Source organism: Mesoplodon mirus (assembly GCF_964341445.2).
Source record: "Mesoplodon mirus genome assembly, chromosome: 18".
Classification (NCBI taxonomy): domain Eukaryota; kingdom Metazoa; phylum Chordata; class Mammalia; order Artiodactyla; family Ziphiidae; genus Mesoplodon; species Mesoplodon mirus.
In genome coordinates this window covers 4,440,270-4,569,096 of record NC_138994.1, presented here as the reverse complement: position 1 = coordinate 4,569,096, position 128,827 = coordinate 4,440,270, and the positions used below count along the sequence as shown (strand labels likewise).

Below are 128,827 nucleotides of genomic sequence, written 5' to 3'. Positions count from 1 at the left end.
GTCAATCAATTAACAAGTGTTTACAGAGTACTTCCTATGCTAGGCTCTGGGTGGGATCCAGAGCAATTCCAGGGATTCTCCCAGGTCTCAAGGAGCTCACCATCTGGGGGAGGGGGGGTATGACAAGCGAAAGAGACGGAAAATATTATCGTGAATGCATGCATTACACCATTATGGGAGCAGGGGTTTTGTGGTCTACAGAACCCCAGAGAGCCACAGTAAGAGTCCAGGAAAATACTTGTTGCTAAGTTGTATCCGTGTGTTGATGTGTAACTGCATTTGCGTTTGACTGAGTGACAGCGACTGTTACGGCAAGGAGATGATGCCTGTGTGACTGGGCTCATGCGAGCACGTGTGTGCCTGTGAGTGACAGGGTCTTTTGTAATGTGCGGCTGTGTGCAATTGCTCCGTGTTCATGCAGGCGTGCGATAGTGACTTTTTCTGTGTGGGTGACAGCATGTCCGTGTGACCCTGTGCATGGGTATGTGCATGAGTTGGTCTCCCTGCTCTTGGTCTCCCGTGGGTGTGTCTCACCCCTCTGAGCTCCCCTGTGCAGCGGCAGCCAGCCTCTTCCCTTGTCCCCATGTGGGTGTGTCCAGCAGCTCCTGTCCTTGAATCCGCCTGGGTGTCCCTGGGTGTGCATGTGGCTGTCTCTGTGGGCATATCTGTGTGTCTGCATGTCACGTTTGCTTCCCCCCTCATCTTGGACAACAGCCCCCTTCATCCCTTCCCCCTCCTGGGGCCAGAGCCAGCACTGAGAGGTGGGCTCCCATCTCACTGACTTTCCTTCTGCGACCTCCACCCCTGGAAACGCGTGGCTCTCTCCATTGCCCCTATCATCCCCCACCCCGCAGGCTTTTCCTTCACACTGGACTAGGGAAGGCCCCAGGCAGAGAAGGGGCACCAGAGACACGTTGCAAGGGGAGGGAAGCGGGTGGCACACACAACACGGGTCCATTCCTCCCTCTCTTCCCTAACCGCCCTAGCCTGCAACTCCCCTAATCATCTAGGAACCCTCAGATACACCCCCCGCCCCGCACACCCCCCACCAACCAGTCGCGTTTTTGCAATTAGGAGTGTTGCAACCAGAGAGCCATGTTCAATTGGGGAGGCGGGTGAAGGCGGGGGGGACTTCCTCCTCCCGGGGCCAGTGCAAGCCCACCCCCCACCCCACTCCTACCGCCCTCCGCAGCTGGAGGCAGCTTTGCAAAGGCCACTCGGCCTCGGCCTGGGAGGCTAGGGGTGGGAGCTGGGGGGGCAGGCCTCCGGCGCACCGTAAACAAACCGCGGCGCGGCGGGCGGGGGAGCTCCGGCGGCCGGCAGCGGGGCCGGGCCCGGGAATGCGCAGCGGACGGGCCGGACAGAGGCCGGGCGGGCCCTCGAGGGGGAGGCCCGGACGCCATCTCCGCCGGCGAACCCCGGGGCCCACCGACCTCCCAGCAACGCCTCTCTTCCCCAGGGCGTAAGTTGCAAGCTCCCGGCCAGTGACAGGGTCACCGGGGCGTCCGGGAAAGCTGAGGCTGGCAGCGGGTACCCCTCAGGCGCCCCCAGCCCGCCTGGGAGCTGGCCAGAGAGCCCCGCGGCTTTGCATAATCAATCGCGATGCATTTGCATATTAATGCCCCCTCGCTCCCTCCCCCTTACCTCGGCGTGGCGCGCTGGACCGGGCTGGGCAGCGACGCGGGGGTCTCAGCGCCCCGTGCCGGGGGCGTCCATGGGGGGCCGGTGGGGCCCGGGCCGCCCGCCTCCTGCGCCCGGGTGTGAGTGCGAGTGAGCGCGGGGGGGCGGGGGGCGAGTGTGGCGGCCCCGCGGCTCCTCCGGCAGAGGCGGCGGCCGCTCTTGGCTCCTCCCTCCCCCGCCCCGCTCTGGCTGGGGCTCGGGCTCTGCGCGCCCGGCCGGCTCTCGGCTGCTCCCTGCAGGCCGCCTAGCCGCCGCCGCCGCCGGCCCCCGCCTCCCGCCCCCCGCCCCCCGCCGCGCCCCGGGACCCCGGCCAGCCGCCCCTCGGCCGCCTCTGCCCCCGCCCCGCCCGCACTTGCCCGCCCCACTCCAGGCGTCTCCGGCGGGAGTGGTACTTGGTGACATATTTTGGAAGAGATGTCATTGAGAAAATAGCCTTCCCTTGCTGGAAGAATTGCAGGGTTGGGGGAGATGCACCACGGGGATGGAGAAGGGCTTATCGGCGAGCCGCCTGCACCTTAGGAGTGGGGGGGGGGTCTAAATACCAAACCCCAGGAGGTTTAGAGTTTGTTTTGAGTTCGGGTCCCTTCTCTGCCAGTAACTCACTGTGTGACCTTGAACAAATCACCACCGCTGTAGGTAGAGCTTCCTCAACCTTAAAATTCGACGATTGTGCACGGTTACCCCTGAGGTCCTTTTAACTTCAATCATCCTGTGTTTTTAATCCTTTTGGAGGTATGCTTCCCCATTACCTCCCTTGCAGGCTCATTTCTAACATCATTACCTGATCCACTGCCTCCTCTTTCAAATGTCACCCTCCTCCAGTATAGGCTTTTTCTATTCACCATCACCAGTCATTTCCTCAACAATCTGGTCCTCTTGCCGAGCTGGGGAGGGGGTAAGGCTTGCCCTACCCCATCAACTCTCAGCTTCACAGAGGTGGTTTTTCCGCCCATGTTTGCCCCCCCCAATCCAAATGTACAGGGCCAGTCTAAGGAGGAGGGTATGCTGTGTAAAGATGGATCCCCTTCCCCAAAGGAGAGGACTCCATCATGCCAGCCCCACCCCTCATGCACACACACACACCTGCATTCATGGACATAAAACCAACCCAGTGACGCCAGATCCTTTCATCTCAGGATCTCCCAGCGCCAGGCAGAGCCCTAATTACCCCAGCACCCCCCGCCCCGACCCGACCCCTCTGGTTCACCTGCTGTCATTAGCTCAGTTTTTACCATAACCTTACCAAGGCCATAGCCTTCCCACGGCTCCCAGGGCGGGGCCCTGTCTCCACAGTCTGCTCTTGGAGAGGTGTGTGTGTGTGTGTGTGTGTGTGTGTGTGTGGATGTGGATGTGTGTGCGTTAAGGGGAGCTGTTCTACCAGTTGCCCAGTTTGTACTGAATCACTTGTCAAAGTCGGGGTTCTGACCACCAGCCTATCTGAATCGGGCTGCCCTTGGTCTTCTTAGTCTCAGCCACCTGCATCCCCAGCTCTGTTGGAGCCACTTCTTTTAGGGGGTATTGGGGTTTGCAATGCATGGGGGAGGGGAGAGTGACTCTCTTGGGACCCCCTGGAATCAAGGGGATGAGAAACGCATGGGATGCAGAGTGGAGTGGTGGTGATGGGGGGTTTGCAGTGGGGGAAGGGAGCCTGCAGTGGGGAATTGGGGCTGCAGCGTGCAGTGTCAGCATGCAGTAAATGAACCTGTGGGTTCAGCCTGGGCTGACGGTGGACATGCAACAGCTGCAATATGGGGCAGGAAGCTGATCACACAGGGTCGGGGCAGCATGCAGGGGGAGGTGCAGTGATGGTGGCTGTCTGCCAATCAATGCCACCTCCTCAGTGATCGGGTTGGGCTGATTGGGCGGGGCGGGGGGGCGGCGCAGGGCAGGGCTGCGGTGTGCAGTGCTTAGGGTGCAGGCTGTACCATGTATGGAGATAGTCCCTTGGGATTGGGCTGCCCAAGGAGTTAGGAGAAAATATCAGTACATAAGATACATTTATGAGATGAGGTACATGTATCCTCTGCATCCATCAGCCAGAAGCGGGAGGCAGTGGAAAAGTCTAGCAGCAATCTGGATTAGGTAGGGCAGGGCGATGGAGTCCAGAGCGAGAAGGTGAAAGTGCTATGGTTTTTGTCTCCCCTCCATTCTGGCTTCCCCACCACATCTTTTTGATGAAAGGCCCTAAAGTTATTGGATGAGGGAGACTTTTTGAAATCCTAGACCCAAAGCCATAGAAAATGAAGTGTCTCCTGATCCATCTTTTTTCCTCAGGGCCAGAGTGAGCACCTTGAACTCAAAGATGAAAGTTCACCATTCTTTTTTTTTTTTTGCGGTACGTGGGCCTCTCACTGCTGCGGCCTCTCCCGTTGCGGAGCACAGACTCCAGACACGCAGGCTCAGCGGCCATGGCTCACGGGCCTATATGCTCGGTGGCACGTGGGATCCTCCCAGACCGGGGCACGAACCCGTGTCCCCTGCATCAGCAGGCGGACTCCCAACCACTGCGCCACCAGGGAAACCCCAAAAGTTCACCATTCTTATCTTCTCCTTACCTCTCTCCCTTTCCTTGGCTCCAGATGTGGGCTGGTAACAGACCTGGGCAAGGACAAAGTGCAGGGCATACTGCCTCCAAAGCAGGCATCTTGCCAGATGCCGGGATCCAGCCCAAGTCTGTGCTTATAGCCCCTGGCCCTGTGTTGCATCACTCCCCTTCCCACCGCACTCACCCTGCCTACCCCTATTTCTTGAAACTTATAGCTCGCCTCATGGTCATTTCATCCCCAACTCATGTTCCCTCCTGGCCATGAAACCTCTACCAGGCTGCTCCTACCATCCCCGCCACCCCTGCTTCAGTGCTGAGTCCAAGGGGAGAACAGAATGGTGGGGCATGAGTGAGGATGGATAGAGAGCCCGCAAGGGGATACATCTGACGGCCCCCTCCCTCTTAGATTTTGGTTGCCAAGGAGGCAGCAAGAACAGCCTGTTCTCTGAGCTCCCATTGGAACAGCTATGCCCAGGCCCCTCCCTCTCTTCCTTCCCTTTCCTTCTCTCCCTCCCAGACTGTTGCTAGGAAGCACCCCAAGATTTCTCAAGGGTCCCACCCCTAGAAACCAGGGGATCCAGACTGCTTTCTGAATAGCTTCCCCAAACGCCTGGAAGCCAAGACCCCACATAGCTTTCTCCACCCCTGCCAAGAAGCCCCAAACAGTTTGGGGGAACAGGGGACAAGCCCTCTGCCAGCCTGTCCTGGAACTAGCTCAGTGGCCTGGGCCTCAGTAATTCCTCTCCCCATCTCATCTTGACCTCCTGGGCTCTGGGTGATGTCAGCAAGTGATGAGGTGTCCAGCAGACACCCCTTATCTCTGCAGACACAGCCGCACTTATTGGGGAGTTCTGCAAAGACTCTGGAAAACAGAGGAAACTGAGGTGTCACCAACTAAGAGAACTTAAAACCCAGGTATTTCTCCCTCTTACCAATTTTTTAATCAAGGAAAGGTGGTGGAAATGGAGGAAAGAAAGGGGGGTCAGTTTATGGGAATTGGGGATCAAGTGGCTGGCAGAGATGAGAGACTGGGAAATTAGCAAACAGTTGTCCTGCTAAGAGTAAAGTGGCCACTTAATGCCCCCCTATCGACCACATTTGTCCCATCACGTGCCCTGGTTATGGGTCACAAAAAAAGAATCAGCAAAGGGACTCGGGCCTGGCTGAGCCTTGCTTTTGGTATCTGAGGATAGAAGTGGAAAAACAAGCTGACACCTTCTCCAGGTTGTCTTTCAGAGTTTCTCCTACTTTTATTCATTCCTTTGACACTTGTTTTTGAACATTTAATACATGCCAGGTATTGGATCCCCTAAACTTGCCCAGCTTCTGGTTTCTCTGCCATGCGAATCCCCTTCGTCCTGCTTTGCCAGGAGGAGAGAGGAGGGGAGGGGTAGGGGGCAGTCTCCTTTACCTACCACACTGCAGCCCTCCCCTTTCAGTTAAAGGAGAGATGGGACAGGTGGATGTGGAGGCCAAGAGTACAGAGTGGCTCTCAGGGCCCGGAGGAAGGAGCAGTCACAGCACTTTTCTTTGCCTCTCACTGTTGTGGCCTCTCCCGTTGTGGAGCACAGGCTCCGGACGCGCAGGCTCAGTGGCCATGGCTCACGGGCCCAGCCGCTCCGCAGCATGTGGGATCTTCCCGGACCGGGGCACGAACCCACGTCCCCTGCATTGGCAGGCAGATTCTTAACCACTGCGCCACCAGGGAAGCCCCCACAGCACTCTTTTCTCCGCGCTGGAGGGTGTGGAGAGAGAAGGCATCCTTCAGGGTGTTAGGGAGGAAACAACTCCAAGGATTGGTTCAAATTCTGCCTTTCACTGTCCTGGCTGGTCTCTTTCTGGACCTTTCCTGGGGGCAGTGGGAAGACAGAGATGGAACTGTGGGCATCCCGGAGCTGTCCCTGGAACCACCTTGTAGCCTTCTCCCCATCTTCCTCTTCCCCAGATAGACAGAGAGCAGGGATTCTGAGGTGGGGACTGGTGGGGGGAGGGAACTGGTTTGGAGCCAGCTGTGTATGAGTGTGTGGGAACAACTCTCTTTCTTTCCCACCCACCTGCTGCCAATTAACTCCCCTTAGTGGGGGGACCCAGGCAAGCATCCAAAGGAAAATGTTCCAGTTAGAGGAGGGAAACGAGTCAGTTACCCTATAGAGAGAAGGGAAGATGAAACCCTTTGTGCGTTGTCTGCTTACCAAGTATTTCAGTGTTTCTGGGTCTAGACTTGCCACTTTTCCTTATACTTCTTTACAGCCTAGGTGAGGAATGTTTCCATGTCCTTGGTTACCAAAACCCCAATTCCTCACAGCCTCTTACCCCACCCCAAGTCCTCACTCTGACCTAGTTCCTTTTCTGCTACTGCTCCAGTGTCGCCATGTCACTCTGCCTGGCTGGCTTCTATCTGCCCCACTTCTCCAGCCAGACCCCTTCCCCAGCCAGACCAGGCAACAAGATGAAGAGCTTGGGGCTCAGGGCTAAGAGAGCAGAAGTGGGAGCCCAGTCTGTATCAGTGCTGAGGGAGAAGGAAAGGATAGCCAAGGAAAGTGGAATAAGTAGGAGGGATGTGTGAGAGGGGCTGTGTGTGGGGCGGGTTTCCTTCTACACACAAAGGGGGTGTTGGCATCTCTTCTCTCACCCACAGGAGGATTATCATGGAGTCCTGTCCTCGTGGAGGGCAAGCCAAGAGCTTATGAGTCCTAGGAAGCTATTCTGGTCTGGAGGGAAGCAGTAGTGTACAGAAAGGCTGTCTCTGAAATTGACAGACTAGAGAGTCAGGACAAAGTAGAGAAATTGGAAAGAGCCCTTGCCCAGAACTAAGGAAGCCCTTTTAGGGAATTCCCTGGTGGTCCAGTGGTTAGGACTCCACGCTTTCACTGCCAAGGGCCCAGGTTCAATCCCTGGTTGGGGAACTAAGATCCCACAAGCCATGCGGCACGGCCCCCCACCCCCAAAACATAATAATAATAAGGGAGTTCTTTTACACCCTTAGGAGTCCAGTCCTTGGGGAAACCCTACCAAGCCAAGAGAAAGGGCTGCTGGTGACAGGTGGGGGATAGGGAAGGCAGACTGTTTCACCACAGAAGCCACCTCCCTGCCACTGTAAAGTGGGGAGGAGGCGCCCCCCTGGAGATCTGCCAGCTTCCGGACAGAAGGGGATGATTTGTGTTCAGACTATCACTATCCTCAGGGCCCAAACATTCTCCACTCCCATGTGGACTGGACCAAATACCTACTAAGTCAGGAGCAGTAACAAAGTTGACAGTTTTTCTCCAAGAGGGCAGTTTGGGCTCTGAGGGATGGGGAAGGAGCTGCAGGATCCAGGAATGGGTCAAGGTGGGGAGCCCTAAGCTGCAGTAACAGCAAAGAGATGAGAGGAGGGAAGCAAGCAAAGGTAGAGTGAGGGGCCTGGGAGAAGAAGGGAAGGAGGGACTGCTGAGAAAAGGGTCTGTGGCTGTCTCCAGTGTGTGTGCGCGCGTGTGTGTGTGTGTGTGTGTGTGTGGCTGGGGGCAGTTTGGAGGTTAAGTGTGAAGAGTCTGGGTTCTCCCTCCTTCCTGCTTTGTAAGCTTTGGCCACACATATTTAGCAGCTGTTTTGTATAAACATTATTCCCCCGTGGTGTCACTTGGGCAGGCACTAAAGGGAGCAGAATGGAAGGGGTTGTGGGTGGGTTATGGGGATGGAGGAAGGCCATAGGCAGTCATGACCTTAGAGGGATGTGATCTGGCTCTCCTCCAGGTGCACTCTCCTCTTCAGAACAGGAGTTCTTGTCTCCCTGTTTAGACTATGCTCCAGATACCCAGGATCCTGTTATTCTCTGCCCTGAGGGTCTCATGTTTGCTTCCAGGGCCTTAGTGGACTGCTCTTCCAGAGTCATCCCTCTGAGAACTGATTTTGCCACTGAAAGGATGACCAAAGAATGGTTATTGGGAAATATGGATGGAGCTTGGACTCATGGATGGGGATATGAGGCTCCTCACAGTATGGGATGGGGGGCTGAAAATAGGGTTAGCAGGACACTGGCTGGAGGCTTCCATGTTGTTCTGGTTGTAAACGTTAGCGACGACCTCTCCACGGGACAGGACAGGGATGAGGGCTGTGTGTAGGGAAGCTCAGATGAGGCCCAGATGTTGGAGTCAGAGGTGGGTAGCATTTGCTTTTGGCTTCTCACTGCGGGGAAGGGAGGAAGAAGGGCTAATACCCCAAACACTGGACATAATTATCTACAATATGGTTCCATAGGATAAAGCGAGACATCATATTGTTTTTAATAAACATTTCTGTGAAGAATAGTTTTAGATTTATAGGAAAAAATTTGAAGATAGTAGAGGGTCCTTATGTACCCCACACCCAACCCCCCGCCTTTAACCTCTTACAGTAGTATGGTACATGTTACAATTAATGAACCAATATTGATACATTTTTATTAACGACAGTCCATGCTTTATTCAGATTGCTTAGTTTTCACCTAATGTTCTTCTGTTTCAGGATCACATCCAGGATACCAAGTTACATTTAGTCATCGTGTCTCCTTAGGCCCTCTTGACTATAACAGTTTCTCAAACTTTCCTTATTTTCTATATCCTAAACCTCAGTTTCCTCCTTACGTCTCTCTGTAGTCAAGCGGTATTCTGGGCCAAGAGATTCTGAGAGGACTTCCAGATTTGGGGGTGAAGTAGTGGGTGAGGTGTGTACAACTGACAGAGACTCAATGTCACTTCTGGAATACAGGTGTGGAAATGAGAAGAACTCAGGTAGATTCAGGGGTTTCGGAGAACAAAAAGAGGCCAGGAAAGAGAAAACCTATTGCTGAACGTATGCCACACCTTTGGTGTGCCTACTAACTACGGGTAATGGAAGGGTGTCGGAAAGCGATTTAAATGCTCGGTCGACAGTGACGTCACTGGACGATGCCTGATAGCGGGAGACCTTTCGAGAGCCTTTCTCCCTAAGCCCCCCGAGTCTTTGCGATGCCTCAGCTCCTAGTAGTCTTTCCCTAAAGCAGAGAAACAATGCGAGCTGACCAGCTTCGTCTCTCGTGTTCCTCGCTTAGCGTCCTCGCTAGCGGAGTCCAAGGAACTACAATTCCCAGAAGACATCGTGGCATGAGCGGTCTCTTGCTGCATACCTACTGGTTCATGTTTGTTACTCCCAGCCAATAGAAAATTAGCTCTTTGATAGGTGCCAAAATGGCGGTACCTAGGATCTAGGACTGGATTATCCGGTAGGCTTAAATTTGGGGAGGTGGTGGATGAAAAGGAAAGGGGGAATTATAGTTTTAGGGTCGGGGAAGGTGGAGGGAATGTGGGGGGGAATCTGGATTTGGGGTGGTAGTGGCTGAGGGACGCAGCCAGAGCTAAGGGCGTATTTAGGCAACCGGAACTGGCTTAACCCCTTGCTACCCATTTATTCTTCGTATTAAGCCCCTTTGACACCCTCTTCTTAGTGCTCCAGTTTAGAGAAAGTTGATTCAGGAGGGAAAAACCTGACAGGATCCCTGCTTTGCCCCTTTCTCCTTTTTCCCATTCTAGTTCTGCCTCCCTTTAATCTTTCTGTATCTTCTCCATTCCATTTAACTCTGTGCTGCACCCCCCCCCCGCCCCCCGTTCTTTTCCTCAGGATCCCCTCGCCCCTTCTCTAGCTCGACTTCACCTCAAGGCTGACCGCCACCGGCCCCGCCTCCTCAGAGTAAAATCATGAAGGTGGTGAACCTGAAGCAAGCCATTTTGCAAGCTTGGAAGGAGCGGTGGAGTGACTACCAGTGGGCGATCAACATGAAGAAATTCTTCCCCAAAGGAGCCACCTGGGACATTCTCAACCTAGCAGGTCTCTAGTGACGTAGGAAGGAAGGGTGGGAGGGCTAAACCCAGAAGTGCTGTAACCACTCAGTCGTCCTTTGTTACCCCCTTGCAGAAGCGCTACTTGAACAGGCCATGATTGGACCTTCCCCCAATCCTCTCATCCTGTCCTACCTGAAGTATGCCATTAGTTCCCAGGTAAACTCTTCCACCTATGCCAGAGAATGAGGGTTTGAAGGTAAAAGACTTGGAATACACTTCTCAGCTCACACTCTCTAGGTCAATTTGTTTGAACACATCACTTCTCCGAGCCCCAGTTTTCTTGTGAAAATAATAATACTTCATTGGTTATGATGAATAGTACAGTAACTAATTCTATCAGTAGATATTCACAGATGCTTGTATGTGCCCGACGGTGCCATAGGCTCTGGGGATTTAGCTGTGAACAAGGTCTAATCCAAGCACTCAAGGAATACAGTGGGTAATACAGGCATGTAAATAAGCAGTCAGTCACAGGATGGGACTATGATATAGCCTCGGAGAGAGTACTATGGGAGTACATAGGAGGGATACCTAATCCAGTCTGAGCAACCGGGTAGGAAGTGATGTTTAAACCAAGACGTGAGTGTTGAGTGGGAGTTAGCCAGGCAGATTGATGAGCGTGTGCAAAGCAGAGAGAAAAGCATATGCAACGGCTGGGAGACAAACATCCCATGATGTTTAGGAACTGAAAATAATGTGGTATGGCTAGAGTAGCAGTTTTGGTCTCAGGACATTTTGTATTCTTAAAAATTGAGTCTCCTACAGAGCTTTTGTTTAGACGTCTTATATCTATTCATATTTACCACTTTAAAAATGAAAGCCGAGAAATGTAAAAACTATGTATTTAAAAATAATAAAAAGTAAACCCATTATATATTAATATAAGTAAGATTTTAATGAAGAATAACCATATTTTACAAAACAAACAACAAAATTAGTGAGGAAAGTGGCATCATTTTACATTTTTGCAAATCTCTTTAATTTGGCTTAATAGAATACAGCTGAATTCTCATAGCTGCTTCTGCATTCAGTTGTTGCAGTAGGCTGTTTCAGCTGAAGTATATGAAGGAAATCTGGCCTCACACATCAGGTATTTAGTTTGAAAAGGGGAGAACATTTTAATAAGCCTTTCAGATAAATGTGGATATTCTTTGACACTTGGCATCAAGTGTCCCCTGCGTTGGCAGGCGGATTCTTAACCACTGTGCCACCAGGGAAGCCCTTCATTCTTTTTTTAAAATTGCTGAGTAGTGACTTCCCTGGTGGTCCAGCAGTAAAGAATCCACCTTACCATGCAGGGGACATGGGTTTGATCCCTGGTCAGGGAACTAAGATCCCACAAGCTGCAGGGCAACTAAGCCCGCATGCCACAACTACTGAGCTCGCACGCCTCAACTAGAGAGCCTGCATGCCGCAAACTACAGAGTCCACGGTCTCTGGAACCCGCATGCCACAACTACAGAGCCCACGCGCCTTGGAGCCTGTGCGCCACAACTAAAGAGAAAACCCACACGCCGCAACTAGAGAGAAGCCCGTGCACCCGCAACAGAAGATCCTGCATGCCTCAATAAGGATCCCGTGTGCCGCAACTAAGACCCGACGCAGCCAAAAATAAATATAAATAAATAAATAATAAATCTTAAAAAAAAAAAAGCTGAGTAGTATTCCTCAGCTGGCTCATGGTTCTTATGCTTCCTTTTTCCTCTTGGCGTCAAGTCTGCTTTCTGTGTTGGCACATATTCATCTACCTTGTTCTTTTTTTAAAATAAATTTATTTGTTATTTATTTATTTATTTTTGGCTGCGTCGGATCTTCATTGCTGTGTGCTGGCTTTCTCTAGTTGTGGCTAGTGGGGGCTACTCTTTGTTGCAGTGCACGGGCTTCTCAACTGTGGTGGCTTCTCGTTGTGGAGCACGGGCTCTAGGTGCACGGGCTTCAGTAGTTGTGGTGCGCGGGCTCTAGAGCACAGGCTCAGTAGTTGTGGCGCATAGGTTTAGTTGCTCTGCGGCATGTGGAATCTTCCTGGACCAGGGCTTGAACCCATGTCCCCTGCATTGGCAGGCGGATTCTTAACCCCTGTGCCACCAGGGAAGTCCCTACCTTTTTCTTTTTAACTGCTGCCTAATGTTCCATATGTAGTGTAATTTAAGTTGTTTTAAATTTTTTTACTGTTATAGTCAGTGTTTCACTGAACATTCTTGTACTTGCCTCTGTATATCTGGGACTGTTTCCCTAGGATAGATACCTAGAAATGGAATTGCTGATTTGAAGAGTGCCCACATATTAAATTACAGTAGATCCTGCAGATTGCCCTCAAAAAAAGGATTGTATCAGTTTACACCTGCCCCATAGCGCTTGATAGTATTTCCCCACACCTTTGCCAAGGTTGAATCTTTCAAGATGATTTTCTAGAGAGGCAAAAAATTACAACATGTTATAAGATGTATTTCCATGATGGTGATATTGAGCATATTTTTTCATATGTTTATTGGCTCTCTGTGTATATTGTGTGAATTACTTATGAATATCATTTGCCCATTTTTCTGTCATTAGTTTTCTTAAATTTTGTAGTAACAGCTTTATTTGAGATATAAATCACATACCATACAGTTTACCCATTTAAGGTGCACAATTCACTGGTTTTTAGTATATTTAGAATTGTGCAAGCATCACCACAGTCAATTTAGAACATTTTCATCACTCCAAGAATTCTTACTGATTTTTAAGTCTTTTAGTGTATTCTATCTTGTAATCATTGTCTGTTTTTTATGTTTTAAATTTTCTATCACTTTTTTACTTTATCATTTTATTTTTTTAGCATGCAGAATCTTATTTATTTATTTATTTATTTATTTTTTATTTTATTTATTTATTTATTTTTTTTGCGTTATGCGGGGCTCTCACTGTTGTGGCCTCTCCCGTTGCGGAGTGCAGGCTCCGGATGCGCAGGCTCAGCAGCCATGGCTCACGGGCCCAGCTGCTCCGCGGCATGTGGGATCTTCCCAGACCGGGGCATGAACCCGTGTCCCCTGCATCGGCAGGCGGACTCTCAACCACTGCGCCACCAGGGAAGCCCCAAGAATCTTATTTATTTATTTTGGCTGCACCGCGTGCCTTGCAGGATCTTAGTTACCCAACCAGGCATTGAACCCAGGCCCTCGGCAGTGAAAGCATGGAGTCCTAACCACTGGACTACCAGGGAATTCCCCAGAATTTTATTTTTTATTTTATTTTATTTTTTTGCGGTATACGGGCCTCTCACTGCTGTGGCCTCTCCCATTGCGGAGCACAGGCTCCGGACGTGCAGGCTCAGCGGCCATGGCTCACAGGCCTAGCCGCTCCGCGGCATGTGGGATCTTCCCGGACCGGGACACGAACCTGTGTCCACTGCATCGGCAGGCGGACTCTCAACCACTGCGCCACCAGGGAAGCCCTATTTTATTATTAATTTTTAAAATATTTATTTATTTGGCTGCATCGGGTCTTAGCTGCGGCACACAGGATCTTCGTTGTGGGCGTGGACTTCTCTCTAGTTCAGGCTCACGGGCTCTAGAGCGCACGGCCTTAGTTGCCCCGTGGTATGTGGGATCTTAGTTCCCTGACCAGGGATCGAACCTGCATCCCCTGCATCGGAAGGCGGATTCTTGACCATTGGACCATCAGGGAGGTCCCTCCCCAGAATTTTAAATATGTATTTGTTGTCAGATTTAACCATTTTTTCCTCTATATGGCTTTTGTCTTGCATAAGGGCTTCCCTGCTCCAAGGATCAAAATATAGTCTTTAATTCCTGCCAACACTTCACTTTGTTTAATCCATTTAAAACTTATTCTGGTGTGAGGAAGAGATCCAAATTTATTTATTTTTCCAAATAGATGGACAATTGGCTCAACTGCCTTTATTGAATAGGCCATTCTTTATCATATCTTAAATTCTCTTACAGACTAGTGTCTATTTCTTGACATTCTAGTATATTTCATTGACATATTTGTCTTTTCTTGTATCAGTACTTTACTGTTTTAATTACTATACCTTTATAGTATGTTTGATATCTTGTTAGGGAAGTGTTCCCTTAGTTGTTTTATTTTTCAAAAATTTCTTGGCTATTTTCAGGCATTTTCTTTTCCAGACAGATTTTAGACTCAACTTAAGTTCCTTAAAAAGGCCTTTTGCATTTTGATTGGGGTTTCCTTGACTTTGTGGATTTGTGGGATTTGTGGATCAATTTTAGAAAGATCACTCTGATTGCAATTTGAAGAATGAGTTGGAGGGAGGTAAGACAGAAAGCAGGGAGACAGTTTTTCTGTAAAGGACCAGATAGTAAAGGCTTTCAGCTTAGCAGGCTGTATGGTCTCTGTTAGCAGGCCTATAATGTGTAGGCGATCTAGAAGTAAGTGGACATGGCTGTGTCCTGATGCAGCTTTATTTACAAAAAAGGTGATGAGCCAGATTTAGCTTGCGAGCTGTTGTTTTCCAGCCCCTGATTTCGGCTGTTGCAGTGATTCAGGTAAGAGATGATACTAACATAAACTTGAGAAGCGGCAGCAGAAAAAAAAGATGAATTCAAGAACAAATTAGGAAGTGGCATTGCGAGGACTTGGTGGTTACCTGGATGAAAGGTGTGAGGGAGAGGGAGAAGTCAAGGCCAGTGTCTAGGTGTCTGGTTTGGACATCTGGATGGCTGATGGGATCGTAAGGAGACGGTGGGAGAAGAGCAGGACTGTTGTTAGCATTGCAGGTGAGGGGTGGAGATGCCTTGTTTGATTCTGGCCTTGTTTCGTGGAAAGCGCCTGTGTGGGCTGTCAAAGAGAAGACACTCAGTAGGCAGTAGAACATCGATGTCTGGGACTCAGGAGGAGAGGTCAGGGCTGGAGCTACGGTTTAGGAGTTGTCAGCCGCAGGTGGTAATTGAAGCTATGGGCACGGATGAGATTTACCCAGAGAGAGCGTGCAGACGGAGCAAAGAAGTGACCCAAGCCATGTTTCTAAGGAACCAGTCACATTTAAGGAACACACATAGGAAAAGAATTCCTCATAGGAGTCTGAAAAGAAGGGGCCAATGAGGAGAGAAGGAAAACAAGGGAGTGTGGTATCAAGAAAAGCCCAGGGGGGACTTCCCTGGCAGTCCAGTGGTTAAGACTCCGTGCTTCCAATGCAGGGGCCGGGGGTTCGATCCCTGGTGGGGGAACTAAGATTCAGCATGCCTCAAGGCGTGGCCCAAAAAAAGAAAAGCCCAGGGAGGAGAGGACCGAAGGATGAGGAGGTGTTTCCTGGTGTGAGATGCTGCTGAGAGGTCAGCGAGATCAGAACTGAGAAGTGTCCATGGGGTTTAACAAGTTTGTTGATGAGCTTAATGAGAGATTTCATGCGGTGGGAAGGACAGAAGTGATTGGAGTGGGTCGCACTGTGAATGGAAGGTGGGGAGGTGGAGTGCAGAGAACTCCTGTGACGGTGAGGAGAGCGTGGTGGTTAATTGGAAGTATAGGGCCTGCGGGAGTTTCTTTTAAGAAGAGAAGCATCTTGAGATGCGTAGACTGGTGGCAAAGGCAGGAGAGAGGAAGAGGCTGAAGTACCAGTGAGTGAGAAATAAATATATTTGCAAGACCTCCCTGACTTGTAACGTGCTGTATGCAAGATTAGTAATGTATTCTTCCCTCCGAGTCAAGACCTCCCTGACTTGTAACGTGCTGTATGCAAGATTAGTAATGTATTCTTCCCTCCGAGTCAAGACCTCCATGACTTGTAACGTGCTGTATGCAAAAGTAGTAATTTATTCTTCCCTCCGAGTCAAGAGGCTCTTTGGTCCAGTGCTGTGCGTGTAGAGGGCACTTAGGAGTAGTTGAAGGCGTCGAATATGAAGAAGAGAAGGGAGATTAGAGAGCAGCTGCAGGGTCTCTCTGGGCTGGCCAGGTGGGCCCTGGGCTGCGTCAGTGGGCTCCAGCCTCGGGGGCTGGTGGTAGTTTAGAGCTTCTACGTTGATCGATACAGTAGGACTGAGATAAGTTATAAGTCCTGCTGTGAAAAAACAGTTCACCATGTGGAAAGTATTTTTGGTCTTTAGAGTAGGGGGCTTTATTGATACTGTTAGCAGAAATTCACTGAACACAATTCTGAATTTGGAGACGATAAATTCATGGTAACTCACAGCATCCCTTAGAACATACAGAATTGGGGCTTCCTCTTGTGGTAGTTTGGGGTCAGTTTCTAGTGGAAACATCCAGCTCCCCCTTCCGGTTGGTATCCAACAAGGTTCAGTTCACTTCCAAGCTCTTGCTATGGGGACATCAGTTATTAATAAACAAACACTCGCCTGGAATGTTATGGTCATCCTGCCAGGCAGGCTCCCAACTTTCTGGTCCCTGTCAGACACCAGCTAGTGCTTCACAGCATGACCCGCTGAGAGTGGCACTAAACGCTAATTGTGTATTTAAGTCCTCTGTGTGTTTTGTTCCTCTTTATCCAAGAATACTGGTTAAAAAATGTCTGAACAGAGAGCAGCCTGTTCATGTGAGGGAGAAATTATACATGGAAGGCATTGCCAAGCATGTAAAATTTGCCATACTGAGTCATTGAGGGTGACTTAGCTTTCTTCTTCTTTTTTTAAAATTTATTTATTGTTTTTGGCTGCGTTGGGTCTTTGTTGCTGTGCGCGGGCTTTCTCTAGTTGCAGTGAGCGGGGGCTACTCTTCCTTGCGGTGCACGGGCTTCTCATTGCAGTGGCTTCTCCTGCTGCGGAGCACGGGCTCTAGGTGCACAGGCTTCAGTAGTTGTGGCTCGCGGGCTTCAGTAGTTGTGGCTCGCGGGCTCTAGAGCATAGGCTCAGTTGTTGTGGTGCACGGGCTTAGTTGCTCCGCGGCATGTGAGATCTTCCTGGATCAGGGCTCGAACCTGTGTCCCCTGCATTGGCAGGTGGATTCTTAACCACTGCGCCACCAGGGAAGCCCTAGGTTTCTTCTTAAATCTTTGGAAATTTCTTTTCCTCTAGTGAAGACAACCTATGAGGCAGGTGATTATCCTGACAGTTTCTGGCATTGTATTCTGCTTTTTATTTTGGTATATTTTGCCACTGATTTTGAGTATAGAGTTGTAACTATTTTCTATAGTATTATTCATGTTTGATCAGCATGCTATAATTATTTTTTTAAAATATGACAACTTAAAAGCTCTCTGTAAGGTTTGATTTCATTCAGGACAGATTATTTCTTTTGAACTACATCTCCAATCTTATAATGGTGATAATAGGTTCTACTAATAGAAATTTGTGTTTAAGGTAAAATTTTTTCAGAATGCTAGTTACTAGAATTCATCAAACCAAAGCAGTCCTACTATGTGGTAGGCCCCAGACTAGGTTCTAGGGAAACATATAAATTTAACACTATTTCTGTCTCAGGGATCTTGCTGTTCAGATGGCATTTTGCAAAATGTGTTTTGCAGATACTAGTTAAGTGAGATTCCTTGGTCAAATAAATTGGAAAAATATTGCTTGCTTCATCTCCAGTGATCTCAGAGAGTCTCATTGTAAACAAGTATATTATTATGGGTAAGAGCAGTCCTATACTAAAGAAATCTCTTTACTAAAAGAACCCTTAAAAAAAGCTCTTTGTACATGTTTATTTCAGGGTTTCTCAAATTCATATCACACAGAAGCTCTGTGTATGTGTGTGCATGTGTAAAAGTTTTTAACATCTTGAGGACCCTTTGGAACAGCATCCCCCAATAGAACTTTCTATAGTGATAAAAATGTTCTATATCTGTGCTGTCCAGTACAGCAGCCACTAGCCCCATGTGGCTGTTGAGCACCTGAAATGTGGTTACTATGACTAAGGAATTGAATTTTTAATGTTATTTAACTTTAGTTTAAACTTAAACAGCCATATGGGGCTAGTGGCTTCCCTGTCGGACAGTGCACCTTTGGAAGCTACTTTGAGAAATATTGATCAAAAGGTGTGTTTTACTGATTCATTCTACAAACATTAACAAGTTGATGGTGGTCACTGAGTAAAAGCACCCTTGTCTTTTTTTTTTTTAACATCTTTATTGGAGTATAATTGCTTTACAACATTGTGTTAGTTTCTGCTGTATAACAAAGTGAATCAGCTATATGTATACATATATCCCCATAACTCCTCCCTCTTGCGTCTCCCTCCCACCTTCCCTAAGCACCCTTGTCTTCAAGGAGCTCCTAGTTTGGTGGGGGCAGCAGGTACCCACTGTGTAATGATGGGTCTAAGAGGATTACTTAGAGCACCGAGAAAGGATTTCAGCTTTGGGTGGTGTCCTGGAGTTGTCTTAGAGAATGAGTGTGTGTATTGAAATTCACTTCCTATTTCAAAGTGGAGTTACCACCTATTCATTGCAGGAACAGGTCGTATGTCTCCAGTTCTTGTCCAGATAAAATCACCCTTGGTAGGAGTTGCAGGAGGAGAGTAACATGACCTCACTCATGTCCATTCTTCTGCCCACCAGCAGTCAAACCTTGTACTATACGGTGGACAGTGTGTGGCCCCTTTGAATACCCCCAAATCATCTTCTTTTTTTTTTTTGGCGGTACGCGGGCCTCTCACCGTTGTGGCCCCTCCCTCTACGGAGCACAGGCTCCGGACCTGCAGGCTCCGCGGCCATGGCTCACGGGCCCAGCCGCTCCGCGGCATGTGGGATCTTCCCAGACCGGGGCACGAACCCACGTCCCCTGCATCGGCAGGCGGACTCTCAACCACTGCGCCACCAGGGAAGCCCCCCAAATCATCTTCTTAGTGGGTTTATGCTGGTGCTGTCAATCATAGTTTGATGGAAGCAGGGATGGACACAGTGCCTGGTGTTACGGCCTCTGGGCTTGTGGAAGGCCTCTTGAAGGGGTTGAGATTTTAGGAGCAACTTTAAGTGTCTGTTTTGTTCCTCTCAGACACCAGTTGTCTGAACTTTATCTTTCTTCCTTCCCTCCAGATGGTGTCCTACTCCTCCGTCCTCACAGCTATCAGTAAGGTATGACCATAGCCACTCACAGGCTAGATGGGGGATGGAGGGACAGAGATACGGTAGTGACAGATGGGGCCCCACCTCCTTGACTGCTCTGATCGAGTGACCTCTGTGGCTGGGCAGGCAGCACAGCATGCCTCTGGCTGGCACGGCTGCCTTCCATTAGAGGGAGGGGGATCCTAGGAAGTGGGCACTGGCCATCAGGAGCGCATTTCCAATGTTGAAAGGCTGCCGAGTCTGAAACCTGGGGTTGGAGGAAAGATGAGCAGGACTCCTGAATGCGCCAGCTGCCTCATGTTTGAGACTGGGGTGTGACTGGGACACCCCGTCGCATCGCCGCTGTTCTCTCCACAGTTTGATGACTTCTCCCGGGACCTGTGTGTCCAGGCTTTGCTGGATATCATGGACATGTTTTGTGACCGACTGAGGTAATGGCGGGGATGAGGAGCTCACCGCCTTCCAGCATTATCTTAGCGTAAAGGAGAAGCTCCCGGCATACAGGCTCAGGCCACCTCTGTCGGTTCCCACACTTCTTCCCACCTGCTTGTCTGCACCCGCCCATCCGCATCCTTTTCTACTTACTCCCTTAGGACTAAAGTGCCTCTTCTCTATTTGGAGTAGCTCATTTGAAATCTTATCCAGTGAAAGCCAGCAGGGCAGTCTTCCCCAGGACTTTGCAAGCTTCCCAACTTTCTTCCCTAGTAAGGGAGCGCCAGGCACTCTGGGGAACATGGGTGTGGGTCGGATTTCAGCCTTTGGATCGAAGACAGAGTTTGCATCCTTTCCCGGTAGCTGTCACGGCAAAGCGGAGGAGTGCATCGGGCTGTGCCGGGCCCTTCTCAGCGCCCTCCACTGGCTGCTGCGCTGCACCGCAGCCTCTGCAGAGCGGCTCCGGGAGGGGCTGGAGGCCGGCACCCCAGCGGCTGGTGAGAAGCAGCTTGCCATGTGCCTGCAGCGCCTGGAGAAGACCCTCAGCAGCACCAAGAACCGGGCCCTGCTCCACATCGCCAAACTAGAGGAGGCCTGTATGTCCCCTGGTTCCCTGAGCCCCACCCGTCACTGCTCCCATAGCCGGTTCTTTAATTGAGAGGGGAGAGGCAGGATGCCATCCCACTTTTTTCCAGGAGGATCTGAAATCATCCCACTTCCTTTTTTTTCTCCCCATAAGCATTGCATACATCCCAGGGACTTGGGCAGGGTGGCACCCGAGCCAATCAACCAACAGGTATTTACTGAGCATTATTGTATGCCCAGCACTGTGCCAGGTGCTGGGGGTGGGGGCGGGGGGCTACCGAACGGGCATGTGGCAGGGTCCCTGCCCTCAACAAGTGTACATGCTAGTGGGGAGCAAGGCTAGTACATAATATACATGGAAAAAACTAGAGGACAAGACAAGCACACCATCCATTCGCTGTGTTTGTCTCCATGTTACTCATCTGAATGCAAATAACTTTTGTGTTTGAGTGCTGCCTAAAACATCCCTTTAAATGCAGTGCCTGCCTGCTGCCAGGCCTGTTGAGCCATACACCTCTCGAATCAAGTGCAGATGTTAAATGTTGGAACCCTCCAGAGCCCGGGATCAGACAGATCACCTGGTGGGAGGGAGACGGGTATTTCTGGACATGGGGCCTGAAGGCCACGGTCTTGCTGATGAGGCTTGGGACTACCTAAGGATCTCTTGTTCTCCTGTAACGAGAATGCTGGAATGGGTGACACCCAGGTCTTTAGGACCTGGTTGAAGACCTTGTTATAGGATTAGTATATTTATTACTTCTCAGAATATGGTTATGGGCTATGAAAAGTCCAGAAAGATGATCACTGTGTAAAAATGGGCTGTGTTGACAGTTTGTCTATTTTGAGCGCTTGACAAATGTTTATTGGCTGAAACATGAATGAATTTTTAACTTAATTTGATTGGATCTCAGGTCTTATCTTTTTGTGTTTTTTTTCCCCTCTGCTACGTGGAGGTTAATGGGCTAGTTGGTGCCCTTATTCATCACTTGACCCTCTGGAAGTGTAACTAGGATAAGTGACTTAGAAGTGCCCAACTCTGTGGTATAGACCATGAGTTCAGGCATTTAGGAGTAAGAGGTCAGTGGGTTGGACCAGTTGGGTAAGTTGTTAAAGGAGCTGGGTCTTGAACATAGACTCGCAGGACAGTGAGAGTGTGAGGGGAGAAGGTGAGTAGGAGGGGCTTTGCAGAGGGGAGGACAGCGAGAGCAAAGGCCCAGACAGGGAGCGGGTGAGCACAGAAGGCTGTTTAGGAATCCAGCTTGGCTGGGGTGGAGAGCGGTGGCCGCTTGCAAGGCTGGCCCACTCTCGAAATGATCTGTGGTCACCACCCTGTTCTGGCCACTGGACTGCAAGCCCCTGGGCCTTTCTCTGTCACTGCCTGTCTTCTGCCGTACCTAGTTTCTGAAGTCAGCTGTGGGCGACCCCTAAGGAATCGGGCTTCATCAGTGGTGCTCACCCCCCTTCTGGAAACAGTGCATGCCGCCCTCAGGCCCCTAGCCTCCAGGCCATCCTCGGGGGAAGCCTCCCTGCGTGGTTTTCGTGGGCCCAGGGGGCGCCAGGTCAAGGCGTTTGGGGCCAGTCTCTCTCTCTCTCTCTGCTCCCCGTGATTCTCTGCGTTTTCTTTTCTCTGCCAGCCTCCTGGACTGCTATCGAGCATTGTCTCTTGAAGCTTGGGGAGATCCTGGCCAACCTCAGCAACCCGCAGCTCCGGAGCCAGGCTGAGCAGTGTGGCGCGCTCATTAGGAGGTACCTGCTCCCAGGGTGATCCGGTGAAGGGAGAGCAGAAAGGCCCGGGTACGGGAGGGAAGACGTGGCCTCGGGCCCTGACCTCTCTACTCTCACCTCCTCTCTGACTCTCCCTCACCCCCCGCACACTTGTCCCCTCTGTGTCCCCTCAGCATCCCCACCATGCTGTCTGTGCACTCTGAGCAGCTGCACAAGACTGGCTTCCCCACAGTCCACGCGGTGGTCCTGCTTGAGGGCACCATGAACCTGACCGGCGAGACACAGCCCCTGGTGGAGCAGCTGATGATGGTGAAACGCATGCAGGTGGGAGGCCAGGGCTGCTTCTCTGTCCCCGGGGCGGCAGGGAGGGTTCTTCTGGTCTTTCAAGGGAGAAATAGGGTTTCTCCTAATTCGTGGTGGAACGTGCATGGTTCTGTCAGGTGGAATGGTTCTGCCGTGTCACCTGCTGTCCCTGGTCCTTGCACAAGAGTCGGGGAGGTGCCTGTGCTGCCGTCCTGTGACCCACTGACCCCCGGGGCTCAGGAGACGGGAGGGGGGTGGGCACCCTCTTATGCTCTCCCTTGGGTCTTCCCACAGCATATCCCCACCCCGCTCTTTGTCCTGGAGATCTGGAAAGCCTGCTTCGTGGGCCTCATCGAGTCTCCTGAGGGCACGGGGGAGCTCAAGTGGACAGCTTTCACTTTCCTCAAGGTACCTGGGACGTGGGAGCCACAGAGAGCCAGTCTCAGAATGGTTCTCAGGAAGAGCGGAGACACCCTGGCCCTTTGCCCCGCATTTCTCCCCACTGACTTCATGCCCAGCTTGCCAGGTCCCCCAGCACAAGTTGCCCTGATTTTCCCTGAAGGTCCCAGGCTGTTCAGCCTGCTTGGCAGGCCTCTGCCATGTCTTGGCCCACAGGTGCTGGGAGCTTGGTCATCAGCCATGTTGGCACGGGGCAGCTCCAGGAGCCCACTTTCACTTAGAGCATTTCCTTGTTGAGCCACGGCAGTGAGGGGTTCCTGGGCCCTGCAGGCTGAGGGCAGCGGGCGCATGGGTAGATGTCAGCTTTCTCATTTGGCTCTTTGAGTGCTTTCACTTCCAGGGCAGGAGTGTTCCTGTCTCAACCCAGAGCAGGGGGACGGAAGGGATGCCTTTCGTTCTGGGTGAAAGAGAGAAGAAATTGAGCTTCCTGTTTTTCCTCCTGCCTCACCCTCTAGATTCCACAGGTTTTGGTGAAGTTGAAGAAATACTCCCATGGGGACAAGGTAAGTTAAAGAAATGAGATGGGGAGTTGGCATGGGAACAGGTGAATCCTTGTTACAGCTCTGGAGAAACAAGGGCAAGGGAAGGGTCACTTGGCCCTCCCTGGGCGGTAGTGCGTTCTTGTGCTGGGGAGGGCTGGAAGCGGGGGTTATCCCCTGAGCATCTGTGGGCATCCACGCACAGAAGGCAGCCAGGCTGCTCCGGAGGCAAGGGTGCCCGAGATGACCAGGGCCGAGATGGCAGGGAGCAGTGATGCCCCATATTGTCCTCGTCCAGTCGCTGGAAGCCAGCAGTGGGCACGGCCGACCTGTAGGCTGTTGTACCCAGCAGGGTGCCTTTGTGAGCCCACATCACGGGCCGTGGGTGAAGCGGAGGACCTGGAAGCCAGGTGGCAGTTTCTGTCTCTTCGCAGGACTTTACCGAGGATGTCAATTCTGCTTTTGAGTTCCTGCTGAAGCTCACACCCTTGCTGGACAAAGCTGACCAGCGCTGCAAGTATGAGGTCCCCGGCTCACCTCGCTGAACTGGAAGGAGTTACGGCTCTTCCCCTGCTCCTTGTGCCAGATCAGCACCAGGGGACCGGCTCCTTGTTCCTCCCCTCGGCAGGGGCAGGAGGCTGCGGCCCCGTGGTTGCCGAGTGCCCAAGCCCCTCTGCCTTCCCTCAGGCACTCAAAATGTCCTTCACCCTAAAGGAGGGGGGATGTTGGGCAGGGCCTCACGGCTCCCCCTCAGTAACCCCTGCAGTATGCCTAGGCCCCCCATCATCTTTTTCCCTCACAGCTGTGACTGTACAAATTTCCTACTCCAAGAATGTAGCAAGCAGGGGCTTCTGTCTGAAGCCAGTACGAACAACCTCATGGCCAAGCGGTAAGGATGAGCTCCCGGGCTGGCCCAAGGGCCCCTTGACCACCCGCCTCACGTCCAGACTGGGCTGCTGGGTGCCTTTTCCCTCCTGTCGAGGGTTTGAGTGTGGGTGACGGGAACCACACCTAGGGTTACCAGGGACAGGAGACACTGATTTCTCCAGACCAGGGTTTTGCATTGTTAGGGCTTTAACTCTCGCCCTCCTTTGTGATCGAAGTAGAAATTGTAAAACTTCCTTCAGTCTTAAATGAACTTTCTAAACAGATGTAATGACTAGAGACGATTTGAAGCAATTGCGATACTGGATGCACTTTCATAAGCATCCCCCGAGCCCCCTGGTGCTTATGTGCTTCGCGCCTTCTCTGTGCCTCTGCTTCTGGGCCTGGACTAAGGAGCGTGTCAGGAATTCATCTCTGTTCCCTTACCTTCTCTTGTGGACACAGCAAAGCAGACCGGGAGCACGCACCCCAGCTGAAATCAGATGAAAATGCCAACATCCAGCCCAACCCCGGGCTGATCCTCCGCGCGGAGCCCACCGTCACCAACATCCTCAAAGTGAGTGTGCTGTTCCCTTGCCACCAGGGGCACACCTTCCCTCTTTCCAGTTTCCCTCTTCTTCCAGATAAGTAAATAGGCCACGGACCTCTCTCTCTTCTGGTTACTTTGGAAATAGAGAAAGGGGGAAGGTGAGGGAAGCGCCCCTGGAAACAAGAGTTTGTTGAGCTTCACTGGTCAGCCAGGCGCTGTGGTGGGTGTGGAAACAGCGCTGAATCGCACAGCAGAGACCTCGCCCATCCTGACTCCAGCACCATCGTCCCAGTTTAGTCGAGAGGAATGGATCGGAGAGCAGAGAATTTAAGGAACGGATTTCCAGATTGGAGTCAGATGTCGATTAAATGGCAGGTCCTGGTATCCCGTTTAATGGAGACATGCAGAGAGAGAAACTGTGGCTAGGCTATATCTGGGGGGGTCTTCAGTGTTCTTCAGGACTTGATTTCCTGTCTTGTCCCCAGACAATGGATGCAGACCACTCCAAGTCCCCGGAGGGGCTGCTAGGAGTCCTGGGCCACATGCTGTCTGGGAAGAGCCTGGACTTGCTGCTGGCTGCTGCTGCGGCCACTGGGAAGCTTAAGTCCTTTGCCCGGAAATTCATCAAGTAAGGAAGCCTGAGCCCCTGACCAGGGTCTGGGAGGCATGTGTGAAGGAGGAGGTGGGGACGTCCCTGGTGGCCCAGTGGCTAAGACTCTGTGCTCCCAATGCAGGGGGCCCAGGTTCGATCCCTTGTCAGGGAACTAGATCCCACATGCTGCAACTAAGAGTTCACATGCCACAAGTAAGAGTTCACATGCCACAACTGAAAGATCCCGCATGCTGCAGTGAAGATCCCGTGTGCCGCGACTAAGACCCGGCACAGCCAAATATAAATAAATAAATATTAAAAAGAAAGAAAGCAAAAAAACAAAGGAAGAGGTGGCAGAATAAGGGTGAGGCACTGGGGTCTGAGTCTCCCCAGAGATGCCAAGGCAGAGCATCCCAGCTGGAGACCTGAGGGAAGGGCCCATTCTCTGGACAGGAAGTGCTGTTTTCAGCTGAGGATGGAGTGGAGGTGTTTGGCAAGGTGACGAGGTGTTGAACAGCAGATGTGAAGGGATTGTGTTCATACCCACTTACTAATAAGGGACTCAAATTCTGCTGACTTTTTGGATTGACCTGGAATTTGATGTATAGAATGTTGTTCCATTCAGCGAGCCATTCTCTAGGCCTTGGAAATCTTTTAAAAATAGAAAGAGTTCTTGTTTCTGTAGCAATGGTGTTCCTTTTAAGTTGAACCCATAATTCAGACGCTAGTGACCGCCTCTCTGAGTGGGCGGAGCCCCTGACCCCAGCCGCTGCCCAGCCCTTGCCCTGGTTGATGCGACCTGTCTCCATTCCTTCTGCAGTTTGAACGAATTCACGACACACCGCAGTGAAGAAAGCAGTAAGTCAGCTCCACACACCCCCAGACCCAGTGGTGCTGAAGGAGGGGTGTGGAGGCAGAGAACAGGGGAGGGAAGGGGACGCTTTTGCTCATCCTGGGGAGGCTGTGTTCTCCCCCAGGGGTGACTGACTGAAGCTTTTGGGGAGCCTTGAAAGAGGGTCATGCTGGAAAAAGCATTCTTCCCAAACCACCCTTTGTCTCTCTCCATCCCCCATTACGATTTGGTCAGGTGTTGGGGGAAAGGAGGGTTCAGGAGTCTGGTTCCAAGGAAGGGATGATGTTCCAACTGAGACTCAAGAAAAGGATTCTGAGCCTCAGAGCTTTGAAGGAGCCCCTCGGTCCCTGACCTTCCTTGAGGCAGATCCTGAGCCCCTCCCGACCCAGACAAGGCCTTTGGGCCCCTGCCCTAGGCTGGGGGTCAGCCTTTTCATCCTTCACAGCCAAGGCGGCCTCAGTTCGAGCCTTGCTCTTTGACATCTCCTTTCTCATGCTGTGCCACGTGGCCCAGACCTATGGCTCAGAGGTGAGTGACGGGGAGCAGTCACGATTGGGGCACCTGGGACAAAGGGGAAGGTAACAACCAATAACTCTCCCTGCCTCACACACCCCCTACCCCACCCCCGTCAATGTCCCAAGCCAGTTAGTTCTCCTGACTGCAGAAATCAGATGCCCCCGCCCCAAGTCAATAGATGCCCCCTTGTCATGTCCTGAATCCTTCAGTTCCACACCCACCACTAGGTGGCAGCATAGCCCCTGTCTTTCTCCCTCAGACCAATTTGTCCCCAGTTCTTCAGGCTGGGAGCGGGGGAGCCACTGGGCAGGAAACGAGGTGCAGTGTGCTGCACCTCCCCACGCCCTCCTTTCTCAGGTGATCCTGTCCGAGTCAAACACGGGAGGAGAGGTGTTCTTCTTTGAGACCTGGATGCAGACCTGCATGCCCGAGGAGGGAAAAATCCTGAACCCTGACCACCCCTGCTTCCGGCCCGACTCCACCAAAGTGGAGTCCCTGGTGGCTCTGCTCAACAACTCCTCGGAGATAAAGCTGGTGTCAGTGGCCTGGGCGCCCACTCCAAGGGTGGTGGTGCGGGTAGGGCCCAGACCCTCTCCCTCAGCCCGTCCCACGCCCCCCAGTGGTGACTTTTCTCCCATTCCCACCCTCTTGTAGGCAGATGAAGTGGCACGAGGCCTGTCTCAACATTTCGGCGGCCATCTTGGAAATCCTCAATGCCTGGGAGAATGGGGTGCTGGCCTTTGAGTCCATCCAGGTAGCCCCACCATTCCAGCAGCCTTCTCTCTTCCCTGAGACACAGAGGCAGTCTTTGGTAGCTTGTTAGATTTCATAAGAACGAAAAGGCCCTTAATCCAGGAGCCTGCGTGTGGCTCTTGATCTTTCTTGTAGTCATAGTCTTAGCTGCTCCCTCCCCCGCAGGGAACTTGGGGAAAATCAGACTTGTGGTGAAAAGAGGCGTGGAACATGGCCCTGGATCCCACTGCCGCGCTGAGCTGCCCACGGAGGCTGGGGCAAGTGGTGGCCAGGGAAGGGGAGAGGGTGACCCCATCACCCTCCCCCCCCCCCAGAAAATCACCGATAACATCAAGGGGAAGGTGTGCAGCCTGGCAGTGTGTGCTGTGGCCTGGCTTGTGGCCCACGTGCGGATGCTGGGGCTGGACGAGCGTGAGAAGTCGCTGCAGATGATCCGCCAGCTGGCAGGGCCGCTGTACAGCGAGAACACCTTGCAGTTCTACAACGAGAGGTCAGCGGCCCATCCCCTCCCTTCTGGAACTCTGCAGGTCTGTCCTGAGAAGCCAGCGCCTCCAGGAACCGCTCTCTTCCTCTTCTCTTACCTTCCCGAACATGCCGCTCACCTGCTCGCTCTCTTCCTCACTCACTCACGCTCTCAATCACGTCTTCACTCACTGACTCAGCAACGCTTAGTGTGTGTCTCTGTGCCGGGAGTGTTATTATCCAGCACCCGCTGTGTGTGCGCCAGAGCTACAGACCCCACGTGGCATTGATTCCTGCCCTCAAGGAGCTCGAGTCCTGGGCAGCTGGCTTGCCAGAACGGAATGGTTATCTTAGCTCTGTCATTCTTAAGGAACCGTGAGCCCATCTGTAGATTTTACAGGCCTTGGGCCTGCCCACCCCCTCCCTACCCTGCCCCTTCAGGCCCAGCTATCTTCTGTGCCATTTTCCTGCCTGGGCTTTTCAGGGACTTGGAGGACCTCCCTAGCGACTTCAGCTGTGTTGAGTTCAGCGGTGTTGGTTCATTTGCCCATCCCATAAGCTTTTTAAAAAAATACGGGGGGCTTCCCTGGTGGCGCAGTGGTTGAGAGTCCTCCTGCCGATGCAGGGGACGCGGGTTCGTGCCCCGGTCCGGGAAGATCCCGCGTGCCGCGGAGCGGCTGGGCCGTGAGCCGTGGCCGCTGAGCCTGCGCGTCCGGAGCCTGTGCTCCGCAACGGGAGAGGCCACAACAGTGAGAGGCCCGCGTACCGTAGGGAAAAGAAAAAGAAAAAAAGAAGTTAAAAATACATAACATAAAGTTTACCACCTTAACCAGTTTTTGTTTTTTTTTTTGCGGTACGTGGGCCTCTCACTGTTGTGGCCTCTCCCGTTGTGGAGCACAGGCTCCAGACGCACAGGCTCAGCGGCCATGGCTCACGGGCCCAGCCGCTCCGCGGCACGTGGGATCTTCCCGGACCGGGGCACGAACCTGTGCCCCCGTATCGGCAGGCGGACTCTCAACCACTGCGCCACCAGGGAAGCCCCACCTTAACCATTTTTAAGGGTACAGTTCAGTAGTGTGTTAAGTATATTCACACTGTTGTGAAACAGATATGCAGAACTTTTTCATCTTGTAAATCTGAACCTGGACCCGTTAAACAGCACCCCTTCCTGTCCTTCCCCCAGCCCCTGGCAACCACCATCCTACTTTCTGTTTCTATGAATTTGACTTCTTTAGGTACCCATGTAAGTGGAGTCATGTAGTGTTTGTCTTTTTGTGGCGGGCATATCTCACTTTGTGTAATGTCCCCAAGGTTCAACCATGTCATTGCATGTGTCAGAATTTCCTTCCTTTTTAAGGCTGGATCGTATGTATATACTACATTTTGCTTATCTTTCCCTTGGTTGATGGACACGTGGGTTTCCTTCACTTCTTGGCTTTTGTGAATAGTGCTGCTATGAACGTGGGCATGCACCAAGCGATGAGTTATGAGTGATGACCCACAAGGTAGCCATCAGGATGTCTTTTAAGAGAAGTGGCAACACTGAGCTGAAATGAGGTTGGGAGCATCGGTAAAATCCCATCTCCTCTATTCCTCCCCTCCCTCATCATCCTCCCGCAAAAGTCATGGACTGTTTTCTGTGACATAATCCATTCTAAGCACCCTGACTCCTATCTGGGAAATCTGTGGCTCCATCAGGCAGGTGGAAATAGTGGCCGTGAAAGTCATAGTGACTTTCCCAGAGCCCCCCAGTGTTCCCCGAACGGTTAGCGCTCAGGCCCAGGCCTGCATTCACTGTCAAAGACTCTTCATGAGAAAATTCCTGGGTGTATACTTATATTTGCCCAGCTACCAACGGCCGGGAAAAGTCTTGTGGGGCAGCCCTTGGGCCCCTGTCCTGGAAGTAACAGTTACTTTGGGAGGAGGCCAAGGCTGGGTGGGGAACCCCTGCAAGCACTCAGCCTAGACGGAAATGATTGTATTTATTTATGCCAGAGGATTGTCAGGGCCCAGGCCTGGGGGATGGAGGAAGTTGGAGAGAGAGTGAGAGAAAGTATGAATGAATATATTGCTAGAATGACCTGGGGGAGGCAAGTGCCCCCGCCCCCCGTAGGCTGGTGCCAGAGCAGGACTCGTGGGGTCAGGTCTCCTAGGGGTTTGCAACTTCCCCTTGTCTCCTCCCTCAGCATAGAATGGGGCTAATTCCGTAACCCGAGTCCTGGGAAGAGTTGGGCCTGCCTGTTCCTGCCCCCACCCCAGCTATTGAACCTGCTGCTGCCTGAACCACAGGCCCTCCCGCTTCCCTCCCCCCATCAGGGTGGTGATCATGAGCTCCATCCTGGAGCATATGTGTGCGGACGTGCTGCAGCAGACGGCCACACAGATCAAGTTCCCATCCACGGGCATGGACACCATGCCCTACTGGAACCTGCTGCCCCCCAAGCGACCCATCAAGGAGGTGTTGACGGACATATTTGCTAAGGTGCTGGAGAAGGGATGGGTGGACAGTCGCTCCATCCACATCTTTGACACCCTGCTGCACATGGGAGGCGTCTACTGGTTCTGCAACAACCTGATTAAGGTACTGGGGTCTGGGGTCGGGGGTGGGTGTGGGCTGGGGGGAACAGGCGTCCTCAGACCACCGGAGACAGCTGAGAAAACGCCTGACAGGACCAAGCGTGGTCTGGTCCTCTGGCTTCCCAACCCCCAGCCCAGTCGGCTGGGCTTCTCTGCGAGGCCCACTGAATGCAGAGAAGACTCCTTGGACTCCAGAGGCCGGTCCTCGCCTCGGGAGCTCCTGGGGTCTGAAGGGAGTTGCAGGACGTCATTGCCCACGTTGAGGGCCCTCAGCTCCTCGGTCCTCCTCTGCCCCGTCCTTCCAGGAGCTGTTGAAGGAGACGCGGAAGGAGCACACGCTGCGGGCGGTGGAGCTGCTGTACTCCATCTTCTGTCTGGACATGCAGCAAGTGACCCTGGTCCTGCTGGGCCACATCCTGCCTGGCCTGCTCACCGACTCCTCCAAGTGGCACAGCCTCATGGACCCCCCTGGCACTGCTCTCGCCAAGTAGGATTTTGTGGAGAGCCTTAAGTCCCCCCAGCCCGGAGTGGGGCACCCTGCCTGGGCCGCCCAGGAAGCTGGGCTGTGGGGAAGCCCTGTCGGGTGGGGCCTGATCAGCATGGGCACAGAAACCGCGTTGGGGCCTCTTTGATTTTACCCCCTTTTCCTGGACCCCTTTGCCAGGCTGGCCGTCTGGTGTGCCCTGAGTTCCTACTCTTCCCACAAGGGGCAGGCGTCCTCCCGCCAAAAGAAGAGACAGCGCGAAGACATCGAGGTAGGATAGGGGCCCCTTCCCCCGTTCATTGCCCTTGTGCTTGTTCAGCAGATGTTCACTGAGCCTCTTCTGGTAAGAGGTGCCTTCCCGGGCACAGGCAGCCAGGCATGGTCCCTGCCTCTGGGCCACTGTGTCAGGGGTGACTGTGTGGGAGGGTCTCTCCCTAGGGTAGTGGGAGGGGCGAGGAGAGGGAAGCTGACCCCCTGGAGATGCTGCCTGCGGCCCATGGGGGCTTGACTCTGAACTGAGCTCCAGGCCTGGAAGATCAGGGGATGCAGCTGTGGGTAACAGTGGCTCTCCTGCCCCCCAGGATTACATCAGCCTCTTCCCCTTGGATGACATGCAGCCCTCGAAGCTGATGCGACTGCTGAGCTCCAACGAGGAAGATGCAAATATCCTTTCGAGTCCCAGTGAGTGTGTGGACAGGGGCCGGGCGGGCTGTCTCCTCTCCCGGGAACTCACTCCTTCTGAGAGCTGCTCTGCATCTCGCTGGCTGGTCAGAGAGGCTGTGGGAGGAGTCTGCCCCAGTCTGTCCCCTGCAGCTGCTCTGTTTCCTATCCTCGAGCGACCAAAGGTTGCTGTGGATCACTCCCTCAGAGCTGAGGCTCTTCTGCCCAGATCCCGTCCCAGCCCGGGGTGCATAGTTGACCCTTCCCCACTCCTCATGGCAGTGAGTTCACTGCCTTGGGCACAGTCTGTGCCACCGACTCACGGCTCTGACCTTCCTTCCCCTAGCGCAGGCCCCGAGACCTGGAGCAGGCCTGGGCTGGTACTTGGGACTGCTCCCCACTCCTCCTGCCTGGAGAGCACCCCAACTCCACCTGCTTCCCTAGATGTCATCGCCTCTCCCTGCTAAGGGCTCTTACGTGGCATTTAATTTTTCCTGTTTCCAGAGATTTCTCCTGAGCCTAGAAGTTTCCCTGAGGTCTTTTAGGGACTAGGGGGCCAATGGTGCACTTGAACAGAGGAAAGATGCTATGACCTTTGGCTAGTTACTTAGCAAATCTTAGTCTCAGCTTCCTGGTCTGTAAAATGGAGGATTAGCGGTTTCAGCCACATGCAGCCCTCAGATTGGCACCTGGCGGTGCTGACCGGATGGTAGTTCTTCTCTCTTACCTGCTTGTGGGGAAGCCTGTATTTGGGACCCGTGTGACTGGACCCAAGCATCTTCCCCGGCCGGGCCCTCCACCCCCGACAGTGAGGGCTCCCGTGGGCGGCACGTCGGAACGCAGGAGGCCGTTTGCTCAGTGCCCCTCGCTTGCCCCACAGCGGACCGGTCCATGAGCAGCAACCTGTCAGCTTCCCAGCTACACACGGTTAACATGAGAGACCCGCTGAACCGAGTCCTGGGTGAGGCCTCCCAGCCCCGCTCCCCACCCTCCTCCCCTCTGCCCTCCGTCCCCCCTGATTGCCAGCTCTCCTGTCTCCCCCAGGCCCCCATCTCGTCCCTCTCTGGCTCGCCCCCAGCTTTCCTTTGTACCTTCTCTTTTTGATGTCCCCATGTGGGGGGACACCCTTAGCACTTCTTTCTTCTCCCAGAACCTGACCTCTTCCCAAACCCTTCTCATGGAGTTCTTCTCCTTCCCCCCGCCACCCTTTCCTCACAGCCAACCTGTTCCTGCTCATTTCCTCCATCCTGGGCTCTCGGACCGCCGGCCCCCACACGCAGTTTGCGCAGTGGTTCATGGAGGGCTGCGTGGACTGCCTGGAACAGGGCGGCCGAGGTAGCATCCTGCAGTTCATGCCCTTTACCACCGTGAGTGCCGCGCCCCGGGCCGCTGGCCCACCCTCCAGCTCAGAGCGGGGCAGCACGTCGCAGGAGAGCTTGGGGTCCGGCGGCCAGGAGGGAGGGCTCCTTCCTCCTGGACGTCACACCCACCATTACCTTGCTGAGCAGCTGTCTGTCTGTCTGACAGGTATCGGAACTGGTGAAGGTGTCAGTCATGTCCAGCCCCAAGGTGGTTCTGGCCATCACGGACCTCAGCCTGCCCCTGGGCCGCCAGGTGGCCGCCAAAGCCATTGCCGCCCTCTGAGGGGCTTGGAGTGACCGCAGGGCCTGGCAGGGAGGGTCCCAGCCCCGGGCGCCTCAGAAAAGGACGTGTGCAAAGATGAGACATCATTGCTCATATCCACATGATGTAACCGCCCTCGGTCGGTTTCCAGATCTTTCCCCTGTTCCTGACTTCTGACCTCTAAGACGGCTCCCAGTTTCTTTCATAATTTCCTTTCCCACTGCCGGCACCTGATGCGTGTGAGCAGCCTGGTTCCTTGACTCCGGGCGGTCTCACTGCAGCCCTCCTGCCCGACCCCTGTGCGTGCCTCCCCAGGAGTGGATTTACCTCCGGGGAACTTTACAGGTGCAGGGTATGTGTGTATATATGTATATTATCTCTTTTTACACGGGTGTGTTCACCTCGGCTGGCTTGTAAATAAAGACCTCATGGATCCCTCGGTGCCTGTGTCCGAGGGGGTGGGGAACGCTGGCTCCGCCTTGGACCCGTGCAGTCCCTGGTGGAGGAAGCAGGAGGGTGCGCAGAGGAGGGCTGGGCTCAGGGTCTCCCACTCGGTAGGGGCGGGGCGGGGCGGTGGGCGCAGCTTCCCTTCCTCATACCCGCCTGCCGCTTCCCCCCACCTCGCAAAGTCAGACTTACTCTGAAAAGGGAGAGGTTTTGGCTAAAGGCCCCGCTGGTGCTGGGGTAGGGTGTCCTGTTCTGATGTTCCCCAGCCCGGCCAAGCCCCACCCAGAGTCTGACTGGCCCGGAGTTGGATCTTTCCTCTCCAGAAGAGGACGACTGGGGGTATCAGGGGCGAGGGGCTGAGGGATGAGGCGGGGACAAAGGCAGGAACTCTGTTTAACCCTTCTTTGCCTGCTTGTCTCCAAGCCCCGTTTCTTCAGGACCCACTGGAGAGGGGGGCCCCTGAGCCGTGCAGCTGGGGGTTCTAGCCCCACTCAGCATGACCCTCCTTCTAAGGAATCAGATGGGGAAGGGAAGTGGGAAGTGACTCAGGAGTTGAGGATGGGAAAGTCTTGGGAGGGGACCTGGGGACTGCTTGGCCGCCTGGATGTCCTTGGTCTGGTGGTGGCAGCCTGGAAGCATATGTGCATCTTCAGCTGAGAGCACAGAGAGGTTTGTCTTGAACCTGTGCTGTGAAGCGGCCCCTCCGGTCTCCCCAGGTGTGAGCTCAGGCCTCTTCAGCCCATGAGGCCCGAGACAGGTAGGAAGGCTGCGGGCTCCCTGCCAGATCAGAGGCAGCGCTTGACGAGGGACAGAAGTGCAGAGCCTGGAATGTGGGGTCCAAGCCAAGCTGTCACCTTGACCTCAGCTTCCTAATCTGTAAAAGGCCCTTCATAATTCTATCCTTGTGGGCAGCTGTGAGCATGGATGGGTGAAGGTTGTGGAAGATGGTGAACTGCAGCCCTCACTTTGGGCCTGTGTCCACCTGTGTCTGGACTGTTGAGCCCCCCAGTCCCCCTCTCCCAACCCTACTCTCTCCTCTCCCGGTACGGGTGACCCATCTACCTTCCGTCCTCCCTGCTAGGCCGTGGCTCCACGAGGGCAGGGACCACGCCTGCCTTGTTCACTGCCATGTCCTAGCACCCGGCCCAGTGTCTGCACCCAGTGGGTGCACCTCCTCTTCCCCTCCTTCGGGCCTCGCCCTCCATTCAACTCCCCGCCCGCGACCCCTGGCCAGGCACCAGCTGGACGCAAGAAGGAGGAAGGACATTTACTGGAGACAAACACTTTATTATCGTGAAGTTTGGCTACAATGAGAAAGTGGGGGCCGAAGGGGAAGGTGAACAGTCGAGCGTCCCTCTCACACCCCGTCACATGAGCCCCCTCATCTTTTCCCTCCCACATTCCCAGTCCCACCCAGCAAGGTAGAGACATGACTGCCCAGCCTGAAAAGGAGTCAGAATCCCGACCCTGACCCCGGCGGGGTGGGGCAGGCGCCACTAGCCTGATGGTGTCTATAGCGCATCCAGAAAAACAAGAGGCGTCGCTGATGGATGCCTGGGCTCCCCACACAAGGAGTCAAAACGTGCCCGAAAAAAATCTTAAAACGATTCCTCAGCAAATTCGTGGGACCCCAGGGTCAAGCGTCCTGGCTCCGGCTGCCTCTGATGGGCTTCGTGCCCGTAGCAAAGGGGACTCAAGGGAAACAGCCAAGTCAGGCCAGAGCCAGGGGTGCAAGGACCCAGTTGGGGAACACTGCTGTTTAAATATTAAACAGGGCTGTCTCATCTCCCACATGGGAGACTTCCCAATGATTCCAAAGGCCCCGAGGTAGGCACCCTCAGGGTAGGGATTCGCTGTGGCTCTCCGCAGAGCCCACCACGGAGCCAGGCAGGGAGCAGTCACAGGAAGTAATACTTGGTATTTACCAACTCCCTCCCAGTCCAGGGAACGGGAAGACGGGAGTTTTTCTCCCTGCTATAGGCGGGAGAATGAAACTTGGAGGCGGAGGGAAGGATCCAGGAGTCTGGGGCTCCTTTCTGTCTTCCCCATCTTTAAATATTAGGTTTAAATAAGCATAAATATTAAATAGAGATAAATACACTGGATGGGGAGGGCTTTGCTCAGGGCTCGGCCAGGTAGCGCAGGACACGGTACGCGAGCTCCAGGAAGCTCTGCAGCTTGGAAGCAACCAGGACCCCTCCTGCCCGGCGCTGGAAGGCCGAGGTGAAGGTCGGCATGGGGCCCTGGGTGGGCTGCACGGCAGGGGCCACCCCCAGGTCTTCCATCTGTGGGGGAAGATGAGGTCAGCAATCAGGCCCTGCTGAGTGTGTAGTCAGCACAGGGAGGAAAGACGAAGGGCTGATGGGCTGTAGACGATCCAGGGTTCATGGTGGGGCCAGGACCGAACCCAGGTCTCTTTACGGTCCAGTGACCCCGCCTCATGCCCTCAACTAGGGGGAATGGGGGAGGGTCCTGGGATGAGGTGGTAGCTTCCTACATCCAGCCCACCGAGAATGTTCCTGCCCCAGCCCTAGAGAACTCCGGGGTCCCCAGGCTGGCAGCACCACCTTTGGGGACCAGCTCGGTCCGGGGCCCTAACGCTTGCTGCTCCCGAAGAGACTCACCTGCAGCCAGATGTTGGTGGCAAAGTCGGTGACGTCCAGCTGCAGTATGTCCAAGGTGGGGGCCAACTCTGGGGAGATCCCCGCCAGGGCCTGCAGGAGGCCCTGGTAGAGGAAGAGGCCACCGTGCAGTTGGTTCAGGCAGCCTGTCTGGGAGGTGGGACAGGAAAGTCAGGGGACGCTGCCTGGGCTGCTCCCCTCAGGGCCCCAGCATGGAGCCTGGAGGACTGGGGAGCCTTCCAGGTCATCCTTTCCTGCCCGTCCCCTCATCTCCCTTCTCCCCTCCGGACACTCACCAGCTGCAGGGCCTGGCTGGAGCAGCTACTCAGAGAAGCCTGGGGGATGCCCAGAGAGTGCCCAAGCAGCACCAGCTCCTCAGGGTGGCACAGCTTGTGGGTGGTGCACTGGGGATGGGAAGGATGCTGAGTGAGGGGGCTGGCAGAGCCGGGCGGCTCCTCCTTCCCCAGTGCCCCCATCTCTCCACATCCACATCTTCCCCTCCCTCCACGTCCCGCCAGGCTCCTCAGCCCCGTTCCTCCGTCCAGGCCCCCAGGCAGCCCCTCCCAGCACTGTCCCCTGGAGGTTCTTCCCCCAGTTGCGCACCAGCCGCCCAGGGCTCAGCCTCTCCTAATCTCCTCCCATGTCCCCTGAGTCTCTCCTCTCCCATCCCACATCCCTTCCCCACGGTTCCCCTTGCTTCCCTCTGCTTCTCTCTCTCCCCTCAGCTCTGCCCCGCGCACCTTCTTTCCTCCCTGCCCGATGCTGCAGTATCTCTGTCCCCTCCCTGTCCCTCCGCAGGCTGCCCTCACTCACCAGCCTCTCCTGCAGCTCAGCGCCATCAGCCTGGATTTTCCTCACTTGCTCTAAGCACTTAAGCAGGAAGCTCTGGGGCAGGGAGCTGGCAGGGCCGAGGGGTGTGGCTTCTTGCACCGTCCAGAGTGCACTGTGCCAGAGCAGCAGCTGCAGGGCTGGGAGCAGACAGGGGCTCAGGAGACGTGCAGACCTCTCTGGGAGCCCAGGGACCCTGCCCTCTGCCACTCCGACCCCGCAGCTCTCCCCTCCTGGGGCCCGGACACTCACCCATCAGCTTCATGGGGCTCTGGGCAGCAGGTTCAGTCAGGGGTCTGGATGGGTCTGTAGGTTCTGGGTTCTGTCAGGGACCAGGTCCAGGGGCCTTTATACACAAGCCCATGGAGGCCTGGGAGGAAATTACCTGGTGCTGCGACTAAGGCTTAGTAATAACTTCCCAAGATTTATGCAAATTTGGTGTCCAGGACAGTGCAGGGGGGTTGGGACAAAGAAAGTGTTTGCGAAAGTTTTGTGAAATTGTGGAATCTCTGATTCTTCTTTGACGTCTTGCCCCCCTCAAACTCCCTTCCTCCCCTCAGCCCCACCCAGGTCTGAATTGCCCCAGAGTGTTTGAACTGAACCGCTGAACAAAAGCTGAGCCAATGATAAAATGATAAAAGCCGGGGAGGCTGGAGTCTGGTTGACCCCAGGGAAGAGGCAAGCCTAGGCCTCGGGGCCCTCCCTCCCGCTCTCTCCTGGCACATCTCCTGGGTCAGCCCCATTTGCCACTCTCCCTTGGGATTCTCAAGCCACCTGGTCCCGAGGCCCCCAATTCTGAGAAGGAAGAAACTAGTTGCCCTATTTCTATCCCCCCCAGTTCCCAGAGGCTGCCTCTCTGAGTGCCCTCTTGAGGGGCCAGAGGCCTGAGATAGGAACATTGGGGTCTTGCCTCCTGTCCCCACCCCACATGTTGAGAGGCATCATCCTGGTTCCTGTCCCGAACTGATTAGCTGGGAACTCCCCAATCCCCTCCATGACTCATTCCTTTAAGCCCCCGGAATCCTGGCAGAGACCAGAGGAAACCGGATGTCTGTGCCGAATGAAGTTAAGACCCACTGAGGCTCTCGGTTCAGGTTCACCTGACCTTGTCCTTCCTCCTCACCCCCGCCCGCACTACCCCTCCCCCCTAGTGTCGCAGCGCTTTGGAGTTGAGGGTCTGGGACAGGTGGCTTCCCTGGCCAGGTTCACGGCCAGCGGGCATGAGTGTGCTGCCCTGAGTGGAGAAGCGCTAGGGTGAGAAAGAAGAAACCACCCGGCTTCAAACCCGAGAACCACGTACTGTTAGCGCTGGAAGGGACTTTGGAGTCTGTTCCAACCCTGTGAACCGGGCCAGTGAGGGAAGAGGCTTGCCCAAGGTCATGGATAGCAGAGTCAGAGTTATAATCCCGACCTCTGCCTTGGGCCTGAGAGTTTTCCACAGGCCATGGGGGCCTGCCTGGGGAAGTCTGACCAACCGCACCCAAGACTGTCATGTTCTGTCCCAACAGAACGTTGTCCTACCCCAGGACGGGCCACAACAGAGTCTCTTCGGATGAGGAGTGGGTATGTCTGACTGGGCCAGGCCATCTCTGGGGCGGGGGTGCCCCCTGGTGGCCACAGATGGCAGGGCCTTCACCTGCTAATCAATTCCCATCCTGCCTCTGGTCCCTGGTCCTGCCGGACAGCCCTGGCCCCCAGCTCCACCTTAGGCCAGGCAACTGGCCACCATGCTCCTATTAAGCCCAGTTCTGCACCCACCTCCATGGGAGGAGAGGGGTGGGTTTAACAGAACTGTGCGGGGATGGCAGAGGTTCTCACAAACATGCCTCCTCTCCTTCCCCCTAAGAACCTCCAGAGGACCCAGCCCGCCCCAGATGTTGTGCAGAGCATGCCCTGTACATTGGCAAATGCACTGCTTTCAATAAGCCTATGAGGAAGGTACCAGAACCATTTCCCCTTTTACAGAAGATGAATCTGAACTTGGAGAGGTTGACTTGCCCAAAACTAGCAGAGCCAAGGTCTGCACTGTGCCAGTCTTAAACTCTTAACCACTGAAACTCTTTCATTCATTCATTCATTCTTTATTTACATAAAATTTATTTATTTATTTGGCTGCGTCGGGTCTTAGTTGTGGCACACGAAATCTTCCTTGTGGCACGCGGGGTATTTTGGTGTGGTGTGCGGGCTCTAGAGGGAGAGGGCTGAGTTGCCCCACAGCATGTAGGATCTTAGTTCCCTGACCAGGGATCAAACCCCCGTCCCCTGCATTGGAAGGCGGATCCTTAACCACTGGACCACCAGGGAAGTGCCCACCATTGAATCTCTTGACCAGTGTTTGGCCTTCCTCAACCATAACCAGGCCAGCTCTAGACCCAAACTTTAATTTTCACTTACAGTTCGAGTGTGTCAGAGGTTTGGCTCAGAAAATGGTACTTCTAACACGGGTGGCCAGAATGGTGAAAGGACTTGCGATTATGATTTGAAGAAAACAGGCCATTTTGTCTGGTCAAGAGGAGAGGTTGTTGTGTGGTCTCAAGGGCTAGAAGTGGCACAGGGAGTGGGAGCCCAGCTAGCCAGCTTTCAGCTCAAGGAGAGAGCTTTCTAACCGCCAGAGGTGCTGGAGGATGGGGTGGGCTACTTCCAGAGGAAGTGAACTGCCTGACCAGGGAGGTGTTCTGGCCTCCATTCCATAGAGAGAAAATCCGAACATTGGCTGGCAGTTACCGGACACCTCTTATATGCCAGGCACTTTCCATTACACTTTTGTCTTTCATCCTATCAACCACGTGTGGATTATTCCCATTATAGACAAGGGACAGCCTCAGAGAACCGAAAGGCCCAAGATCACAGAACGAGTCGGGGGCAGGGCAAGGATTTGTGATCAGCCTTCCCAAGCCCCCGTCCTTCCTATTACACTGTCTCCCTGTTCAGAGAGCTGTATGTACTTCTTGGATGATGGCTCAATCCAGACTTCAGCCCCACCCATGAGAGAATAAAGACCAGGCAGAGAGAAAGCCCGGTTACCAGTCCTGACACATGCAGGCTGAGTCAGACTGAAATGATCTGGCAAAGGTCCTGGCTCCAGAGACCCCCCCCCACCAAGCTGTTATTCATCCTTCCAGCTTCCTAAAGTCTTTCCCAGTTATTTCTCAATGGCCAGAGCGGGTGAGCGGCTTCCACTCCCTGTTTCCATCTGGAACTGGGCTTGGAGTGGCCTTATAAAGGCTCCGGCGTAATGCCTTTGTTGCAGACTTGGCCTGTGGGCCAAGAGTTAAGAATCGGTTTTACATGTTTTAAGTGGCTGGAAAAAAATCAAAAGATTTTTTTTCTTTGGCTGCATTGCGCAGCATGCGAGATCTTAGTTCCCTGACCAGGGACCTCGCCCCCCTGCAGTGGAAGCACCGAGTCTTAACCACTGGACTGCCAGGGAAGCCCCAAAAGAACATTTTATCACAGGTAAAAATCATGAAAAGCCAGTGTTCATAAATAATTTGTTTACATTTTGTTTATGTAAGGCCCCTTTCAAGAAGGGTGGAAGTGAGTAGTTGTGACAGAGCATATGGCTCACAAGCCTAAAAAACGTACCATCCGGCCCTTTAAGAAAAGTTCACAAACTAGTACACAGGACATATGTACAAGGGGACATACAGAGATGTCCTCTGCAGTGTTGTTTATAACAGTAAACCAATGGCCACCAATAAATTAATAAACAAATAAATTGTGGCCCATTCATACCACACGTGCCTCTCCACCCTTCCACAACAGAAAATCCACGAGGAAAGCAGTTTGTTTTATTCAGTTGTATTCTTAGTCCCTAGAACAGTGCTGGGCATGGGTTTAAACATGATTACATCTCAAAACCCATACTGAGTGAAAGGAACTTACTTTCATGTGACACATCATTTACAAAGATTTAAAAACTCAAGACAATACTATATTTTGTAGTAAAAGTATAAAAACATAAACTGGAAGGATACCCACTGAATTCATCAGAGTGGCTGCCTTTAGGGAGGGAGGGAGGAGGCCTGGGGAAGGAAGATGGGCTTTTAACTTATGTGTCATGTTTTATCTTGCATGAAAAAACTTGACACGATAACAAAAGGTTGATATTTATTAAAATTGGGTGGAAAGTACATGGGTGTTTCTTATGTTATTCTTTGTCCTTCTCTGTAGTTTTCTAATTAAAAAACAAACCTGGAAGGTAGAGAACACAGGGAACTCTCCAAGCATAAAGATGACACTGAACTTCTCCAGGAAAAGAAAGCTAAGCCAGTGGCGATGAATTACAAGAAACTTTCAGACCGTGAGCAGACAGAAAAATGGTCTATAGACTCAAGGTGGTTGAGAACCAGGAAATCATGACAAATGACCCCAACTCTGTGTAACAGGATGATAGACTCTCCAATCCATTACCAACCAGGAAAGGGTATGGGGCACTTTGGGCTGGGTGCTGACTTTAAGATGTGTCATTGGGAATAATAATAATTACAACTAATTATCACACACTCAAAAAGAAAGTCATTTTAGAGGTCAGGTAAAGTGGTCATGGGCCAGAAGGACAGCCATGTAGGGACAAAAACCAACCAACCAACCAACAAACCAACCAACCAGATAACAGAGCCACAGACTGAGGCTGGGAGAAGGCTGCACAGCCTACAGAACATGACCTGAACTTGGTATCACGTAGGCCAGTGTTCACGTCCCACCTAAGCCTGTCCTCACACCCCGGAAGGGGCACAGAGGGGTGCTCACCGTTAGTCCCCATCCTTCCTGGAAGGGAATTAAAGATCTCCTATTAGGGGCTTTCCTGGTGGTGCAGTGGTTGAGAATCTGCCTGCCAATGGAGGGGACATGGGTTCGAGTCGTGGTCTGGGAAGATCCCACATACCGTGGAGCAACTAGGCCCGTGCGCCACAACTAGTGAGCCTGCACGTCTGGAGCCTGTGCTCCGCAACAAGAGAGGCCACGATAGTGAGAGGCCCGCGCACCGCGATGAAGAGTGGCCCCCGCTTGCCGCAACTAGAGAAAGCCCTCGCACAGAAACGAAGACCCAACACAGCCAAAAATAAATAAATAAATTAAAAAAAAAGATCTGTTAGATTTTTGAATTGACCTGTAAAATGGGGAAAAGATTGAATCCTTTAAAAAAAAATAATGGAAAGTTTGGATGCTGGAATAATAACATCTTCCACAAAGATCAAAGGGGGAGCTTGGGAAAAAAAGTGCCGTTTCACAAAGCAGACTTTCAAGAGTTTCACTAGGTACTTCCATGGTGGTGCAGTGGTTTAGAATCTGCCTGCTAATGCAGGGGACATGGGTTTGAGCCCTGGTCCGGGAAGGTCCCACATGCCGCGGAGCAACTAAGCCTGTGCGCCACAATGACTGAGCCTGCGCTCTAGAGCCCGTGAGCCACAACTATTGAGCCCATGTGCCACAGCTACTGAAGCTCACGCACCTAGAGCCCGTGCTCCGCAACAAGAGAAGCCACCGCAACAAGAAGCCCGCGCACCACCACGAAGAGTAGCCCCGGCTCGCTGCAACTAGAGAAAGCTCGTGCCACAATGAAGACCCAATGCAGCCAAAAAAAAAAAAAAGTTTCACTACCTGGCAGCAGCTTAAAGGAGGTGGGAAAACCACATCACGTGACCAAGGCTGCGGTGGGATCAGAAACCAAAGCAAGGCCAGTCTAGAACATGCCTTTGCTCAAGTTAGGGCTGTCGGGGTATGAAAATCAGCAGCTGGTGATGCACACATGATGTACCTTTGCTAACAAACAAGACGTTAACCAGCTCGGCGTGCCAGGTACTGGGCAAGGCCCTGGGGGGACAGAAGTGCCTCACGCTCTTTAAGGAGTTATCATCTAGTTGGGAGGATAAGGCTTTCACAGCGACAACCTCCTAAGAGAATCTGATCATCCAGTGAGTGGTTCAGACGCCAGGGAGTTGAATCACTGTGAGGCAGGATGCCTGGAAGATGTGTGGCAATCAGCAGAGCGAGAGCTGGCCAGGAGAGGGAATGCAGCTGAGGAGAGGCAGAGACCCACGAGGCATCGTTCTGATAGCAGAGCTCGCTCGGCAGGAACGAAGGGTGCGTGTACGGCGACGCCCCAGGTGCCAACCAGAAAGCATCAGTGACGCGAAGGACCCACTGTGGGGAGCGCCGCTGGCAGTGGCTGGGAGACTTACAGAGACCCTGGCAGGTGCATTTTCCCACCACGTGCAGCTGGAGGAGGTGGGCTGGGGGTCCACAGGGAGCCCCTCTCGCCTGACTCCTGCTCTGCTCTCAGGAAGGAGCCCAGCCCCCACTCCCTAAGGCCCACTGGGCAGAACCCTGCTCTCCACCTGCTGCAGCCTTGCTGGAGACCCTCCTCTCCCCTGCGAACCTCACCTGAGGGTCAGACTCGCACCTTGTGTTTGATCCATTGGAAGCCTAGATTCCCAGGTTTGGAGCCAGGAGGTCACTGAGTCTAATCATTTATTTGGCAGATATGGGAAAGCAGCCTGAGAAATTTGGAGAGCTGCCAGTTATTCGAGAGCCAGTTAGCTATGAAAGAGTAAACCCAGGCCCTCTGATCCCAGACCAGAGTCTCTCCACCCAGCCCTCGGCCTCCTGTTCATCTACAGCTGCTTCGGGTCCTCGGGTCATGCCTGGGGTTAGCACTCCCAGGCCAGAAAAAGATCTGGGCCTGTTAACAGTTGCACATGTGAGAGTGAGATAAGAGTAATTAACTGATGCACAAAGAGTCCTGGAGAACTTTTTATTGTTTAAAAATCACAACTGAAGCTTCAAAAAACATACAACCTAACACGTCCCAATTGCAGTGCCCTCCTCCCTGGAGGAGAGCACAGGGCTAGTCCCTCCCATCCTGCTGCCCACACTGCTAGCCAGGACCCTGCCCTGGGGAGGCTGCCTGCTCGCCCTCCTGCCCACGTGTGCTACGTCACTGGCTGGGGAGGGGCCCTGGGATGAGGTGGGGGTGACTGGCTCCCTGCACGCCTCACCCCCTGCACATATGCAGTCTGTGTGCAGCGTGTGGGAAAAGAGGCCGGTTCCCTGGGCAGGGGACCCCCAACGGGGAAGGATAAAGAGCCAGTCCCCACTCACCCACCCCTCCCCAGCCCCCCAGCTCAAGGAAAGCTGTCATCATCGTCTTCCGCCATCTCCTTGGCAAACTCCAAATCCTGTTGCTCCCGCTCCCGCCGCTCCTGGGGAAAGAGGGGGCGAGGGCCGGGCTGCTGAGGCCAGGTCGGGCTCTCTCACTCCATCTCCACCCAGGGCCAGAGACTGCCCAAGCTTCGGAGTTGCCCCAGCCCTTCCAGAAACCTCCCCTCTCCCCTTTCTATAGGGAAGTCTGATCTTTCAGTCTTACCCAAAGCACAGGGCAGCTTACCTCCGCAGACTCCAAGTCCTTGTTGTACGATTTGGGAGGAAACCTCATGGCCTGAAGCACAACAGAGAGAGGAACAAGGTGAAGAGGAGGCATCAATGTAACACCCGCTCGTCGTGCTCCCGCGTGCCAGGCGCCAGGGTATGCGCGGGACAGGTGATCACTCCCTAGCTCAGTCCAGTGGGGGAGCCAGGCATGGAGACTAATTCATCACTACAACACCACGGGATAAGTGCTGAAGATGGAGAATTAGAAGAAGCCAGAGGTATAAATGATCAACCCTCTTGATCGGGCCGGGAGAGGGACTGGCAGTGAGAAGGAAGAGGAAGAATGGACGGGCTGTGGGAGTGGAGGAAAGGCGCTGCAGGCAGAGGATCCAGGGTGTGAGCGGGCCCGGCCTGAGTTCAGTGGGGCCAACTGGGGTGGAGGGGAGGGGTCGGCGGAGAGGTCCTGGGGGGGCAGGCCAGGGACGCAGGGGACCAGATCACAAAGGGCCTTTCCTGTCTAGCAGAGCACAGCGTTTGCCTGGTTTTAAGTGAAGCTAGAGCCCTGGTTTCCTGGGGGAAGAGAGCAGGAAAAAAATCGGCAGCCCAACGTACCAGCACTTAACCCAGCTCCTGACACAGGGTAAGAGCTTAAGAGCCTTTTGTGGGAGGAGGTGGCAGCCCTACCTTTTACACAGTTCAGACTTCGCTAGGTGCCCCCAAGACAGTGATTTCATGTAATCCCGTCAACCCTGCGAAGCAGGCAGGGCAGGTAATACCTCATTATCAGCTTCACAGAAGGAGAAACAGGCTCAGAGAAGGTAAATGACTCAAACTTGGAACCAAATCCAGAACACTGCACTCTGAATCCCTGTCTGATCCTCCCTGGCAACCAGACCCCTGAAGAGCAAAGGGAAGGTGTTGTGGTCCCACAAGCAAAGTCCTTTGCCCCTTCTGGACCCCCAGTGATTTTACAGAGATCGTCTGGGAACTGCGCCCCAAACCAAGCCAGTCTTCCCTGAGGAACCCGTGGGTGTGGAGGGAGGCATGTTGCTGCCCAGCATCGCCTCTGCAGCCCAGGGCTCCGCACCTTGACAGACATGTTGTGAATATCCAGGCAGAAGGAGATGCGCTGGTGGAAGGCGAGCTGGGGCTCACGGGTGGAATAGATATCAATCATCTCCTTGGACTGGACGTAGCCCTTCTCGTGGTTAATGCTGGCCTCAATGACGCCATCCCGGATGGCCTGCAGGCCCCAAACGGGAGGAAGAGTCACCAGAAAGTCCATCTTCGAAGTCCTAGAACATCTTGTCCCACCTCTTTGTCCTCCTGATCTCTCACACACTCACTTGCGTACACACACCCTCTCTCTCTCTATGGCAACTTCCTGGCTTCACTGCAAGACGGGCACTCCCTGAAGACTAGGCCACTGCTTTAGCCATTCCCCTCCTTGGTCAACCTCCTCCCATCCCCATCCCTGAAATAAGGCAGGAAGGTGACAACCGCGGTCCCTGAGCCAGGCCCACCTTGGCAACAATGAACTCTGCATCCTCTGGGCTATCCAGCTGCAGCTTCTGGGCGATGTCCGCCAGGGAGATTCGGGAATAGGAGAGGCTGATCATGCGCACACCTGGGAGAGGAAGGTGCGGTGGGGAAGATGGGGTGGGCACAGACCCTTCACCCACCCGGGCGCCCACAGGGTTGTCCCTGCCCCCGGAGAAGCCCAGTCCGGGTCCTGCTCTGCCAGGGGCCCCTCAGACCCTGCTCCACACCTGTCTTGATGACGTTGTGTCGTAGTCGGATGATGAGGGTGTAGGTCCCATCTGCCTGAAACTTCTCCCCAAACTGATCCAGGACCTGGTTGAACTTGGCCAGGTTTCCCGTCCTGACAGCTGCAGTGGGGAGAGGAGTGGATCAGACGCTGCACAGGGTGCACACAAAAAAGGGGCCACAGTGCCAGGGGTCCAGCAAGCTCTGGGAGGGGACCAGCCCTTACCCTGGGTCAGAAGGAAGTAAGGCATGAGTGAGCGCTTGAGGGACGGTTGACGGAACTGCAGCCGGTCCGGGATCTCCCCCAGCAGCAGCTCCACCACGATCAGAAGCTTGTGCACCTGGCAGAGTGTGACACAGGAACACAGTGGGCAGGGAGCCCCGCCGGGTGGGAGAAGAGAACGAAATGGGGCTTCAACTCAGCCAGACACACATGGAAAGAGGGAACGTGGCACTGGGACCAGGCCCACAGGGAGAGGGAAAAAATCCTGAAGCTGTGCTGGGCGTGGAATTGAAGCTCTGCCTTGGGAGACAGGCCTTGTGAGCTTCTGACCCTTTGGCCACACCAGGCCCTCAGCTGCATTTCATCTGGCCAATCGGTGCACAGCGCCCTGAAACGGCAAAGTTCTAAAGGACAGGCAGATGGGTAGGTTCTATGGCTCAGAAATGTTGAGGAAGTGGGGCCGAGAGGCCCAGGCAGTGGAATGTGAGTCACAGCCGAAGATGCTGGTGGGGAGGTGAACTACGTGTAAAATTAGTTATCTGGGTAGAGCCAGAAGCTCAGGGCCTGCAGAACCTCAGCGAGCGAGCCGGCTGGCTGGAAAATGGGGCCCCTCCTCCTCCAAATACCACTGTGGGTACTTCCTCCTGTGGATTCAGCACCGCGCAAGGACGACTACGGTGGAGGGATGATGCCCAGCAGTTACAGAGCCTCCCACCAGGCAGGAGGGACAGGAGCAGACAGCTAAACCACGTGACAGCAAGTGTCACGATGGAGGCAAGGGGTTAAAACAGGTGGTGGCTGATGGTGCCCACCCCTGGGCAAGGACCCTAAGCTCCTCCACACACACCCACGAGGCTGCCCTGTCCCTTGGCTCTCGGCGTACCCCACGAGTGAGGGCAAAGCCATGCCGACGGCAGAAGTTAACACATGCCTTAAAGATTCTGATGAAGCAGAAAAGGAGGGAGGACGTTTCAGCCCAGGGAACAGGTTGGAGAAGAGGCCGGCATCCTGGAGGGGGTGTGTGTGGGGCCACCTGGAGAGATGAGCGGGGGCCCGTCCGGGGACATGCGGTTTTGAATGCCAGGCTGAGTCCTGAGTTTGGAGACAGAACTAGCTAGCCTGTACTTGCCAGCTAGGAAACGCCGAGCAACTGAGTCTTTGGTTTCCACCTCCCTAAAATGGGCATAACAACAACAATACCTGGCTTGCCTACTTCACAAGACTTAGAATACTCTACTGGGCAGGCAATGGGGAGAAATGCGAGCTTCCTGGGCCAGGCAGACGGGCCCGGAGCTCCGCTTAGTTAGGCAGCTGTGCGGAAGCTGGGCTGGTGGAGGGGAGGATGGCGACCAGCAGGGTCAGTGGCTTGAACAAGGGCACTGGTGACATCAGAGAGATCAATACAAAAGCCATGGAGGCAAATCAACAGACGACTCAGCGATGGTGGGGGGGGGGTGCGGGGGGAGGAGTCCAAGATGGCCCGGAGGCTCCTATCTGGATCAGGAGGGCAGGAGCAAGGACTGGGGAGGGGTGCCCAGAAGGGCCTGTCTGGACAAGCTGAGGCTGAGGAGTCAGGCAGTCTCTACACAGAGATGCGTGGTGGGAAGTCGGATTTGCAGGTCTGGCTTCATGAAAGGGGTCAGAACTTGTATTATGGGCTGAACTGTGAACCCTCAAATTCATATGCTGAAGCCCTAACCCCCTAGTACCTCAGAATGTGACTGGATTTGGAGACAGAGCCGTTGAAGAGGTAATTAAGGTAAAATGAGGTCATATGAGTGGGCCCTAATTCAATATGACTGGGGTTCTTATAAGAAGGATTAGGATTCAGACGTGCACAGAGGGGAGACCATTTGAAGACGTCAGAAGATGGCCAACTACAAGCAAAAGAGAAGCCCTCGAGGGCTTCCCTGGTGGTGCAGTGGTTGAGAATCCGCCTGCCGATGCAGGGGACACGGGTTCGTGCCCTGGTCTGGGAAGATCCCACATGCCGCGGAGCGGCTGGGCCTGTGAGCCATGGTCGCTGAGCCTGTGCGTCCGGAGCCTGTGTTACGCAGCGGCACAGGTCACAGCAGTGAGAGGCCCGTGTACCGCAAAAAAAAAAAAAAGAAGCCCTCGAAAGAACCCGGCCATGCTGACATCCTGATCTTGGACTTCTTGCCTCCAAACCTGTGATGAAATAAATTTCTATTGTTTAAGACACCCAGTCTTGTAATAGCAACCCGAGCAGATTAAGACAGTTCATAATGGACTTTGGTGAAGCATCATGGAGGTCACAGCTGAGCCATGAAGGCAAATGAGATCACCCAAGGCGAGAATGTGGATTTTCCACGGATGGATACACTGTCAACATGCTCCGTTTTGGACTCCAAGTTAAATTCGATGTCTCTCTTTACGCTTTCTCACTCTCCCTGTTTCTACTTAACGCTGGCTCCTCCACGTGGGCCCTCGATCCCATTCCTCCCACCTTGTTCAAGGCCTTGGCCCACCGCCCATTTGCTGAAGTCTCTCTGGGTGGCAAGTTCCCCAACTCTGCCCCTTACCCTCTCAGGCAACCCTCCCACCTCCTTCCTGGCCCCCTGGCCAACAGTCTACAGGCCAAAGACCGCACTCCAGCGCCCTCTGATCCTTCTTCCGGCGACCTGGCTCCACCACAGAAAACTGTGAAACCTTATCCATCCATAGCAAAATCTGGTCTGGAAACACTGCTTTACCCCACGAGACCTCTCCCTGGTGCACGACGCAGCCTTTATGTCAATTACCTGTATTTTTAGTGAATTTTCGAAGAAGGCTTAGTGTGTGTCCTACGTTGTAAAAGCAATCTCACATCGTGCAGTGTACCCCATGTGTCGGAAAAGCCATTCCTTTCTATGAAAATTCTACCCATCTTTCAAAACCCAGATCAAATTTAACTATTTAAGATTACTGTTTGACCACAACTGAATCTGCCGTTCTCTGAACTTCTGAACTGAAACAAAAGCAACCTCCCACCACACTGAGCTAGTCACTGCCCGTGCTCACCCTGCTCTCTTTCAAGGGCACTAGGAGGTGGACGTGTTAACATGAGAGCAGAGGTTTGTAGCTGGGAAAGCTGGGTCCTAATCCTGGCTACCAGGCTCTGTGCCTTTGCACAGGCCCTCAGCCTTCTGAGCCAATGCTCCTGCTCTCTCTCCAAGGGCGAGCACCACCTCTTCTTCTACTCTTCTATCCCTCATAGTGCCCAGCGTCAAGGTCAGCACTCCAAAAACTACCTGGTGACTGACGGCTTTGCCACGGCCAAGGTTTACCTCCACCTGAGTCAGCCAGCCTTAGGGAGAGCTCTGGGTTCCCTGGCCACAGACAACACTGCTCCCGAAGGGGCATGTGAGGGACCAGGTAAGAGCCTGGCGTTTATCAACACAATCCAGGCCCTCACCTGGAATGACTATAGGGGGTTCTGGGGAATCAGGAATTTTCTAAACCTACGTACCAGGGAGAATATGGGAACGTAACTGCCAGACGTGCTTGTAGCGTCTGCCTAACGTGCCCTGAACAGTGTCACGTGCAAACGACATGCGATGCCACCTTTAGGGTAAGAAGATTAAGGACCTCCTGGGCCCCTCAGATAGGGAAACGGCACTAACATGGTATCAGACAAGTAAGGGGGTCAACAGGGTGAGAACTGCTGCTCACCGTCTGTTTGAAGCCGACAGCTGTGTGCTGAGGGGCCTTGCGAAGGGCATTGGTCATTGTCCTCCGGGCCTCTGAGTACTCCAGCTGGATGGCTTTGATGCGCCCTGGGTGTGGAGAAGAAGAGAACTGATCAAGAGGATGGTGTGATCCAAACTCCGGCCCCCCGCAAACCAGAGTGCCAAATGGGCACTCTTATGCACCAAGGGCACCACCTTCTTAGCACATTTGCACCGACTGAGCCCGAGACACCTTCCGGCTGGGGGGCGGGCCCTGCTCACCTGTATAGTAGAGGTACCTTGCCCACTCGTTGTTGCTGGCCTGCTCGGGGAACACAGACTTGGACACCAGCTTCTCGGCCTGGTCGTACAAGCTGTAGTGAAGGTAGTTCCGCAGCAGGAGGTTCAGCAGTGTGGCCTGCCCGTCCGCGTCATGCCGCAGGGTGGCGGTCCGGAGCCGAGCGTGCAAGAAGCTTCCAGAAGGAAAGAAACGGGAGGTCAAAGCCTTCACGTGACAACTCTCCAAGCTGCCTCTGACCGCTCCATTCTCTCTCAATTCCTAAAAAAAGTGACTCAAACTGCTTTTCTGGTTATTCACTGAACACTCAACCAATGAAGCACCAGTCCAGGTGCACAAAAGGACAGAACTCTGCTCAGGGGGCAGACAGACAGCCATCACGGTGAGTAAGCGTACCACGCAGCTCAACGGAAGGCGGTGGGGTGACGTCGAAATCAGGGTAAGTGCGACGGGAACCGCAGGAGGAGAGGAGGATGGGGTTGCGCCTTTAAATAGCCCAGTCAGCGTAGGACTCACTGAGAAGGTAACAGCTAAGCAGAGGCTTGAAGGAGGCGGGGAGGAGAGCGTTCTCGGCCGAGGGAAGAGCGCGCTGGCGTGCCCGCGATGGAGCGAGGCGGCCAGCGTCGGGGGAGCAGTGGAAATAAAGTCAAGGAGGCAGGAACGGGGGCCAAACCCCATGGGGCCTTATAAGCTTACATCGTGAGGGCTTTGGCTTTTCCCTGAGGGAAACGGGGAGCCGCTGCAGGTTTCAAGCAGAGGAGTGAAAGGTTTTCCAGCCTGAACCTGCTTGTACCTCTGACCCACTAACGAGTCCTCCCCTGACGTGTGGTGAAGGGAAGAGCCTGGGAGACAGGACTTAACAGGCCACTGGTCGTCTCCGTTTCCTCATCTAGTCTCAGCCTCGCTCTCAAACCCTCGCACAGCTCAGGGCGTGTTAACTATTACCCCCACTTCCTGCTGGGCACGTTACATCTCCCAGCCCACAGCCCCCTGCAAGTCCACAGCTCTGTGGTAGTGCCTGACCATGTCTCTGACCCCACGGGCCACAGGCCAGCCCGCCGGCCACAGTACCTGCGCACCACATCCAGCTTGTCCAGGAACTCATAGACCCGGGCATGGTAATAGTAACACTTTGCGGCCACAAGGTCCAGGGCCCGGCGGTTCTGAGTGCTGATCTTCTGCATTAGGTCATCAGAGATCTTCTGTGCCTGGGGAGGCAGCCAAAAGAGAATCAAGCGTCAGTGTTTCAAAAAGTTAAACACGGAGCCAGCAATTCCCCTCCTAGGCATACGTCCAAGAGAACTGGAAACATACGTTCACATAAAAGCTTGCACATGAACATTCGTATCAGCATTATTCACAATAACCAAAACGTGGAAACAACCCAAGTGCCCATCACCCAATGAATGGATAAACAAAATGTGGTATATCTATATGATGGAATTTTACTCAGCCACAAAAAGAACAGAGTACAGATATATGCCACAACATGGACAAACTTAGAAAACATCATGCTACAGAAAAAAGCCAGACACAAAAGGCACATATTATATAATTCCATTTAGATAAAATGCCCAGAATAGGAAAATCCACGGGACACAAAATATTAATAGATGACTGGGCTGCGGTGAGGGAAGAACAGGGAGTGACTACAGATAGGTACGGCGCGTTTTGGTGGGGGCAGTGATTAAACTGGTCTGGAATTCGATAGTGAGGGCGGTTGCACAACCTTGTGAATATACCAAAAACCACTGAGTTGTACACTTTCAAGGGAGGGAATTATTTCTAAAAACCAACCAAACAAAAGCCAACCAGTGGTAGAGCAAGGAAAAAACAAAACAGAGGACTGAGGAGACCCGTCATTTTTTGGGCGTGCTCTTGGGACAGTAGCTAAGCCTGACAAAGGAGCTGGCCCCGGTTGGAAGGCGTGGTGGAAGAGTGGTATCCAAAACGGAGTCTTCCAGTTTCATAATAATAGCTACCATTTATTAAAATGTTGTGAATGCTTACACGTGCAGATCACTGTGCTAAGTATTTTTAAAAGATATTATTTTATTTAATACAAACAATAATCTTTTAAGGTGGGCAGTGTGTCTCATTTTACACACAGCTAGGAGAAATTAATTTGCCTAAGGTACAAATGGGATTTGAACCCAGGTATTTCTGTCTCCAGGTCTACTCTTCTCAAAAGCATCCACCATACTGGGATCACGCCACAGACGGGTACAGAGTGACCACTGCCAGCCCTTTCCCAGAGCCTGAGCAGGAGCTGAGGGGTCTTCCCCGGATGCGGGGCTGGGTGCATTCCCACACGGGGGAAGAGCCTGGGGGACAGTTAATAACCCAGCGATTGTCTATTTCTTCACTAGAGGCACTCTCCCCCACTAAGCCCACACCCCGCCTGGGGCGCGTCAGTCACTCGCACCGGCCCTGGCTACCTCTTTGTAGCTCTTGCTGTTCATCAGGAAGATGACCACGAGGAGCTGGAGGTAGGCTTCCACTTCAGGCAGGAGGGGAGCCGACGCAGCTTTTCCTGTTCGGGGACGGAACTGCAAATCGGCTTCTGTGTCCATGGGCTGGAGAGGACATGAGTTACCGTGGAAGAGCTCAGTCAGATCAGTCAACCAAGAATTTATTAAGCACTCACTATGTATTTCAACAAATATTTAATAAGTGTCTACTACACGCCAAGATTTTTCTAGGTGCTGGGGATACAGAAATAAAGATGACAGTCTCTTTCTGAAGGCAGTCAAGGAGGCTGGCAATACAATAAATTCAGAAAAGGGTTACAGGAGTGTAACATCCTTACAGAGTATAATGTGGACCGAAAGGATGACGTAAGGACCCCTCAGAGAGCCTACAGTCTAAGTCGAGATTAAACCACCATACTTGGAACCACTGCGAATTCTATCAGGCAGGGTTAATAAAGGGATACAATTCTAGAGATGAGATCAAGAATAATGAGACAGGGTGTTCCCTGGTGGTCTAGTGGTTGGGATTCTGGGCTTTCACTGCCGTGGCCTGGGTTCAGTCCCCGGTTGGGGAACTGAGTCCTGCAAGTCGTGCGGCGTGGCCAAAATTAAAAAAAAAAAAAAAAAAAAGAATAATGAAACAAACAAAAAAAATTTTTTTTTTGGTGGGAACAAAGGAATTTTGGGGGAAACTGACATATACATAGTACTTACCTTCAGATCTAGTCACCAAAACTGGAATAATGTGTAATAGATCAAAAGACGATCATGGTGGGTTACTTTAGAGATGTAAAGGTTAAAAAACATTCCAGGTGGGGTTGGGAGAGGGTGCTTTTCCTTTTTCCCAGACAGTAAAGTCTTCACTGTCCACCTCAAGGATTCTTTGAGTTTTTACATCTATGAAGCAGACTGTAAGCATCCAGGATTTTAGGGAGATAAAGGTGGCTGAAGGGCCAGTGAGGTTGGAGAGGGGGCAGGACCCAAACTGTATCATGGATGATAAGGGGAGTTTTACAGCCAGAAAGGAAAAGGAGACGTTCCTCCTGGCACGGAGACCGCAACCACCAGCAAACTAACTTCATCAACATGCGCTCTGTGCCGCACCCTGTTCTAAGAGCTTTCCCCCTCCTCCTCGCCCCCCCCAAATCTGTTCATCACATTTACCAAGAGAAAAAAATGAGGTCCAAGGAGGTTAGGTCATTTGCCCAAGTCCCACAGATACCAAATGGTAGCGTTTGGATTCAAATTCAACACCCCCTCCAAAATCTGTGCTCTCAACCACTGTTCTTTTGTTCCTTTTTTTCTTGCTTTTTTTTTTTTTTGGCCGGACCACGTGGCACGTGGGAGCTGTGGGATCTTAGTGCCCCAATCAGGGATGGAAGCGAGGAATCTTAACCACTGGACCCGCCAGGGAAGTCCCTTAACCACTGTTCTATACATCCATCATGGTGAAGCTTTGGAGGCAAAAAGGCGGTGGAATAGGCCCCCTGTTGGGGGTGCTGGGAAATGAGTGTGGCTGGAAGGGTCCTGATTCCTGGCTCTTCTTCCTGACTCAGAAGAATGACTCTAGGCTTCCCTGGTGGTGCAGTGGTTGAGAGTCCGCCTGCTGATGCAGGGGACACGGGTTCGTGCCCCGGTCCGGGAAGATCCCACATGCCGCGGAGCGGCTGGGCCCGTGAGCCATGGCCGCTGAGCCTGCGCGTCCGGAGCCTGTGCTCCGCAACGGGAGAGACCACAGCAGTGAGAGGCCCGCGTACCGCAAAAAAAAAAAAAAGAATGACTCTACAGGGCAGAAGGACGGTCGCCTTGTTAGAGGGCAAATGAGTATCAAGAGGGGCTGTCTTGCTTCATGACTCTGCTATGGCAGGTAACAAGACAGGTCTCCAGGATAGGAAACAGTTACACAGGGTGGAATGTGTGTGTCAAGCCAAGCCTGCACCCTTCACGCTGGCCTGACTCACTTACCTCTTCCAGGAAGGGTAGCAAGAAGTCTCGAGTGGCATTGTTGGAGGTGAAAAAGCCATGCACAGCCTTGTACAGAACGTAGTGGTTGAGGCGGCGTGACGTGGAAGGCAGCATCCGCAGGGCCCGCAGCACGAACCGAGGCTCCTTGCCTGAGACTGCCTTCTCCAGCTGTTTCACGTGCTCCTTGATGTCTGTGGAGGACGAGGGGAGAAAAATGTTAATTCCAACTCCTACTCCCCCCCACCCCCCGGCCACTCCAGCCCAGCAGTCCTAGGGAGCCTCTTACAAATGGCAGGATGTGGCCAATCACCGCTTTTGCCCTAAGAGCAATAGTTATGGATGCCATACATTGATTTTAAGACATAACCAAGAGACAAAGAAAAATAAAGCCGGGGTAGGGCAAGGAGTAGAGGGTGACAGAAAAAAGAAAAAAACAATGAAAACCAAAAACACATGGAGATTTAGCATATCTTCAAATAGGAAGAGATGTCTCAAATCCTTCTGAGAACCGTAAACAGAAGAAAAATATCTGCAACACATGTGACCAGAGATTCATATTCCTTTTCTACAAGGAGCTTGTATAAAGGATTAAAATAAATAAAAATGGGCTTCCCTGGTGGCGCGGTGGTTGGGAGACCGCCTGCCGATGCAGGGGACACGGGTTTGTGCCCTGGTCTGGAAAGATCCCACATGCCGCAGAGCGGCTGGGCCCATGAGCCATGGCAACTGAGCCTGCGCGTCCGGAGCCTGTGATCCGCAACAGAAGAGGTCACGGCAGTGAGAGGCCCGCTTACAGCAAAAAAAAATTAAAAAAAATAAAATAAAATAAAATAAAAAATAAATAAAAATGAACATGAATGGACAATACAAAAAGAGGAACGACAAATAACAGACGTGAAAAGTATATTTCACTAGTATTCAAATAACCACAAGGGAAAACATTTTTCAATTACCATTCTAGTGGTATTTAAAAATGATAACATAGAGTACAGGGGTGAGCAAGACACTTCTGCTCGTATAATGTATATCAGTTCAGTTTTTCTGGACAGTATCTACCAAAAACCTTAAAAACAAACGTAAATACCCTTTCAATTCAGGGATATCTAATGAAGAAATAATTATAGAGGTAGATCAAAAACTTGGAAACAGAGATGATGGTTGCAAAGCTATTTGTAACAGAGAAAAATAGAAACAACTTAAATATCCAGAAATAAGGGAATGCAATCAATTGGTAGTTTCTCAGTTACCTTTGTATTTTTAGCATCGGGTGCCAGGGTCACATTAACGATATAATAGTAATAACAGCTAATATTTATGGAGGATTTTACTATGTTTTCATCATGTATTAGGCACAGTTGTAAACATTTTAATCTTCACAACAACCCAATTAAGTAGGTACTATTACTTTCATTTATAGAGATAAGGAAACTAATCCCAGAGCGTACATTCTTAGCCATTATGTCAGTTATTCAATAAATGTTTCTGGAATACATTGAATGCTTTATGGACATGTTACATGAAAACACACAAAATCATCTGTATTTAGTTATGCCTTGTTCCAAACTGTATACATAAACTTGATCTCAATTATGGGAGAGTAGCTCAAAAATTCAGAGGAAATAATGTTAACCACGGTTGTTTTTTTTTTCCCCCTGCTACTTTAGACCTCTCATATTAAAACGTTTATAAGAAACATATGTATATACCCAGTAGGTAATGCTGAATGGCACCTTTGCCACTGGTTGACTATCGTTATTTTATGTAAAAGGATCTTTATTAGATACTGAGCCTGCTATCCAACTTCAGAGTAGAAGCTGAGGCAGTCAACACTATCACATCCTCAAAGCACCACCCAGGAGCCTAACTTTGCTTATTTCAATGTTTCCGAGCTAGTTTCTCGTGCAGTTAAGTAGAGAGAAAACCCGATAAACAGTCCGGTCCTACGTGATCCAGAACCAGAAAAGAGCACCAGGGTCACAGTGGGAAGCTCTCACTCTACCCACTCCAAATGTGGACAGGATGCTCTAAGCAGGAAAAGTGAAATATGAACTTGGAGGAACAAGAGGATGATGGGAAACAGGGAACAGGCACCTAGGAGAAAAGAAATGGGAGTGGTATATAGTTTACGTGGAAGGTGAACATGAGGAACTGAAACAAACATCCGACACCTAAAAAGGTGAAGTGTGTAATGTGTTTAAACTCTTTAGAAACAGAGTAGGAGTAAGGGCTTGCAGGGAAAGAAAAAGAGCAATGGGATCATTTGGGCATCTCAAGTACAGCAACAAGGAAGCAAGATACTAGGGAGAAAGGGCTCTTTGAGGGGAGTTTGCTAAAGGTAGTTAAGACAACAGAAACCATTCTTAAAATGCAGGGGCCAGTATTTGGCGTCATTCTGACCCCTTTCAAACATAAATACAGACACCGGTTTTTAGAGAGATCAATCGTGCACTGGGGTCACTAGAATCAGTCCGGTGGGATGTAAATAGAGTAATAAGGTAAAAGGAGAGAACTCAGAAGAGAAAGTCTATGGGCCCAGTGAGACCTACTTCTAGATGCAATCCCCGGTGCGGGGTGGGGGGTGCGAAGGGAGGAGTCCTGAGCCTAGAGAGAATGTTCAGTTATCCGGGCTGGGGTCGGGAGTGTCAGGGTAGTGGGGGCAGGCATTTGGGGGTGATCCCAAGGAACCCTCAAGTCAAGGTGGTGGAGGCTGCGCTGGGATCCCAAGGAGAGGGTGGATCACCGCGGCGCTGTCACCCGTGATAATGGCACGTCCCCGGCCCGGGCTGTCTTACCCTCCAAGGTGACGGTGTCCAGCTCTCGTTGGGAGTGCTCAGCCGCCGCAGCCGCCGCCTTGCCATCGGTTTCGCCAGTTGATCCGCCACCCGCCGCCGCCTCCTCTTTCATCTCCACATCCTGGGGCGCCGGGGGCGCCGGGGGTTCTTGTTCCCCTCCTCCGGGCGGCGGCTTCGCCTTGTCCGCGCCGCGGCGCCGCGCCGAGCCCTCCTGCTTCATGGCGCCCGGGGTCGCGGCCTAGTCCGGGGACCGAGGCCGGGGCCTCGCGTGAACCCTCGCACCGGAGACCAGGAACCGAGCCGGGCCTGCACACGAGCGCGGACTCGCGTCGGGCCGCACGATGACGGAGCACCTGCAAACCCCTTCCCGGCGCTGGGCCTTCTGGGAAACGCCAGGCCGGGCTGGCCGATGGCCGAGTCATCAAAGGGGGAAAAAAGTCAACCGCCGAGATGCAGGATGGAGGCGGATCTTCGCAGAAAGAGCGGGGAGGAGCCTTTATGAGTTTGCGGGGCTTGCTTTGGAGGGCTCCAGTGTGTTGATTTTTTTTCTTGCGCCTCTCGGGTGCATTTCCGTATATGTCCACAAGAGGTCACCTCAGGCTCCAACTGGGTTACCGCGGGCTCTAAGAGCACCCCACCCCGCGTGGAGTGGGTAGGGCCTATCGGAACGCAGGGCGTGATGACGCCACGAGTTGCTGGGCGGGTTTCGTGCCTAAACTCGCTCAATTTGCGCCCGGCAAGGGGTCACTTTTGATATCCACGAGGCTGGTCCTCAACCGCCGCCCAAAGGGATGTGGAGCTAGGTTGTTGGGCTTAAAATAAAACCAAACTGAAGACAAGGAGGAACCCTATGGGATTCAGACTTCCTTGTCCGAGTTTAGCTCGTGCTGAAAATAAGGCATAAAATCTCTGCAGCCTGGGAGTGCGGATGGGGGCAGAGTGCATTTGTGTGTGATTACTTAAGTTTAATAAAATTTAGGGGTCCACTCTGTGAGGCCCAGGGCTAGCACATTCAGGGGGAGGGGTGGTAAAAAAAAACAGCGCCAGAATGTAGTCTGCTGGAAGCTTTGCTCTGGGCTGCTGTGTATTGTGAGGCCGGAGGAAAGAGAGAGGCTTCAGGGGGTACGTTGAGGCGCCTCTATGCATCCAGACAGACACTGTAGTGAAATGGGGGAACAGAATAATAGTACACCTAAGGAGCACCTAAGAATCCTCCAAGGGAAGGAAATTGGACCTGAAACCCTGTCCACTTATTTTTCATAGGAATCCTCCAGCGATTCTGCAGGAGGAGGATACAGGTTCCAATTTCTTAAGACACAAAACAAAAACTCCCTTCCTATCTTGGAACTTTTATCTCTTCCATAAATGGAAGTTTTAAGTTTTAGACCAGGTCAGACCCTGCAAGATAACCTAGCCCTGTTGTAAGGTCCTAGAGGGCAGAGAATATGTTTCGACTATATTCTCCTTTATATTTATACAGAGAGAGGGTATTCTTTGTATTCCTCCTTTTACACTATTGCAGCGAATAGCTCCTTGCACTAAACAGCCACTTGCTCAATGGAAAAGTGTATGCTCCAGTTTTAGGGAAAAATGCCTGACCAATTCCTCCCTAACTGTCCCCCTGCCCCCTAGGACTGGGAGAAGGATAACAGGACTTTTGAATCATCACTGGAATAAACTCATGAAAATCTCTTCTTTGTAACACCATATCTATAACTGAAGGTGGGCATGAGAATGGTAAAGGAAGAAAACTGACAGGTTTTGTTGTTCATCTTTATGAGGTTACCCTTCTGGATAGTTAGGGTGTTAGCTCACTTCATTGTTAAGTTTACATCACAAGGGAAAAACAATCAAGTCAGCAGATAACTACCCAGTATGTCCTTGAGCAATATAGTGAGGCCTTGGAAGATGCCCCAGAATGGGCGAGGATGGCTTAATGCAAAGCTTTTGTCAATGGGTCATGAATTCTTGGTGAGTGAGGGAAGTAGCCTGGGTAGGGGGTGGCTAAGAAGGGGGAGAGTCTGACTCCTGGGGCCAAAAACCTTGCAGAAATTATTCCACCCATAAAACTATTTTATAAGAGATTGGTGAAAGATGTTAAAACCCAGCTTTAGGCAGAGGAGGCTGGTATGGACCCAGCAGTTTTATGAGACTGAATGTCTGTATTAGCCCTTCCACATGCCAAACCTACCCACATGACAACCATGCTAATTGAGGGCAGAAGAAGGAAAGGTGAAATGAGAAGATAATATCACACTTTCTTTTTTTTTGTTTTTGTTTTTGTTTTTGTTTTTGCTGTATGTGGGCCTCTCACTGTTGTGGCCTCTCCCGTTGTGGAGCACAAGCTCCGGACACACAGGCTCAGCGGCCATGGCTCACGGGCCCAGCCACTCCGCGGCATGTGGGATCTTCCCGGACTGGGGCACGAACCCGTGTCCCCTGCATCGGCAGGCGGACTCTCAACCACTGCACCACCAGGGAAGCCCCACACTTTCTTTTTTAAAGTTTTGCATCAGTCTAATTCTTGGGTACCGTTTATTTATTTATTTTTACTTATCTGCGTTTTTAAAGAAATTTTATTATTATTTTTTTGGCCGCGCCGCACAGCCTGTGGGATCTTAGCTCGAACCCGGGCCCCCTGCACTGGGAGCGTGGAGTCTTACCCACTGGACCACCAGGGAAGTCCCATCTTCTGACTTTAGAATCTAGACTCCATATTCCACACCCTCACAGTTCTTCTCTGAGCACTTGCCAGTTGGTCTGAGGACCACATGACAGTATTCATGTACATATAATCTATACGTAGTATGATAATGTTTATTTTTTTTTTCTGGCACAAATTAAGAATTTCCTTAGGGGGGGCTTCCCTGGTGGCGCAGTGGTTGAGAGTCCGCCTGCCGATGCAGGGGACATAGGTTCGTGCCCCGGTCCGGGAAGATCCCACATGCCGTGGAGCGGCTGGGCCAGTGAGCCATGGCCGCTGAGCCTGCACGTCCAGAGCCTGTGCTCTGCAACGGGAGAGGCCACAACAGTGAGAGGCCCGCGTACAGCAAAAAAAAAAAAAAAAAAAAAAATTTCCTTAGGATAGGTTCTTCAAAGAAAAACACCAAAAGGCATTTCACCCAAGATGAAATAATACTTTTTTCATCAATTCCAGTAAAGCTTGATTTTTGGAATCATAAGCAGTAGGGGTTTTACCCAGATGATGCACTGGAAGATCTACAACTGGATAAACCATTTCCTGAGCTGAGAGAACATTTTCAGTCTTATGATTTGGATCATATGGGGGAAAAACGTCCATAGCCACACTCCATAGATTATAATCATCACTAAATATTTAGCACAGTGGAACAGTGAAACAAATGGATGAACACCTAAAATGTATAAAGAAAAAGAGGTCTTCAGATATTTGATTAGATAGGGGGTTCTAAAGGGGTAGGGGTTGGGCTAGGAAACTATTTAATTTCGGTTTTGCTGAAATGGTTCATAGTTTTAAAAGTTTGAGTGTTTCCACTTTTAGAGGATTTAAGCATCGGCAGATGGGTTGTGGAGCCATGGGGCAGGGGGATATACAGAGTTGGACAAGTGGAAATTGATTATCTTGGGTAATCAGCTAAGGTTTCCATCATCCTCAGCCTGCGGGCTCCGAAATGCCCTTGCATGTTGGGACAGGACACAATAAAGTAGGGAAGGCCTTAGGAAAGCAGGAAGCCAATGGAAAAGGCAAGTTAGGAGGCCTTGGTCAGTAGCTGCAGGAGGGAGAGGCCAGCATAAAGGGCACAGAGGCGGGGAAGGGTGTCTGCGTCCCATGTGTACTGGGGGCCCGATCTCTGCACTTCCAGGCCACTCAGCCCCACTAGAGCTTCTGTGAGGGTCAGTTCCTCTTCCCCAAGAGAGGAAAGCAGCTCAGGTTGCAGGGGGAAAACACCCTCTTTATCCTGGAGGAAATTCTGTTCCATTGTGCTCTCCACCTGGAAGGAACCAAAGTAGTAGGAAAAGAAAGAACTAGAAAGCTCTCTTCCTTTTTCCTAACTCAAAAAAACCATGAAAAGGGCTACCGTTCTTTTACTATAACCCCCTTTGTTACATTACATGACAACTCTGTCTGGGCCTTTTAATAACCCTGCATGATGAGCGGCAATTTGTTTTTAGCCCCTTTTGACAGAGGAGTGAATTGAGGCACACTTAGAGACATTAAGATTTGCTCACATCCCTTGGCTAGGAATAAACCAAGTCAGAGTTTTCTGTCTCTTCTCCTAGGATCAGGTTGAAAAACCCAGATAGTTGCCCCAAAGTGCACTCTTCTCCCTCTAGTTGTGAAATAGCAAACAGGAAGAAACATGGAGAGAAATGAGAAGTGGGCATGAGCTCCTGGGATAAGACAGAGATCCTGGAGGATGGTTCTGTCATTAGGCGAAATTGTATCTTTCCACTGGTTCTAGCTGACTCCCTCGCAAACTCTCCCCGACATCTGCCATTTTTTCTCACCAGCTTTAGCTGCAAAGGTAAGATCTTTTTCTCCATGGATTGTGCCAGCAGCTTCTGTTGGGCTTCACTTAACTCTGGAGAAGAAAAGCAGAGAAAGAGATGTGTGGGTGCAAAGGGGACTACAGGCTCCCAGGGGGTGTATTTCCAGAATGTCGGCATCCATTGATTCATACATTCATCCAAGGTTGAATGCCTGCTCTAGGCCAGGCACCTTTGCTGGATGTGTTAGGTAAAAATCATCCTCTCTTCACTCAAGGAACTTGCAGTCTAGTGGAGAAGACAAAGTAACATGCAATTATAATCAGGCTGTTACAGGAGCCATAGCTGAGGGTCTACTTTGGTCTTGGTGTTTGAGGGCAGGCTTCTTGAAGGAACAAACACCTCAGCTTACACGTGAAGGTCCAGAGAGTTTTTCAAGGTGGGGGAATGTTTCTTGCAGAGGGAAGAAGAGAATTCAGGGGCAAGATCAGAAGATGTTATCCTCAAATTAAAGCTAACAGATAGCGATATAAAAGTGATGAGCTTAGCTATATGTAGAAGTTTTAAATATATGGCTGATAAAACTAGGGTTATTTCCCAACCTCTGTTAGCAAGACTAGGCTATGATGACCAAGTGAATCCTTAGGAATGAAACCAATTTTTTTTTTTTTTGTGGTACGCGGGCCTCTCACTGTTGTGGCCTCTCCCGTTGCGGAGCACAGGCTCCGGACGCACAGGCTCAGCGGCCATGGCTCACGGGCCCAGCTGCTCCGTGGCATGTGGGATCCTCCCGGACCGGGGCATGAACCCGTGTCCCCTGCATCGGCAGGCGGACTCTCAACCACTGCGCCACCAGGGAAGCCTGAAACCAATTTTTGAAAATGTAGATATAAACTACTTAACTGTAGTATAATTTGCTTGACATTTACTTATTTACTCATTCATTCATTCATTCATTTATTCATCTGGAAATTCATTTAGTGGCTCATCCTACCACTGAATAGGTATATAAATGAAGACCTCACTCCCCACTTACCTGTTAGAGCTCCAAGGAAATAGAGGACGGCACCCATAGCCTCCTTTGAGAGTAGGACATCTTTTGGGAGTGCCTCCAGGGTTACTTCATGTCCTTTGTCTAGAGCTCCTTCAAGCTGTGGGGAAAGTTGGGTGGGTGACTATTTAAGATAACACAGTTAAAGGGCATAGTGCCTGGCACATAGCATTCCCTTGAGATGTGTTAACTATCTCCATCTCCTCGTTTCTTTTTCAAGGTATCAAGCCCTGAAAAGTATTGGACTCCTGGGTTCCTTGGTGTCTGAGCCCTGGACTCTGGAAAGGAAAGGTCCAGCCCCCTTCCAACAGAGCGGGGAGCCTACCCTCTGTTCATGAGGAGGGAGCATGTGCTTTGGGGGAATCTGCACTGTTTGCCCTTCTCCAGAGGGACACAGGGAGCAGTGGCAACCCTGGCAGCCTGGGGAACACTTGACCAGCCTTGGGGAAGGCGTCCACTGTCGATTCCTCTAGCCACTGCCCACCTGCTGCCAGACCCATCAGATCGCCACACACACCTCCACCAAAAGCCTTCCTTCTTCTGCATCTCCCATCCTTCCCTTGGGTCCTCACCGTGAGCTCCAGGTCTTCCAGCTCCTTTTTCTTCCCTAAGAGTTTGCTGAGGGAGCTGAGGAGGGAGCTCTTCCCTTCTGGGCTCAGCCTCTCCACTTCCGGGGTCTCCCTTTTTTTTTTTTTTTTTTTTTTTTTGCGTTACGCGGGCCTCTCACTGTTGTGGCCTCTCCCCTTGCGGAGCACAGGCTCCGGACATGCAGGCTCAGCGGCCATGGTTCACGGGCCCAGCCGCTCTGCGGCAGGTGGGATCTTCCCGGACCGGGGCACGAACCCGTGTCCTCTGCATCGGCAGGCGGACTCCCAACCACTGTGCCACCAGGGAAGCCCCCGGGTCTCCTTTTAAACCTCTTCTTTTAGGGTCTTGAAGTCCTCGTGTACCTCCCGTGTGGGGACAGTAGATGTGGTACACTCCCCATCAGGTCAGTCGGTGCTCTCCCTCCAGGCTTCCTTCACTCAGCCCTGCTCAGGCCCCAGGCTCTGATGCCCCCCGGGCTTTGCTCTCCTCTCTTTTTGCTTGACCAAGGAACACAGTTATGAAGTCATCCCCCAGCCTTGACTTGAGGTGTTGGGGGTGGGGTGGCGGGAGGGGGTGGACCAGGACCCACATTATCATCCAAGACAGGTTTTCATTCTCCCTGAGATCCCAGGCCCCATCCTGGATCAGTAGACAGTTGACCTCCCTTTCTCTAAGACCCCAGCTAAGAGTTGATAAGGAAGGTCTATTTTCCCTTCTCAAGAGTTAGCTGACAAAGAAGAATAATTTCGGTGACTGAGTAAAGACCAGGAGGGGACTGACCCAAAGAGCAGTGGGTCTAAATTCGGGGATGTGGGTGGATTAAAGATAGCTTGAACCTTGGCCTGTCCCTCTAGCAGCCTGGCATCCTAGGAATATGTCCAGCCTGCTTTGGAAAGAGTGGCTTCCTGGAAGTGGCTGCAACCCCCAGCAACTGGGACTCAGCACGTGTCTTCCCGTCCCTTCACCCCAAGGTTACTTCCCCTGCCTTCCTGCCAAAGTCTAGGGAGAAACACAAAATTCCTTACCGACATCAGATGCCTGGATAACTGAGGGGAAAAACAAAACAAAACAAAACCATTTAGAATGCAATCCTCCAAACCGGTAGCCGTACCCAGGGGATGAGATCTGAATGAGGAAATATATCCTGTCTCCTGGGACATCCCAGCCACCTTAAGGATGCTCCTGCTCCATTCATGGAAGGTAGGACTGGAGCAGCACAGACGCTAATGCATTGTGAAAAGGGGCAGCTGGATTAAGCTGGCATCACTGTGACTCAGCAGCTCCCACCCCGGGCACTGGGTGGCATAGGACAGGTTATAGTTACTAAGGCCTTGAGGACAGAAGTTGGAGGCATCAGACCACCTGGGCATCTTGTCCAAAGACTTTCCCCTTCCACTGCTTTTCCCTAAGCTGTTGGAATTCCTGCCACATTTCAGAGACGGTAGTTGGCTGAGATCTGCTCTGCCCTGTTCCTTGTCAGTCCCAGAGAGAAGGGAAGACGAAGATGGGAGTTTTAAACTTCTGTCAAGAAAGGTGCAGTGAAATGACAGGAAACAGGTGAGCTTCTCCTCTTCTGGCTCTTCTGAAGACAGAAGCATTGCACATATGTCAACATAAAACCTCTTTGTGCCTTTTTATCTAGAGCAGTTGTCAAGGCAGCTTTATCAGTGATCTTTATAAAAACACAGAGCTCATCCGCCCCCGCAATTTGGGAACACGCACTGTCTCCAGTATTTCTGCTTCTGATGGTGCCTTCCGGTCTCTTTCTGTTTCTCTGTCTCTCTTGGGCAAATTTCTGTGCCTCTATATGCCTTTCCGAAAGTTGAGGATAGATATCTTTCGGGCCTTGGGAAACAAAACCAGGGGTCTCCTTGGGGGATTATGGTATACCCTATTAGAGGGTGCAGGATTTCAGCAGGTAACGTCAGGGGGAGGGAGAAAGATGTGGGGAGCTGGGAAGTAATTTCACTCACCTCCAGGAGGGAAGGTTTGCATGTCATCATTGCAGATGGGTGGAATATCTGTAAGGAACAAGAGAGGGGAGGGCAGTGGGACTCTTAACAGCCGTCCCAAATTTTCTTCTCTGCTCTCAAGCCCATGGGCTCTGCTAAGGGCTAGGACCCTGCCCTCGAATGCCTCACCTAATCCCCTGCTCCGCCTCTATGGCTGGAAGTCATCATTTCTTCCTCTGTAAATCCTTTCCTATGATACCACTCTTTTCTACCTTGCATTCTAGTGCTGGTGTCTGTGTGCCTGTTTCCTCCAGTGGCCCCAGACTTCTTGAGAGCAGAGGCTGTGCTCATTCATCCCTGTACTCCCTTCCCCCATCTACACAGGGCTTCGCACTCAGGAGTTGCTCAGAACCCAGGTGTTCCTCACTCCCTCTCCAGAGCAGCCTCTGCAGTTGTGTCTCTGTCGGTTGGACCACAATACAATACACTCCTTTACTCCTTTCCTGGCGTTGCCACGGGAGGGGACCAGGATGCCTTAGGAGTGGTGCGGGTAATTCTTGTCTTGAGGGGAGAATGTGCTCACCCCACTCATCTTTGCCTTTGACCATCAGCTGTCTCACTCGAAATGCCAGGACGCAGCCCTTGGGGATGGTAACAGCCTCCTTGTGGTTTATGGATCCCTAGAAGTAGACAATGAGGATTTGTGACTCTGCAGAGATCCTAAGTATGAGACATTGGGAGTGAGGGGTGGGGGACCAGTGGAGGGCCAGGCCCGAGAGCCTTTGGGGAGATCAGAAGTTGGGAACCCTTCAGCGGTGTCCCTGATCGCCTTTCCACCTGGTGGGGTGAGCTTCAGAGCTCTTCTGCTCATTTCCGCTGATCAACCCTTTAACGATCTCTTTCTCTCTTCCTGGTTCAGGCACATGAAGGAACTGGGCTCCATCACCTGCCTGTGCATCCCTGTCCCACTTTAGAGCTTCCATCCAGGTCCTGGTTCCTTCTTCCTCTTTGCCATCTGTCCCATGCTCACCTCCTTTGGGAAGCCTTCCATGACTACTCCCTACTCCCGGTTCCCACTCATCCCTTGAATATTTATACAGTGTAGATATAGGTATGTAGATCGCTACTTATTTACATTGAATTTTCTGGCCTTTAACCTCTGTGTCTCCTGCATGAGACGGAGAACTTTCTGACAACAAGGATGCCTTTCCTGTAGATTGGGAGCATCGTGAGGGAAAATCCACAACTAAGAGTGTCCCCTTCCCTGGTAGCTCCCTGTGACATCTGGCACAGGACTCTACCCAGCTGGGCACCATTGACCACGGGGATGATTTGTTTCTGGCCAACTGGGGTCTGGATGTTGAAGAGAATGGGGAGGAAGTGGGTCCTTTTCGGTATCCTGAGGGGGCACTGATCGGGTTAAGTGATGCAGCCTCTGAGGGTAAACTGAATACGTGTGTGTGTGTGTGTGTGTGTGTGTGTGTGTGTGTGTACGTACCTAACCTGTAGCCCCAGCGGGGCGAAGAATGGGAGGGAGGAGGCTTGCCAGCTCTTGCCAGTCACCTCCTGTGCGGTCTGTACCACCTCCACCTCCACGTACAGGTTCTCTCCTCGCCCTCGCATCTCCTCCAGGAATGGGCGCTCTGCTGCCAGCTTCCTGGGGCAGGAGAAACATCAGGGAACCGTCCGGAGCTTTTACTCATCTGGGCCCTCCCCTACTTTTTTTTTTTTTAATTAATTAATTTATTTATTTACTTATATTTTTGGCTGCGTTGGGTCTTCATTGCTGCGTGCATGTTTTCTCTAGTTGCGGCGAGTGGGCTTCTCATTGCAGTGACTTCTCTTGTTGCAGAACGCGGGCTCTAGGCGTGTGGGCTTTAGTAGTTGTGGCGCACAGCTTAGTTGCTCTATGGTATGTGGGATCTTCCCGGACCACGGATCGAACCCGTGTCCCTTGCATTGACAGGCGGATTCTTAACCACTGCGCCACCAGCTAAGTCATTCCTGTAGTTTAAATCTTTAAGTTGCTGACCACCACATACGTATCTTCACCTTGACTCCTCTCCTGAGCTCCAGGTCCTCATTTCCAACTACTTTTAACATTGTTAAAAATTGAGATATAATTGACATATAATATTGTACTACTTTTAGGTATACAGCATAATTATTTTTCTTTCTTTTTTTTTTGGCTGCATATTGAACCTGTGCCCCCTGCATTGGAAGCACAAAGTCTTAACCACTGTACCACCAAAGCTACAATGTAATGATTTGATATATGTATATATGGGAAAATGATTGGGAATTCCCCGGTTGTCCAGTGGTTAGGACTTGGTGCTTTTTTTTTTGCTTTTTTTTTATACAGCAGGTTCTTATTAGTCATCCATTTTATACACATCAGTGTATACATGTCAATCCCAATCGCCCAATTCATCACACCACCAACCCCACCCCCCCGCGGTTTTCCCCCCTTGGTGTCCATACGTTTGTTCTCTACATCTGTGTCTCAACTTCTGCCCTGCAAACCGGTTCATCTGTACCATTTTTCTAGGTTCCACATACATGCGGTAATATACGATATTTGTTTTTCTCTTTCTGACTTACTTCACTCTGTATGACAGTCTCTAGATTCATCCACGTCTCAACAAATGACCCAATTTCGTTCCTTTTTATGGCTGAGTAATATTCCATTGTATATATGTGCCACATCTTCTTTATCCATTCATCTGTCGATGGGCATTTAGGTTGGTTCCATGACCTGGCTATTGTAAATAGTGCTGCAATGAACACTGGGGGCATGTATCTTTTTGAATTATGGTTTTCTCTAGGTATATGCCCAGTAGTGGGATTGCTGGATCATATGGTAGCTCTATTTTTAGTTTTTTAAGGAAACTCCATACTGTTCTCCATAGTGGCTGTATCAATTTACATTCCCACCAACAGTGCAAGAGGGTTCCCTTTTCTCCACACCCTCTCCAGCATTTGTTGTTTGTAGATTTTCTGATGACGCCCATTCTAACTGGTGTGAGGTGATACCTCATTGTAGTTTTTTTTTTTTTTTTTTTTTTTTTGCGGTATGCGGGCCTCTCACTGTTGTGGCCTCCCCCGTTGCGGAGCACAGGCTCCGGATGCGCAGGCCCAGCGGCCATGGCTCACGGGCCCAGCCGCTCCGCGGCATATGGGATCCTCCCAGATCGGGGCACGAACCCGTATCCCCTGCATCGGCAGGCGGACTCTCAACCACTGCGCCACCAGGGAGGCCCTCATTGTAGTTTTGATTTGCATTTCTCTAATAATTAGTGATGTTGAGCAGCTTTTCATGTGCTTCTTGGCCATCTGTATGCCTTCTTTGGAGAAATGTCTATTTAGGTCTTCTGCCCATTTTTGAATTGGGTTGTTTGTTTCTTTAATATTGAGCTGCATGAGCTGCTTATATATTTTGGAGATTAATCCTTTGTCCGTTGATTCGTTTTCAAATATTTTCTCCCATTCTGAGGGTTGTCTTTTTGTCTTGTTTATGGTTTCCTTTGCTGTGCAAAAGCTTTGAAGTTTCATTAGGTCCCATTTGTTTGTTTTTGTTTTTATTTCCATTACTCTAGGAGGTGGATCAAAAAAGATCTTGCTGTGATTTATGCCAAAGAGTGTTCTTCCTATGTTTTCCTCTAAGAGTTTTATAGTGTCCGGTCTTACATTTAGGGTTCTAATCCATTTTGAGTTTATTTTTGTGTATGGTGTTAGGGAGTGTTCTAATTTCATTCTTTTATGTAGCTGTCCAGGTTTCCCAGCACCACTTATTGAAGAGACTGTCTTTTCTCCATTGTATATCCTTGCCTCCTTTGTCATAGATTAGTTGACGATAGGTGTGTGGGATTACCTCTGGGCTTTCTATCTTGTTACATTGATCTATGTTTCTGTTTTTGTTCCAGTACCATATTGTCTTGATTACTGTAGCTTTGTAGTATAATCTGAAGTCAGGGAGTCTGATTCCTCCAGCTCCGTTTTTTTTTCCCTCAGGACTGCTTTGGCTATTCGGGGTCTTTTTTTTTTTTTTTTTTTTTTTTTTTTCTTTTTGCGGTATGCGGGCCTCTCACTGCTGTGGCCTCTCCCGTTGCGGAGCACAGGCTCCGGATGCGCAGGCCCAGCGGCCATGGCTCACGGGCCCAGCTGCTCCGCGGCATATGGGATCCTCCCAGACCGGGGCACGAACCCGTATCCCCTGCATCGGCAGGCGGACTCTCAACCACTGCGCCACCAGGGAGGCCCTATTCGGGGTCTTTTGTGTCTCCATACAAAGTTTAAGATTTTTTGTTCTAGTTCTGTAAAAAATGCAGTTGGTAATTTGATAGGGGTTGCATTGAATCTGTAGATTGCTTTGGGTAGTATAGTCATTTTCACAATATTGATTCTTCCAAGCCAAGAACATGGTATTTCTCTCCATCTGTTGGTATCCTCTTTAATTTCTTTCATCAGTGTCTTATAGTTTTCTGCATACAGGTCTTTTGTCTTCCTAGGTAGGTTTATTCCTAGGTATTTTATTCTTTTTGTTGCAATGGTAAATGGGAGTGTTTTCTTAATTTCTCTTTCAGATATTTCGTCATTAGTGTATAGGAATGCAAGAGATTTCTGTGCATAAATTCTGTATCCTGCTACTTTACCAAATTCATTAACTAGCTCTAGTAGTTTTCTGGTAGCATCTTTAGGATTCTCTATGTATAGTATCATGTCATCTGCAAACAGTCACAGCTTTACTTCTTCTTTTCTGATTTGGATTCATTCTATTTCTTTTTCTTCTCTGATTGCTGTGGCTAAAACTTCCAAAACTACATTGAATAATAGTGGCGAGAGTGGGCAACCTTGTCTTCTTCCTGATCTTATAGGAAATGCTTTCAGTTTTTCACCATTGAGAATGATGTTTGCTGTGGGTTTGTCATATATGGCCTTTATTATGGTGACGTAGTTTCCCTCTATGCCCACTTTCTGGAGAGTTTTTATCATAAATGGGTGTTGAATTTTGTCAAAAGCTTTTTCTGCATCTATTGAGATGATCATATGGTTTTTATTCTTCAATTTGTTAATATGGTGTATCACACTGATTGATTTGTCTATATTGAAGAATCCTTGCATCCCTGGGATAAATCCCACTGATCATGGTTCATGATCCTTTTAATGTGCTGTTGGATTCTGTTTGCTAGTATTTTGTTGAGGATTTTTGCATCTATATTCATCAGTGATATTGGTCCGTAATTTTCTTTTTTTGTAGTATCTTTGGTTTTGGTATCAGGTTGATGGTGGCCTCATAGAATGAGTTTGGGAGTGTTCCTTCCTCTGCAATTTTTTGGAAGAGTTTGAGAAGGATGGGTGTTAGCTCTTCTCTAAATGTTTGATAGAATTCACCTGTAAAGCCATCTCGTCCTGAACTTTTGTTTGTTGGAAGATTTTTAATCACAGTTTCAATTTCATTACTTGTGATTGGTCTGTTCATATTTTCTATTTCTTCCTGGTTCAGTCTTGGAAGGTTATACCTTTCTAAGAATTTGTCCATTTCTTCCAGGTTGCCCATTTTATTGGCATAGAGTTGCTTGTAGTAGTCTCTTAGGATGCTTTGTATTCCTGCAGTGTCTGTTGTAACTTCTCCTTTTTCATTTCTAATTTTATTGATTTGAGTCCTCTCCCTCTTTTTCTTGATGAGTCTGGTTAATGGTTTATCAATTTTGTTTATCTTCTCAAAGAACCAGCTTTTAGTTTTATTGATCTTTGCTATTGTTTTCTTTGTTTCTATTTCATTTTTTCTGCTCTGATATTTATGATTTCTTTCCTTCTGCTAACTTTGGGTTTTGTTTGTTCTTCTTTCTCTAGTTCCTTCAGCAGTAAGGTTAGATTGTTTATTTGAGATATTTCTTGTTTCTTGAGGTAGGCTTGTATAGGTATAAACTTCCCTCTTAAAACTGCTTTTGCTGCATCCCGTAGGTTTTGGATCGTCGTGTTTTCATTGTCATTTGTCTCTAGGTATTTTTCGATTTCCTCTTTGATATCCTCAGTGATCTCTTGGTTATTTAGTAACGTATTGTTTAGCCTCCATGTGTTTGTGTTTTTTACATTTTCCCCCCCTATAATTGATTTCTAATCTCATAGCGTTGTGGTCAGAAAAGTTGCTTGATATGATTTCAATTTTCTTAAATTTACTGAGGCTTGATTTGTGACCCAAGATGTGATCTATCCTGGAGAATGTTCCATGCACACTTGAGAAGAAAGTGTAATCTGCTGTTTTTGGATGGAATGTCCTATAAATATCAACTAAATCTATCTGATCTATTGTGTCATTTAAAGCTTCTCTTTCCTTATTTATTTTCATTTTGGATGATCTGTCCATTGGTGTAAGTGAGGTGTTAAAATCCCCCACTATTATTGTGTTACTGTCGATTTCCTCTTTTATAGCTGTTAGCAGTTGCCTTATGTATTGATGTGCTCCTATGTTGGGTGCATATATATTTATAATTGTTATATCTTCTTCTTGGATTGATCCCTTGATCATTATGTAGTGTCCTTCCTTGTCTCTTGTAACATTCTTTATTTTAAAGTCTATTTTATCTGATATGAGTATTTGCTACTCCAGCTTTCTTTTGATTCCCATTTGCATGGAATATCTTTTTCCATCCCTTCACTTTCAGTCTGTATGTGTCTCTAGGTCTGAAGTGGGTCTCTTGTAGACAGCATATATATGGGTCTTGTTTTTCTATCCATTCAGCAAGCCTGTGTCTTTTGGTTAGAGCATTTAATCCATTCACGTTTAAGGTAATTATTGATATGTACATTCCTATGACCGTTTTCTTAATTGTTTTGGGTTTCTTTCTGTAGGTCTTTTTCTTCTCTTGTGTTTCCCACTTAGAGTTCCTTTAGCATTTGCTGTAGAGCTGGTTTGGTGGTGCTGAATTCTCTTAGCTTTTGCTTGTCTGTAAAGCTTTTGATTTTTCCATCGAATCTGAATGAGATCCTTGCTGGGTAGAGTAATCTTGGTTGTAGGTTCTTCCCTTTCATCACTTTAAGTATATCATGCCACTCCCTTCTGGCTTGTAGAGTTTCTGCTGAGAAATCTGCTGTTAACCTTATGGGAGTTCCCTTGTATGTTATTTGTCGTTTTCCCCTTGTTGCTTTCAATAAGTTTTCTTTGTCTTTAATTTTTGCCAGTTTGATTACTATGTGTCTCGGCATGTTTCCCCTGGGGTTTATCCTGTATGGGACTTGCTGCTCTTCCTGGACTTGGGTGGCTATTTCCTTTCCCATGTTAGGGACGTTTTTTGACTATAATCTCTTCACATATTTTCTCTGGTCCTTTCTCTCTCTCTTCTCCTTCTGGGACCCCTATAATGTGAATGTTGTTGCACTTAATGTGGTCCCAGAGGTCTCTTAGGCTGTCTTCATTTCTTTTCATTCTTTTTTCTTTATTCTGTTCCGCAGCAGTGAATTCCACCATTCTGTCTTCCAGGTCACTTATCCGTTCTCCTGCCTCAGTTATTCTGCTATTGATTCCTTCTAGTGTAGTTTTCATTTCAGTTATTGTATTGTTCATCTCTGTTTGTTTGTTCTTTAATTCTTCTAGGTCTTTGTTAAACATTTCTTGCATCTTCTCGATCTTTGCCTCCATTCTTTTTCTGAGGTCCTGGATCATCTTCACTATCATTATTCTGAATTCTTTTTCTGGAAGGTTGCCTATCTCCATTTCATTTAGTTGTTTTTCTGGGGTTTTATCTTGTTCCTTCATCTGGTACCTAGCTCTCTGCCTTTTCATCTTGTCTACCTTTCTGTGAATGTGGTTTTTGTTCCACAGGCTGCAGGATTGTAGTTCTTCTTGCTTCTGCTGTCTGCCCTCTGGTGGATGTGGCTATCTAAGAGGCTTGTGCAAGTTTCCTGATGGGAGGGACTGGTGATGGGTAGAGCTGGCTTTTGCTCTGGTGGGCAGAGCTCAATAAAACTTTAATCCACTTGACTGTTCATGGGTGGGGCTGGGTTCCCTCCCTGTTGGTTGTTTGGCTCAAGGCAACCCAACACTGGAGCCTACCTGGGCTCTTTGGTGGGTCTAATGGTGGACTCTGGGAGGGCTCACGCCGGAACTTTTGCTGCCAGTGTCCTTGTCCCCATGGTGAGCCACAGCCACCCCCCACCTCTGCAGGACACCCTCCAACACTAGCAGGTAGGTCTGGTTCAGTCTCCCCTGGGGTCACTGCTCCTTCCCCTAGGTCCCAATGTGCACACTACTTTGTATGTGCCCTCCAACAGTGGAGTCTCTGTTTCCCCCAGTCCTGTCAAAGTCCTGCAATCAAATCCCACTAGCCTTCAAAGTCTGACTCTCTAGGAATTCCTCCTCCCGTTGCTGGACCCCCAGGTTGGGAAGCCTGACATGGGGCTCAGAACCTTCACTCCAGTGGGTGGACTTCTGTGGTATAAGTGTTCTCCAGTCTGTGAGTCACCCACCCAGCAGTTATGGGATTTGATTTTACTGTGATTGCGCCCCTCCTACCGTCTCATTGTGGCTTCTCCTTTGTCTTTGGATGTGGGGTATCTTTTTTGGTGAGTTCCAGTGTCCTCCTGTCGATGACTGTCCAGCACCTAGTTCGTATTCTCACAAGAGAGAGTGAGAGCATGTCCTTCTACTCCACCATCTTGGTTCATGGCTCTCTTATTATTATTTTTTTAATTGAAGTATAGTTTTTTAAACATTTTATTGAAGTATAGTTGATTTATTGGGTTGGCCAAAAAGTTCCTTCGTTTTTAAAGTAAAAATAAAAGACACATTTTTCATTTTCACCAAGAACTTTATTGAACAACGTACTCACTGATTTGTTCCACTATCTTCTGCCATTTTTCAGGTAACTTCATAATTCCATCTTCTCAAAACTTTTTATCTTTTTTTTTTTTTTTTTTTTTTTTTGCGGTACGCGGGCCTCTCACTGTTGTGGCCTCTCCCGTTGCAGAGCACAGGCTCCGGACGCACAGGCTCAGCGGCCATGGCTCACGGGCCTAGCCGCTCCGCAGCATGTGGGATCTTCCCAGACCTGGGCACGAACCCGTGTCCCCTGCACAGGCAGGTGGACTCTCAACCACTGCGCCACCAGGGAAGCCCAACTTTTTATCTTTTTGAACAAAGAACTATTCCCAGGTGCCTTTTACAGTCTTCCAGGGAATTGAAATTTTTTCCCTTTAAGAGAATTTTGTAAAGACTGAGAGAAATGGAAATACAAAGATGCAATGTCTGGTGAATACCGTGGATGAATCAGAACTTCCAGGCAAGCTGTAACAGTTTTTGCCTGGTCATCAAAGAAACATGAGGTTTTGCGTTATACTGATGGAAGATTATGCATTTTCTGTTGACTAATTCTGGACACTTTTCGAGTGCTGCTTTCATTTGGTCTAATTGGGAGCAGTACTTGTTGGAATTAATCGTTTGGTTTTCTGGAAGGAGCTCATAATAGAGGACTCCCTTCCAATCCCACTATATATATACCACATTCACCTTCTTTGGATGAAGACCGGTCTTTGGTGTGGTTGGTGGTGGTTCATTTCGCTTGCCCCACAATCTCTTCCATTCCACATTATTGTACAGTATCCACTTTTCATCTCCCGTCACAATTTGTTTTAAAACAGAATGTTTTTGTTACATTTAAGTAGAGAATCACATGAGGAAATAGGGTCATGAAGGTTTTTTTCGCTTAACTTACGTGGAACCCAAACATCAAAGCGATTAACATAACCAAGCTGGTGCAAATGACTTTCAACACTTGATTTGGGTATTTTGAATATGTCAGCCACCTCCCACGTGTTATAACGTTGACTGTTCTCAGTTAATGCTTCGATTTGATTGCTATCAACTTCAACTGGTCTGCCTGACCTTGGAGCATTGTCCAGAAGAAATTTCCAGCACGAAATTTCGCAAACCACTTTTGATACGTTCGATCAGTCACAGCACCTTCTCCATACACTGCACAAATCTTTTTTGCATTTCAGTTGTTTTTACCTTTCTTGAAATAATAAAGCATAATATGCAGAAAATGTTGCTTTTTTCCTTCCATCTTCAGTATTAAAATGGCCACACAAAAATTCACCAATTTTGGACTTCCCTGATGGCACAGTGATTAAGAATCTGCCTGCCAATGCAGGGGACACAGGTTCGAGCCCTGCTGGGAAGATCCCACATGCCGCGGAGCAACTTAGCCCGTGCGCCACGACTACTGAACCTGCGCTCTAGAGCCTGCGAGCCACAACTACTGAGCCTAAGTATCACAACTACTGAAGCCCGGGTGCCTAGAGCCCGTGCTCCACAACAAGAGAAGCCCCCACTCGCCACGACTAGAGAAAGCCCACACACAGCAACGAAGACCCAACGCGCCATAAACAAGTAAATAATTTTAAAAATTCACCAATTTTGATGTTTTTTTTTAAATGCACGCTGATATGACAGCTGTCACAATACATCTAACAAAGTTGTTTTGAATGAAGTTAAAGACAACTAAGCACTACGAGAGCCGTCTTACAGAAAAAACCAAATGATCTTTTTGGCCAACCCAATACAATGTTGTGTTGGTTTCAGGTGTACAGCAAAGTGATTCAGTTATACATATATGTACATATTCTTTTTCATATTCTTTTCCATTATGGTTTATTATAGGATATCGAATATAGTTCCCCGTGCTATACAGTAAGACCTTGTTGTTTATGTATTTTATATATAGTAGTTTGTATCTGCTAATCCCAAACTCCTAATTTATCCCTCCCTACCAAGGTCTTGCTCTTATCTGAAATCCCTGCCTGGATGGAATTTTAAAGGGGACTTTACACACATGGCAGATCTCTAGATGACAAACCAAGACATTTACAAGCAAGGCTCCTGTGGTGTTGGGATATGTGTCTGCACATCTGTATGTATAACCTGAATACCACTGAGCCTTCATACACTCACCTTTAGGGTCTCCTCAGTATCATCCATCACAAATGAAATGTGACCTTGAAGGCTATGAACAGTAAGTTAGGAACTTCTTTTTTTTGGCGGCACCGCGCAGCATGCGGGATCTTAGTTCCCCGACCAGGGATCAAAACCGTGCCCCCCTGCGTTGGAAGCGCGGACTCAACAACTGGACCACCAGGGAAGTCCCAAGGTCTTTACTGGAGATTTTCTTGAGGGGCTGGTGGTGAATGGGGGAGATTAGACCACATAACACTCAGCGAAAGTCCTAAAAACTTGACTGTTCCTCCTCTGTCCCCAAAGTCTCATTCAATATGACAGCTGCTCCCAAATCTCTCTCCCCTGTCTTGAAACAAAACAAGACTTTGCCCCTGCTGGGCCTCTGGTCCCTGCCCCCATCTTTTGGTTCCCTTCCCTTCCCATTCACCCTGGGCTCGTCTTGTGCAGCTACCTAATACCTCCTCCCTCGACAGCTCTAACCATTACCTTAAACAAACATCCCTTCTTAGGCGGTGGGACGGGAGCTTGGGCGTGGGGGAAGGCTGCCATTAGTCATGCGGTTCCTGTCACAATTGCACATCTATGCAGAAATGTGTGTCTGTGTAATCACCTCTCCATCTCTCTTTTCCTGGTTCTTCCTGGATTTCCATCTCTTCCTCTCTGTATCTCTTATTCAGCACATTGATGTGATACGACAGCAATCCAGCATGTGATCCTGGGTTGTGCAGTCTCCCATCCTTTAATCAGCTCCAGAGAAGGCGGCTCCACTTCCCACCCTCTTCCCAGCCCACCATTGCCTCAGCCAGACTTTTGGGAGTTTCTTCCTCGTGTCTATCTTCCTCCCACTGACTGCAAGCCAAGGTTTCCAGTTCAGCTCATCCTCCAAAGACTTGGAGAAGAGTGATTTCAAGAAGTCACACCTGGGACTTACCTGGTGGCCCACTGGTTAAGAATCCGCCTTCCAACACAGGGGATGAGGGCTTCATCCCTGGTCAGGGACATAAGATGCCACATGCCATGGGGCAACGAAGCCTGAGTGCCACAACTACTGAGTTCAGGCGCCTCAACGAGAGAGCCCGAGTGCCGCAACAAAAAGATCCTGTGTTCCGCAACTAAGACCCGACACAGGGGCTTCCCTGATGGTGCAGTGGTTAAGAGTCTGGCCGGACATGGGTTCGAGCCCTGGTCCGGGAAGATCCCACGTGCCGCGGAGCAACTAAGCCCGTACGCCACAACTACTGAGCCTGAGCTCTAGAGCCCGCGTGCCCAGAGCCCGTGCTCCACAACAAGAGAAGCCACCACAGTGAGAAGCCCGCACACTGCAACGAAGAGTAGCTCCTGCTTGCTGAAATTAGAGAAAGCCTGCGTGCAGTAACAAAGACCCAATGCAGCCAAAAAAAAAAAAAAAAAAAAAAAAAGTTTATTTATTTATTTTAAAAAAAGACCCAACACAGCCAAGAATAAATAAATAAATATTAAAAAAAATAAGTCACACCTGTTTCTGCTCTTCCTGAGGACCCAGAAAGTCCATCAAGCCAGCTTTCTCTCCTCTGACCTAGAAATCTTGCCTCTTTATTTCTCTTGCCCTCCTTTATTCCCTCTGAACTCTACCAGGCCTGTCCTTATTCTCCTTGTCCTGCTCCCACCCCACCTTCACCCCATCACACCATTCCCCCAACTGCATGATGGTGTTCCAAGCAGGAGCCTTTGAGGGTTCAAGGTGCAGAGAAGAAATGAGGGCTTGTGAGGTCATCAGGTTGGAAGGTCTTGTGCTTTTGGAATAAAAACATCCATGCCAGGCTTGTCCCAGTGCTGTTCCTCCCACCCAGCATATCCTGTCTTTTTGCCACCCTCTACCCCATTCAGCACCAGCTCCTCAAGAAAACCTCCAGTAAAGTCCTTAGGGATAAGCCACAGAATCACTTTAGGGTCCAGAGACTTCTTTTCCTCAGAGTCCTTGTTTATGTTCAGGGAAATCTGGGACACAATTCAAATTGTGCTGGAGGAAATTTAAGTTGGATTAATGTGTAAGTACTCTTTACGTCAATTAATAGTGATTTATTGAAACAGGAGCCTGGGTAGTGCATGGTGCTGATGCAGGCAACAGGCTTTGCTCTGTATCTCCCTCTGGTGGTCAGTTAAGGGAGGTAATCATCCCCGAGGTTTGCTCCAATCTTGTGATTTGTGTGTGGTTGCTAGGAGATGGGGGTCTGGTAAGGGAATCGACTTAGGGGAGGAAGCCCCAGCCACCTGTTCTCTAAGACCCTGACCCACAGAGTACACTGCAGACTCTGAAGACAGACACAGACATTGGGACGGGGCATTATTTACTTACCCATTTTCTTCTTTATTCTCCTTTTTTTATATATATAGTTTTTTTCTTCTTTTGGGGGGTGGGGTGGGTCTTCCTTTTGTTGTAGATTTTATTTTACTTTATTTTTTGGCCACGCTGCGTGGCATGTGTTGTCCTAGTTCCCCGACCAGGCATCGAACCTGTGCCCCCTGCATGTGAAGTGTGGACTCTTAACCACTGGACCGCCAGGGAAGTCCTTCTTTATTATTCTTAATTTTCTCCTCAGGAAGGGGCCAAAGAGGAAGGAGAGAGGGGTAGGCTACTGAAGTTCAGGAGGGTGGAAGGCACTGATCCTGGCAAGAATGGGAAGAAGCTGACACCCTGGGAGTTATGAGGGCAGGAAGGAGCTTAAGGAACGTGCCTGTAGCAGACAGAGCCAATTTGTAGGGTGTGGGAAGCCTGGAGCACTTGGGGGAAGGGACCCCCTGCACAGACATACTCCCGGACCTTTGTTGAGTAAAAAGAGGTGGACTAGCTAGGGATGAAGTGGAGTGGTGGAGAAGCAGGAAGAATGTGCAGTGAGGGCGTTGCGTTTTATATTTCTCATGGGGGACTTCCCTGGCAGTCCAGTGGTTAAGATTCTGCACTTCCACAGCAGGGGGAGTGGGTTCGATCCCTGGTCGGGGAACTAAGATCCCCCATGTGAGGCCAAAAAAAAAAATTATATCTCTCATGGGAGGTTGGAAGTTTTGGGGTGCAGACTGCCGATTGTGAGCTATACTTCCATAAATAAACTATACTTCTTTTCTGAATGGAGTAAAAATAAGACTCTTTTCTTATCCCCTCAAAAAATGTTCTTCCCAAATTCTCAAATCCGCTTTAGAGCCTAAGACATCTCCAAAATCCTGGCTGGGCAGACACTGGTCAGTGGCTTGTGACACTTACTCAAAGTTGTGCTGAATCACTGAAGAAGTACGTCAAACTCAAGGTCAAACTACAAGGTGCCAGCCCTCGCTGCCCCCAGCCCTCTGCTGCCAGGCACCCTACTCGTAGTCAGGCTGAAGATGCAGCTGTGCCAGGTGCTGGAGCTCCTGCCCACTCACAGCTGATGAAAGAGAAGCTTTCCTCCTCAGCTGTGACTGCCAGGCCCTCGTGATGCGACAAAGGTCCCAGATCCTTGTGGAAGAGACTGGGTCCCAGATGGAGCCTTTGAAGCTCTGCTTCCAGGAGAACTTGGAGTCGAAGCTCCTCTCCATTTCACCAACTCCCCCAGGCCTGCACCAAGCCCCACTCTGTTTTCCCCAGTTCTGGTTGGGGAAAGCCAGGTGTTGTTGGCCACACCTGAAATATGGCGAGGATGGCATGGAGGGCGCAGAATGTTGACAAGGCATTGGGGTCCCGGGTATAATGGTGTCCATCCCCTTGTATGTCAAGGCTGCAGAGTCCGACTAGGGCTGGGTGACCTTCAGCTCCTCACCCTAAAAGCCCCTGAGCAGCTTGAAGTGAAGACAGAAGAGCACTGCATCCCCCTGGAAAAATTTGGTCCAGGATGGTCACCACCTGCACAGTAGAGAATAAACATCACAAGATGCTTTGCATTTGGGGACCTACCAACTTCAGAGGTGGTCTGCAGTAAAATTTTATTTTATTTTAAAATTATTTATTTATTTATTTAGGCCGTGCCAGGTCTTAGTTGCGGCATGTGGGATCTTTTTTTGTTCTTGTTTTTTAAAATATTTATTTATTTATTTATTTATTTATGGCTGTGTTGGGTCTTCGTTTCTGTGCGAGGGCTTTCTCTAGTTACGGCGAGCAGGGGCCACTCTTCATCGCGGTGCGCGGGCCTCTCACTGTCGCAGCCTCTCTTGGTGCGGAGCACAGGCTCCAGACGCACAGGCTCCGTAGTTGTGGCTCATAGACCTAGTTGCTCCGCGGCATGTGGGATCTTCCCAGATCAGGGCTCGAACCCGTGTCCCCTGCATTGGCAGGCAGATTCTCAACCACTGCGCCACCAGGGAAGCCCCCACGTGGGATCTTTGTTGCTGCATGCGGGCTTCTTAGTTGCAGCGTGCATGTGGGATCTAGTTCCCCAACCAGGGATGGAACACAGGTGCCCTGCATTGAGAGCATGGAGTCTTACCCACTGGACCACCAGGGAAGTCCCTGAAGTAAAATTTTAAATTTCAGCCCCTGCCCCCATCCTTGACCCCTTCTGCCCATTAGTGCTAGAGCAGAGGAAAAATAGGCATGGGTTAAGAATTTGGAAACCTGAGTTCTGTAGAGGGCTCTGCCAAGAGCCTGCTGTGTGGCCCTGAAGTACCTTGTGCTCTTTGGTCCAGAGTGCTCATCAGTGAGAGGTGGGGTGGAGCTGGATGCGCTCCCACATCGTTTCTAGTGTTCAATTTTACCCTAGTTGTCAAGCCTGACACCCATCTTGCGACCCTCAGATCCTCATCAGCTCTGTCTGTTGGGGAAGGAACTTTCTCCATGGACATGGCTAGTAGCCGCTGTTGCTCCGTGCTCAGCTCTGCAGAGGGTAAAGGAGTGGAGACCATGTGAGGGACAGGGGCACAGTCTCTCCCTCTGGTGGGCAGTGGATTGTAAGGCAGCTCTGGTAGTTGGTGTGTGTGTGTGTGTGTGTGTGTGTGTGTGTGTGTTGGGGGGCAGCAGATTCAATCCCCTCCAGGAGAGGATAAGAGAAGATTCCTAAGAGGATACATTCCCCTTTCTTTTAGGAAAAATGGGTGGGTGGGTGGGGTAGAAGGGCTTGCACGTCCTGCCTTTTCTTCGGAGGTGACACCTGGGTTTGGACCCTGAGACACTCTGCTTTGTAGCTTGGTACCACAGCTGGCTTGATGGAACCTATGCAGTTGCACTGGGTCCCATGCTTGGTTTAACACTCTGCTGTTGTCATCTTGAATATTTCTTAATAAATTTTTAACAAGGAGCCCTGTATTTTTCATTTTGCGGTGGGACTCGTAAATTATGTTGCAGGTCCTTCTTGGTACCATTGGGCCCAACCCAGTAGGTCCATCAGTCACATCAGAGACTGACCCCATCCCCACTCCCGACCCTCATCACTCAGAACTTCCAGCACGTAGAGGATGTATCCAGCCAGTATGGAACTGAGTTTGCTAGAAGTCTCCTGTAGTCATTCGAGGGCTGAGTAACGGGCCCGCCCCTCGGACTCCCAGAACCTCTGGCTTGTTAAGATCCAGGGCCCCATCCACCTGGCAGAGAGATGGGAAGTGATCAGCTAGATACTCCTGCAGTTAGTGAGACAGAGAGCTCCATGAGGGAGAGGGAGCAGGTCTCCCCACTCAGAGTGAGGATTCCCTCAGGGCAGGAGCCTAGTCTCTCCGTTAGCATAAAGAATCCTCCCTCGATTGGACTTGCTGGCTGAGATCTCCCTGGAGGAGGCCAGTCACGCCCCATCCAACTTGCATCTGGCCCCTGCAACCCGTAGCCCCGCCCCAGGCCGCCCACACCCGCCCCCAGCCATATTAAGCCCCTCCCCTCGCTCCCGTAGTCCCGCCTTCACCATCCGGCCCCGCCCCCGCGGCAGACAGTCTAGCCATCACCAGTTTAGCCCCGCCCCCAGAGTTCCCCACCAGCCGTTTAAGCCCCGCCTCTCGCCCCCTCAGTCCTGCAGTCACCACTCCAGCGTGCTCCGGAACTCCCTCATCACCCCGCCCCCAGCCTCCCGCAATCCCGCCCACTCCGTCCCGGCCCCGCCCCCAGGCGCCCCAGCCCCGCCCCCGCCGCGTCCCACAGCTCCTGCAGCCCAGCAGCGCCAATCCGCCAATCTTTCCCTCAGCCCGGCTGTCTGCTGTTCCGGGTCAGGCCCTTCAGCTCCAGGAGCTCCTCCTCCACCTAAGCCTGTAGCTCCCGAAACCTCGTGGGCTCCCGGGGGACCGGCTCAGGCCCAGACAGAGCTATGAGGACAGTGGTGACTACGACCCTACCTCGCTCCGTCTGCCTTCACATAACTTCACCCAGAGGGTCCCCCCACCCCCAGGCACAGAGGCCCCCTTCTGAGGCTTGGTGTCCTGTGTCTCCCTCAAATACCCCTCCCCAGGGAAAGAGGATCAGGGCAGGGTCTGGTGTGGGGTGACGGGGGAGCTCAGCTCCTTACAGTATTTTCTGATGGACGTTGAGGACCCTGCAGAGGAGAAAGGGACTGTACGGGTGACTGTGACCGAAGAAGGAGGACTGAGAGCCCTAAAGGAAGAGGCGTCCTCCTGACCGCTGGTGCAGCCCTGGGTGGGTTCAGCCTCATCCTGCCTAGAAGAGCCTGGTGGAGCCTGGGGCAGGGGGAGGATGCACTTAAAGGCCCTGGAAACCCGTGGCTGGGATGCCTGTCATCACTGCATCCTGAGAGACCCCTCTGCATCCCACCCACCACCCCCCCAGGGTTTTGAGAAAGGGTTCTGGGCTTGAATTCCTCACTTGATCGGTTTCTTTCCTTTGCTGGAGAAGGGGGACCTTGGTGTCCCTCTCGTCTTCTGAGACTTTGTCCACCCTTCCCCAGCCCCCATCACATTATGGGATGTGGAGGGAAGAAGAGTCCTTCAGCTTCTCTCACCTTCGGAGGGGAACAGCTTCAGGTTCTGGTCCCTGAATGGGAGGATGTGTGTGAGGGCTCAGAAGTGGGGCACTGGCTGTCACTGACTCCCTGCTCCTCCTTGCCTTTCCTGGCCAGCTCGCCTCATCACACATACCCACGTAGTGTGGTCTCCGAGAGGGGAGGAGTGGTGAGAGGTGTATGCTTTAGGGAGCTGCACAGAAAGGGTTGGAAGGGCCTGAGGCAGGGGCTGGGGTCATCAGTTGGTTTGGGGGGCAGAGCCTAAAGAGGAATGGAAGACCCCCACCGCCCAGATTTCAGCCCTGAGACTGGGGGACAAGCCCTGGGCTGTCTGCCTCCCGTCCTCTCCTTCACATTCACCCGGCTTCCACCCAGGGCACCCCCCCTGCTCTACCCAGTGACTACTGCTTGGGGTAGGCTGATGGTGGTGTTGGGACTGAGAGAGCCCTGGGGAAAGACAGGTCGTCAAGGGGCAGGTGGTGGTGGGGGGGATGGAAGAGAAATGAAGAGAGGGGAACTCGGCAGAGGGAGGTGAGAACTCTGGCAGGGGCTGGAGCTGTGAGGGGAAAGCACCGGCTGGAGTCTCAAAGCCCGGGTTTTGCTCACAGATTGCCCACTGAGTAGCTGGTGAGCCAATGGACTTTTCCGAGGTAGTTTCCTAAACATGTGAGATGGGGATTGCAATAGCAAGTAGCCTACCTATCTCATGTGAAATAATAGAGGGAAAAGTCCTTAGGAAAGAGAAGGGCGGTATTATAAAAGATGAAGACGCCATTATTAGGGGAACTGGATGAGAGGCAGATCTGGACGGGAGAGAGGTACATTAGGATGCCCTAATGATGGGCAAGGATGCAGGGGAGATTCAAGGGCTGTGGCAGGGAAGGAGTGGGGACAAGTGTGTGTATGGATGGGGTGGGGCATGGGAAGCATCTTGGAGGTTCCCAACTCTGAATCCAGCAGCAGTGAGGAAGGGGATGGAATGGCCCCTCCAGTCTTGCTCCCCTCCTCCAGGGTGGCTTCCCTCAGCATCTCACAGCATTGGTCGCCATGTACAGACAGGTTTTCCCCATGCTCCTCAAGCTTCTTAGCTTCTTGTGCTGCGGAGGTGGAGCTGGCTCTGAGTGGGTGGGGCTCTCTTCCGATCCATGTCCAGCTCCCTCAGTGGCACCCCTAAGTCTACCCTTCCCTCAGCCCATTCCTTTGGAAGGAAGCGTGTGTGTGTGTGTGTGTGTGTGTGTGTGTGTGTGTGTGTGTGTTTGTATCTCAGAGGGACAGGGGACCTGTGGGTTCTAGTCTTGCTTCTTCCCTGACTCCCTGTGTGATCTTGGACAACCCACCATCCCTCTCTAGGCCTTTTTGTAAAGTAAAGATCCCTGCCAGCTCTGATAGCCTGAACCCCTCTGGGCGGGGGCTTGCCCCTTGTTGCCAGCCCCCTTGGCTGGCCTGGCATCCTCAACCTGCCTCCCCACCTCACTCAGCAGTTCACCCGTTCTTAGGTTTTCCAGATCATTCACAATGCTGAGGTTTTGGATGTCCACGGAATTTTGACATTTGCTGCTGACTGTGACAGAGATATTCACCAGGAGCCCTGCGACTGCGGTCTTGGTGATCTTGGAGTCTTTTCTTTGTTCTCCAGGACAGACACCATGCCATTGTGCTTGTTCCCATACATCCTTTGAGAGAACCTTCCCTGATGGCTTGACTCTGCATGATAAATTGCCCTGACCCCTAAAATGAATGAAAATTGAGTGCTGACTTCAGACATTAGTTTTAGTGTGAGGACTTGAGTTTTTGTTTTTGTTTTGCGGTACGCTGTCCTCTCATTGTTGTGGCCTCTCCCGTTGCGGAGCACAGGCTCCGGACGTACAGGCTCAGCAACCATGGCTCACGGGCCCAGCCGCTCCGCGGCACGTGGGATCCTCCCGGACCGGGGCACGAACCCGCGTCCCCTTCATCGGCAGGCGGACTCTCAACCACTGCGCCACCAGGGAAGCCCTTTTGTTTTTTTTTTAAACATTCTAAAAGAGGAAGAGAGTAATCATCTTAACTGCAGAAATGAGTATTGTGACTGGGAGGAGATAAGCTGGATTTTCCAGGGACCTAGGCAGGTGTGTGGGTGTGGTGGTGATTGTGGGACATTAATCGGGGACAGAGAGACAAGAACAGAGAAGGGCCATGATGTGCTGAATCAGGTGCTGGAGAGCCATCTTCACCCATTCAAAGGGCTGTCGTTTCCAGGAGAGACTGGGCTGCTCTGCACAGCCTCAGGGCAGATCTTGGTCCCGTGGAGGAAGGAACAAGGAGGCAGCCCTGGTAGAACAAGCATTTTTCCAGTAGTCGTTCTGCATTATTTACTTCTGCCCTGATAGGAGGGAAACTTTCTCAAATGCATCACCGGCTCCCTGTCCCTGAAAGTGGACACTCCAAGATTTGACCTTTTTTGCAGGTAACTCAAAGTCAGTGAGATTAATATTATGCATTTTGCCAACATCCATAGGCCCCTTAGAGGCGGGGAGAATAATTTGTCCACACAGGGTCATTTAGAAGACACTACATGTAAATTGGTGCAACCACTATGGAAAACAGTACGGAGTTCCTCAAAAGACTAAAAATAAGAGTTGCCATATGATCCTGCAATCCCACTCCTGGGCATATACCTGAAGAAAACTGTAATTTGAAGAGATACGTGAACCCCTATGTTCATAGCAGCACTATTTACAATAGCCAAGACATGGAAGCAACCTAAATGTCCATCAATAGATGAATGGATAAAGAAGATGTGGTACATATATACAGTGGAATAGTACTCAGCCATAAAAAAGAATGAAATGAAATAATGCCATTTGCAGCAAAATGGATGGACCTAGAGATTATTGTACTAAGTCAGAAAGAGAAAGACAAATATCATATGATATCACTTATATGTGGAATCTAAAATATGACACAAATGAACTTATCTCCAAAACAAAAACAGACTCACAGACATAGAGAACAGACTTGTGGTTGCCAAGGAGGAGGAGGGGTGGGGGAGAGATGCATCAGGAGTTTGGGATTAGCAGATGCAAACTATTATATATAAAATAGATAAACAACTTACTGTATAGCACAGGAAACTATATTCAATATCCTGTAATAAACCATGATGGCAAAGAATATGGAAAACAATGTAGGTACTTCCTTGGTGGTCCAGTGGCTAAGACTCCATGCTCCAAATGCAGGGGGCCTGGCTTTGATCCCTGGTCAGCGAACTAGATCTTACATGCCGCAACTAAGTTTGCATGCCACAACTAAAGATCCTGCATGCTGCAACTAAAAAGATCCCGTGTGCTGCAACTAAGACCCAGCACAGCCAAATAAATAAGTAAATAAATATTTAAAAATGAAAAAGAATGTATATACATGTATAACTGAATCACTTTGCTGTATACCAGAAACTATCAAAACATTGTAAGTCAACTATACTTCAATAAAATAAATTTTAAAAAAGAAGACATTACAAGGCCCTACTGCATTGCTTTTTTTTTTTTTTTTTTTTGTGGTACGCGGGCCTCTCACTGTTGTGGCCTCTCCCGTTACGGAGCACAGGCTCCGGACGCTCAGGCTCAGTGGCCATGGCTCACGGGCCTAGCCGCTCCGCGGCATGTGGGATCTTCCCAGACCGGGGCACGAACCCGTGTCCCCTGCGTCGGCAGGCGGACTCTCAACCACTGCGCCACCAGGGAAGCCCTGCATTGCTTTTTGAGTTCTTAAAAATACTTTTAGTAATGTCTCTCCCTGCTGTCAGGCTGTTGATACACCCTGCTGTTATTCTATCTGTAGTGAACTTTTTTCCTACTTCAAATATACTGCTTCTAACCTGTTGCATCAAGGAAACCATAGTTCCAAAATTATTAGAACTCTATGTAAAATAAGATTTAAAAAAATAGGCAAAATAAATGGGTTCTGAGTGAGTGCTCCTGTGAACAAAGTACCTGAACCTTTGCTTTAGATGCCCCTTCTGGGCTCACATGGCCCCTGCGCACACCTCTGTCGCCCGGGCTGTCATCACTAACTGCCAGGTCTTCCAAGGATGGGCACCACAATTTCCTCATCTTTGAACCTGCAGCTCCTGGTATGTAGTAGTAACTCAATAAATGTTTGTTGAACGAGCCAGTGGACTTGTGGTGGCATCCGCTTTGGCAGCTCAGACGCCTAGCTCTGTCTGCTTGGTTTTCTGCCTTCCTGTTTTGGGAAATCATGCCTTACAGGCAACCGAGGTTGCTGATAACAGGGCCCCAGAGAAACGAGGGGAAACGGTTTCTGGTTGGGACTCCCCATAGTCTAGTGGGGGAGGTACTTGGAAGAAGCTGCCCAGGTTCTCCTGGTTTTGATACTGACACCCCTCTTTCAGGGTTGCACTTGGAATGTCTGCAAAGGAGCCCAGGACAGGAAGGGTGGGGCACTGCTTCTTAACCGCCTCCCTCAGCTCCCTTGTACTCGGTTTTTTCTCTCTCCACTTCCTTTAGTAGATAACTAGGCTTTGTAGGTGCTTCAGTCTCTGTGTCTGGGGCATGTCTTGGTCTCACCAGTAACAGAGTTCCCCAAAGACAAAGGACCCTCTTTCTTCCATTAGTCTGGGGGTTCCCTGAGAGATAGGGTCATAGCTCTCCTCCTCAGACTGGGGCTCCCTGAGGGCAGCATCTGCTTTCTCTGCTGCTCCAGAAGCTGGTGGTGGAAGGGCTGAGTGAGGGACTCTCCTCTCCTCCCACCCCCACCCACAGACCACCGGCTCCAGAGTGCTGCCCATGGATGAGAAGCCGGGATCTGCCTTCCTGGGTTCTTGCATCAGAGCTGGACCAGGCATGTTGCTGGGCTCTCTTGGTAGCTGGCAGCCTTTTTTTTTTTTGGCTGTGTTGGGTCTTCGTTGCTGCGCACGGGCTTTCTCTAGTTACCACGAGCGGGGGCTACGCTTCGTTGCGGTGCGCGGGCTTCTCATTGCAGTGGCTTCTCTCATGGCAGAGCACGGGCTCTAGGCGCATGGGCTTCAGTAGTTGTAGCACGCGGGCTCAGTAGTTGTGGCCCATGGGCTCTAGAGCACAGGCTCAGTAGTTGTGGCTCACAGGCTCTAGAGCACAGGCTCAGTAGTTGTGGCGCACGGGCTTAGCTGCTCCGCGTCATGTGGGATCTTCCCGGACCAGGGCTCGAACCCGTGTCTCCTGCATTGGCAGGCGGATTCCAGCACATCCCGATGGGAGAGGTTGGTCTTGACATAACATGTCCCCCCTTCCTCTGTACCAGGCAGAGGGGCCAGAAGCAGGCAACAAAAACGAGGCCATCCACCTGCCTTGCCAGGGCCCACGTGGCGTCTCGGAACACTGGTCCTCTGATCACTGGTCTCCGGCAGAGATAAGGATGGGGCTGAAACCACTTATGCCACCCCTTCCTGCCTGCCCAGAGAACAAGCACAACCCAGAGGCCAGGGTGCTGATGGTTCAGTAACTGTTGTCCTAGCAGGAGCTTCTCTGAGTCTGTGGTGGCCCCACTTTGCCCAGTCTCCTGTGATGGGCTGAGCCGAAGTTACTGCGTTGGACACCCCCTTCGCACCAAGTTCTGACTCAGAGACCCCAGCTGGCTCGGGTGAAGAGGTCTCTCCCTGGGGAGGAGAGCCAGTGAAGCACCTGTCTGCCACCTCACCACCCTGCCCCCCCCCCATCTTCTGCCCCACGTGTCCTCCCTCTCCTTTCCCTCCTGTCCTAGCTCCAGAGAGGGAAAGAAATTTGAGCCAGAGGAGAGCCATAATGTAACTGGTGGGACATTTATTATCCAGGGCTCCAGGCCCCCTCCTGATCTGGGCTCCAAGCAAAGCTTCCCTCCCTGGATCCTTTCCCATCCTGAACTTACCTCTGAGCATTGGGGTTAGGGGTGACGGTAGGGGAACCCACTCTCTGCAGACCTTAGAGATGCTATCTCCACTGCTCAGGATGACAGGGAGTTGAATGAGCCTCCAGGAATGGGCATCAACGATAGGGACACGGGGCCCCACCCTCCCACCCCGATGGATCTCCACAATCTATTTCCCAGAACCTAGGGAGATGAGTCCCAGCCTGGTTCCAGAAGGGGGTGGGTGAGCTGAGTGGGACAGATTCTGAGAGTGGCAGGGGAGGGAGAGATGGAGGGTCTGATAGGGATGGGGCCAGGATTCTAAGGCCCAGGCCAGGATGTGGCTGGGTGGATGGTCAAAGGTACAGCCTGAAACTTCCCACATCCAAGTTCTTTCCTCCATCCCTGAGCACCTCTGGAAATGAGGGAGGCCCGTGTCTCCTGAGAAGAGAAGATGGGGGGCTGTCCCATGTTCTTCTGAGATGAGTCAAGTTGAGGTTTCCTGGATGAGGTGAGGAAGCTCAGCATTGGAGTGGTGGGAAGAGCCTCAGGGATCGAGAGGGGAGGGGGCAGGGCTGGAAAGGAGGCAGGGAAGTCAGGATGGGTCGGAGGGACGGGGGGGTGGGTGACGGATTCCTCTTTGCCACTCCTTGAGTGGCCTCCTAGTCTGCTCCAGGCTCTGCCATAAGTTGGGTGGAACCCTGGTTCAGTGGTTCTTATCTTCAGTTTCTACTAGGGTTCCCGAGAGCTTTCCCAAAGCTGAAACTAGGCTGTTTCCTGCATGGAAGCCACATGATGAATCACCCTCACAGGGGTAAGGGATAGGGAGTGTTGGCCCCTTTGGGTCCCTTGAAAAGCCTATTTGGTGATAGGGATGTCTCGTATGGCCCCCTCCTTCAGCCAACCTGGTCTCTGCCCAGGAATTCTGTTACTAACTTTGGGCACATCTAGTTTCTCCCTACCCCCTGCTCAGACTCCCGCTGAGAACAGGAACAGACTGCTCAGAGAGTCCCGGCTCCCTCTTCCTGTGCTTCCCGGGCACCCCGAGCAGCCTGGAGGCGGATGCCTGGGCTTTGCCTCCTTCCCTCCTCCCTTGTTGTCTTCCCTCCATGTCCCCTCCCACTCCCCATCCTTCTTCCATTCCATCATCATTAATGCATAGGCCCTGGCATGCCTGGCAGACAGACTCTGGTGTCAGGAGCTGGGAAGTAGCATGGGAGAGAGGAGCTGGCACCCAGCCCAGCGGGAGCACCCGCACCAAAGGGGTGGTGGAGGTAGCGGAGAAGATCTCAACACCCTCCCACGCCTCACTGCGGGGCCACATGTGTTCAATAGACTGAAAGATAAGAAAGAGATCGGGGCATTAATAAAGGGGCTTTATTGAATTGTCCAGTGACGTTCTGGGGATGGGAAACCTCCCCACCTCCCTTCCAGCTCTCTAGTGACTCATCCCCAGCTCAGGCAGAGCAGAAACTTCTTCTCCTCTAAGGGAAAGTGTTCAGGAAGCCCTTCTGGGTAAAAAGGAGAGAGCAGAGAGATAGGGAATCTCTGGAAAAGGAAGCAGGGAACCCTACGCCAGGGGGTCACAATAGAAGGTACAGGGAGAGGAGCCTGGGGCCGTGAGAGAGGCAAGAAGCATGGGGCAGGGGGCGGGGAGGGGGGCTTTTCGGCAGAGGCAGCGGGAGAAGAGAGGAAGAGCCCATGGGGTCCTTTCTGACCTCACTGCCAGCCTGGTCCCACCATCCCCTCGCCCCTCTACGCGCCCTCTTCTCCAGCCCCCAGATATGTCTTGCCGCCGCCCAGACATTCCAAGTTGTTTTACATCTTCTTCGTCTTGGTCCACCAGCTTCCAGCTGGGGGCCTTTCTCTTCTGCCCAAAGCCCCCCTCATTCTTGCAGAGTCAGTTCAAACATCCATACAGCGCAGGCTTTGAGGTCACCTCCGCCACGCTCTCTAGCTGCCTGCTCCTACCTCCAAGTTGGCATACGTGACCGTCTACCTTCATTCTCTGTTCTGGGGTCCCCCCATCACTGTGGACTCAGAAGCTCTGGGTCTCTGAGTCTAGCACAATCCAGACCCAGAGTCGGCATCAAAACTCCCAGGCACCAAAGATGGTGTTGGTGGAGTGAGAGAGATCAGGTGTTTCGGGGAGACAGAGGAGGAAGGAGGTGGAATTGGGGGATGGGCAGGGGCTGCAGAGGAGGCAGAAGGGGTCGGAGGAGAGGAGAGGGCGTAGGAGCAGGGGTGTGGGGTGCAGGGCCGGAGGAGCAGCCCTGGCCATCAGACCGCTGTGCTGAGGGTAGAGGAGTCCTCAGAGTGCACAGGCAGCGCGGGGGCCCGCTTGAGGGGACGTCGGGTCCCATCCCGGTTCTGCCACACGTACTGGGCCAGGTAAGCCACCACCAGCACCAGCCAGCCCCCCATGGTGACCAGCAGGGCCACGTCGGTGCTGTGCCGGGCCCCGCCCCGCCCCGCCCCACACAGCTCTTCCTCCCCGACCAGCGGCAGGAACTCCTGCCCCACGAGGTCTGATCGGGCTCCCGGGCCACAGACGATGCCCGTCCCAGTGCCCGGTGCCAGCCCCACCCGCCGAAGCACCTCCTGGAGGGCACAGTCGCAGCGCCACGGGTTGGCAGACAGGTTCACTTGGATCTGCAGCCCCACAAAGGCCTCCACGGGCACCGAGGCCAGCTGGTTGGCAGAGAGGTCGAGGTGGCGCAGCGTGCCCTCCAGGCCCTGGAAAGCGGCCCCTGAGAGGTGGGCAAGGACATTATGGGATAGATCCAGCTCCTCCAGGACAGACAGGTGCTGGAAGGCCCCAGCCGGTACGGACGCCAGCCGGTTGGCATCCAGGTAGAGCTTGCGGGTGTCGTTAGGGATGCCGGTGGGCACAGCCCTCAGGCCTGCCTGGCTGCAGCGGAATGTCCGCTCCCCAGCTTCTTCTGCCACGTAGCAGCCCTGGGGAGCCAGCCGGGGGCTGGGCACAGTACCCCCTGTGCCTATCACCAGCAGCAGGGACAGGAGGTGACCAGCTGGCGGGAGCATGGCCACAGATTGGCATAGTCCTGGAGTGGAGTAGGATCTGGGGAAGAAAAAACCCCATAAATGAAGAATGGGTCAAGAGAATTCCATTCCCACGGCCAGCATTCTCTTCCTGAAGTCCCCCTGTGGATTCCTTTTGGGCCGGGGCCTCTCCTTTGGGAGCTCTCTCAGGCCTGGGTGGCTTTTTTGCTTCTTTGGGGTCCAAGACTCCTTATTGGGCCCTTTGGGTAGAGGGTCCCCTGGGCCTGAGACTCTTCTAGAGTCTCTTTGATTCTGGAAGGCTAATCTATGAAGTCTCTTGGTCCAGAGCCCTATTGGTCATTCTGGGTCTGGGGGCTTCTCAGTGTCTGCTTCTGCTCATGTATTGATTTCCTTCATTGGTGTACAGGCTTTTCCTGCCAACCTACCTGGATGGCTGCCAGGTGGGCCAGGTAGGCACCAGAGGGCCCGATCAGCAACAGGGCTTTGCAGCATCCAGCTAGGCTAGGTGATTCAGGCCCCAGCTCCTGTACCCGGTCACCCTTTCTCCCGGAACGTCAGCCCCCCGCCCATCCCGGCTTTCTCCTCTCCGTCCCACTCTTCCTCCCTGTCCTCTCCTTCCTCCTCCCAGCCTCTCACCCCTGCTGGTGGGAGAGCCTTCTCCTGTGCTGCCGTCTCCCCGGAAGTAGCCTCCCTGCTGCTCGGCTCTGGAGACCCGCTTCCTCCTCCAGAAGCCTTGCACGCTTGCTTGTAGCTGCTGGAAGTTGGGGGCTGGGGCCCAAGAGTGTTGGGTTTCCTGGCATGTGACTCCAGGCCCCGGGTGTCAGATACCTGAGCCATGGCCTGGCCAGGCAATGCCAAGAGAGGGCAGATCCCGGACCCTGATGAACTCTGCCTTGGGAAGACTGGGCCCCAATTCCATTCCCTGCCTCAGGCTCCCCTTCCAAGGCCTTGACATACTATCCTCCATCCTTCCTCTCCCAGCCGGGGCTGAAACTCGGCCTCTTAGAACCTCTGCCCTGTGCCCAGAGCCTGGCTGAGCAGAAGGATCCCTGCTTGGCAGGCCTGCGGGGCAGAACTGGGGTGGGCCCCCTCTCACATCCACGGTCCCCTGAGCTCATCTCCCTTCAGCTCCATACTCCCCTTCTGCCCTCCTACCGTGCACCTTCTTCCATGGTGAACAAACTTTCCTCAGCCTTTTCCTTGGGAAACTTGTCTCTCTCTCTGCAGAGGACCTCATCTCCTGGCTCCTCGCAGGGTGCCCGATCTCCTTGCCTGGCAGGGGGCACTGCGTTAGTTCTCTGCACTGTTGGTAGACGGCCCCTCAAGGAGTTGGAAGGGGTTCTTCAAGGTTTCTGAAGTCCAATACGGTCATCTACAAGTTTTCACGCTGATTTTCTGTTCTGGATTGGAGCTGACTCAGATTCTCTTACGTTTGCTGGGGCCTTGAGCTCCCGAGTTGGTACTGTTAACTCTCCTTCACGCCCGGGAGCCAAGGAGGGCTTGTACGACTTATTCCCCAGGGCCTTTTGAGCCCTACCATCATTTGCAGCCATGCCACCCCATCACACCACCCTTTCTTTTTTTTTTTTTTTTTGGTACGTGGGCCTCTCACTGTTGTGGCCTCTCCCATTGCGGAGCACAGGCTCCGGACGCGCAGGCCCAGCAGCCATGGCTCACAGGCCCAGCCGCTCCGCGGCATGTGGGATCTTCCCGGACCGGGGCACGAACCTGTGTCCCCTGCATCGGCAGGTGGACTCTCAACCACTGTGCCACCAGGGAAGCCCAACACCACCCTTTCTTAATGTAAAGGAAGGGAACAGAAGACTGGGTGTCACAGAGATTTGCACAAAGGAGACTGAGGTCATACGCTGTGGAGACCTTTCTGAGAAGGAAAACCTTGCTGGATTTTGTAAGAGACTATGGGTGACCAGGATCGGACAAGAAGTGAGGGCCCAGTGCAAAATGAAAATGTGGGGCGCCTTTGTTCAAAACTGTTAAGAATTTCAAGACGGCAACAACAAACAGCACATCGTGAAACCAGGTGCAGGGCCCTTCTGAATGCAGGGTGTGAGGCCCTGTGGGACTGCACAGGTTGCAGGCTGCTGAAGCTGGCCCTGTAGGTGACCTTTGAACGAGCAATTTCAGATGCGAGATGGAAGCCAGAATCAGAGGGTAGGATACTGGATGATGTTATCTCTGGGCATGTATTTACCACTGACTCATTCTGGTGACATCAACAGGGTCATTTCTCAGACTCCCGTTTGTCCAAGGAATCAGATAAGACACATTTTTTACACCTGGGCAGGAGAAGTGAACATTTTGTCTGTGGTTGCTTGTTAGTTAGGCCAGGCACTCTGCCACTGAATACTTGGGAGTCCATTTTGGGATTGGGCCTGAATGCGGAAGAGGAAGCACATGGAAGCCTACCCCTCCCACTGCTCTCCCGTCATACTGGGCAGGGGCTTTAACTAAGGCACAAGAGGTGAGTTATCTCCTTCTCCGACTAGGCCAGCTACCAGGAAAGAGTGGGACTGGGGTGTCCAGCACAGCAGCTGCTGGAGAAGTAGGAAGTCTGCTCACCTAGGAGGGTCCAGCTGGCTCATGAACGTGGTCCACTGAGGGTGGTTAAGTGCAGCACTCAGTAGAGAAGGGAGAACAGAGAGGAGGGAGGAACCACACTCAGGATGGTGCACGGTGCAGACTGGGGGTTGACAGGGTTGGAGCAGAAGTTCTTCCCTGCCATTCATTCACTCATCCGTTCGTTCAGTGAGGGTTTCCCGTGAGCCCCATGTTATAAGTCGTACTGCGCTCGAGATTCAGCCCCTGTTCTGAGGGTCTCAGATGGCTGTGGTTAACCCAGTGGATCACCCAGTTTGCACATTAGAATCACTTGGGGGAGCTTCTAAAATTAGTTATGCTTGGGTTTACCTGGACCAATTTAGTTAAGATCTCTGTGGATGGGGTCTAGGCGCTGGTGTATGTTAAAAAGCCCCCCAGGTATTTCTAATGTGCAGCCTGAGTTAAGAACTGCTGGTCTAGACAAGTACTGGCGGCGGGGATGCTAACAGCATCTGCCTGGCCCCCTCCATCATGTCCAAGGCTGAAGAGGCCAAGAAGCTGGCAGGCCGCGCAGCGGTGGAGAACCACGTGAAGAATAACCAAGTGCTGGAAATTGGGAGTGGTTCTACAGTTGTCCACGCTGTGCAGCAAGGTGAAACAAGAGAATCTGAACCCCGTCTGTATTCCCACTTCCTTCCAGGCCCGTCAGCTCATCCTGCAGTATGGCTGAACTCTCAGTGACCTGGACCGACACCCAGAGACTGACCTCACCATCGATGGTGCTGATGAGGAAGATGTTGATCTCAATCTCATCAAGGGCAGTAGAGGCTGCCTGATTCAGGAGAAAATTGTGGCTAGCAATGCCAGTTGCTTCATCGTGATCACCGATTTCAGGAAAGATTCAAAGAACCTCAGGGAATCAGTGGCACAAGGGGAACGCCCATCAAGGTCATCCCGATGGCCTATGTCCCAGTGAGCCGAGCTGTGACCCAGAAGTTTGGGGGCATGATTGAATTTCGAATGGCCATCAACAAGGCAGATCCCTTGGTGATGGATAACAGTGAATCCCCTACATACGAATGAGTTCCGTTCTGAGTACGCATTCATATGTCCAATTTGTTCATAAGTCCAACAAAGTTAGCCTAGGTACCAATTAACACAATCAGCTATATAGTACTGTATTGTAATAGGTCTATAATCCTTTCATACAAATAATATGTAAAAAACAAACACAAAAATTAAAGAAAACATTTTTAATCTTACAGTACAGTACCTTGAAAAGTACAGTAGTCCAGTACAACAGCTGGCATACAGGGGCTGCATCGAGTGAACAGTCAAGAAGAGTTACTGACTGGAGGAGGGGGAGAGGAGGTGGGAAACGGTAGAGCTGAAGGGTCGTCAGCAGTAGGAGACGGAGGGCAAGCTGCCATTTCTCTCATGTCTGATGTCGATGGCACAGGTTCTGGTTCCTTGCTGGATTCAGTTCTATCTACCCTCTTGAAACAATGATCCAGTGACGTCTGGGTAGTAGCTCTTTTTTTCTCATCATAGACAACACGGTAGCACTGGATTGCATCCCGAACGGCAGCTGCAACCTTCGTGAACCTTTCTACGTTCGCGTCCTGTGCTTCAAAAACTAACAGTGCCTCCTCAAATAGAGAAAATCCCCTTGTCATTTCTTGCATCCTGAATCTCTTCGGTTCTTTAGTTACTTCTTCCTCTTGTCTCTCTTTGTCCTTTCTCTGGGCCTCCAATTCCACCAGGTCTTCACTAGTAAGACCTCCTCATGTTGCATAGCAACAGTACTGTACAGTAAAGTACACAAAAGTACAACAACTTGCTGAGGATGCACACACGTGACAATGTACGCCAGACACATGAACTAACTTGCATGATTGGACATGTGAATGCACGTTCGCATCTTTGAAAGTTTGCAACTTGAAGGTTCGTATGTAGGGGACTTACTGTAATGGGAATTTATCCTGGACTGGAAGTTTGACGGGGTCCACAAATGGAGTGAAGTGAACACGGCTATCAAAATGATCCCAGGTGTGGTGGACACGGGCCTGTTTGTTCATCAGCATGGCGGAGAGGGTCTACTTCGGGATGCAGGATGGCTTGGTGAACATGAGGGAGAAGGCTTTCTAAAGGAGCCCTGCAGGAGCGGAGTGTGTTCCCCTCACGTCCCCAGCCCACTGCCGAGGCGGACATGCCTCTCCAGGAGCCTTTGCCTTAATGTATCTGTGCCATGTAGACAGCTTGGCAGGGTGGGGAGTTGAGGGTTAAATCCTGTCCTCTGACTTATTGTTATTAAATGTCTTTTTTAAAAAGAGAAATACAAACATATATATTTTTGCTGTTAAAAATACTCAGTTTTTTTAATAAAGTAGAGCTTGATTTCATGTTGTATATGAACCATTTACCAAAAGAAAGGAGGACTGTCTTTTAAACTTTTAACTTGAGGCTGCTGGTTAAGCTTCTGAATGTTGGGTTTGCTGAGAGATGTAAATCAAACTTTTCTTTAAACTGGTGAAATGAAGGACGCAGCCAGCAGTGATTCCCTGATGCCTTACTGGAAACACTGGATTTGTTTACTTTTCTGCCACACTGTTTTGTTTTCCGTTTTTGTTGCGATTACGCACAACATGCAGTTACATGTTTTAAGATGTGAATTACAAAAGTCTGGTGAGTGTAGTGGTGTGGTACTTGTGATGCAGAGTGTGTAAAAAAATCGAGGGAGAATGTGGAAGCTCTTTTGCTGAGATGAGGGGGTTCGTTCAGACCCCTCTTGTTGGAAGCCATTGGCCAGAAATATTTGCCAGTGCTGCCAACCCACTGCTGTGAGCAACCTTTCAAAGACTGTGTTTTTGTTGTTAATATTTTTTCGTTCCCTTATTACTCAGCCATAGAAAGGAACGAAGTTGGGTCATTTGTAGTGATGTGGACGAATCTAGAGTCCGTCCGATGAACTTATCTGCGGGGCAGGAAAAGAGATGCAGATGTAGAGAATGGACTTGTGGACACAGGGGGTGATGGTGAGGGTGGGATGAATTGAGAGAGTAGCATTGACAGATATATACTACCATGTGTCAAATAGATAGCTAGTGGGAAGCTGCTGTATAGCACAGGGAGCTCAGCTCGATGTTCTGTGATGACCTAGAGGGGTGGGGTGGGAGGAGGGAGGTCCAAAAGGCAGGGGATATATATATATATATACATATAGCTGATTCACTTTGTTCTACAGCAGAAACTAACACAACATTGTAAAGCAATTATACTCCAATAAAAAAATAAAATAAAATACTTTTTTCGTTCCTTTATTGTTAGTTGCATGGCATCAGAAGTTGTTACCTCTTTATGTTCTTGGAGGGCTGAAATAAAACAGTATGGGGCCATTTTGAAAGAAAAAAATAAAAAGGAACTTCCAGTCTAGTGGGAGACATGGACGTGTGGACACACGTCTGCACAGTGCCTTTAATGTGAAGTCTGCCAGAACCAATGTGTGAAGCCCAGAGAGAGGTCAAGTCACTGTGGCAGAATCTGGTATTGTCGGGGGTGGGTGGCGGGGGGCGACCTGTTTACCTCTACCCAGTTAGGGCTTTTCAGGTGGGCCTGGGAATTAAAACATATTAAAAACATATTAAAACATATTAAACCATAAAACAGATGAACAGTAGAAAAGCGTACACATTTCTATGTCTTGGAGGGGGAGGGATAAATTGGGGATTTGGGATTAACAGATACACACCACTATATACAAAAAAGATAAACAACAAGATCCTACTGTAAAGTCCTACTGTGTGTGTAACTGATTCACTTTGCTGTGCACCTGAAATGCTGTCAATCAACTTGACTTCAGTGGGACTTCCCTGGCGGTCCAGTGGTTAGGACTCTGCGTTTCCACTGCAGGGAGCCCGGGTTCCATCCCTGGTCGGGGAACTCAGATCCTGCAAGGTGTGTGGCGTGGCCAAAAAAAAAAAAAAAAAAATCAACTATACTTCAATTAAAATTTTTTTTTAAAAATTTATATTAATGACACGGGAGCCCTCATAAGGAAATGAAGACCTAGGGAATGGTAAAGCATTAATACTTTTACACTAGGTTGAAAAAAGAGCAGTGATTGTAGCGAAGTGACTAAAATATATGGGGAGTTTAAAGGAAGGGAAGAACTATTTTAACAAGGCCTGTTTGTACAGAATTCTCTTGGCTTTGATTCTCCATTGAAGAATGTTTCTTTTCTCCCCATACAGGGAGGGCAGCTTTCACATGGGGGTTTGGTCTCCTGTTTTCTGGAAGAAAAGGGGTGATTCGAATGCTCTTCTTGCATCTGCTCAAAATAATCCTTAAGCCCAAGCGGCATATTTTGAGGTGGTGTATTTTTCTTTTTATAAATTTATTTTACTTTTGGCTGCGTTGGGTCTTCATCGCTGCGCGTGGGCTTTTCTCTAGTTATGGCGAGCGGGGGCTACTCTTTGTTGCTGCGCGTGGGCTTGCCACTGCAGTGGCTTCTCTTGTTGTGGAGCACGGGCTCTAGGTGCGTGGGCTTCAGTAGTTGTGGCGCACAGGTTTAGTTGCTCCGCGGGGTGTGGGGTCTTCCCCGACCAGGGCTCGAACCCGTGTCCCCTGCATTGGCAGGCGGCTTCTTAACCACTGCGCCGCCAGGGAAGCCCCTAGGGTGGTGTATTCTGCCACCCTTCAGTATCCATTCCTAAGCTCCTTCCTTGATAACACACACTGTTTTGGGAGTAGCAGTGTGCTCCGTCCCTCATGACAGAGCTGATTGGTCCTCTCAGTTTGTCAGAAATCTCGTCCACTTTCCCAGCCACCTTGGCAGCTGGGCGTGGTCCACTGTGGTCAATGACGTCTAAACAGAAGTCTGCTAAAGGGGTTTCTAGGACAGCCTTTGATTTACTCATAAAAGAGGATGGTTTGGGCCCTCCCCTTCTCCGTACAGCTTTCTTCAGGCTTTGAACTACAGTCTTTTGTGACCTTGAGGCAGCAAAGCCGAAAGGAAAGGTGAACAGTATCACTGAGACACTGGCCTGGATATTGCTGAGCCGCTCCACCGACACAGGCAACCGCCTACCTCTGGACTCACTATGTGAGGAAAATAATCTCCTGCTTCATTCAGTGCTTCTCAACTTGGCCGCACATTCGAATATGGGAGGTTTTGAAAATTACAGATGCCTCGCTCCACCTCAGAGATTCTGATTAAATTGATCTGGCATGTGTACAGTGATGGGACTTTTTAAAGATCCTTAAGAGATTCTGATGGCAACCTAGGGTCACAAAAATTCCTTTGCTTGGGTTTTCTGTTGCTTTTAACTGAGAGCATTCCTACCTGATACACTAACTTTTCCAGGGTATTAGGGAAGGCTTTACCAAGGAGTAGCGCTTGAGCTGGGTCTTTTTTTTTTTTTTTTTTTTTTGCGGTATGCGGGCCTCTCACTGTTGTGGCCTCCCCCGTTGCGGAGCACAGGCTCCGGACGCGCAGGCCCAGCGGCCATGGCTCACGGGCCCAGCCGCTCCGCGGCATATGGGATCCTCCCAGACCGGGGCACGAACCCGCATCCCCTGCATCGGCAGGCGGACTCTCAACCACTGCGCCACCAGGGAGGCCCTGAGCTGGGTCTTTAAGGCTCAGTTCATCAGGTGAAGCAGCAGAGTATGTGCAGGGTCAAGGGAGCATGAGAAGGCTTGGCTTCTCCTAGACAGTAGAGCAGAAGGGGTGGTGTCAAAGGCTGCAGTTAAAGTGGAAAGGGACCAATCCCTGTGGTCTTATACACCATGTAAGATTTAGGACTTGGTTCCATGGCTGATGGATTGAAGGTTTTTTTTTTAAAAATAAATTTATTTATTTATTTATTTATTTATTTTTGGCTGCATTGGGTCTTTGTTGCTGCGTGCAGGCTTCTCACTGCAGTGGCTTCTCCTGTTGCGGAGCATGGGCTCTGCGCCACCAGGGAAGCCCGATGGAAGGGTTTTAAAATTACCTTTGATATTTGGATCATGTTGCTGGCTGTGTGGGGGATGTACTGGTGGAAGAGAGACCAGTTACTGCAACAGTCCAGGTGGGAGGTGATGAGGGCCTGGGTGGACGCCAGAGCATGGGACTGAAGGAGCTATGCCTGGAGGAGCCCAAGATCATCAGACGTTTGTGCCACTGGGCACATCCCTTCCTAATTCCCTTGGGCCTTCGATTCTCTGGACCTCATGGCCTCTGAGATCCCTGCCAGCCTGATGTTCAATGTTTCTATGATGGTGGGACAGGGAAGAGGCTGAGGCATGTCAGGGCCTGGAAAGTAGGTCCTTCAGGCCCCCACCCTGGGCGGACTGAGTCACAGCTCCTTCCTCCAAGGGGAGTAACTCCATGCCCCAAAGATGTGACCTTGGAAGGAAGTTCAGCAGGCTTCTAGGACCCTATCTGCCTGATGTTGGAAGCTCCCAGATCCAGCATGGTTAGAGGGGGGTCAAAAGGAAAGCAGGAGGGCTGGCTACTTTACCCATCATGTCAGCCAGGGACCCATCTAACGCCAGTCTCCTAGGCAGTGTGGGCTGGAGGGGCAGCAAAGGCCTCTGCCATTCCTGTTCCTTGCGGAAACTGACAAGGGTGTATACACCTCTTGCTCCCATCCTCCGATGTACTCTCTCATTTGTTCAACACACACCTCCTGGGCTTCTTAGGCATTGGGGATACAGAGAGAAGTAGAACAGCCCCCAGACAATGGTGAAGATGGATGCGAGCACAAACACAGCCCCCTGATAGCCTAGGGGTGGGCTCTAGTTGAGGTATTTGCAGGCGCCAGAGGAGCCTAGAGGAGAAGCAGTGGATTCTGTTTGGACAGTTGGGGAAGGCTTCACAGAGAAGGTGACAGGTGAGGGGTGGCCTTGCGGGACAAGTAGGAGTCTACCAGATGGACAAAGGCATTGTAGGCTGAGACAAGAGCAAGAAAGAGTAAGGTGTGTTCTGAGACTGGTTAGGGGCTTGGTGTGACTGTAGTTTGGGATGTATGGGTCTATTACCTCCCTCAGCTAATGTTTACTGAAGACTCAGTATATGCAGGAAATGCAAATATGAGTAAGAAATATGAAGCAAGTAGCCTCCAGGGGAAGCGGACGTGTAACAGGTAACCTAAATACAGCACCCTCAGTGTAGGAGAGAAGTCTTTTTTAAAAACTATTATTTATTTATTTACTTACTTACTTATTTTTAAATTTTTGACTGGGTTGGGTCTTTGTTTCTGTGCGAGGGCTTTCTCTAGTTGTGGCAAGTGGGGGCCACTCTTCATCGCGGTGTGCGGGCCTCTCACTACCGCGGCCTCTCGTTGCGGAGCACAGGCTCCAGACGCTCAGGCTCAGTAGTTGTGGCTCACGGGCCCAGTTGCTCCGCGGCATGTGGGATCCTCCCAGACCAAGGCTTGAACCCGTGTCCCCTGCATTAGCAGGCAGATTCTCAACCACTGCGCCACCAGGGAAGCCCAGGAGAGAAGTCTTTACAAGGCACCTGTGGAAACATGAGGGACACATGGCTGGAGGAGTGTTTGTGTCCAGGATTGAGTTTTGGGAGAAATGCCCCTCCTAGTTGTGTGACCCACGGCAAAATATTTAAACTCACTGGACGGCAGTTTCCTCATTTGTAAAGTGGAGATAATAAAAATACCTACTTTGCAGGGGCGTTTTAAAGATTAAGAGAGCTTACATATGTAAAAGCCTTTGCCCAGTGCCTGGAACACAGCAAACGCTAATAATGTTGGCTGTGATTGCCCCTGAAGGAGGAGCTGTGTTAGGAAGAGGAGGAAGCTGATCCGGGGCAGTGACCGCCCAGAATTTCTAAAGAGGTGGGGCCTGCTAGGGGTAGCAATGCGACTGGAAGGATGCGAGGGGAGCTTTTCCTGAAGCTACTGTTTTTATATCCATTGCCCTTTTGATCTGTAAGATTTACAGTTTTCTAAACTGTTTTTATTTCATGAGAGAAAATCTCAATTGTCTGTATCCGAGAATATGCAGATTGAGGGGTCCCTAAAGAACAGCCTGCTCTTGGTTCCCAGAGGGAGGTTCTGGTTCTCTGGCCTTCGCTCTGGCCCTGGAGGCCCTGGCAGGCTTGGCTCTTTCCCTCTGCGGCCCAAAATAGCTAAACACAGGGCTGGGCGAGGGGAGGAGAGCGGAGTGCCCACTGGCAATGCTGCCCATCCCGGCACCTCCTCCTGTTTCTCATCAGCTTGGTAGCTCTCACTCAGTACTCTGTCTGCTCAGCATCACTGCCCCCTCCCTTCCGCTGCCACTACATGCCCAGGGTACCCCCACCCAAATAAAAGCAACTGCCAATGAAATAAACAGCTCCTTGCTTCCTCGCACTTGCTCTGGGTGTGACCTCAAAATCTCCCCTTCGGGAAGGGGGGAGGTGAGGTGGGGGGAGCCGGAGGGCAGGGTAGGAGTGAATTGGAGCGGAGTAGGAGGTGGTAAGAATGGAGGGGTGCCATTCATTCCCCCAGGGGTCAGAAGAAGGGGGTCTGTTTCTTGAGGCCCCACCTCCTCACTTCCCATCACTACCACCACCCCAGGAATGTACTCCCAGCTTATTACCCTGCCCGTGTTTGCTATCTTGGCCCACACAGTGTATCTATGGCAAGCAGAGGCCACACCACCCTGCCAGATGGAAATACCGCAAGGCTGGGAACATGTCTACTTGAGCACACTAAGGAGCTCCCAGAGGGCAGGGAGAGCCTGCAAAGTTGACTCACTCTGTTTTAAAAACACAAACAGTTTTCATAAAAAATTTAAAGCGAATAATCTCACATTACACAAAGTTTGAAACTAGAGAATGAAAAAGATCACTCCCAACCCCTCCATCCTAACACAAGATCTGTTTTTATTTTATTGAATTTCCACAGCCTAGTAAAGTAGATGCTCAAATATCACTCAAATGTGGAACGGATTAACAAAAGTTGATACATATATAGAGTACTCACTATGTGCCAGGAATTGTTCTAAATGCTTCACACTTAATGACCCATTTAATCTTCACAACAACATGAGGTGGGTATCACCATGATCATCAACATCCTCCATTTTTAGGAACTGCAGCACAGAGAGGTTCAGTGACTTGCCTAAGGTCACACAGCTGGTAATTACAGGAGATGGGAGTTGAACCCTGGCAGTCTGGGGCCAGGATCTTACCAGTGTTACTCTATTTTGTCTCATCATAATTGTTAATGCATATGCAGGTTTATAAAAACTTATTATGGACAATTTCAAACACAAAAAAGCAGAGAAAATAATATAAGGAATCTCATGTTCCCCTCCCCCAGTTTCAATAATTATCACCTCATGGCCCAACTTGTTTCTCTTATTCCCTTCCCCCATCCCCAGCCCATATTATTTTAAAGCAAATCCAGTCATCATATCATTTCATCCACACGTATTTTAGTATTTATCTCCAAAAGATAAGGAGGTTTTTAAATTAATTAATTAATTATATTATTATTATTTTTTAATGTATTTATTTTATTTTTGACTGCATTGGGTCTTCGCTGCTGTGCGCAGGCTCTCTCCAGTTGCGGCGAGCGGGTGCTGCTCTTCGTTGTGATGCGCAGGCTTCTCATCGCAGTGGCTTCCCTTGTTGCGGAGCACGGGCTCTAAGCACAGGGGTTTCAGCAGTGCGGCACGCGGGCTCAGTAGTTGTGGCTCACGGACTCAGTAGTTGTGGCTCATGGGCTTAGCTGCTCCACAGCATGTGGGATCTTCCCGGACCAGGCCTCAAACCCGTGTCCCCTGCACTGGCAGGCGGACTCTTAACCACTGCGCCACCAGGGAAGCCCGAAGTTTTTTATTGGAAAAATTACCACAGTACCATATCATGCCTTAAAATGTATATTTCATTAAGATCATCAATTTGAATAGTTAGTATTCAAATTTCCTCAATAATTTAATAAAATATATATATTTTTAAAAGTTGGTTTGCTTGAATGAGGACCCAGATAAGGCTTTTGGTTGACAGATTGCTTAATTTCTTTTAAGTGTAAGTCTCTCCCTTTCCTTTTTTTCTTCCAATTTATTTGTTAATGAGGGAATTGTGTTTGTTTTGCTGACTGCACCCCTGGAGAATGCTCAGGCTATTTTTTTTTTTTTTTTGTCCATGCTGTGGGGCAGGGCTTGTGGGATATTAGTTCCCTGACCAGAGATTGAACCTGGGCCCATGGCAGTGAGAGCCCCAAGTCCTAAACACTGGGCCGCCAGGGAACTCCCAGCTCTTGCTATTTTGTATCCTGATTTTTTCACCTAATTTAGCAAACATTTTCCTATACTGCTTACTATATGGCTTCCTACTATGCCACCCAATGGATATAGTATGATTATTTTTTTCTTGGGCATTTGGGTTGCTTTCAGTTTTCCATTGTTATAACTAATGCTGGAATAAAGATCTTCACACATAGTGCATGGTACGTACTTCCTTAGAATATGTTACCAGAAATGGAATCATGGCTCTGAGGCCTGAACAATTGTTCAGCCTCTTGGCACAGATCACCAAGTGTTTGTCCAAGGGGTTATGCATCCCCAGCACCACACAAGAGTGTTGTCACTCATTCTAAGTACTTAGGCCTATTCAAGGCTGAAGGATGTTTGGTGAAGACATGATAATTATGAAGGCAGAGAGCTAGAGGAGAAAGATGATGACAGGGACTCAGGCTAAATTAAGCAGAAAGTGATCCACAATTTACCACAAACCTAGAGTGAGTCAGTACTCTGTTCATTCCCGTTGTGAAAAAAAAACAAACCCAACAAAACAAACCCTTGATAACAGGAGCTATTAATAGGGCATGGCATGTCCAATAATCTTTCTGTTAAGACTATGCATTAGTCAGACCCTTATTTGAGACGTGGATCCAGTCTGGGTCACTGAACTTCACAGAGAGTGAGGAAACTGGCAAAGATCAGAGAGCTTGATCAACTTCGGGGAAGACGGAAGAGTCCCAGAGAAAAGTCGAAGGAGACAAGTAGGCTCACTTTGGGAAAAATAAGAGACATTTTTTTTTTTTTTTTTTTGCCTCAATACCGGGGAGGCTTCTAAGGAAAGGACAACACTCGGTTTTTGCTTATTTCTTCACAAGGCTGACTGTAAGGAAAGCGGCCTCTCCCAACCAGCAGGAACTTCTGTAAGGCACAGGCAAAAATTTCTCAGACTCTGGGGTGACTATTTAGGTCTTGGGCTGAGTGCTCTTGGGCTACTGGCCCTGGAAATATTCGAGAAGCTGCCTCTTCTCCTGCTCTGAGTGGTTCAGATATCCACCTGCTTGGTGCCCACTAGGTGCCTCTGGGGGCCCCACTCCTGCTTTGGGACAGCTGTTCCCTGGCAGCCGCCTTGGGGACGGGTGGGTGAGGTCACAAATGAGTGCTCCCCAGGTTCGCTGGGCCAGCATTCTCCTTTTTGTCCCCTCACCTTCAGTGTGTGTTTACAGCCAGTCAGATTGGCGTGTCATGACATCACCTGATCCTGCTATTCCAGCCCTGTTGTGCATAGAGTGGACTTAGAACCTGGGTTGGGGGAGTGGAAACTCCTCAAACAAGGCACTCTTGGTGCCAGGGAGAGTGGGAGTGACCCAGGAGGCCTCAAGAGCCATTTAGTTCAACCTCCTACAGCAGTAGCTTCCTACCACGCAACTGTTGCTATACATACATTCTTTTGAATTCCCACAACCTCGGAGGTAGGTTTTCACAGGTATGGAATTGGAGATTAAGACAAGTTATTTGCCCAGGGTGACACCGCTGGTGAAGCAGTGCCTGCTAAGTCTACCAGACAGGAAGATCTGTGCCCTTGCCTTTAGAGCATGCAGAGGTGAAAAGTGCAAATCCGAGAGCCTCCCACCCAAAGCCAAACAGCTGCCCACGGGCTGGGACTCAGGGTCTTGGCTATTCATCAGGTCGTCTTCCCAAGTCCTCTTCCAACTTCTAATGTGGGGAGGCCGAGGATGTGACCTGGCCCAGGCCAGCCTCGGTCAGGTGTAACTGAGGAGCAGACAGGCTGTGGACTGTGTTCTCTGCCCTCCAGACTCTCATCCTAAGCAACGTTGTGAAAAACCCGCTTCCAGGAGGGCCCAGCACCGGCTGAGCCAGTCGATTTCTGGAGGGCCAGGGCAGAGGCAGCGAGGTGTAGATGAAAAAATCTGACTTGAGGTCAGAATTTCTGGGGGGACCCAGCCGGGGGCTGTGGCAAGCTCCTTAAAACTCCAAGTTTCCTTGCCAGCAAAACCGGGCAAGAGTAAACCCCACATGCAGCGCGCAGACGCCGAAACAGGCATTGCTATGCGCCAAAGCGATACCATCTGATCTTTGTTTCTCTTGCTATTGAAAGCTCCGTGCGGCCCCAGCGAGGCCTGGGCTGGAGCATGGGTTAGAAGAAAAAAAAAAACTACAACTCCCAGGAGGCGGCGGGCGGGCCGGCGCTGGTCGGTGACGTAATGGGGGCCGGCGCGGGGCGCTGATTCGGCAGGAGCTGCCAGCGGGGTGGCTGCCGCCGCGGCTTATTACAGCTGCTGGAGCAGCAACGGCCCTCGCCCCCGGGCACCCCTCCCGGGCCTCGAGCTCCGGCCGCTCACGGTGAGTTCGGACGGGCGGCCTCGGAGTGGCCAAACCGAGAGCCTCCTGGGGCTAGAGGCGGGACGGGAAAGGAGGTGGGGGCTGCTGGGGAGGCGCCCGTGGCTGGAGGGGACCGGGACAGAGTGAGCGGAGGTGGAGGGGGTGCATCAGCCGAGCGGGGGGCGGGGGGCGTGCATCAGTCGAAGGGATGCCCAAAGGGGAAAGTGCCGGCGGGAGGCCCGGGATGGGGCGTAGAGGAGGAGTGTTCGGTCTGGGGGTGGGGGGCGGGGAGAGGCTGGGCTTCGGGGATAAAGGTTTGTTCGCTTCCAGGGCTGGGTGAACGCGTGGGGGTGGGGGTGGGGCTCTGGACCGGGCCAGGCTCCGAGTGCGAGGTCCCAGGCTGGGGAACGGAGCGGAGGCCCCCCACTTCGGCTTGAAGTCCCACTCAGAAAACCCCAACAATAGTGAGAACTCCGCCTCCTCGCTTCACCCTCTCCCCGTGCTAGTGTGGGTTCCCTCCTGTACTTGCTGTTTTTCCATTCCCACCGCCACCCCGAGTCCGGGAGGCAGAGCCTGAGCTGCGAGGTGAAAGACTGTGGCCCTGCTGGTTGCGGGGTGGGCGGAATGAAAATGGCACTGTGGCGTGCCGCCAGGGACTCCCCGTTGGGGTCCAGGTTGCAGGCTCGGATGCTTTGTGCTCCTCTACCCAGAAGGCGAAAGATTTGCTGCCCTTACTTGGGGGAGAGATTAGGAAGTGCTCACCTGGCTGCTGGCACTGTGGCCTCGGCTTAGGTGTCTGACAGATCGGCTAGGCGGAGATATTTGTATACAGAGCCAGAGGGGAAGGGAGGGAAGGAGTAGCAAAGAGTTACCAGCAAGAAAGTAGTTAACAGAACAAAGTTGCTGCAGGCTCTGGTTTGAGGCAGGTTGTGAAACCACATCAGGCAGCCACCTGCCAGCTGCCAGCTGTGGCAGCAGAACTTTTCAGGCTCAGCTGCTGTGCGCCTACTCTACCTCCAACAGCTTCTTCTCTCCATTTCGCCCCTTCTGGGCCAGGGGCAGTTGGTTATTTCACTAGCAGAGGTGATATGTACCCTTAGTCACACAAAAGTCTCAAGAGTGCTTCTTGCTGCCAGTCTTTTTCTTAGTTTGTTGACCTCTTCTGTTTTTTTTCTTTTTTGGGGGGGGCTGTTTTTGGGGGGGTGGGCTCCTGAGATGTTTTGCTCTCAGGGCACTTAGTGTTCAGGTTTCAGGAAGAAGCTTCCCAGGGCGTCATTTAAGTCAGAGGTCTGGGCTCCTCCTAGACTCATCAGGCCCTGATACAGCCAGAAAGGGGTGTAGGATGATCTGGAACTCAGCAAGGCTCTTAGCACTCCCGGACAAAACACTAGGGAGGGCTAGAGGTCTAGCTACTCCTACACCCTTGTAGGTCTAGGTTAGGGAGAAGTGGGGAGGGGCAGCAGTTTCTGGTCGACTTGGGGAATTCTTTCTCTCTCCTTCGTCAGTAATGAAGTCCTTCAGAGCCCTCACTTCCTAGCCAGTCTCCCCGACCCCCCATCCACCAGGTGGAGGCTTTTGTGCAGTAGGTATCCCAGGAACTCTGTTAGGGTAACTGAAACCCTAAGGCCCTGGGAAGGTAAACACCTGAGCCACTCCTGGTTTTCTAGTTCCTTGGGTTTCTCTTAGGCCCAGTGATCCAGCCTAATGAGCTGAGCTGGTGGGCCGCAGGAGCATCGCTACTTTTGGATGCACCCTGGGCCATCTCATGTATGTTTGTATGTTGGGAAAGTGTGTTGTGGGTCACATTTCCCCTGAGGTCTTTAAGCTTGGAGCCATCTGAAAGGAGGAAACCTGTTCCCATTAGCCTGGAAGTAGGGAACTGATTCTTGAGAATTGGCTCCTGTGCAGACTCTGTGATCCTAGCCAGAGATAGAGGGCAGCTGATTCTGAGGGGGTTTGTTGCAGCAGGGTGAGGGAGGTGACCTTCTGGGCACTTCCAGGATGCCCCCATCTGAGACCCCTTTCTGTATCCCCAGGAAAGATGGGGCTGTTATCATGGTGATGACCTTAGGCTCTTTATCAGGCAGGATCTTCCCTCAACTAAGGAGGAGAGCCAGTACAAAGGTGCCATCTGTCCCCACCTCCTGCTGGTCACAGGGCCCTCAGGGATCTGGGGACAGCTGATTTCTGGACATGGGGCTGCTCGTTCCCCTCCTTACCTGCATCCAGGAATGCAGCTGGGCTGCATTGTTTCATGGGCATCAAGGGCAGCCCTCCTGGTTCCTCCTGCTGCAGGGCTTCTGCCCTTAGAGCTGGGCAGGGGAAGGCATGGTGCTAACTTACACCTGGAAACAGGTGCTGGGGAAGGAGGCCCAGGTGAGGATGGGTGGGCAGAGAGAAAAGCGGGGGGACAGGAGAGAGGCCACAGGTGTGGTTTTGTATCCCTGGGAGAGGTATGTTGATGTGGGCTCCAGCCACCCGTGGGAGCTGTAGATGTTGGCTATGTTCTCTCTCCTTGCCTCTCCTCTGGTGGGGAAAAGGGCCCTGGTAGTTTGGCAGCAAAATGGGTGGCATCACGAGGGTTAGCCTGAGTGGCTGCCAAATGGATAAAACATCTGGATGGGTTGTTTTGTGTCACCAAGAAGGCAGCTTCCAGGTCTGGGCAAAGTTTGTCTCTAGTCTGTTTTCTTTTTTCTTCCCTTTCCCTCTCTTTCTACCCTGCCAGTCAGACCCAGGATTGGAGAATTAGGGGAGATGGGTAGAAGCAATGACCCCCAAATATTTTATCCACTACTGACTGTTCTCATCTCCTTTTATTCCTTCTAATGGGAGGGGCTCAGGGGTGGAGATGTCTTAATATCAGACCCTCAGCAAGACGGAGTCCAGCAGGGGTTATGCTGAGTGATCCTTAGGGCACAGGCCTCTTCTCCCCTCCCCTGGGCTTTGTGGGAAGGGGGCCCTCTGGAGGGTGAGATTGCGGGATGGGCAGTGGTTTCTTTACTCTGGGGCTCGATGCCTCTTTTTTTTTTTTTTTTTTTTTTTTTTTTTGCGGTACGCGGGCCTCTCACTGTTGTGGCCTCTCCCGTTGCGGAGCACAGGCTCCGGACGCGCAGGCTCAGCGGCCATGGCTCACGGGCCCAGCCGCTCCGCGGCATGTGGGATCTTCCCGGACCCGGGCACGAACCCGTGTCCCCTGCATCGGCAGGCGGACTCTCAACCACTGCGCCATCAGGGAAGCCCTCGATGCCTCTTGATGACCTATCTACCCAGGCAGCCCCAGTGCCTGGAAGGGCACTGTCCTGATTGGACTATGTGCGGAGCAGCCTGGTGTTTATCCCAACCCAGCAGTGAGAAATGAATAGAGTTAAGTCTACATGGACTTTCTCTGGCCTCCTCGCTTGAGAGTCAAAATGGTAGACCTGCTTGGGGTTCTTGGGGAGAGCAGAGCCTCCTTCCCTGCAGGATTCGGAGGGTGTGAGAGGGCAGGGGAAGTGGTGTGACCTGTCTCACCTGTGCTGCTTGTTTGCAGAGCAGTGGCAGGAGAGGGGCAGCAGGATGAATGTGGGAACGGCGCACAGCGAGGTGAACCCCAACACGCGGGTGATGAACAGCCGTGGCATCTGGCTTTCCTACGTGCTGGCCATCGGGCTTCTCCACGTCGTGCTGCTCAGCATCCCCTTTGTGAGCGTCCCCGTCGTGTGGACCCTCACCAACCTCATCCACAACATGGTGAGGACCTGTTGCTGCCTGCCCTTGGCGGGGCTGAGGAGGACGGGAGCCCGCCAGACGTGGGCCAGACGTCAGGGTGACGTGCTGACGGCACGTGTCACCAGGGCCCAGACCCCACCCTCTTCTTTCTGCCCCACTCCTCTTTATTGGAAGAAAATCTGCAGATATGTCCACACCTCTAGGATGGGGTGACTTGTGGACCTGGGAGATGGGCTACGGAGAGCTGAACTAAGGGCCCTAAAGAGGCCAGAGGACGTGGGGCCGAAATGCCTCTTTCCCGAGTTCGGATCTCAGAGCGTCTTTTCCTCTTGCCCCTCTCTGCTCCCTCACTACCTGCTTGCTCCCTGGTATTCTTCTGGTGGGCAAGCAGGGGCCTCGTTCCTTCCCATCTGCTTGCCCCCTGCCAGCTGGCAGGCACAGGGAACCTAGCCCTGGGCTGGAGGGGTGGCGTCTCCATGCTGGTTCTGTGGCTGACAGCTCCCCAGGAGTTCTCATGCCAGGCCTGCCCTCTCACCCGGTGGATCCCCTTATTTTCTGGCCAGGCTCCCAGCTCCTCCCACCTGACCTCCAGCCCGCATCCCCCTGCCCAGCGGAGGGGGCTCCAGGTCACCAGGATCCCACGTCTGTGACTGGGGCGGAGGAGCTGAGCTGGAGGGCCTTTGGCCTTTTGCGTCCTCTCACAAAGGCTCCTCCCTCCAGGGCATGTACATCTTCCTACACACGGTGAAGGGGACCCCCTTTGAGACCCCAGACCAGGGCAAGGCGAGGCTGCTAACCCACTGGGAGCAGATGGACTATGGAGTCCAGTTCACGGCATCTCGGAAATTCCTGACCATCACACCCATCGTGCTGTGAGTGCCTTGGGGAGAGGGGGACACCAGCAGGAAGGCCAAGGCCTGGGGGACCCTGGGGCCCTGCGAGGCTTAAACCCCTCGCCAGCTGTGGCTCTTGGCGTAGGAATGAGCAAAGGAAGGAAAGTTGGGGTGTTCCTGGGTCTTACGCTGGGCTCTGGTTGTGCCTCCCTGGTCCCGTCTTTCCTCGGTTGGGGCTTTCTTCCTTCCAGTGAGTTTGGCCCATGGGCTTGGGGTAGAGCAAGGGGACTGGGTCAGCAGGGGCTTCTTTAGCTGCGCGGATCCTGCCACCCTACTTCTGTTCTGGGGGTGTCTTTCCCATAACTCCTCGGCTGTCAGGAATCTGCCTCCCCCGACCGGGGAGTGAGGGAGAAAGGCGTCTTCCAAACAGAGTCTTACACCTGCCCCCAACCTACCTTCCCCACCCAGGTACTTCCTCACCAGCTTCTACACCAAGTACGACCAGATCCACTTCATCCTCAACACCGTGTCCTTGATGAGCGTGCTCATCCCCAAGCTGCCCCAGCTCCACGGAGTCCGGATTTTTGGAATCAATAAGTACTGAGGGTGCAGCCCCGTCCCCTGCCTGGGATGGCAGGGGAGGGGTGGAAGCCTGTGCTGTGATGCTGAAGACAGAAGGAGCCGCTGGGTACCGCCAGAGATGGGGGTTGAGCCTCTGGGCCCTAGTTTCCCCCTCACTTCCCGCAGTAGCAGACTTGAAGTAGTTTGGGGTGGGCCCCCCTGGGGCTCTGACCCCTTCTGATTTTTTTGATCTTTTCCTTTTGCCTCATGGGGGTGCTCCTGGAATGGGCTGGGCTCCTGGGCTGAACACAGACCTATGAGGTTGGGACAAGAGGCCAGGGAAGCCCCCCTGCTCGCTTGCGCCTCCTTGGCCTGCTAAAGCACTTTAACCCCCGTGAGCAGGGCAGAGGGAACGGTACAGCTTCTAGTTTGTTTCACTTTAATTCTTAAGTCTTTAGGATGACACTTAGTGTGTGCTTCTATATACGAAAGCAGTTGTGTGAGAGCGCCTCATCCCTCTGGGTAGAGAATTGTCTAATTCAAGTCAGACAGCTCCCGTACAGCGCCCCCCGCCCGGGGTACTAGGTGCGGGTGGGGAGGGTAAGGAGATGTGGGGGGTGGGGCTGAGTGTGCATGGCCTGGTCCCAGAGGTGGGGGGCCAGGGCTGCAGCCTCCTGGTGGAGGTGGGGAGGGGGCTGGGGGCAGGGGTGGGGAGGGTGAATTGAGACTGAAAAGAACGGGGCCGCAGAGCAGCGGGGGTTCGTGTAAGATGCGGGGGGTGGAGGGGGGAGCAGGCCCAACCTCATGCTTTGGGAAGTGGTCGGGGAAGGGGGCAGGCTTGGAGGGTCACTTACCCACAGCATGGTGGGCGTAACGGGAAGGGAGGCTGCTAGGGGTTTGAAGCTCCTGGGTTGGCACGAGTGGGTGGAGATGGGTGGAAGGGGCCTGTGCGTCATCTTAAGCACAGGTCCAGTTTGACACCCGTCTCTGCAGTGGCGTGAGGGCCGCGGGGACATGGGACAGAAATGATGAACGGTGGGGCCCTTCTGCAGCCCTTCACCCAGTAACCTTGTGCAGACTGCGCCGGGGCGGGGCCTCTCGTGTGGCATGCACCTTTGGGGCCATCAGGCTACCTCCAAATGGGTTTGGTGGGCTGCAGAGTCCCGCATGGTCCCTCTCAAGCGGGACAGCGGCAGGCGCCGGGAGTGACCTGCAGGGGCGGGAAGGAGCCGCCTTCTCCCCTCCCCAGCCTGACTGGGGTCCGTGTTACTTCTGAGAAGGTGTGGGTGCCAGGGCGCTGAGGGAGCGGTGGCAGCGGCAGTGGTGGCGTCACTGGCCCTGTTTTCTGTGTCCTGGTCCCCCCAACCCCCGCCCCACGTATCACAAGGAACTTTGACCTCAAAATCTTTCTAAGCAAAGTGTGAATAGGATTTTTACTCCCTTTGTACAGTATTCTGAGAAACACAAATAAAGGACAGTGTGTTCCTATTTCCCCTGAGTTTGGCCTCTGCTTCCTGGAGGGGGCGGAGAGGGGGCAGTGTGGAGCATCAGTCTGACCCTCTGCCTGGATGGTGGGAGGGCCCCTGGGACCTCTGCTTTTCCTGCTGCCTTCAGCAGAGCAAGCTGGAGGGGCTGGCGGGGAACTGGCAGAGGCAGCAAGCCGGCCAGAGAGCAGCATCTTGCTCTGGGACTTCGCCTGGATGGTCCTCAGACAGAACTTACACCTCTGGGCTTCAGCCAGCCTGGGCTGGCAGAGGGATAGCTTGTGACACGGCCAGGGAGGAGGTCAGTTCAGCAATGGCTTCATATAGAAGCCAGAGTCCCAAGGGGTGCCCAGTCCTTTCCTCTGAATTCCTGCCCTGTTTCACTTCTCTTCCTTGCCTTGGAGGGCTGCATCTCCTCCTGGCCTTTGTGTCTTCAGAGGAATCTTCCTGCTTCCTTCTCCCTGCCATAAGCATGAGTGGGCGGGGAAGAGGACTTATGAGGCTCACACGGCCGGGAGAGGGAGGAGTCTTCACGGTGCGTTCAGTGCAGTGTCATCTGTGTATATCTATCATCTATCTCCCACCTGCTCCCTGGATCCAGGAGGAGGGAAAGGTTGGTTTCTTACCTTTGGCCTGTCTGCCTCCACCCTAGCCATTATGTGGCTTATCTAAAAGCCTGAGAGGTGGGGCACTTAGCTTTCCAGTTTTGTTTTGTTTTTTTTTCAATTCCCGTATTATAATTTCCTGAGACACAGTGGCCAGGAACTGTGCAGAGATCTTACACAGAGGGGACTCTTACAACCTCCATTTTTGGTGAGCAGCTGAGGACAAAAAAAGAGGTGGGTGGCCCCTGAGATGGACTGTGGGCCCTGGGCATAGCCTTTCCATATACCCAGATGAATTCCTAGGTGGGGAGTGAGTGGAGAGTGGGCCACCATGATGGGGGCAGGTGCAGAGAAGGGAGCATGGGTGAGTAGGTGCCTGGGCTGGCCAGAAGGGACTTAGGGGGAGGCGGCCAGGAAGACTGTGAGGGGTGATCTGGCCTCAGGAGGGTGACAAAGGAGCCTGAAGAAAGGTAAGGAGATGCAGAATGATGGAAGGGGAAGGAGTAAAGGATTTGGAGGAAAGAGAACCCGAAGGGTCCAGTGTGGTGGGGACACAAGAGCTGCTGCTGAATAGAAATGGGGGAGGAGCAGCCGTGTCAGGCTGGCCCCGTGGTGGGCCCGCAGGGCAGGCAAGATGGAGACAAAAGTAGACCAGGAGAGGGTGAAGGGGAGAGTGGGTGGAGGGAGATGCCCCAGGCAGGGTTTTGGGATTCATTTTATTTTACCAAGTATAAGGGGACCCTTCGGAAGTTGACCAGAAACTGAGGAGACAGGACTTGGGGGTGGGGGGCTGTCCAGAGCACCTAGCTCCAAGCCACTCTTGAGTACAAAGGTAGAGTACTACCTTTTCTCTTTTGTTTCTTTCTGAGGCCAGTTTATGACCATCTCACTGGGAAATGGTTGACCATCCAACTGCCTTGCAGAACAGGAAAAGGAGGGGAGGCCCAGGAGTCAGAGACAAGCGAGTCCTCTGTTGGGGTTGGTAATGTGAGGTCCGGCAGTCATGCCCCTCATCTCTTCCTGGGTCCTCTTCATCAGCACTGGTGAGGGTCTGGCTGGGGATGGCGGGCCTGCTTCCCCACCCATCAGGCCCCTCTGAGCAAGGGGCAACTCTGCTGTGGGAGATGCAGAAAACAGATCTCGCTTTCCTTCTGGGCAATCACCACTCCAGCTTTCCTCCAGAAGCGTTCCACAAGGGGCAGAGGAGAATCCAGCATTTGTGATGGCCATCCCAACTTACTGTGTAGTGACCACCACACCTTCTGGAAACAGGGAAGGCAAACCGTTCTGGTTGGCCTAGAACTTTTGGATCTTTCTTGACCCCAAGCTGCCAAAGGTAGAAGATTTAAAAACCTGAACCAATATTTCCCTCCCCCAGACTGCAGTGGGCTTCCTTTTCCCAGTTGGTCCAGGCACCATGCTCGCGGTATTTGAGAAAATCGCAAGAGCTGTGGCCCAACGCATGGACGCTGGTGGGGATATGATTGCTGTCAGAAGCCTCACTGATGCTGACAGATTCCACTGCTTCTATCTGGTGAAGGAGAGGAGACGTTTCTTTGGATACCAGTATGATAAGAGAGACCTCACCCTGTAGGACATCCTGGAGATGGACAAGGGTGAAGGGCTGTTTGATAAGCTGGTTCCTGGGCTCCGAGGTCCGTATGAGGTGGGTGAGAGACTTTGCCCATGCCTATGCTACTCCACTGTCAACACCCCATTGCTATCAATGAGGTCAACCAGTCAAAAAAGAAACCATGGTATTCGTAGGTACACGTCCATACACCTCAATTTAAGAAATGTACGGGAGAGCTGCATGGGGAGAAGGGAATAGGGGAAATGGAAATATATTTTTATTGGAAACTCTTCTTTAATAGTCGTCTTTCCTATTTTTTTCCTTTGTAAATAATTCACTTTTAAATTAGCTGAGGTCTTCTTACGTGTTTATAATGTTTATCATTTAAATGGATAATTAAATGGAGGCAGTTAGCTTAGTGGTTAGGAAAGGACTCAGGCTTTAGAACTGGGGGCATCTGGCTTCGAAACCTGGCTCTGCCACACTTACCAGCTGGGTGACCTCTGGACAAGTGGTTTTATCTAAGTTTGTTTCCTCATCTGTCAACTCAAGAAGACTGTTGCAAGAATCAAAAGAGATAAATTACGTAAATCATTTACCACAGTGCATGCAAGAAGGAGCATTCAATAAAAGTTCGCCTCAATCATTCTACTGGTGGCGGTTATTATTATTATCCCTTCCTGTTTCTGGAGATCATGGCTGAATGGGAAGTTGCTGGTGAGCAGAACTCCCTTAAGGGCTCAAAGGCCTTAGTAGAGAAGTCTGTTCCATCCCCCTGCTTCCAAGCTCAGCGACTCCTGGCGTTTCTTGGGTTTCAGAAGCCCCAGGATAGGTGTTGATGAACCCTCACTTGGAGACTTATTGCAGCATCTCACGCCTCATGGTGAGGAGTTTTACAGCTCAGACATCTCTGCCAAAGCCCATTTGGGTCTCACCAAGAGATGGAAAAGAATTCTAACAACACCACTATATAGTTTTAGAGCACCTGCCACGTGCCTGGTACTGCTGTTATGTGACCAAGAGCAGTGCCAGAATACTCTGAGGTGGTGGGCTTTTCCACAAGTGGGGTTTAAGTAAGCAAGGGACTTTAGGAACTTTTCAGATTAGTCTTTTTCAAAGACTCTGAGTCAATTCTCTGAAACGAGAATTGCCAAGAGTCAATTTACTAAAAGCTAATTCTCAAAAAAAAAAAAAAAAAAAAGACAAGTTCACTGGAAACAGAAGAAAACTTTAAAGCAGGACTAGGATGTTTTGCAATGATCATATTACTCCCCAGGGGCAGGGGCAAGTTTAATTATGGAAAAAAAAATTTGACTAAGTCAGTTAACTTGCTTTAAGGGAAAGTCTATCTGTTTGCATAAAAAAATTCAGAGGGAGAGATGAAACCATACTAAAAAAATCTGTATGAATGAGGTGAACTGGTCATTTAAACTGATTTTCAGCAACTTGGCCTGCTCCCTTTTCAAACAGATTATTATTTTTTTAACTAGATGGTGTAGGTGGTGTACATCGTTGTTTGTTTGTTTGTTTGTTTTAATTAACTAAAGTCCATACTTTGTTCAGATTTCCTTAGTTTTTATCTAGTGTCCCTTTTCTGTTCCAGGATCCCATCCAGGACATTATGTTACATGTAGTTGTCATGTCTCCTTTGGCTTCTCTTTGACTTGCCTTGTTTTTGATGGCCTTGACAGTTTTGAGCAGTACTGGTCAGGCATATTGTAGGACACCCCTCTGATTGGAATTTGTCTGCTTTTTTTCTTATGGATAGACCTAGGTCATGGGTTTGGGGGAGGAAGACTGCAGAGGTAAAGTGGTGTTCCCATCACATCATATCAAGGTTATGTACTATCAACATGACTTATCACTGTTGACGTTGACCTTGGTCAGCTGGCTGAGGTAGCGCCTGTCAGGTTTCTCCACTGTCAAGTTACTCTTTCCCCCTGCCCCTCATCCATACTGTTTTATTGATTGGTTGATTGATTGCTGCACTGCGTGGCTTGCAGGATCTTAGTTCCCTGACCCAGGGATTGAACCCATGGCCCCTGCAGTGGAAGCCCAGAGTCCTAACAACTGGACTGCCAGGGAATTCCCCCATACTGTATTCTTTGTGTGCATAAGGTTTGATTTTTCTTTCTCTCTGATAAAGTACACACAAACTTTTACGTTACTCAAGAAATAATTGGGCCCTGAGACATTAGCGTCCCACACACAGGACTGATTTCAGGCACTATTTCTAGGTCTGTCATATTTCCACCAGTTTCAAAATGCATTTCTTCTCTGTAAATTCGGCCCTGCCCCCAAAATCCAGCAGTAGAAGCTCTCCCTGCTCTGTAGGCTCAGAACTGGGAGGTCTGAGAGAAGGGCACTCAGCCTGGCAGCATCTCCACATATGCTCCACTAACTCCAAGGCAGCAACTGACTTGGAGTCCACGCCCTTATGCAAGGCCTTATGCAAGGCTGGGCAGAGTCCACTTGGGTGGGCAACTTTCCAGACTTACCTCACTTTACACCTGCACAGTGCACACAAACACAGAGACTGAACTCTGCTTAACTTTTATTTCCCAAAGGTCAGGGGCTCCTAATTCTTTCACTTTACTTTTCCTTGTCTCATTTCAGCCTCTCAAATAGTTATATAGGACTAGCTCACATTTACTGAACATTTAGTATGTGTGCCAGGCACTTTGTTAAGTGCTTAACTGCATTAGTTTATTTAATTTCCTCAAGCACGGGAAGTAAGTACTATTAATATTTCTCCTTCTATAGAGACTTCCCTGGTGGTCCAGTGGTTAAGACAACAAACTTCCATTGCAGGGGGCACAGGTTCGATCCCTGGTCAGGGAACTAAGGTCCCACATGCCGCAGGCCGTGGCCAAAAAAAAAAAAAAATTCTCCTTCTATAGATGAGGAAACAGATTCAGAGGTGATGTGACTTATCCAAGGTCATTTGGTAAGAAGGTGGCAGAGTGGGCTCCAGGCATGATGACTTCTGGTGAGAACAGCATTGGCTGGAGAGCCACAGCTGGAAGAATTCCTCAGAAGGAAGGGGATCGTGGAGGGGAGCCCAGGACGGGGTGCACCGGGGAGGATTTTCTAGAGAGAGATCTTTCTGGGTCAGCCTCAACGTGACGTTTACCTTTCTCTTTCCAGGTCAAGAGGTTAAGTCCCAAGTTATGGACAGCGTAGAGTCAAAGGGAAGTTTGACAGTGAAATTACCCAAAGACAAAACACCTGAAGTGGGAATAACATTCTCCAGGTCCCCGGAGCAGGGCATCGAGTTATCAAAGACCCGGATTCTCCAGAAATTCCTGGATTCCCTTAAGAACAAGTGAGGCTGGATGCGGGCAGCAAGGGCGAGGGAGAGAGGGAGAAGCCCATTTTGGGCACCAAGGGCACCTGAGGTGGGGGGCCCCTGGCCGGTGCAGCCTCCCACTCCCTACTCCCAGCTCTCCCCATCCCACTCCTTCACTCAAGCGTGCCCTCCTCGCCTCCACCCTCAGGAAGCCCTCTCATTCTTCCAGGATCAGCCTCCAGGAGCCCTTCTTCTGAGGTCCTCAATTCACTCATTTCCCTGCTGTCCTCCAGGGTGATTGATTACTTTGGCTTGGACCAAAACTGGCTGGTTTCAAGAGGCCACTCTCCTCTGTTTTCCTGTACTGTGCCGCTCAAATCTGTACTTTGTGCCTGTTTCACTCTGCCTTGCGGCAAGCCAGTGGTTTCCGTGTTCCCTCCCCTCACTGCACTAACTTGCGACCAGGGACTGACTTTCCTAACCTCTCTGTTTATCCCCAGCACATGGTAAGTACTTGGTAAGAGAGCTGAAGTGAAGCCCAATGAAATCAAAGCACCCCCGCTGAACATTTCCTGCACAGGAAACGCCACCAGCCCACCCCACCAGGGTGGCACCAATCAAGTGCCACAGAAGTTCTGATAGCTGAGGGCATGGTCCTTCCAAGGGACTTAGAGGGATATCAGCAGCCTTCCTCCTCAGCAGTCATGTTGTGGTTGGTATTGGTGTCTTCATCCCTAGCTGCAATTGTCGGAAAGTGTGGATGGGTCGGGGGAAGGGGCCCCACCGCTCTCCTGGGCTAGCCCTCCCTGAGCAGGGTGGATGCCTTTTGTTTTTCCTTTTTAATTAAAAACTGAAAGCCTTACAGTAAAATTGTACGGGTCCTTTGAACTACCCCTACCCACCACGGTATTGCTGGGGAGGGGGCTTTTACAGTTTTTCTGAGGGAACTCAATTTTTCTAGCATGCCTGTTGTTTCTAGAGTGAAGCTGTGTGGAATGTGTAAATAGAGTTGTGTGGGGGAGGATAGGTAGAGGCAGATCTGCTCAGGCAAGGATGTAGGACTTTCTTGGGGGTCTTTTGGTTGCGAACGCCAGAAGTTCCATCAGGAACAACTTTCCATTTCTGGAAGTTGTAGAAGTTGCAGGTTCAGTCCTGGCAAGGTCTTGCTAGCTCAAAAGAGACTCAAGTGCCATAACAGAGGAGTCAGGGGATAGATTCCAGTTCCTGCCCTGATCCAAATTTGCTGAGCGGCCCTCTCTGGGCTTCCATTTCTCCTTCAATCATCTAGGCATAATCCTATTATGCCTGCCTATCTCTGAGTGTATAGGAAGGGGTCTGTAAATATAGTGCTTTGTCATTTACACACAGTGATGAGGATGCAGGCCCCCTGGCATGGGCAGTGAGGGCTCAGAGTCCAGAATTGAAAACTTCCACCGCTGGGACAAGAAGGTCCACAGGTGGGTGGAGGTGACCTGAAGACTCTCTGAGATTATTCTTCCTCTCTGCAGAGAAAGATGGCGGTTCATCTAGGTTAGGTAAGGATGGAAGCCAGCTGTGTTCAGGGTAGCTGCACTCCTTACTCTTGAGCCCTCTGGCCTCAAGAAGTGCAGCTCAGGTGGGGCAGCTGAGTGTGTGTGAGTGTGTGTGCATATGTGTGTGTGGCAGTGGAGCTCGTTGGGAGAAGGGTAGGGCAGTGCCCAGAGCAGGTTTCAGCTTCAGTCTGGAGATTGCATCTGTCTCCTCTAAACACAGTGATTCTCATTGGTTGTAGACATCACCTGGGGGGAACTTTAAAAGTAGTGATACCTGAGTCCCACCTCTAGAAATTCTGACTTAAGTGATCTGGGGGTGTGGCCTGGTCTGGGCATCGGGTCTGGGCACTCCCCAGGGGGTTCTCATGCACAGTCAAGGCTGAGAACCACTGCTCTAACTTCCTTTAAATCCTCACTACTCCTGCTGGGGCCCAAAGCTTGCACTTTGAATGGGAAGGACGACATAAGCTTTGATTTCCTGCAGATGGGGAAGAATTGGGGGTTGGTACAAGACTGAGGGTGAGTTGGGGAGGTGGAAGTGGGTTCAGCGGGAGGCAATGCTGGTGGGCGTCTGGGAAGACGGATGCTTCCTTTTAACAGGAAAACACTAGAAGAAGGGAATATACAGAGAGGTGGTCTCCAGAAGAAAGATAGATAAAGAATGGGGTCTGACGGGCCTTGGTAATGGAGCTTGCTAGGCTGGGTGGGTGGGGTTCTTAATTTCTGCCTCTACTGGGAAGTCCTTGAGTTTGGAGGATTTCCCAAGCGTGAAGGAGAGGATGCGGGACATGGTGCGAGTCCTCCAGGATCCGACTGAGGAGCGAAAAGAGGTGATAAGCTGCTTCACCAAGTGCCTCAGCAAGGATGAAGAGCTGCAGGATCTAGAGTGAAGAGTAAGAGCCCCAAGGAAGAACAGGGGCAGAGAGAGGGAGGAGCCAGTGGGGAGACAACCTGCTATAATGGGACCGGGCTTGTCTCCCCCATCTCCTGGTCCTAGGTGTCTGAGGTCCGGCGCTCCGGGAGCTACAGATGGACGGCCCAGCAGGTTCTGTCATATGCAGCCTTTTTAACGCTGCTGGGATCTTTTTTTTTTTTTGAAACAATGAATTTTATTTTTTTTATACAGCGGTTTCTTATTGGCTATCTACTTTATACATATTAGTGTATACATGTCAATTCCGATCTCCCAATTCATCCCCCCACCCCCCCACCCCCGCTTTCCCCTCTTGGTGTCCATATGTTTGTTCTCTACCTCTGTGTCTCGATTTCTGCCTTGCAAACAGGTTCATCTGTACCATTTTTCTAGATTCCACATTTATGCGTTAATATACGATATTTGTTTTTCTCTTTCTGACTTACTTCACTCTGTATGACAGTCTCTAGGTCCATCCACGTCTCTACAAATGACCCAATTTCGTTCCTTTTTATGGCTGAGTAATATTCCATTGTATATACGCTGCTGGGATCTTGATAGAGGAGCACACAGAAGCCATTTTGGATTTCCTGGATGACTTGATGGGTGAGGAGGGGTTTGGATGTAAGCTGGTGTGGAGGAAATGCTAAGCAGAGGGGCCTGTGGGGAATCAAATCTTGGGAGGAAGGGGGTATACACTGCCTTTTACATTTTGTGAGGCATAGAACTTCACACTTCAGACACTAGCCATCTTTCCCAGGCCAGGGATTGAGGGACAGCCTCCTCTTCCCCTACAACCTCCTGCAGGCTAAGAGGAAAGCAGGAGCCCTTTGGAAGAACCTCCATCTAGCACTCCTGGGGGCTCTCTGGAGCCTCTGATGCTTGTCCCAGGTCTCACCAGACAGTGAAGCCCCGTGCCACTACGTGCCTCACCTCTCTACCAACCACCCTCTTTTTTGCCCCCAGAGTTGAGGAGGGGCAGCTTGTTGCGGAGGCCCTAGATAAGGGGACCCTGCCCCTTTTGAAGGACAAGGTAAGACGGCCTGGGCTGAGGGCCCAGGTCCTAGTGGAAGTGAATGCCCATGCTCTCAAGGATCCAGAAGTCCCAGTGACCAGTCCCTTCCTACTTCATAATCCTCTGCCAGCTGTCTATGCAGCTGGTTTGTGGCAATGCCCCGGATATATAGTTTCCAGAACAATTTAGGATGGGCTTTTTAGGCTCTGTTGCTTGCCTATGGGCATGAAAGGGGGTGGAAAACTGTTAGTCCCAGGAGGGCAGTTGGCCCCATCTTGACTGATGAGCAGCGCCTGTCACTATGTTGCGAGTTTGAGGGTCTCCAGGAAAGAGTGCCATGGTGGATTGCTACGTCTGCCGTGGGCTCAGGATTAAGGAGTGTGGCCAAATATTTGCCATTTCTGGTATAGTCCTTGTTTCTAGATTTTATAGTCTGGTGGGTTTCCTTCCAGGTGGAGCCTATCCTGGAACAGAACCGGGATGAGCAGCCCCGTGATGTGGGCTGTGACCCTGAGGCACGGACTCTCTGTGCCCTCTACGTTGTTGTCTCCATCCTGCTGCAGCTGGGTGAGAAGCCTACCTCTGTGTCTTCCTAATACCATGTCAGCTCTTTTTGTAAAAATAAATTTATTTATTTATTTATTTATTATTTATTTTTGGCTGCGTTGGGTCTTCGTTGCTGTGCGCGGGCTTTCTCTAGTTGGGGCGAGCGGGGGCTACTCTTCGTTGCAGTGCGTGAGCTTCTCACCGCGGTGGCTTCTCTGGTTGCGAAGCACGGGCTCTAGGCGTGCAGGCTTCAGTAGTTGTGGCACACGGGCTCAGTAGTCGTGGCTCACGGGCTCTAGGGCGCAGGCTCAGTAGTTGTGGCGCACGGGCTTAGTTGCTCCGCGGCATGTGGGATCTTTCCAGACCAGGGCTCGAACCCGTGTCCCCTGCATTGGCAGGCGGATTCTTAACCACTGTGCCACCAGGGAAGCCCCTCCTGTCAGCTCTTTAAGCATTCTCCCCACAAGCCTCTGGGTGCCCCCCTCCCCAGTCTATTCTCACCATCCCTATTCCCAATCACCAGAATGATGTCTTTAAAACAAGCCGCTGTTTTTTGATACATCCCATTCACCATGATAATGTCCCAAAATCAGCCTGGATTGTATGATTAAAAGTGGCAGATTGATCATATTAATTTCCTCTCCCTCTTGAAATCTCACTAAATGACAATAAAGCGATGGAAAAGATAGAAACCCACAAGAATAAAGAGAATTAGGCAGCAGATAAGGGATTTCAACACATCTTTGGAAGCAAGAAAGCAATTATAGGAGTGCAAGCTAGGAGGCATGGGACTGAGGGATGCGTAGGAGTGTAGGAGGAGACTGCTGGTTTTCATCATAAGCCTTTTAGTTCTGTGTAACATTTTTCAAGACAATGTAATTAAAAGCAAAAGAAATATATATTTGTTGTAAAGCATTTCAGATATTTCTCAAAGTCAAAGGTAAAGGTACCCTGTGATCTCCCTTCTCCCTTTAATATAACCACTATTAACATTTTGGGGTATGTGAACATTTTTTCTATGGAGCAGTTTTAAAAATGGTAACTTAAACATGAAGCTAGGATGATATAGCATACATTTGTTTTGTATCTATCTTTTGAACTAGTCACTTTTACGTTTAAATTTCTAAAAATATTATATGCGACAGGAACTCTCATAAGTGCTGTCGGAGTGTAGCTTGGTCCACCACTTTGGAAAACTGTTTACCAGTATCTACTAAAGCTAAACCTATACCTAGGACTCAGCAACTCCACTTCCTTGGCATATACCCAAGAGGGATGAATGCACGTGTTCACCATAAGATTGCATGTACAGAAACGTTAAAATAAGAGCCCTAAGCTGAAAACTATTCAAATGTCCAATAATATTAGTCTGGATACATATATTGAGGTATACTTATGCAATAAAAGAGAACAAATTACTGCTACACGTAACAACGTGGATGGTTCTCACACACAGAATGCTGAGCAAGTGAAGCCAACACAAAAACACATGGGTCCTCCGAGAAGTAGGTGCCGAAATGGAATCAGATATGCAAGGGACTTCATAGGGGGAAAGCCCGTGAAGAATAAAGGGAGGGAGCAGGAAGCAGCATGGCAAAACTTCAAATCACAGTGAAGGTCTAAAACTTGGGAATGGAGAGGAGGAGGGAAAGACTAAGTAGAAAGAGTTTCAGATGGCAGCACAGTCTGAGGGTCTCAGCCAAGCCAACCTGAGCAAAGGTGGTCTGCCGGAGGGCTCCCCATCAGGCAGAAGGGCCAGGCTCCAGTACCTCATACTCAGCTTTTGGCTGGATGTAGCCCCGGGGAGCTGGGGCTCAGAAGACAGATCTACAGGGGGGTAGCCTAGAGGTTCTCGGTCAACTCTGCTTCCCACAGCAGGTTCTCCTAAAGAAAATCCGGGTGGTACCCTCCATGGCCACCACAATACTGTATGATTCCATTTATATGAGGCTCAAGAACAGGCAAAACCAAGCAATAGGGGTAGAAGTCAAAACAGTGGTTATCTTAGTGGGGACAGTAGTGACTGGGAAGGGGCATGAGGGAATCTTCTGGAGTGCTGGAAATATATCAAGATTCACTGAGCTAACATTTCAGATCAGTATATGTTACTGTAAGTGTATTATATTCAATACATCAATAAAAGTCTTAAAAAACCACAGTATATAACTCCATGTAAATGAAGTGAAAAACAAGCAAAACTACCTGATGGTGGTAGATGACAGAATAGTGGTTACCTCTGGGGCTTCCCTGGTGGCACAGTAGTTAAGCCTCTGTGCTCCCAATGCTGGGGGCCCGGGTTCGATCCCTGGTCAGGGAACTAGATCCCACATGCATGCTGCAACCAAGAGTTCACATGCCACAAATAAGGAGTCCACATGCCACAACTAAGGAGCCCTTGAGCCGCAACTAAGGAGCCTGCCTGCCACAACTAAGACCCAGCGCAGCCAAAAAAAAAAAAAGAAAAAAAATAGTGGTTATCTCAGTGGGTGCAGTATTGCCTGGCAAGGGGCATGAGGGAATTTTCTGGGGCACTGGCCATACTTTTATATCTTGATCTGGATAGTGGTTACATGGATGTGTAACCACGTTTACATGTGTAAACATTTATTAAGCTAAACACTTAAGATCTGCACACTTTACTGTGTTTTTATCTCAATAAAAACTTTAAAAACATAATATATGCACATGAGGACATATTTGAACAGTACAGAAGAATATAAACAAATTAATTAAAAGTTTCCTTTCGGGCTTCCCTGGTGGCGCAGTGGTTGAGAGTCTGCCTGCCGATGCAGGGGACACGGGTTCGTGCCCCGGTCCAGGAAGATCCCACATGCTGCGGAGCGGCTGGGCCCGTGAGCCATGGCCACTGAGCCTGCGTGTCCGGAGCCTGTGCTCTGCAGCAAGAGGCCACAACGGTGAGAGACCCGCATACCGCAAAAAAAAAAAAAAAAAAAAGTTTCCTTTCAAACCCCTGAACCCTATAACCTAGTCCCACTTCCTTGAGACACCCATATTAACAGTTTTAGTTCTTATTACAACTAAACATGATATTCTTAAATTTATTCTTGATTTATTTATTTTTTAAAGGTTTTTTTTCTTTTTTTGGTTGCATTGGGTCTTTTAACAAGTTTTTTAAATTTGTTGTTTGGCTGTGTTGGGTCTTTGTTGCTGCACGTGGGCTTTCTCTAGTTGCAGCGAGCGGGGGCTACTCTTCGTTGCAGTGTGCAGGCTTCTCCTTGCCATGGCTTCTCTTGTTGCGGAGCACGGGCTCTAGGTGCGTGGGCTTCAGTAGTTGTGGCACGCAGGCTCAGCAGTTGCAGCATGTGGGCTCCAGTAGTTGTGGCATGCAGGCTCAGTAGTTATGGCTCGCGGGCTTAGTTGCTCCATGGCATGTGGCATCTTCCTGGACCAGGGATCAAACCCGTGTCCCCTGCATTGGCAGGCGGATTCTTAACCACTGCACCACCAGGGAATTCCCTGCATCAGGCCTTAGTTGCGGCACGCAGGATCTTCCTTGAGGCATGCGGGATCTTTCGTTGTGGCGCGCGGGCTTCTCTTTAGTTGTGGTGTGCAGGTTTTCCCTATCTAGTTGTGGTGTGTGGGCTCCACGGCACGTGGGCTCTGTAGTTGTGGCACACGGGCTTAGTTGCCCCATGGCATGTGGGATCTTAGTTCCCCGAGCAGGGATGGAACCTGAGTCCCCTGCATTGGAAGGTGGATCTTTACCACTGGACCATGAGGGAAGTCCCTTGATTTATTAATTTTATTTTATTTATTGTTTTTTTTTAGATTTTTTTTGATGTGGACCATTTTTAAAGTCCTTATTGAACTTGCTACGATATTGCTTCTGTTTTATGTTTTGGTTTCTTGGCCCAGAGGCATGTGGGATCTTAGCTCTCCAACCAGGGGTCAAACCCGCACTCCCTGCATTGGAAGGCAAAATACTAACCAGGGAAGTCCCTGATTTATTAATTTTAGACAGTATCTATTGACTCCCCAGGATTAAGGATGAATACTGTGAAACAACAGACAATGAACAAGAAGTTCAAAGTAGGAAAAGTGTTATAAAAAAAATACAGGGTACTATGAGAGGGTTTAATAAAAGGTAACAGGGTGGTCCCCTCTTACCTCTGACAGTCCTTTTCCCTTTTCCTTAAATGCTGAGTCCAGCCATGCTGAACTATTGATCTTTTTTTTTTTTTTTTTTTTTTTTGCGGTATGCGGGCCCCTCACTGTTGTGGCCTCTCCCGTTGCGGAGCACAGGCTCCAGACGCGCAGGCTCAGTGGCCATGGCTCACGGGCCCAGCCGCTCCGCGGCATATGGGATCCTCCCAGACCGGGGCATGAACCCGTATCCCCTGCATCGGCAGGCGGACTCTCAACCACTGCGCCACCAGGGAGGCCCTGAACTATTGATCTTTTATTTGAACATGTCATGTACTTTACAATGACATGCTTTAATACAGGTTGCTTTCTCCCTCTGCCTGGATTACCTTCCCCCACCTTATCCATCTTTTAAGTTAAGGCTCAAATATCCCTTCCTTCGTAGTTATCCTAGTTTCCCAATGAATTTGGTTACTTCTTCCTCTGTATGGCCCAGAGCATGTTGAATACATTTCTATTAAGGCATCATCATATTGTACTGAAATTATTAATACATATGTCTGTTCCAATGATGTGAAAGTTTCTAGAGAACAGGGTTTACTTTAAGTTTTACTTTCCTTTACTAGGGCCCAGTAAACATTTGTTTTCTTCAAAAGTGCCTTTGAGTTGGGGGAAGTTTGGGAGACACACCCAGAATTTCATGAGGGTGGCTCAACTAGCTGTCACTAAGAATTTTTTTTTTTCTGTTCTCTCAGAGTGCCAGCAAAGGACTACCTGTCTAAGCGAGATTAAACTAACCTAGAAACCAGAGGCTCCTATTTGATCTGCTGATTTCTCTCTCTTTTCATCTCACATTTCTGACTCTAGAGTGAAGTTCAATACATTAATTGCATAAGTTTGTAAAGCATTTCCTGCTCCAGAAGCTGAAACTGGTGATAGAGATGGCTTTGAAATGGGGACAGTTGGAATAGTCATTATTTGAGCCTGGAGGGATGTGGGGGATTCCACCTACTCTTACTCATTCTTCAGAACTCTTAGCTCAAGCAATACCCCCTTCTGATAGTTTCTAGATCTCTCCAGTCTGAGTCAGAGACCCTGTTGGGAAGGAAACCATTTTGGAGAAATGCTAGTTTAACCACCTTGGGATAGATAAGATCCTTTAGAGTTGGATGTCAACAGGTATTTGGAGAAGAGGGAAAATTACCTTGCAGGTAACAAACTGAGAAGTTTATTGGTTTTGCTCCTAAGATGGAGAAGAGGAACACTGGAAGGAGAGAGGATGGAGAAGGAGAGAAGCACAAGCAAGACGGAGAGAGGCTGAGGCTGGATGAAGCAGTAGAAACTTCTAGATACGGAATAGG

The 128,827-nt window shown here is 51.1% G+C and overlaps 8 protein-coding genes and 1 pseudogene across 14 annotated transcripts in view; 4 read left to right on the top strand and 5 right to left on the bottom strand.

The window, feature by feature from the left end:
• Window positions 1–1,894, bottom strand: part of THRA (thyroid hormone receptor alpha) — a 20,732-nt gene extending 18,838 nt beyond the window's left edge. The window contains exon 1 of one of the 2 annotated variants that reach the window (XM_082604481.1): window positions 1,645–1,894. The gene's annotated coding sequence lies outside the window, so the exon portion shown is untranslated. The remainder of the gene's footprint in view (window positions 1–1,644) is intronic. The other variant, XM_082604482.1, reaches the window with a different exon arrangement.
• Window positions 1,895–8,708: 6,814 nt separating this feature from the next.
• Window positions 8,709–33,380, top strand: MED24 (mediator complex subunit 24). Of its 4 annotated transcripts, none has more exons than XM_082604477.1 (26): window positions 8,709–9,443; window positions 9,839–10,045; window positions 10,133–10,215; window positions 19,001–19,039; window positions 19,388–19,461; window positions 19,826–20,058; window positions 21,682–21,793; window positions 21,946–22,096; window positions 22,370–22,483; window positions 22,990–23,037; window positions 23,448–23,530; window positions 23,816–23,902; window positions 24,343–24,454; window positions 24,913–25,055; window positions 25,840–25,877; window positions 26,288–26,400; window positions 26,746–26,924; window positions 27,043–27,142; window positions 27,456–27,631; window positions 29,920–30,184; window positions 30,486–30,667; window positions 30,845–30,935; window positions 31,246–31,345; window positions 32,205–32,285; window positions 32,543–32,659; window positions 32,852–33,380. In XM_082604477.1, the coding sequence occupies exons 2-26, from the start codon at window positions 9,916–9,918 to the stop codon at window positions 32,980–32,982; spliced, it is 2,982 nt and encodes a 993-aa protein (XP_082460603.1). In that variant the 5' UTR covers window positions 8,709–9,443; window positions 9,839–9,915; the 3' UTR covers window positions 32,983–33,380. The 4 variants fall into 4 exon arrangements, with proteins under 4 accessions (XP_082460603.1, XP_082460602.1, XP_082460604.1 ...); XM_082604476.1 differs by having other exon boundaries at window positions 8,713–9,443; window positions 32,543–32,691; XM_082604478.1 differs by having other exon boundaries at window positions 8,715–9,443; window positions 26,318–26,400; window positions 32,543–32,691.
• Window positions 33,381–34,701: 1,321 nt separating this feature from the next.
• CSF3 (colony stimulating factor 3) lies at window positions 34,702–38,224 on the bottom strand (the record flags this gene model as incomplete). The annotated part of the gene is made up of 6 exons (XM_082605435.1): window positions 34,702–35,679; window positions 36,019–36,165; window positions 36,312–36,419; window positions 36,829–36,983; window positions 37,096–37,165; window positions 38,144–38,224. 6 exons carry the CDS (start codon window positions 38,222–38,224, stop codon window positions 35,515–35,517), a joined length of 726 nt encoding a protein of 241 aa, XP_082461561.1. The 3' UTR covers window positions 34,702–35,514.
• Window positions 38,225–43,586: 5,362 nt separating this feature from the next.
• PSMD3 (proteasome 26S subunit, non-ATPase 3) lies at window positions 43,587–57,795 on the bottom strand. Its single transcript, XM_082604667.1, has 12 exons — window positions 57,402–57,795; window positions 54,610–54,800; window positions 52,612–52,749; window positions 51,245–51,381; window positions 50,158–50,348; window positions 49,880–49,983; window positions 46,211–46,325; window positions 45,987–46,106; window positions 45,741–45,844; window positions 45,305–45,460; window positions 44,234–44,284; window positions 43,587–44,048 (listed from the first exon to the last, which is right to left on the bottom strand). Exons 1-12 carry the CDS (start codon window positions 57,619–57,621, stop codon window positions 43,971–43,973), a joined length of 1,605 nt encoding a protein of 534 aa, XP_082460793.1. The 5' UTR covers window positions 57,622–57,795; the 3' UTR covers window positions 43,587–43,970.
• Window positions 57,796–61,129: 3,334 nt separating this feature from the next.
• GSDMA (gasdermin A) lies at window positions 61,130–79,959 on the bottom strand (the record flags this gene model as incomplete). The annotated part of the gene is made up of 10 exons (XM_082605434.1): window positions 61,130–61,372; window positions 61,890–61,963; window positions 62,905–63,019; window positions 63,492–63,628; window positions 64,521–64,553; window positions 65,063–65,089; window positions 65,481–65,528; window positions 66,043–66,139; window positions 66,963–67,116; window positions 79,751–79,959. 10 exons carry the CDS (start codon window positions 79,957–79,959, stop codon window positions 61,130–61,132), a joined length of 1,137 nt encoding a protein of 378 aa, XP_082461560.1.
• Window positions 79,960–91,427: 11,468 nt separating this feature from the next.
• On the bottom strand, window positions 91,428–92,234 carry LRRC3C (leucine rich repeat containing 3C; the record flags this gene model as incomplete). Its single annotated transcript, XM_082603929.1, has 1 exon — window positions 91,428–92,234. The coding sequence occupies exon 1, from the start codon at window positions 92,190–92,192 to the stop codon at window positions 91,428–91,430; it is 765 nt and encodes a 254-aa protein (XP_082460055.1). The 5' UTR covers window positions 92,193–92,234.
• A 1,856-nt stretch (window positions 92,235–94,090) lies between these two features.
• On the top strand, window positions 94,091–96,878 carry LOC309794231 (ribose-5-phosphate isomerase-like; annotated as a pseudogene). Its single transcript has 3 exons — window positions 94,091–94,141; window positions 95,211–95,790; window positions 96,702–96,878. The product of its transcript is annotated as a ribose-5-phosphate isomerase-like (transcript).
• Window positions 96,879–107,201: 10,323 nt separating this feature from the next.
• On the top strand, window positions 107,202–113,068 carry ORMDL3 (ORMDL sphingolipid biosynthesis regulator 3). 2 transcript variants are annotated; one of them, XM_082604143.1, is made up of 4 exons: window positions 107,202–107,324; window positions 110,833–111,032; window positions 111,732–111,883; window positions 112,313–113,068. In XM_082604143.1, exons 2-4 carry the CDS (start codon window positions 110,859–110,861, stop codon window positions 112,446–112,448), a joined length of 462 nt encoding a protein of 153 aa, XP_082460269.1. In that variant the 5' UTR covers window positions 107,202–107,324; window positions 110,833–110,858; the 3' UTR covers window positions 112,449–113,068. The 2 variants fall into 2 exon arrangements, with proteins under 2 accessions (XP_082460269.1, XP_082460270.1); XM_082604144.1 differs by having other exon boundaries at window positions 107,205–107,324; window positions 110,838–111,032.
• A 2,843-nt stretch (window positions 113,069–115,911) lies between these two features.
• On the top strand, window positions 115,912–123,412 carry GSDMB (gasdermin B; the record flags this gene model as incomplete). The annotated part of the gene is given in 5 exon segments (XM_082605432.1): window positions 115,912–116,085; window positions 116,089–116,160; window positions 121,587–121,774; window positions 122,768–122,834; window positions 123,269–123,412. Coding segments are annotated over 5 exon segments (645 nt in total).
• Window positions 123,413–128,827: the final 5,415 nt, after the last annotated feature.

Coding starts and splice junctions, on each gene's coding strand:
- MED24 (XM_082604479.1), top strand. CDS start 9,916: ATGAAGGTGGTGAACCTGAAGCAAGCCATTTTGCAAGCTTGGAAGGAG. Junction 21,794..21,945: donor TGTGGCGCGCTCATTAGGAG/GTACCTGCTCCC, acceptor GTGTCCCCTCAG/CATCCCCACCATGCTGTCTG. Junction 22,484..22,989: donor CAGCTTTCACTTTCCTCAAG/GTACCTGGGACG, acceptor CTCACCCTCTAG/ATTCCACAGGTTTTGGTGAA.
- PSMD3 (XM_082604667.1), bottom strand. CDS start 57,621: ATGAAGCAGGAGGGCTCGGCGCGGCGCCGCGGCGCGGACAAGGCGAAG. Junction 49,984..50,157: donor AAGGTACCTCTACTATACAG/GTGAGCAGGGCC, acceptor CTCCACACCCAG/GGCGCATCAAAGCCATCCAG. Junction 46,107..46,210: donor TTACTTCCTTCTGACCCAGG/GTAAGGGCTGGT, acceptor TCCCCACTGCAG/CTGTCAGGACGGGAAACCTG.
- ORMDL3 (XM_082604143.1), top strand. CDS start 110,859: ATGAATGTGGGAACGGCGCACAGCGAGGTGAACCCCAACACGCGGGTG. Junction 111,033..111,731: donor CCAACCTCATCCACAACATG/GTGAGGACCTGT, acceptor TCCTCCCTCCAG/GGCATGTACATCTTCCTACA. Junction 111,884..112,312: donor ACCATCACACCCATCGTGCT/GTGAGTGCCTTG, acceptor TTCCCCACCCAG/GTACTTCCTCACCAGCTTCT.